Here is a 144,179-nt window from a genome sequence, read left to right as displayed (position 1 = left end):
TATACAGGTGCAGTTTCCCACGATCCAGTAAAGCCCAATATTTTCCCAGGGCCCACCCTAACATTATTCCAGGGCCTACCAGGCCCAACTTTTGTTTCTAGCTCCCCTGAATATCCCATGATTTTAGAAACACTTTATCCCTACACTATCAACATGAAGAGAAAAGGTGAGGGTGGGCAGAGGGATCCGGGCCAGCAGGACAGCAAAAAACAAAACACAGATGGTAGCCTGTGCTCAGAGGGATAAAAAAGAATTGATGAGAACAGGACAGGGTGACCTGGAGCATCAGTGGCCTACTGTGTGTGGAGCTGGGCTGGGTGATTTGTGTTGTGAATCAAGGACTATTCCTTGCCTCAATATTCCTTGATATGGCCACAGAGGGCCAGCATCACCCTCTGGTGTGTGCTGCCCCAGGAAGGACTGACACTGCCCTTTCCAGGCCATGTGAGCTCTGCCATCCTGTGTGGCAGCAGGCTGGATGCAGCTATCCAAGGCATTGGCTGCTCCCAGGAACTGGCAGAAATGGTGATAAAATCATGCAGTTGTGATGGTTTTTCTCATGTGAATGCTGTGTGCAGGACCAAGAGCAAACCACTTGTCCTCAGGCACTTGTCCTCAGTGTTTTGCATCCTTGCTGGCCTTGAATAGGATGTTTGGCCATGTCCAACAAACTAGATGTGACCTATATCCTGAGAGATGAAGGAATCCAATGTAGATTATGGCCTTCAGGAGTAGGAATAACAATGCTGCTCTGCAGTTATTACAAAAAAATTTTTAAACCAAAACTAAGAAGCCAAACAAAAAACTCCAACCAAACAAAAAAAAACCAAAAAAAACCTGAAAAGACCTCACCAAAAAAATAACCAAAGTAAAATGAGTCCAGAAAATGAGCAGAGAGGTGCACAGGACACCTGAGGCAATGACAGACACACACCTAATTATGACTTCACTTAATCCCCAGGGGTAGCAAATCCCAGGCAACTGTCTCTATGTCTGATAGATGGGAATTAACTGCCCAGCAGGACAACCTGGCATTTTCCTTTGAATAAAAGGAAGCAGGTTCAGGAGGGAGGAGTAGCTCTGTGTGTCATCCCCTGAAGGAGCGGAGATGAAAGCTGTGGTTAAAATGCTCCTTCCTAGACCAGGCGTGGAAAAACGAGAGGTAGTAGTCAAATCATCATGGAAAAGGAGGATTTTATGGATCTCCAAGTTTGGATTATGTCATGCATTTCAAAGAGCATAGCATTTAAGAGGATCTTTTTAGATCCTTTTTGGTAAAGAGAGCTTCAGCCTAGTAGAACCAGCTGATATTTTCTCATTAAATGTATGTGTATGCATAAACTTGTACATATATTTTCACACATAATCTGAAATGGCAAAGGTTGCCCAGGGACATTAATAGGGACAGTCACTAATTTACTGGAGTGAAGACAGGCTTGTGAAGGGGCCATTTCAATTGCAAAAAGTTCTTTCTTTTGGAAAAAGAAAAATTAACCTAAACTCGTTTGGGATTTTTTTAAAGTGTTTTCTCCACAGAAATGATTATGACTTGCAATTTTCTTTCATTTAAATCTATTCTAAAATAGACAACAACTTTAAAGGACATGATATCCAGAACAACACACTTTCCCTGTCCCAAATTATGTTTTTCAACCTGTCTATTAACAAAAAAATTGAACTGTTTTTAATTTCCCCACCTCAAGGAAATCATTCAGGGTTGACAGCAACCAAACACATTAACCATTGTTAGAACTTAAATCTAGTGGAGTTTAATGACATTTTTATCCTACCTCTCTAACTGTTGCTGGATTCTACATGCATTTTAAAGGCAGAAAATTCAGTACAATTTGGATCAATCATTCCAGTGTTAGTAAAGAGTACACATCAGGGAAAAAAGAATGTCAAAAATACTCCTAAGAAGCAAAGTAATAAAATAAAAGTATTTTTAAATTATTCATTGGTTTACAGGATCTTGATTTAGTCAAATGATTGTCCTCTTTTAAGGGTTTGCCAAGATAATTCCCTTAGAGTTATTAATCTCTCCTGTATTTAAAGACCATTAATTCCTCAGCTGTTTAAGGTATGATTCCTCACAAAATTTCCTAATTCCTAACTCCTGCACCCACTATTACTTTTCATTTCTCATACTTGAAGCTAATTAACTTGCATGTTTGTTAGGGCCCTTGGAAAAAGTAGCTATATGAAAGATTTGGGGGTTTCTATCAGTGAATTCGATGAGACAAAATGATAACTTAATGAATGTTCTGTATCAGGTTTTTATTTCTATTACCTCATGGTGAATAGCAGTATTGAATAACCGAGTGTAAAACTGAGATCACAACTTGGCCTTCAAGCAGCAGCAACTTATTATTTTAGTAATACCTCCTAGGACTATGCATAGAAGAAAAAAAAATGAAAGGAAAAAAGTTGGGTCAATCTAGAACAGTTTCTTCTAATTAAAATGTTTTGATTTACTGAATAAAGGTTTTAATGGGTTTTGGGGTTTTTTTACATGAAAATGGTTGTTTCAAGAAGAAAAGTCAATTGTTCATGCATTGGCCAAATGTGTCCAAAGCAAAAAAAAAAATAAAATTTCCAGTACTGAAAATTAATATTTGAATTAACATTAAAATGCAATACTTTGGTAGTTATTAACAAAAAAAAAGAGCTCTTTCTTTTTCTGTCACTTTTTATTAAAATTTAGAGGACTTAATTTATCTTATTTTACATATATATTTATTTCCAATTCCTTTGAATGTTTTGTTAAGTTCAACTCTTAAAATTCACTTTCATTTTTATTTTCACTATCATGATAATTATTTTTTTCCTAAATTTGCTCTCGTTTGATGTAAAAATGAACCCAAGATTTTGCACAAAACAACCAGCTTTTGTTATTGTAAAATTTAGTTTTGCCTATTCTAGGTACAGAGAAAAGGTTAAATACACAAATTATAAAATGTCCACAAGCAGAATAAAAAGAGGAAAAACAACAACTGCATTTTCTTTTTAATCTTCTGTGTAGAAAATCACTTCTAAGAACTTGGGATATTTGAGTCATGGTTGGAACATCTGACCCTGAGTGGCAGCAATCAGCAGCAGCAGATGAACCCTGCTGCTCTGCGAGGACATTTCTCATTTTCCTCCAGAAGCTCAGGGAAAAGACTTCTGCTGAGAAGAACTCTTCCCAAGTTTTATTTAAAATACCATGCCTAACCATCTCTCTGACAGCACTTTCACTTTTCATCTGAATTTCTAGGTCAGACTCACTGACAGAAAAGAGATTCTCCCCACTTTGCTCTTGTTTCGGCTGCAGCTCAGTGTGTCTGGAGCCTGCTGTGGGAGCAGTTTCAGGTGCATGCAGCACCAGCCAGGAACCCTGCCAATCTTCCAGGCTGATTTCCAGGCAGGGCTCTCAGCTGCACCCCAGCCTTATCTGCATGCAGAAAAAGGCCAAAGCAGCACACAGAGCCTTTCAGACCCCATCATTTATCCAGGGCTGTGTCTCTGTAGAGATAAGATCCCACAAGTGCCTGTCCAGGGGTTGTGCCAGGGTAGGAGCTCAGGATGCTGAAACCTTTTCAAAAGCACTGTGGTGAGCTCATGGATACAGCAGTAATGTCAGACAGGCCTGAGGAGCTGGAAAAAGAGGAAAAAACAGACATGGAAACTCCAGCTACCAGAGCAACCCAGAAGTGGCAGAAAATCCCTTCTCCACTGATGGGGAAGATGAAACAGGAAAGCCTTATAAATATGATTGCCTGGCAAAAGATTTTGAGAATATAGAAACTATAAGAGAAATTGAAATGAAAGCAAGCTTTGAGATCCCTCAGTTACTGAACAACTGGAAAACAATGGTGTGGCTGGACTGAAGGTAATCCCTTACCATCAAAAAGGTAATCCCCTTTTGATGAAACAATTCCCTCTGCTTGCAGACAGGTCCAAGGTTCAGAGCAGACCCTACCAGCTTGGCAGAAGGGGTCCAAAGAGGAGTTTTTAGGGTTTAAAATGTAACACAGTATGGTGATGTAATGATTCTTATAGTCTGTATGTAAATGCTATAGGATTTGTATATTGTTATACAATAACTAGATGGTTAGTGAGAATCAGAATATTCAACACCGAAGAAGATTTATTGCATTGTAACGGGAACCTTGCTCTCTTACTTTTTTTACTCCCTTACCCTCTTACCCTCTTGCTCTCTTCCCCTCTCATCCTCTCTACCCCTCTCTTCTCTCGGGCCTGCTCCAAGCTGTGGCTGGCAGCTCCAAGCAGGGCCTTGCCCCCAGGCCCTTTGCAATAAACCACGGGTTCCATGACCTGGCTGCAGAGAGCACTTGTCTCCACCCAACCATCCTCAGGAAGGACAGACACTGCCCTGTGTCCAACCATCCTACCCCCCGACGCTCCTACACTCCACCTCACTACTTGGTGGTGTTTAAAAGATGTGTCTCAGAACCACATTGATTCTGATGAGGTGTGAAGAAGAATTTTTGTCTTTCCCCAGAGGACAGAACTTCACTATATGAGCAGCTGCCAAAGAGAATGCAAGTCTAGAAGAGCAGCAGAGCAGCTGAGGGTTTCTTTCTCCAGTAGCAGTTTCTCTGATTTGGGCAGTCTTCATAAAACAGGTGATACTATTAAAGAAATTATCAATCGTATTTAAAAACCCAAACACAAACAAACTGAAAAAGATAAGCACAAATGGGTAATTTCATGTTTCTATCATGCATCTGTATTCAACTTCCACAAGAAGTGGAAGGAGTCTCTCAAGAAATCAATTCACTTCACATCATATACACTGAATTTTGAGTTCTTGAAATAGATCAGTGGCATAAATGTTGAACGATTAACTTCTGTCCCAATTAATAGCAGCTACTTATAGGGCAAACTGGATTCATTAAGAGACTAATATTTCTTGTGCAAAAATCATCTATACAACTTCTGCCTTTCTTCCAAGAACTGATTACATGGATATGTGCAAGACTTTCTTAGAAAACCCTTAGAAAAGGGTTTAAAGGAATCTCCTGCTCTTTCAGGAAACAAAAGGTACATGAGTGTAATTGCTTCATTCTGAATTGTTCAGTCAGTTTAAAATGCCTCTTAAAATATTAAAGGCAAACCTTTCTGTTAATTAATTATAATTAGGTACTTTTTGCTTAGTCTCTAAATTTAATCAGATTTTCAACAGACAGTACCTCCTGCATAAATATTACACTTATCTTTTTAGTGTAATTTTAGCTTTTGTTTGCACAGCCTCACCAGATAAAGAAGAAATCATTATCTTCACAAGCATCTCAAGAGAAGCCCATTTCTCACAGGAATTCATCCTCAGAGCCTCCAGCTTTGACCAAGGCAATCATCACTCAGTAAAAAGGAGTTCCAGAGGCACTTGTGGGTGTGAATATTTGACAACTAGAGCTGCCCTGGGAAGTGACAGGGTCACTCATGTCACAGCAGCAGGGTGGGTCCCCTGGGGACATTAAACACTCACAAACCCCTCCTGGGCAGCAGCCAGGGAAGCCTGAGGAGCTGGATTTTCAGAGGAAAGGAGCTGCCTTCTCCTCTGAGCTGTGGTCACTTCCCCAGCTTCCATGGCAGCTGCCCAGAAGCTCTTCAGGGCAATTACAAAGGATGGATGCACAAGGGCAGGTGCTGAGAAATGTCATTTGAAGTGAGAACTTGATAATAAGAGTCATAAAGTTTGTACTCCATGGCTAATTTTATTACTCTGCTAGTGAGACTCATTGAAAAAACAATTCAGAAGTGACTTTTATGAGAAATTTATGTGAAAATGGAGATTAATTTTGAAGATAATATTGTGATGCTAACTTTGTGATGTTGGAGTGAAAAGAGGAATTCCAGTTTTTCTATGCTGACTTACAGTGATGCAGTCTTTCTAGAGGCATGACATTTTAGGAGGACATGAAGTAGTCTGAGGCTTATTGCTATTATTTCAATTACATTTGGGATTCATTTAATATTCTTGAGGGACATGGAGTGAGAGAAAAAGGAGTTGAGCATGTAGCACCTAGTCAGGTTCTAAAGGGTTTTTTTAAGCCCTTTGCCACAATCTTTGGGACTAGAAGCCCATTTCACATTTTCAAAGAAATGTTTATTCTTCCATGGGCCTTTGAATTGGGTACTGTGGCTTTATGAAAACATTAAATAGTTAGGAATTGTTCTAAAATCTGATTTAACAGAGGCACTATCATGAGATTAGGAAATAGTTTAGCTGTGTGTTATAAGTCTTTGCAACTTGATCAGTGGCACAAATATTCATGTACTCCATGAGTACATGAGTAAAATACAGTGGCAGAAACAGCAGCACTCAGATCCATCAGGGATTTGTGACCAACTGGGCACACCAGTGATTTAGCCATCTCTTGCCAGTGACAAACCTATTTACTGACCTCACAGTGATACTGTGAAAAATATTCCATGCTTTCTTATTTCAGAGAAGTTACTGGAGCTCCATATGAATGCTTTGAATCCATATCTAAATAATTTACTGATCAAAAAGTTTTATCAGAAGACAAAGAAATAAGGGAGGTTCCCTTCTCTGGCCCAGGGTCATGGATAATGCAGGGACAGAGAGACCTGTATGATTTCTACACTGCCCCATGGAAAAAGAACTAGTTCAGAAATCTTCCATCAGGTGTGACAAGATGTCATGCAGTTTAATCTTTTTTAATTTCCCTCCTCAAACTTTCAGTAAAGGGGAAAATCAAACAAGACCTCTTATAGCAGGAAGAAGACAAGACCAAGAACCTCAGGGTCTGACCTAGCCTTGACTTTATATAATGGCAGTGGCTCACTACATGGAGGAAGAAGTAGGTTTTAAAATCTCCAGCCTTGTGAGCCCTTAGACTGGCTATATTTCAATTTGGATAGAAGAGGCTACTATGGTAACCCTCTTTGTGTTGCTAGGGCAACCATTCAATAACAATTAGTTCCTTTAAAAGTAATTCACCTTTCATGGAGAATTAGAGATTACACTCAACTCTTCTATAAGGTGTGAAGGATGGAGTCACACTACCATTCATAACAATTAATAAAACAACCTTTTTTCCTTTTGTTTCTTTGGAGTTTTTTAAACAAGGAAGCACAATTGCTCCTCTTGCCACATATATTTATGCAACTTGCATCCCATCACCATCTCACAATATTTTTGTGCTTGCAAAAGATACACTTGACATGAAATGTTAACAGGGCTGCACCAATTCAGATCTCTCAAATGGCCTTCATGTCCTCATGGTACTCTGCTCTCCCACCCTTTGGTATGGGGGTCTTCAGTCCAGGCTGAACTGGGCACTTGAAGCAACTTTCAAAGTCAGAAACATTTTAATTCAGTTTTCTAAGCTGCTGAGCTGGGAACTTCACAATGTGAAAAATGTCAACTTTGTGTATACTCAGTTAAAAGACAGTTCAACAGTAGTGCAATTTGAGTCTGAATCCATACTTGCTCCCTAATTTATCCACCAGAATACAGCTTTTATAGAAAATATTCTCTAAGCACCTCACTGCTCATCAGGGGTTGGAAGTGAAGGGTGAGAAAAACCTCCCACTCACGAAATTTTACTGTTGGTTGTAGCCATGATATTTTCTGAAAAATCCTTTCCTTAAGATTTTTTCTCCTGAGAAGCTGAGAGGCCTCAGGAACAAAATGTAAACAATGATTATCTGCTGCTGTGGAATGCAACAGGTGCATCTTGATTGGTCTCATGTGGTTGTTTCTAATTAACGGCCAATCACAGCCCAGCTGGCTTGGACTCTCTGTCCGAGACACAAGCTTTTGTTATCATTCTTGCTTTTCTATTCTTGCTAGACTTCTGATGAAATCCTTTTTTCTATTCTTTTAGTATAGTTCTAATATAATATATATCATAAAATAATGAATCAGCCTTCTGAAACATCGAGTCAGATCCTCGTCTCTTCCCTCATCCTCAGACCCCTGCGAACACCATCACAGTTGGTCACCTCAGTTTAATGGCTAATATTCAACAACACACTTATAACCCTGAACTGTGTCCTTAGTGCTCTGGAGCATCTGTATTTCACTTTAAAAACTCACCTGAGCTCCCTTGGAGACCCTCTCCAGATAAGCAGAGTGATTCACCACAAAGCTGAAAAGCGGTTTGGCACTGCCCTTCCCGCGGTGTCCGGGAGATTTGGTGTGCAAAGTGGTAAAAACATTCCTTGTTTTCAGGAGTGAAGCTCAGTCCCCACTCAAAGCCCTGCAGGGGCTTTGTTACCTGCAGGGTCTCACAGATTTCACAGTGGCCTGACATTTTGTTTCAGGTAATCCTAAATCCTGTGGAGAATATTAGATTAAAATTTCATCTGCTCTCTGATTTGAGGTTCTGTTTGTCTGCTGTGACCTCAGATGATACTCTGGGATGCATGAGGGTGCTTAGAAGCAACGTTTCTGTCTCCTCTCCCCTGCTCATCCACACTCAGACCTCAGCCAAGGAGATAAAGTCAGTTTATCTGTTGCTCCTCCATGCAGCCACCTGAGGAGGGAGATGATGAGAAATGGGAAACCCTCTGAAACCACTGCCCCCGTGGCTCAGATTGGCTGGGGCAGTGCAGGGAAAAGATATTACAACAGTGTAAAGGAAATGGGACTGAAAGGAGAAGCACAGCTGAGTCACAACTATTTCTCTGATGTGGTCAAACACTCTGCTGAGCCCTTCCTACCAAAAAGGTAAACAGACTCCCAATCCCCACAAGCTGAAATGGATAAAAAAAAAGCATAACTCTGTCCTTGTTGCAAAGAGGCTGACACAATTAGCCTTGCAGTCTGATTTTTCATGCCTGTAGCTATTATTGAAGACATTCTTATGAAATGTAACCAAAAAGAAAAGTGAAAGTGCAACAATTTTCTAATCACCATCAATTTCTCTGGCCTTTCATCTCTCATAAAACATTGTGTAACATCTGGCAAGGAACCCTTTTTCCCCTCCCCTCTGGCACTTCTTTTAAAGTGGCACTGATGAATCTATCTGGCTGAGGGCTGTAAAAGGAAAGCAGATGGCACACTTATCACCCAGAATCCAATCCCACAAACTTGTCCTTTACAAGCATCTCTGGTGAGGAAGCAACTTGCTAATGATAGCAATTAGCATCATGGAAATACCAAAAAGGCCAGAACCTTGCAGAAAGCATTTCTAATAAACTCTGGGATTGATGCTTCTGATGCCAAGCAGGCAGTTAAAACCCATTAGTGTCTAATGTTAATTCATCACAACTTACCAGCTCCTATGGGGCTTCACTTTGGTGCAACAGTAGCTTGCTATTAAATACTAAATCAAGGAGAAAAAAGTAGAGATCTCTGATTTTGTAGCAGTACAGCAATCTCAGATTTTTGTTTATTACTCTTATTCTATAGGGACATTCAACATCAAGCTGTCCTGTGCGTACTGTGGTTTGGTGAAAGTCACTCTTTCTCCTTTGAAGTAACTTTTTCCACCAAAGGAGGGGAGGAGCAGTTCACAACAGTTTGGCAGGATGAAATTAACTTCAGAATTGCTTTAGCCTGTAATTTTATTCTGTAATTGGACTCCTTCTTGAGAAGGAGGCAATGAGAGGAACAGAGATGCCTGGTTAAGAGCAGGACAGGGCTTCCAGGGAGCAGCAGTTTGCAGAAGACTAATTTGGGAGTCCTTGCTGCAACCTATATAAATGGAACACTTTTCCACAACTTGATGTATAAAGGTTGCTAATACAGAAAATAAATTTAAAGGATGCAACCTTGCGACTAAATTGAATTATAAACCAAATTTTTGTTTTGTTCAACTCACTAAGATATTTTTTGTCACAACACAGGTAAACTTACTTTTTTTTTTTTTTTTGTAATTGGGGAACTCTCAGTTCCTTTGCAAAACACCTCTCTTTTTCAGCGTGCCTCTCAACCTAAGTGACTTTTTCCCTTGTAGGTGATGTGGAAAGAAGCAAAACTATGTCTTTGTTTTGACAAATGACCCTGGGTTTTGCTCTAGCATTTCTCATTAGGATAAATCTAAAAAATCAAAATTATAAAGACTGTCTCAAATTCTTAGCAGTTTGAAAGGTGCAGGGCCTTAACAAGCTTCAAGGAGAATATCAGTTGATTGTTGAGAATTCATCTTCCATTTAAAAATAAAGTTTAAATCTATGCAGCTTTATAACACAGATAAAACACAAATTCCACAACACTTGGTTGAAAAAAATTTGTCCAATAAAATCAAATCAAAACAGGGAAATCTGTTGTGAATTCAACCATGTTGCACTCCAAATGTTCATGCTAGAATTTGCATCTGTGTGTTACTTTTGCAGTAATTTAGAGGCTTCACAGACTCATTTTAACCTGAAAATGTGGTGGGGTTTTTTTTGTGAAGGTGGATATCTTATCGTTTCATGGTTCCTTGCTTTTAAAAGTGAGCCTAAGAGAAAATGATTGCCCAGACACAAAGTAATGAGCAGATAAATGTACACATAAATATATATTTCCCATTTCTCTTGAGTGGTTCAGGTCTTGGCACAGTGGTGAGATTAAAGCAGAGTCTTATCTGTTCTCCTGGCAGACATTGATCAGCACCCACAGTGGCTCTGGGATGAGGGAGTGCCTGTGCAGACAAACCAGGAACTACAGTGGAATTTCTGTCTGATCCCTCTGGCCAGAAAGGTGGTACATCAGTGAGACAGCATCTCACACTGGCAGATTTGTTCAGAAGATCAATGGAAGACCTCTGTTCACAGGGCAGTCAATCTGTTACCTTTTATAAGCAGTAAATTCCCTTAGCAAAGCGTGAAGAACAGGAGTACAACAGAAATTCATTTGCTTTGATCACAGCTAGATCTTGACATTTGGTTTCTGTTTTGAGGATAATAACTCTGAATGGTTTGATGTTTTCCCCCTCCTGAGCTATAATATTAATAAGGCACTGTAAATATAAGAACAGAAATCATTGTAACTTGAAAAAAATGAAATTCCAGGCATGTGCCCAAACATCTTCTTAAGACATGCTTGATGCAGCTTTGGTCTTGTTCATTGTCTGGTTGGATGATCTCTTTATGATGAAGAATATGAAGAATCATAAACCTTCTCTCCCTTTTCTCAGTAAGAAGAATCTGACCATGGAGGTTTAGTAGTGCAGATTGTGGGAATACAACTCACACTTTTCATGCTTGTGCTCATACAGCACAGGCATGAACAGTAAAGCTCAGAAAACTTACAGCAGCTTGTTCTCAGCATGTCTTGGTGATGTGTTACAAAATCATGAATTAAATACCTTGTCTTCCATGTACTGCTTGGCTGATTAGCCCATTGTTTTTCATCACGTGGTGTAAGACTGTGGTTTTGGATAGGTTTATTCACATATATAAAATAAAAAATACATGCAAAAAATCCCAGACAGTGTTTGTCCCATATGTCTGCTGCAGTCTCAGCTCATCTTTCTGCTTTGATTCCAAGAACATCTGGCAGAAGCTGATTGTCAGCAGCTTGTGAAGTAAATAACACCAAAAACATTGGAAATGATCACAAGATAATATAGATGAAAATGGCTGATTGACCAACTACAGTAAAAATGGATGGGGAAAAGAACTGTGAAGCCATTGAACTATAAAATGGAAGAAAACAAATATTAGGTTTGCAGGTGTTCCAAGCCCAAGATGAATAAGTTCTGTGAACAGTTTCTTTTTCCACCTCTGTGTACTGTGCTGGCACACCAGAGACAGCAGAAATTAAAACAACCTACTTTCCAGATTTGTTGAGCTGCCTTATTTCAAGATCAAATGCTGAAGTCACAACTGAATGAGACCAACAGGGGAAAACATTGGATACTGGCAGAAAACATTTTGTCTTATCCCCTGTAGTTCCAGGAAGAGATATATAGAATTATAACCCCAAGCCTACTTTGCCTCTGTTTTCTGGTAAATCTTGCTCTATTTAACAGGGAAAAAAAAAAGTGCACTGAGTGAAAGAGGTAACAAAAAGAGATCAGTGAGGAAAGGAAAATTTCCAGGCATAAGAAAATAAAAAGCTGGTAACAGAGCAATAGAATAAATTACAAGAACATTTCATAAACACAGAAATAAATGGTTTTTATCTTGTGAAGAAGTAACACTGCACATAATGAATTCCAATCAGAATGCAAAACACTTGAGAATTGGTGAGAACTAATTTTCTAAGTGACTTACTTGTCCCCAGTGTTCTTTTTTATTTAGTTTCTTCTTACAGCAGAGGTTCTGTTGCCACATTAAAGTACAGATCAGCTGTAGTCAAACAGCATTGTTTTGTATGGGAGTGGATTCACTTCCTTTTATTTTTGTCTGCTTTTTGCTCTTCTGTTATGAAAATTAGTTTTCCCACTTCATGTATTTTCCAGTTCACTTACCGCATTGCTAAAATATTGTTGTTAGCTTGTTTGGTTCTTTTTTTTTATCCCCCAGTCTTCCTCTCCTCTATTATTTCATGTAAAAATCAAGGACCAAATCCTATTATTCCCATTATTCTGCACATTCAATTTCCTGTCTGCACTTACCATTTCCATGATACAACTTGTTGTAATTGCTGAACAAAAACAAGACATCTTTATCAGGTTGAACTGTCTAATAACAAGAGTGTTTAGCAATTTTTACTGCTTGCTCTGAAAGGGTTAAGGGCTGCAACATTGCTGTGGCCTCCTGTTCCATCAGATGGGAAAGGACATATTCTTTCCCTTCACCCCTCTAACATTAAAAAAGCAAAGACCCAAAAAACCAAACAACCAAAAAAAAAACCCCAACAAACAAAAAAAGCCTTTAAAAAGACATAATTTTGACTTGCTGCCATAAGTAATGGGCATCATCATGGACTTCCAACAGAAAGAGTTTTCAAGTATGGGACTTGTACAAATAACATTAGAGCACTCACCAATATTGACTGCCACATGTCAAGACATTATTTCACCTCACTCTGGGATGCTCTTTAGTTATATAGAGGGCATTTTAAAGAAAATCAAGTTGCACTTTGGAGACTGTTTTAAACCATTGGCATTGAATCCATAATTCCTGTGGAGTATAGCTTTGACATGGCAAAAAACTTCTAATACAGGTTGATCCCTGGGTAGGGAAAAAGAGATTTTTCTGAAGTTAATCCCAACGCAATTCTCAAGGGAGAAAAACATATGGGTTTTAAAATATAGAGGGAAAACATCCAACAATCTAACAAACAAATTGAACATTCCTAAATGACTGCAGAAAAATTAAATTAAGTACTGGTAACAGTATAATATGGTTTCACAGTCTAACAGCAATAGTAACACTTAAGTTTGTCTTCATAGTTTATTGGTTCTTGTATGAACATTTCTTAGAACTGAGATGAAGTCTTTGATGAGGGTCTTCGTAAATACTGGAATTTGTCAGATTTTTTTCAACATGTATGTAACATGGACTTAGAGAAATCAGTGGATTTAGAGCTGCATACACTACCTGTAGACTAGTTGCTATTAATTTAAGTGATTTTAATCTAAATGAGAGGTTGATGGAGCAAAGTGGGCTGGTAGCTACCCTCAAATTGTATTTCAAAAGTGCCTTCTCCTGGTTTGCCTCATGTTCATCATAACTCATCTTCCCATGAAGAATGTTCTTGACTTTCCAAGAAAAAAGTGGTGAAAAAATTAATAAGATGTCAGCAAAGCCTTTTGAAGTTTAAAAGATTTGTTTTAAATATTCTTTTGAGTCTGAGGATAAGGAACTTCCATTCCACTCCAGCTCAAAAGATTCATATTAAGAATAATAACAGCCACAAAAATAATTTCCTTCCCCAGCTTTCTGCTGAGGACAGCCTCTTGATGAAATTTCTCAGAAGAATATTTTATCAAGAAATTTTACTTCCACACTTGGAATTCAGTTTTACACATCTATTTGTAGTTGTTGACAACAGGTGTCTATGCCATAGCATGTCTGAGAAAATGAGTAGACTAGCTCTCTTTTTTGGCTACTGGAAATGTACAAAACCATTATTCCTGTATATTTTTAATTACTAATGTTGTTAATGTAACTGCAATATGATAGCTGCTGTCTTTCATAGCACCCTCTGAAGCACTCTGTGTTCCTGGGTCTTTCTGCATATCTAAATACATTGCAGAGTGTCAGTAATTTCAGTCATAAAGATCTCAAAGTTGAAAAGCAAAGCTGAAGTGTGGCTGGACTCCATTTTTTCCCCCTTCAGCTTTATCTTCTGGGATCACTAAAAGGTTCCTGTAAAAAGTAAGGTCTTGATCTGAATTTGAAGTGTACCTGGGGTTTGGATTCATTCTGACATCTCTGGCAATGACAGCACCACAGCTGGGGACCTTCTGACAATTTCAGAAGGAAAAAAGTATTCCATGCTGTTCTTGTAGCAGCTCAGGTGGGAGGAAAAAAAAAAAAAAGTCAGCAATTATTTTAATAAGCTTTATACTCCTGGTAACAAAAGTGAGGAACCATCAGTGGAGGATGTGGTCAAGCTGCCACATGGTTCAGCATCACTGCTTACCCCAGTGCTGCCTCATTGTATTTGCAGGGAATGCTCTGATGAAGGCGGGAATGATGCATATGACTCCATGTTCTCAGAAGGCTAATTTATTATTTTATGATACTATCTTATATAGAATACAATACTATACTAAAGAATACAGAAAAGATACTTACTAAATGCTAAAAAGATAATAATGAAAACTGGTGACTCTTTCCAGAGTCCCAACACAGCTTGGCCCTGATTTGCCAAAGAGTGAAAACAACTCACACCAGAATCCAATGAAACAATCACCTGTGGGTAAACAATCTCCAAACACATTCCACATGAGCAAAACACAGGAGAAGCAAATGAGATAAGAATTGTTTTCCTTTTCTCTGAGGCTTCTCAGCTTCCCAGGAGAAAAATCCTGAGTGAAGGGATTTTTTCAGAGAATGTGAATGCCACACTGCCTTAATTTTCTCTGACTGCTTACTTGATGTGGCCAGGAGAAAAAACCCAAAACCTACGCAACTGCAAAATCACATGTAAAACATTGAAAATATCCTGGCAAAAGCCAGTGTTTCCCACACTCACCCAGACTTGTTGCATCTGATCTTTTTAAGCCAGGTTTAATATCCAAGGGACTCTGCAGTTTCGAGAGTTTAAAGCTGCTGCCTGATAGATTGCTTCTGGAACAGCTTCCTAAGTAAATAATTTTATGGTCACTGCACACTGCTGGTAGTCTATCATCAGCTGCACCTACAGTCAGCTGTTCACAGTTTACTAACAATATACTCAATATATCTTGATGATATTGGGTCTATTAAAGCCATCTACCTGGAGAACCATAGCCTAATATGACAGGTCTGTGGAGAAAAATCCAGGGTTCATGCTAGATAAAGGCTGCTTGCAAGTATTGAGGATTATTCTAGCAAATAATCATTGCCAAACAAGAAACTAGTTCCAGTGCTGAAAAGGTCACTGGCAAATGAAATGTTCTTTAAAAGATTATGCAGTTCTTCATATGGGTTTTAATACCAATTTACTGAGCACTGCCTGCAGGTTCACAGAGCTTTAGATCAGATTTTCAAGTTAGTAATGGATAGAGATCTATGTCACTTCTGCAGCCAGAAACTGCTTGAAGTGGAAAGGGGGAAAGCAACATGAAATGACTACAGTGGGCATTTATCTTCACAGAACGAGTGCTGTCAGCAGAGCCCATCAGAAAGCATTACTTTGGGATTGTCCTTAGCATACAGCACCATCAATACAGACCTGACCTTTCCCGGGCCTTGGATGGTTTTGGTGCTCTGAGGGATGCAGGTAAATAAACAGATGCCCTCAAAAGATGGTAAATGGCTGCCCTCTCTCTCTTCTGAAGGTAAAAAAGAGCTTTCCCATTAACATTTCATCTCCTATCACTTGGTAAAGGGTAGAAAATCAAAGATAGCACATCTTACTTAATTAAGAGTCCAGTCTACCAGCAAAATAACTTGCTCAATCCAGAAGTGCAGAATTCAACCTTTGGATTAAGTTACATGTAATACATAGGAAACCACACTGTACCTCAGATTAGAAGAGCTGGTTGAATTTTAAAACAATTTATATGCTAAAAAGAAAAAAAATGTTCTTGGGTTTTAATTAAAAGTATTTAAAAGGTCATTTACAGAACTTCTTGCAGAGACTGTGAATGAAACTTTAGAATTTAAATGAGAAGCTTTCTATTTCCTGTTGTAAATAAGAATATCCTTATTGACTATAAACTTGCTTTTTCAGGGTATGGTTTGAGCCTCAAGCTCTTTATCTATGCAGGTCAATTATATATTAGATTCTTGGAAATATCTTTATTTAATAACTAATTAAAGGGGCCTCAAAACCCCCTCCTGTTTACAGTCCTTCTCTTAAAGCATTTTATTATTGCTGAAACAGATTCTCCAGCACTAAACATCAGTTTTATTATATTTATATAACCCATAGTTTTTGCTCCCTACTGTGTTTTCTCCATTCACACCCAGCTGGCTTTTCCCTAGTTAGTGTCATGGATTTGCATACTCTAGTCTCAAATGTCATTGGGTTTTTTTGCTACCTTCTGTTAGTTCCATGTTCCAAGATGCTTGAATTCACTTGATTAACATTTTTCTTAAAAGAATAAAAATCTGCCTCTCACTCTTTCCTGAGAAATGCAAGTCTAGACATTTAACATTTTGGCAATGTATCCTTCCATTAATAAATTCCCTCTGACACCTGGCAGAGGCTTTACACTCTTTCTCCTTGACCTATTGCTACTGATGTGCTTCAAAAATATCTAATTAGGTGTTTAAGATGTATTAATATCTTCCTTTTGTCCTTCCTCCTGTGACAGACAACTGCTCACTTTGAAAATTTAAAAAGGTTTATTAAACCTTGACAAAATACAACAAGAGGACTATATAAGGAAAAATTTGCAGCGCTGGCTAACTGCCCCTCATGGATACCACATGGCCTGTCAGGAGCCAGAACATCCATCTGGCTGCCCTGGAGGGCTCAAGCCACTGCCAGGGGGCTCAGAGACCTTGGCATGAAGCCAAAGACACCTGTGACTTTGATTTTAACCCATGGAAAAAATTACTAACTTTATATGAAGATTTACAAGCCAGGAAAGTTTAAATACAATGATAGTCAATTTATCACAGGATGAAAAATAGAATATTAGGTTTTTAAAATGGGTGTTCAGAAGCCAAGATGGAGGGATTTGGGTGTGCCTTATCCTTCTTCTTTCTTCTTCTTAGCCTCCATCTTCTGGGTGATGGTGGCACTTTTGGATTGGTTTAGAGTAGAAACTCACTGTCTAACATAGGTGACAGGTATTGGAAAATTATTGTAAATAAAGTGCATGTAGTTTTAGTACAAAAAGATAACAGTGCCCCAAGACGGGCAGTGTGCCTCAGACTGACTTGCTAGACAGACCTCAGCAGGCCAGAAAAGAATGTTATAGATAACAGAGAATAAACAACCTTGAAAACCAGAGCCAAAGAATCCTGACTCCTTCTTCGATCTTGGGGCTGGGAAAAAGAGACTCTCCAATATCTTGGGGTCATCTTGACCACAGAAACCCTGAGAATGGCCAGTTCATCTTCAAGATGGATGCTCAGTCTTTTATACCCCTGGGTTTCGGGATCTCTCACCGGTCAGAGTGACCCCCAGAAAAGTTAGAAAGTCTCTTTTCCCAGCCCGGCACTAGAAGAAGGAGTCAGAACTTTCCATTTCTCGGTCCCAAGCTTGTTTATTGTTTCTTATCTATAAAATTCTTTCTCCTGGCCAGCTGAGGTCTGCTCAGCAGGACAGTGCGAGGCACTCTGCCTGCCCCTGGGGCTGTGTTATCTTTTTATACTAAAAACGATGTGTACAATATTTACAATTACTTTCCAATACCTATCACCTATGTTAGACAGTGAGCTTCTACTCAAAACCAATCTAAAAGTTCCATCACAGCAGAAGATGGAGGCCAAGAAGAAGGAGAAAGGTGAGACATACCCAGATTCCTTCATCTTGCCCCCCTGAATCCCCATTCTAAAAACCCCAAAAATCTATTTTTTCACCTTGTGATAAATTCACTATCATTCTACTTAAGACTTTAATGGCTTGTAATTCTTCATATAAGGTTGGTAATTGTTTTTTCCAAGGGCTCAATCAAAGGCACAGGGGTCTTGGGCTCTGTGCCAAGGTCTCTGAGCCGCCTGGGCAGGGACTTGAGTCCTCCAGGACAGCCAGAGGAATTCCCTGGGTTCTGACACCTGGGAATTGCATCAGCCAGCCCTGGTCCCTCCCAAAGTCTGTCAGTCAGCTCCTCTTTGCCATTGATCAGTGGAGATGCTTGCTTGTAACTGGATTGGAGCTCAGGTGTTGCCATGCTGCCCCCCCTGAGCACCCCCAAGCTTTTCCATTCCCCACTGCCCCATGCCAGGGACACCTGTGCAGCCTCTTTGTACCTGTCCTGGACAGCCCAGGCTGTCTGATGGCAACAGTACAGGGGGGAAAGGAACTGTGGGGAGAACAGAGGACATCTAAACTACAATAACATAACTGTACATCACTAAAGCTTTTCTTAATATTCACACAATAGTGATCTTTTAATTGTGAGAGCCAATCATCTCATCTTCCATCTATAACACTCCTAAGCTCTTTCTGCAGTTGTTCCCTGGTCACACCTTCACTTTCCTTCCTCCCCAGGATTTGTGCTCCAGCGGTCAGAGCTGCACAGTCTGGCACGGCAGCTCCACAGGGGAGTCAGCACAGCTGAAATATGAGTATTTCTTCAGTGCTGAGCATTTCCCCTGCACAACAGGCATTAGATCCTGCTTTAGTTTTGAATTTGCAGACTATATTTAAGCACAGACCTGATTTACAAAATTTCTGAATGCCCACTTTCTACCAGGGGCTTCAAAGTCACTCCTGGCACAGCTGCAAAGCTGGCACTGGGACAGGGGATGGGGATGTCCAGATATCAAATATGGAAATGTTGCTTTTGGAGCCATGCATCCCACCAGCACCTGCTGGCTTTCCAATCCTCCAAGGAGCCATGTGACTACAGACTTCCCAATCCTAATTTTGCATTTCCAGTCCTTCACTCCATGCCTGCAGGTAAAACCTGCAGAATGCCGGATGGCTGGGGATCCTCACTGCAGTCCAGATTCTCTCCTTTTTTCCTGGTGATTGCTGGATCAGCACACACTGATCTTTCTTTCTCCTTCTATTGATTGTCGTGCTGCTTGTTTGTTTGATGAAAAGGTGAAAATTACTGAAAAAACCAGTACTGAACTGTCTTACAATGCTACTAATGCTGCCTTAAAGGTCCCTTCAGACACAAAACTGAGCCTTGATTCCTTTCTTATCAGTCTTCTACTAGACAGTAAATTGTGAGGTGTTTTCACACTATTTGTTTGTAAAGTAAAACTTGAATCAAAGTTCACAAGCTTGGGGGACACATCTTTTATCATAAACTAGTTTTTATCATAAGGTAATTATTTATTAATCAATATCGACTTTTATTTTCTGAATTTGTCTTGGAAGAAATCCAAATTTCTCTTTTGAATAATTTCCACTTTTTTTGCACAGCTAGTTGCACTGAAAATATTCCATTACCTACAAAAATAAGTTTACTTTGGTGTAGTCATCACATGTTTAGAATATAAGTGACTGTGAAACACTCATTAATTTCTTTGCACAATAATTCTGAAGGCTGTGAACTATTACTTTATGTACTTCATGATAAGAAATTAGAGACCAAATCACTTCCTACAGAACTGGCAGAAGGGCCAAACAGAATCTGTTTTCTGAGAACTTTTGTGAGTGTTTACACAACCACTTGCATATCAAACTCTATGTCTTGGTTTTTTTAAGAAGACTTTAGCATTAAAATTATTTTTTTTGTTTTAATTTTTTTTCAATGGGATAACTCTAGAATGTAGTTAACAGTAATTCCATGCTGTCATAAAATGCTTCCAATTATTAAAATAAAAAAATAAGCCCCAGACCTATCTCTGCTCTTTTTGTGGCATTTTGCTCTCATTGTACTACTCTTATGTTGTCTGCAAATTACAAAAATCCTGGAGCAAAACTTCTGGCATCCCTTTATCAAGCTAAAGATGCAAAAGTATCTTAATACTCTGGAAGATCCTGGGTACAATTTCTGTGCTGTAGTAGGGGTATCTTTCTATTTCTAGAAATTGTAGAAGGACTCTACAAAAGCAGTTTAAAGAGTGCACATTTAACTCTGCAGGGCTAAAACCTGGGAAGACAGAACCTTCCAAGGTGACAGTCTATGAAGTGTGGCTGCAGAATAGATGCTGGTACTGAAAATGAGATTTTGCCAGTGCTGAAAGACAACCTCAGAGATACAGATGCCACTGGAATCTTAGACAAATATCTGGAAAAAAAACTCAAAAATAACCACAAAGCTCTCCTGCTCTTTGTGTTTGGATATGCCCAGAAATTAGTTATTTAAGCATTATGAGTGCTGTGTAAAAAATCTTGCAATAAAAATATCTATTTGTGAGGTACTTTCAATTAGACTGAGCTCTTTTTACCCTATTTTTGCATCTTTTTTACTCTCACTTCCTCTATTTATGACCACTGCACAAATTCCGTACGATGCTTCAAGAAAATTATGTGAAATATGTTACACAGGACTAGAAAGGAGGAAGGGACAGTAATGGAAAGTGACTCTGAAAGAAGTCAAGTACCTATGGGAAATATATGAGAATAATTTGAAATAACCTTGGACATTTATTGGTTCTTAAAGTACCCAGGCAGTGAAGGGCAGTGAAGGTAAGACTTGGGGGGTTGAGAAGACATGCAGCCCACTTCTGAAAACACAACTTGTCACCACATTCCTCATAAAGCAGGTGAGAGCCTGTTACACACAGGAAAACACATTCCCACCCCAAGGAATTTGAGCACCACTGTTTTCCTCCCCTGCCTTCTCCCTTTTGAGTCACTTTTGTACCCACCTCTGTTGCCATTAATATATTGTGAGTCACATTTCATTCCAGATACAGACTCCTGAGCAATGGATGTGAGATCCCGAAATACTGAGATGAAAAACACTCACTAATGCAGCCTAGATTAGATATTTAATCTTAAAATATTGTTTTTCTCTGTGTTATATGTGAACTGCAATAGAACAGGACAGAGTTGTGTTTTTATAATGTATTTTTTTAATTCCATTTCCCAGTGCTTTCTCTGAATAGTGGCTTCCTGCTGGATTTTTCAATATTTTTCTAAACATAACTTTTGACCTTTGCAGCAGTTCTGGACTCATGGCTTTCACATCATACATAGTCCCTCTCTAGTGCCCTAGGCAAAAATGCACTCTGTAATATTTGCCTATTGTCCTGCCACAAAGAGCCTTGGTCATAGGACTCTCAAAGGTGTTGGTCTGCAGTGACCCCTTGACATTTTGTTTTTGGCAATCACTAGGGTATATTTCTCTTTAAGTAGTTTTTACTAAAAATCTTCAGCAAGTAGCTCACCTAAAGTCCTGGAGGCATCTACTGACCTGCCATCACCCACATTTCCTTCCACTCTTTACAGTTTAGCTTTCTATAGATTCACTCCTCCTCCTGATTTCCCTTTTATTCTCTCTTTCTCTTGACATAATTACTTGTCAAGATTTTTCTTTCTCTCATATAAATATTTTCTCTCCTGCCCCAATTCACCTTGTGCTGGAATCCAACCCTGGTTCATCCCCAATGCATTTTCCCCTCAGTCTTCTTCCTGGACTTAAGACACTCCTGGAATAAATGCCACAAAACATTTACTAAACCTTTTCTATCTTTCTTCTTCAGTTAACAATTCTCCTCACATTTAGTGGATTTCTCACCCCAACCATCAATCACCTTGTCACTGTCTTTGAGGATCCCCCCACTGCAGCCAGCATTTTACTGATTCCATAAATAATCCTCTCAGCCTCCCAAGAGGGACCTGATCAAAGGGAAGGCTTTTGCATTGTTTTTGTCTTCCTATTCTAGAACTATTATATTACATTTTTAAAGACATGATGGTGTGTCCCTTGAAATTCAGTACTGCAATTTAGGAGGACAACACAGCAGCCATGTAGAGTGAGAAAAAATTCAGAAAAACTAGAATTTCAAATCTTGACATTACAAATAAAATTAAAACTTTAAAAAGTACAGTACATTTTATATAACCAGTAGCAGATGCTTCTTGACTGCCTTTTGCCCAACTCCTTTAATCGTTCCAATGACCTCCCTGTGTAGCTTGTCTTCCTTGCATTCTTTTTATCTTCCCTTTTTCCTGCTTTCGCTCCTGAGAAGAGCTTCCTGGCATGTTTTACCTCACAAATGCATCTTTGTCTTTTACCTCTGAGACATCCCTTTTCTACACCATTACAGGTGCAAGTGATCTATTTCTTGGATTTGCAATCTAGGTTTAATCTTTAATTTAGAGTGCTTTTTAACACTGACATGTAAGAACTATTTTTAAATGTGGCAGGTTCTTTTTCAGTGGTGGTGGTGGTGGGAGCTTGCAGAGCACTGCAAAGATAGAGTTTCATTGTCCCTTTAAGTCCTTAAAGCTTTGCCATCTCACAATTCAGTTGCTGTGGCATCATGTTGTCTGTTCCTGTCAGAGGCACTTTTGTGCTGCCAATGTGCATGTGGCAGGCTGCTGCTAAGGTATTTTTCCCAGTCCATCACTTTAACTTTCACACTCTGCAATTGCTCTCACCTTCTGGGTTGTATCAAAGGAAGTACTTTTCTTTTTTTTAATTTTCCAAGCTCTTCAGGTCTTATTGCAGTATCAAGTTGACATTTCCCTCCTGCAGGTGTCTGTGAGGCCAACTTTCATCACACCCATGTTAAATTCTGAACTCCATGCATTCAGGCATCCAGTGACACCTTCACCTATCTTTTATTTCTCACAGCCTTCCCTAGAAGTCTGGTCATTCCTTTTAAAACCACTGCTTAACAACCATTCTTCTTTGATGAGGTGCTCACAAAAGCAGGGACTGCTGGGATTTGGGTATATTCTGAGATCAGAAGCCAAGCACGCCCACAAATGTTGCCTCATTATTTTCCTTTACTCCTCTCATCTGTTTCTGTCCATCTGTTTTGTCATAAAATTTAATTCTAATCTCTCTGAACAGAAAACAGATTTCTATGTTCACAGCACCAAACCTACAGCATTTGACACACCAGGATACTAAGCTGTGACTAAAACTCAAAGATGAAGGCCATAGGATAATGTAAACAAATAAAAGTAGATGTAATTATTAGAATAATTCTACCAATATGTTATTGATGGTGCCAGTATCATCATTTTATGATTTTTATTTTTAAATTATTCATGTAATTTTCATGGTAGTTTAGAAATATTGGTGTTGGGGGTTTTGTCACAACAAACTAATCAAGATTAATTGGTGTACGTAAATCCTGGCACAATTTTGCCATCAACTGTTCATGAACATTTTCTCTAAAACAGTCTGTAATATTGTGACACAACAAGTGTTAAAAGGGCACATTAACATTCCTGCCAATAATGACAAGAGGGAGTTAATCCATATGTTGATATTCTGTCAATCAAAAGCAAACTGAAAAATAAATCTGTATTTAAGCAAAAAATAAAGGGAACATTCATTAATTTTTTTTTTTTTATTTGTTGGTTTGGCTGTTGTCCTCACCCATGGCTTCCTGTACCTAGTTTGCATAAAGATAAATACCATAGCTCATTGTAGACATGTTGTGGTCTACATGTTAGGAAATTAAATTAAATTTGCTTCTCTTTTTCTGAAAGCTCTTTTTCTTGTTGTATAGTCTAATATTAGGAAGCAGAAAGAACAATGGGTAACTTTTCTCAAAGCCTTTTGTGGAGATCCATACACCTGCTATGTCACTTTTATACACAGGCACTTTCTCAGCTCAAATGTCAGGGGCAGAGGTGTGCTAGGGGCCCTGACTACAATGCAAAATCAGCAGAGCAGAATTTTTAAAACTAAACTGTCCTACTGGTTATATAAAATGTACTGTATTTTTTAAATTTTAATTTTATTTGTAATGTCAGGATTTGAAATTCTGTTTTTTCTGAAATTTCTCTCTCTCTCTACATGGCTACCATGTCCTCCTAAATTACAGTACTGCATTTCAAGGGACACCATCATGTCTTTAAAAGATTTGCTGAACTGAGAACACAGCTTTATTCATGACAAGTTAAGATAATCTTTCCTCTGTGTGCTCTGGCTAACAAGGTATTTTGATAAAACATTCTCCTCATGCATAACTTCAGAGCCCCTAATGTCCTTAACCTCTGAAACAATTTCTAGAACAGATAATGAAAGTCGGTGCCTGCATGTCATCTGTGCCTTTGAAAATGTCCCCTGAAGCCCAGTGACACAGTGGAGTGCTGCTCTGATACTGAGTGCTTAGAAGAACAGTCACTTAATGGTTTGACATTTTCTAATCTGGATGCATGGGATAAATCATGAAAGAAAACCCAGTGAGCTCACTATACTGGAAAATATCAGATAATTTTGTCTTTTATCCAACCAGGTGTGGTACAGAGTTGGATTTAGGGCTGCATTACTTGGGCAACTTTGGGAAGTGCTGTCTGTTTCACCTGTATATGTTGTATATGTATATGTCGCAGACATCTTTTCATTAAAATCCTTTCATTAGGATTTTTCCTGCTGAGAAGTTTCAGCAACAAGATGTAAACAATGGTTACCTGCTGGTGTGGAATGCACCAGGTCCATCTGTGACTGGCCCATCTTGGATGTTTATAATTAATGGTCAATCAAGGCTGAGCTATCTTTTGTTATCATTCTTTTCCATTCTATTCTTAGCTAGCCTTCAGAGGAAACCTTTCCTTCTATTCTTTTAGTATAGTTATAATGTAATATATATATATAATGAAATAATAAATCAAGCCTTCTGAACATGGAGTCAACATTCTCGTCTCTTGCCTCATCCAAGAACCCCTGTGAACACTGTCACATGTATATATGAGGTTCTAACTGGTGAATGTCTCCGCTGACTCCACTGTGCTAACTCAATCCCAGTGTTTGAGCATCTGAATTTCCTAATGGTCAGAAAAACAGGGTACAGCCATTGCCTTGAAAAAACCCTGATGAAATTAGCCTGACCACATCGGGCTTGCATAAAAAAATATGCTAATTTATAAAAAAAACATATCTGTCTTTCTGAATGAATTCTTTGCAGGCCTCCTTGGAGCTAGGAGTTCCTAGGGAGAAACTGTGATTTGTTCTTGATGTAAAAAACAAAGTGCTGCGGCTGCCCTTCCCCATTCAGCCTGTGGCTCTCTCTGCACAAGTGTGCCAGAAGAAGCTGTAACAAATCCTAACCTGGGAAGTGACAGACAGCTGTGATTGTGTGCAAAGTTTCATCTCAGCCCCCTCAGTCACTGGTAGGATTCTTGATGACTTTCAGTGTGTCAGGCAGAAGCAAGAGCAGTCCTGAGCCCAGTTCAGTGGCAAATTTCCCACTGACCTCAGTGAGGACAGATTTTCTCTCTGGGACCTCCCTGTCAGATATCAGCATACAAATCTGCTCTATCTGCTTCCCTTTGAGAAAGGAGGCCAATCATCTCCTCAGGGATCAGCAGCAGCAGAGAAGACCTCTAAGGTTAACTCAGTAATTTTATGGAACAGTTACGAATTTACCTCTTTCTGTTGGACTCCTGGTATGAGAGCAAACAAGATCCATGCCACTTGTTGGGTGGAAGGCAAGAACTTGTTTGTGTTGTGGCTATTAAGGTAGCTTTTTGACTGTTCTAAACAAGAATGCAATGTATAACAGATGGAAAAGTAACAAACAATACAGCCCTCTAATGGTAAAAGTGAATGTTAATGTTTCAAAGAATAAATAACAATTGCATGAAAGAATTTTTTTTAATAAATCACAAAAACAGTACTGCCCTTAATCCTTTCTCTGGTACTATGGAGATCAACTGGACTAAAGTAAAGAAGATGTTGAATGCAAAGAGCTGGTGATGATGAATCCCAGAGCACAGCAAAAACACATATCCCTGACCTGGAAAGGCAGCAGAACTGAAAGGGACAGGAGAAACAGGAAGGATGCAATACTTGCTCTGTGACTGCTTTCCAGAACCACAGAGCTCACAAACTTGCACTGTGCTTTGGGGGCTCCTTGGCCTGGTTTCAAAAATCAGTCACTCCAGTGGGGACATTCATCTTTCCTAAGCTAAACCAGGATGCGACTTCGACCTGAATCCTACTTTTGAGTGCTTAAAGCTGCTTTTGTCACTGACTGTACTTATGGCAATGCCCTACAGTTTCCAAGGCAGTGATCCTGTGGTGCAATTAAAGCAGCAACTGAAACAAATGGATTTTATTCTCTTCATAAATTCAAGAAAACACAGCTGAGTTCAATTAATTAAAACAGGAGATAGTTGGTCGCAGGTGCTGCACTGGGAGAAGTTCCTGGCTCTGTTCTTCATCCACATCTCTGAACTGTTTGTTTCTAATGCATGCTCAGTTTTTCCACTGTGAATAGTCCAAGGGTGAACAGAAGATGTGTGAGGAACTGGCTGAAGATATTTACTAATAAAGTTGTTTGTGTTGAATTATTTCTGTTGCTCTGTGGGGGGAAGCCCAAAGATTTAGGGAAATATTTCTCCCTGCAAACTTTACTGCTTGTTTTCTATTTTCTGCCTTTTGCAAGGGACTATCCCTAAATGAAGGACTGCAGTCAGTAATGAAGTCCTGGCTTGCTAACAATCAGAGAGCCTCATCACTATCCCAAAAACTATATTCTGTTCTCATGCCCCTATAGCAGTCTCAACAAGTCTGACAGGATGACAGAAGACACAGACCATTTCTCATATTAATGAGTCTTTCCTCATATTAATGAATGTGATTTCTGTTTAAATCCAGATCTTCTACCAGAAAGCTTACAGCTATGTTGGAGCTGGCCAACACAGACTTAGTTTATCATATAAAGATTCCTTAAAAACCCCTTTTCTCTTCTCCTGGCTGCTAGGGCATTCACATCTTACATCTTAAAAATAAGGCCTTCTTCTCCCTTGTTTTTGTAGAAGAGAGCACTGACCCCTCGCTGATATAACTGGATGCTATTATTGTGAAGATAAATCCATGAATAAAAGGCTAAACTCTGCTCTTACAGCAATCAGTAAGTAGTAAGCCCACTTTGGACCCTCTTTTAATACATCCCTACTTTCAGCTGAAGGTATAATTTACTTTCTATATGATATGAAGTGTTCAAGGCTGATGTATCTTTCAGAATATTTGTTTAGGCTGCTCTTTGCATTGAGGCATTTGGTGAACCCTGATTATTCTGGATGCTGTTACAATTTGAACTGCACATAGAATTTCATAAGCATTACAGAAGCTCTATATTTAAACCATGACTTAACAAGACCTATAGGTTTCCATAAGAGACAATAGTTTTTGACTGGTTTGCACCTTTTCTAATATGAGAAGAGACAGCAAATACTAATATCAGTTTAATTAGAAGTCGCCCCAGGAATAAATCCATTAAAATCACATCAATGGCAACTCAGTGCATTTTTCAGGTACTCTGAGTTTGGAATAGAAGACAGTCAGGTTTCTGCAAACCACTTACTATTAATTTATTTTTTCATGTTGTAACCCAAAAGAAATCCAGGCCAAATATATCATATTTATTCAAGTGAGTGATACAAACAGCGACACAGTAGATATGGAATTTGTCAACTTTGCCACAGTATGTCCCATACCATACATGCATATGGTGACAGGACAAGGGGGAATGGCTTCAAACTGACAGAGAGTAGTTATTTGTGAGAATTTCTTTACTGTGAGGGTGCTGAGGCACTGGAACAGGTTGCCCAGAGCAGCTGTGGCTGCCCCATCCCTGGAAGTGTCCAAGGCCAGGTTGGATGAGGCTCTGAGCAACCTGGTCTGGTGGAAGGTGTCCCTGCCCATGGCAGAGGGCTGTTCTTTAAGGTTCCTTCCAACCAAACCAATTCTATGGTTCTGTGATTCCATATCTTACACTCTTGCTGTTTCCTTTGCTGCAGGGCGAGATGTTGGAAAGTACAAGAGTTTACATGAAATGAAAATAATTTTTCATTTTTCATTCATCATTTTTATGAAAATAATTCCTTTACTGTTTACCTTTGAACTGCCAGATGGGATGTGACAAAATAAAATACCTACGGAAATAGTAATGTAAGAGATCTAAATTATATGTCTGGGTCCTACCACTGACAGTTTGAGTAAACGTCTTTCTTAGCTTAGTAGGATGAAACTGATTAGTCCTAATGGAGTTTCCAGCAGATACAGTCTCTTTAACTGATCTCCTGTGTAACAAGGTATTTTTCTGAATGAAATTATCTCCTGTGTGTGCAAACATATTTAATAGGAGCAACTGTGCTCACTGAAATTTTTAATGGTTTGAAATTCAGATGGAATTCAGACACCAATGGAACTTTGAGGCAGTCCTTTTACAAGCATGTGAGGACAGGTGGGTACTACTAGGTCTGAACCAAAGATTTCTCATATCCAGCAAAATAATGAATGCTACATGAGGAAAAAAACTCCTCCATCTAAGGAAGACAGTGAAGACCCTAAAATAGTACCTGCAAAAGGGTTCACTAGAATTAATACACACCAGAAGAGGCCAAACCCCAAACCAGCCCTCTGCTGTTTATCACTTTAGGCTTCCCTGTCATCAGGAAGTCACAGACTCACTGCTAGGGACCCAGATCCATGGGAATGAACATTTTTCTCCCCATCAGTTCAGGTCTGTTGAATGGAGAGAGAGTCTGATCCAAATCTAAGAGGCTGGAAAAGAAAAGGAAAGGTGTTTAATTGAGCCTGAGGCATCTATCCTCACTCTGAGAGACAAAACATGCCAGAGGAAAAGCAATAAGGAGAACCTGGGGAACTAAAGGCTGGTGAATCTAACCTCAGTTTTTTGGTAAGATTTGGGAGTAAATTCTTGTATAAACTATTTGCAGGCACATGAAAGACGAGAAGTGATTGGAAGCAGCCAGGATGGATTTAGCAATAGAAAGCACAGCTGATCAACTTGATTTGTTTTCCATGAGGAGATGACTTGATCCATGCACAAGCAGAGACAGCAACAGATGTTGTTTACCCTGACTCCAGGAAGAGTGTCAGCATGGTATTCCATGATGATAAACTGAACAACTATATTTTGGATAGATGGAGTATAAAGTGGAAAACTGCTGGATTTTTTTTTTTCTGGCCTAAAAGGCTGATGGTCAGAGGTTTAAAGTGGCAGCTGGGTACCAGTGGCACCTCTTGGTGGTTGGCACTGATATTATTTAAAATCTTCATTAATGTTGGCAGTATAAAATACCCACCCAAGGGGCTGCCAAGCAAGAGCATATTGGGGGGTGGTTGATATGCTGGATTGTAGAGTTGCCAATTTGATGGCCCTTCATAGCCTGGAAATGTGGGTCAACAAGACTCTTGATAATTTCAGCAAGGACAAATGAAAGTCCTGCAATAACCAAAAAGACTAGAGTAAACTGGACAGCTAAATAGAAACCATGAAGGAAAGGACTTGGGAGTTTTGGTGAACAACAAACTGAACATTAATCACTAGCGTGCTCCTGTGGTACCAGAAACTGCAAACTGGGTTTTAGTACTGGGATCAGAGACAACAGATGGAGAAGAGATTATCCCCTTCCTGTTCCCATAGCAAACTTTTTGTGCAACACCTTATGCTGGTTAAAAGCTGTAGGAGTATTAAAATAATGTGACCCAGATGAAAAAAAAACTTTTCTCCTTCATGAGATCTCTTTATTTTGGGGGATCTTGATGTTTTACAGGGAGACTAGTTATGAGAGAGTCTAACAAACAAGGAAAAATGGGATTTTGTCACAGAACCTCAGAAAATAGATCATAAGGCTTGTCTGTTCAGGAATTCAAGAAATTCAGGAAATTTTGCAAAAGCTTTGGCGCATCTGCTGTTTTGATGGATGTCTGAGCAAGGAAACAAAAGCCTCCTCTGATAGAAAAGGTTCTCAGCATGGACATGAAAGGAGACATGAAAGCTACCAAAATAAAGCCCAGTTTTATATTCTTCATATCTTCCAATGCTATGAGGAAATTTCAAAATTTGAATCTGTCTAAGAAAAGCAGTTGATCCATTACCTGCACCATGATCAGCTCTTGGATCTCTGGATTGCATTTACTGTTTAGGAAAGTGAGTGGCAATGTTCATCAGTACTCCTGCCATGGTCAGAATTCCTCTTACAGTGGGTAACAATAGAATTTTTTCCAATACTATTTTCCCAGAATAGTATCTCAATGGCTGATTTCAGATATGCTCCCTCCCAAGCAAATTATGCAGCTTTCTTTTATCTGTCTGATTTTTCATGTCCTGACTGGACAGCTAGTCTACACTGGGTGCATGTCGAATTTATTTTGGTTTTTCTACCATAATGTGGACCTTCAGTTCTGAGGCAAAAAAATTTTACTCTCAACTCTATCTGCTCTGACTGTGCTGCATTTGCCACAAATGTTTTGGTATTAGACAAGGCACTCAAGGGGACAAACAAAGGTTGGCCTAGCCTTGTGTTATTTTAGACTTTCAAGCAAAGATTCTGCTTATTAATAGTTCCCTTCAAAGCTGTGAAGAGCTTTATGGTCTTGGTGCACTAAGTCAATGCTCTCTCTTTGCATTGACTCTAGAGGAGGAATTAAAACTCATGTCTGATGAATTCCAATTTTACCAGAAGAAATATGGGATAGATTATCAAAAAGAAAGAAAGCTGTTAAAAAATCCAGCAGAGTAGATGGGCTGAACAGAAATTATTTTTATTAAGCCAGTAGCCTCCAAACAGTTCCATATATTATTCCTGCTCCCAATGTGTTATTAAGATGATTCTTCTAAAATGAAAATCATTGAAATTGATATTAGAAAAAACAGCAGCTCAGAATAATAACCAGCAGCTAAGCTACTGGGTTCTGAATAAGAATTTCTAATTCTCCTTAAGCTCTTCTCAAATTCCTCTTAATATGGCCAAAGACATCCACAAATTGGAAAAGCTTCAGCCTGCAGAATATGGCTTATGTGCTTTGTGTGAGAAAGAGCCAGCACAGCTTCACAAAGGCTCCTCATGGCTCTCCCAGCAGAGTCTGAAGTGACCAAGACCTCAAAACCAAGTGGCTTCTCAGACGATCTTATCTTTAATAGGTAAATCCAATAATCTTCATCACCCTGCTCAGAGTGTTTATGGATCCTCTGGCAGCTGTATTGCTCAAAAAGCCCAGGGTTTTTGTTCTAAAGTGGATTTCTAGTGGAACCACATATAAGAATAGCTGTAACATTTAAAATGAAAAAAAATATTATCTTACATGTACAAAGAACAATCAGTGGTTTCTACAGACCACTGGGTTTGTGGGTGTCATGGTGAGCAGTGCAGCACAGGATATGTTGCATTTTGGAGGTCTCTAACCAAGGATCTTGCAGAGAGTTGTTTCAGTTCAACAACTGTGCAGCTCTATTGCCAAGAGAGCTATTGTGCTGCTATTGTTATACAATTTAATTTTTCAGCCCAGATAAGGAATTATCTAGTAATGAACCCTGTTACACAGATGTGGTCATTTATATTATAAATGGTGACAATAATTTCTGTCTGTGAGGCACTTGTACATCATGCAAGGTATTGCATCTCACAGGATTAAACATGCTCTCCGTTCCAAATCACTGGCCAACATAATTTATGACATGGGGCTCCTTTTTCCTCTATTCAGCTCCTTCAAACCCATTCATCTGTTCAGAAGACTTTGGCATGATTTCTTCTCTGCTTTTCCCTCCTAGTTTTTCTAATTTTTACTTTCATTTTGCATCAATTATTTCAATACAATTAAAAAGAGATGACAAAAACCAACTGGCGTGAAGGCACCTGATGATTTTCACAGGATAGAGCAACTCTAGGTCAGGTTCTTTCTCTGTGGAAATGTTCTGTCATCAGATACCACCCTGAACTGCCACCTACTGCCTGGTGTGTTTGTGCTTTGTTTGAAAGCATTCATTGTGGAAAATGTAATTTTTCACTCAAGGCCTTGATCCTGCTGAGGGTTGTTTTGACAATGAGTTATCCACAATTCTCCCCAGGGCAGGAAGCTAAACCCCTGTGCCAACAAAAGGAAGATGAGGAGAGTTATCATTTGTACTCCCACTGTTTAAAAGGAAAACTCATGTGATTCAAAGGTAAAGGCAAAATTGAATCAGAGGGGGAAGCACAACTCACTCAGGTCAGCAATTTTAACCACATGTAACCAGTGTGAGATCTTGCACCTGCAGAGGCCCTGAAACAATGGCTCAGGTTGGGATTAACCACTGCACTTATCTCTGCTAAAAGTACATAAACAGAGTACAAGCATGGTTTTAGCTGCAAGCCTCTCCCCTGAGCTCCTCTGACAAGGGATGCAGCTCCCTGTAGGCCAAGGCTTAGCTCCAGTGCAGCCCAGGTACAAAATCTGGGGATAAATTTCAGAGCAAGGTTTCATTGTGAGAAAGGGCTCTAGGGAAGCCCATGGGGTCACACAAAGTAAAGAAGCTAAAACTATGAATTCACAGCAGCTTGAGGGTCTGAGAGGATAAACACCAGCATGGAGACCTGGTGTGTGAACCCATGAAAGAAACAAGAGGGGGCCATAAGACACTAAAATAACAATATCAAGGCTTGCCCTGCCCACTGCAAACTCTCAGGGGCTTTTTACTGGGAACTGAGAGCGCATGAATTGTTTAGACTAAAAACTTGGTAAGTGTAGCTGTTCCTTGCATGTATTAGCTAGCAAATTACTTTTGGTTTTACTTTTCTGTGAAGCACTTGAATAAATGCTAAAGGCTGCCTGAGTAAAATGATCCATGGAGAGTTAAAACAGCAATATTGAAAAGAGCTTTGTCAATTTTACTTTGTTTTTCCATTTGGAAAATCACTATCAGCTTCTGTTTTCTATACTAAGTTCTGACTGATTAGATGGGAGTATAAACCAACAGAGAAAAAGATATAAATCAACTCTATCAACTAAAATACTTCACTATAGTAATTTGTTTAGTTTTACTTCCCACACTATGTAAAAGAAACCCCTTCAATTGGCAACTCTTCTTCCACCACATTTGCAGCCTTTTATATTTCTGATGTATTCTTTGTTGTTCTTATCTGAATCTAAAACTCTTAAACTTGATATAGAGTTCATGGATAGGAATAAAAAGTCTAACATGGAAGTTTATATTTGATAGAGAAATAGGAGAAATATCAATGAGATGATACTGACAAAGGCCTTCATCCAACCAGTGGAGAAAAATATGTGAATTGATCTGTCTTTGAAACTAATTGATCTTTGAGAATCTGATGAAATTGTGCAACAAAATAAAATTATTTTTGTACAATTTCTGTCTTTAACTCAAGGAATTGTGAGTTGAACAAAGCCAAATCTCATTTAATCATTAGAAGCCCTTCAGAAAGATGGTAGCTAAGCTCTGTAGAACTTATTTAACATTCAGACTATTTTTATTATAAAAGCATTTATTTTATTAATCTTTTTGCTGAGATAGAAGAAATATGACAGAGGTAGACAGATGTGGGAGACAAGACATTATTATTACAATGAAAATTTAGAAAGTTCTCAGGCTGTATTGTGGAAGACAAGTGAAAATGTTACCCCATAAAATGAATGTGCAGTGTGTAAAATGTAGAATATCAAGTGTCTTCAGCTTACTGTAGTAGAATATAAGATGGAGTGGATGTGTTTTAGGGTACAATTATGCACTGTCTGCTCTGAGAGCAAGCAATGGGAATGGAAATATTGAAATGTAATAAGGCCTCTATTGAAAAATCTGATGAGAGGAAACCTGTCTACAGCTATCTTGTTCTCAGGTCTTTATGTGGCCTGACATTTCTAGCCAGACTAGCAGGCAGCAGCTGCACCACGTTGGGAGCTACACTAACAAAGATTGCTCTCCTGTAGAGCTGAGCCATCAGGACAAACTTCTGAACATTTCTGGCAGGAAACAGAGACCTTTGCTAGGATCCTTCTGCAGCCTGGATGGAGAAGAAAGAAGCTGACTCCTTGCAGGCTCCTTTCAGACACGTTTGAAATACTCTGTGCCCTCCTCTGTTGGCCCTCACACTGTAAACAATACACCTACAACTTTGATTTTAACACCCCTGATACCCCAGGCATAGTTGGAACACACCTAGCTCTGTTCCACACCTCACCTCAACACCTCTTCTTTCCTCTTTCATGCCCTTCCCATGCCCAGGAGCCTTTACAATTCTGCCTTAGAACTGTGGTGAAGCCTCTGCATGTGTGAGAGCTGGGCAGAAGGGCAAATGCATCTTTGTGCCCTCTGTGATGAAAAGGTACCTGGCAGTTTAACTCTCCTGTGATTTCGTTCAGCTCCCAGCAAGAGACACACCAAGGGGTGGATGTGGGGTCTGACAAAACCACTTTGATCATGCAATGGATTAAATATAGGTACAGAAATAGGCAGAGACTTCACGGGAGAATCACCTTACTCAGAAGCCCATGACAGCATGGCTTTGACTGCCTCACCTGTCTGTGTAGGGTCTGACCAGATTTACAGGAGTCTCTTTATCTTTGGCTGATGCCCAGCAGTAATTTCAGTGCGTTTCTTCTGTTTCCAGTTAAGGTAACCCAACCTTGCAGACAGAAGCCAAGAAAACCCTTAAATGATGTTTGTGAATACCCTCTGACTGCTACAATGTGATTTTTAGTGCTAAAAAAACCCCTCTGGTCCTACAAAGGCTGCCCTTCTCACAGGACTCCAGTGCTTTGTTTTTAAACCAAACATTTCTGAATTAGGAGCCTTCTAGAAATGCATGGGGGAATGCATTTTAGTTCTGTTCCTAGGTTTGGGTCTTCCTATTCCTCCACAAAAATAACTGGTGAATTACATGAGCAAACTGTCCCCAAGAAATCCAGTTCAGGCTGTCTCACAAAGATAAAGGTATCAACACAACAGCATTCACATATCACTTGCAAATAAGACACAATTATGTAATTTTGAGATTTAAAGTAAACCTGGAATAAGATAATAAGTTTTCTTCCCTTAGAAATTATTTTAGGGACTTTGTAGCAAGAACTGAATATGAAATTAGAGCAGTTTTTTCACTAGTATAATATTCTGCATCACTCCTGTGGTATTTTGAAAAAATGTCTCTGGCAAGACAGTGTGATATCCTGAGACTGTTTCAAGATTCTTTGTGGTCACATTTTTAAATAGATATGTGCAAAGAAAACACTTTTTGAAAACAATATGCTCAAAGTATAAAATCAATGTTTTCCTTGATTGCATGTCTACCCAGAAGAAAAGTTCTAGTTCATTTACAGGCTATTAGATTCAAACCAGAAATGACTGGATGAAATTCAGTGAGTCAGATGAAGTGGTAAGTCAGAACAGATAATGCTTATGTCTTAAAATATATTAAATATTTTAGAAAGAGAAAAAAAATCCCTAGTAATCTAGATAGATATGTAGCACAATTTTTTGTTTTTCTGAAGGGAAAGAGTGACAGCACAAGTCTAGAAATATACCTTTCCCTCAGAGATCTGTTTGGTTTCTCAAACTAGCAGTACAATTCTACATATTTGCAAAGACCAAGAACTGGAGCTGAAAATTTGGGCACTGATTCATCAAGGTACCTAAGAATGAACTCAGTCTTCAAATTGCTCTAATCAAAGACAAAGTTCCTGGTGCTACTGCCTAGTTTTAGAAAGTAAATTTAGCACTAATGAAAAGGTGCCAGAATTAAACATATGAGAGCTGTCATCTCTCTCTGTGGAGCAAAAAAAAATACATAAGAAGAAGAATAAAAGCAAGCTTTTTTGGGCCTGTCTTGCCCACCCCATCCTCATCACCCCTACCCCCATGTGTTTAAACTTAATTTAATTCCTGATGCAGTGTCTGAGGTTCCCAGTGGCAATTTTAGTTCACACCAGCAATGTAGTGCTGTATTGAACAAATTCTGACTAATAATGGAAAAGGCAGTTTGTTGTTCTAGCCAGTCCTCTTGACCAGCCTGTTCCCTGAAGAGTTCAGTGTCCTTTTTTCCTCTTCTTGTCCCAGATTCATTGCTTGGACTTGTTTTCCAAGGTTCCCACATTAGCAACACCTCAGCACGATGTCTGCTAGGTTTTTCTCTCTCTCTCAGAACAAGTCAGGACACTTGTCTGACTGACAGGTTTAATTAGGAGTAGCTGGAGCATGATGCAATCAAATACACAAAGGTGACAAAGAGAAATGAGATCTGGGGTGGATTATTGGAGGCCTTTAGCATCCTCATAAGCTTCCAAAGGCGCTAGGCTGTGAAAAAAGGGTTTTTTTAGCAGAAAATTTTCAGAAGGGTCATGGTTTCTTAACCAGGGGAGAGTTTCAATACATAATAATGAGTAGCTTAACTGAGACCCCAACTTTTATTCTGCAACAATTCCCTGCCTTTGGCATTGATAAGATTCTCATCAGTACCAAGTATCAACATGTCTCTAATGCAACACTGAAAACCAGAATTCTTCTGTGTGTTATGATCAGGGAAGGAACTTTGGTGGGGGTTGGTTTGGAATGTTTTTGGTTTTTTTCAGGGTGTGCTTTCCACTGTGTCCTACTACACTGAATAAGAATTCTGCAGCTTCTGCAAACTCTTACCTGAATTTGATGAAGCCATGCACTGTCATGAGTTATCCTGCACCCACAGGACAGGACAGGGAATCACCCCACACTTTCCCCATGGGATACAGGGAGAATTACAGTCCCTACCCTGAAACACTGCAGAATTTCTACAGCCTCCTCAGAAAGCAGGATTCAGGGACAGCTGGAGATAGAAATGGGAGACACATGCAATTTTCCTCTCCCAGCTTTTTGTCTCTGGCTGTGCCTGGAAGATGCACATGGCATAAAAGCAAGGAGTGGGTAGTTCTTCCTGAATGTTGGCCTTGTTTGGAGATATGAGTAGTTACAGGATTTAGATGAATTTGTCTAATGCTTGAATGGGCTAATAATTTCTATACCCATGATACTCTGGAGAAAAAGTTCCAAAATTGCCAAATCACCATTGAAAAAATACTTCCCTGTGAATAAGTTTTGAGATTTCCTTTATATTACTATGACTAATTTTGTGTCAGCAACCAATTTTATTATCTCACTAATTTCCCCTTCTTTCTGATCATTTATGATTATGAGGAAAAGCACAAGCTCTACAAAGACTCTTGAGTGAAAATATCAATGGCAAACCATTTATTTACATTTGCAATAGCTTTTCAAACTTCAATAATTGAATTGAATTTCAATAATGCTATATTAACTAAGGCCCTTTTATTGCTTGCTTGTTAGCTGTTACAAAGAATCAGGCAGATCTGTGGTGCATGACAAAAATGTTGATTTTTCCCCAATGTTTTATACTTGTATATCAGAAACTATTCCTGTTTTATTATAAAGTCTGCCAGTTTTCCCGCTGTGGAAATCGGATTTACTGAGATATATTTTTGTGAAATCACTCTTAAAAACTGGCTTAACTTCCTCTGTTTTTTGATCAAAGCTTTACTGAATCCTTTAATAAACAATTTTAACATTATTATCAATTTTATAAGTTTGTTCTGAATATCTCTTCTGCCAATATTTCCTTTTCTAAAAGGCTCTCAAGCTTTTACCTGAATGCAGGACTCTCTTTTAAACCTCTCCATTGTGAAAACTGGGGTACGACCTCAAAATGTATTTTTTTCACTTTTTCCTCTTCCCTTTTACACCTAGTTTTCTGTGTTGGCTGATTCACTGTTTCACTCTCTGCTTTGATGTATTTTGAAATATTCCTATTAAGTTTTTCTGCCTTCAGCGGGCTTCTTATCAAGGACATTACTGATGTGCCTCCTTGCCATTCTGTGTGTCATGTGCTGCTTTCTGTTCTTTTTTTTTTCCTTACATTTCTTATTTGGACAAAAGAGGGAATGCAAATACTTATTTTTCATCTGAATCCACCATTGCCTGGCAGTAGGATGAAAGAAATACACTTCACTGGACTTTTGGAAGAAATCCCTTCATAGCAAAACAGGGAGGTTTGGGAGACAGTTCTTTGAAGAAAAAGTAGCTTTTGGGGACAACTGCTGCCCTGAAATGGTACAACTCCACTCACAGTGCTTCCACACACTGAAAAATAGAATTGTTTTTAAACTGTAGGTATAACCTTTGAATACAGATTTTATATACTGCACGAAATAGGAGCTGCTGAGTGACATTTGCCTAAAATGTCACCTTTTAAACTCCTGAATTAGAACTGAATCCCTAAAGAAAGCTCTTAAAACTCTCCATTTAACAGTCACACCAGTTACTAAATTTTCTAGGCATTTTTTGTGGGTGGATTTTTGCAGATTTTTTTGGGGAAAGTATGAATTAGTCAACTGAAACAACTGGTCACTGAAACAGCTTCATCTGGGCGCAGCAGCAAGAGAAGGAACAGACCTACAAGCAGGGGGGAAAGGTTTGTCTTGACTCTTCAGGCTTATAAGAACAGTCACTGCATGGCTCCTGTCCAACATGCTCATGGTCTTTTCAGTTTATTTTTCATTGTTAAATCTTCCCCTTTTTAGTTTAATTTCTCTGACCTTTTGTATTTGTACTCATCCACAGTGTTGGACCAAGACCACAGACCCAAGCCAAGTGAGAAATCCTGTTGTCCACCTCCAGGGCTTGGTGAAATTCCACTTTGTTCAGCTTCCAACATCATGTAATCTGTATCTAATAAAACAGCAGCATAGCACTTGGTATTGCTAAAACATTTGTAAGCACTTTACTCAATTTATAAAATATATTCAAACTTAGCTGTATGTGGACTGATAGAAATTGAAGCACTTGACATTTTAAATCACTTGGTGCCGATTCTTTCATTGCACTGGGTTTTTTCCCATTTCAAAACCAGAAAATAATTATGTGCACTTTTTTCTCCCAGTTATACAAAACTCTTCAAATGTGTGTTCTCAGGAGTTCACCAGCTGCTATAAAGAAAATTAACCCCATCCCAGCCAAAAACACCCTGTAAAATACCCCCCACCCCCCTTATTTTATGGCATTGGACAGCATGGGACCTGATGTAAAGTGATCAAGAAGGTGCAATTAGGGTTACAGGGAGTTCACGAAGGTCACCAGATGTTCTTCTGATAACACTTCTGGGCTCTGATTCTTTCTACTATATCTGACAAATCAATTTTCAAACAGTAAGCCCCACATTTAGGGAAATATCTGAAAAAGTTTTGCAAAGTGATCTGCAGGGGACTACACCTGCTGACAGATTCAGAGCCTTTGAAGAACAGTTGGACTCAGATGTCCCTCTGGCACATTTTCATTTTGCAGTCACAGAAGGTTCTTCCTACAGTTGAGTCTGTATGGGATGCAGTGAAGTTGTTTTTTCTGTTTTACATGGGTCAAATAATTTAATTTCAGCATGAAGGTTGTCTGCAGCAGTACCCTACCTGGTGAAGTTGCAAGGCCTATTACTAATTTAATGCATTCTGGTTTCATCTCTTTTTTTTTTGCTTACTTACTTTTGTATAATATTGGCTCTTTCGTCAATATATTCACATAAACTTTGTTCTTGACTCTTCACCCAAACTCACAGTGGTAAATCCAGAATGAGTGGTAGGGTTCTGAACACAAAACTGCTGCTTTGGTACTGGCATGACAATGACATCATACACCAGTTAACCACTCTTGGCCCTTAGGGAGGGAAAATATAAAGAAAGGGGGAAAATACAACTGTAATAAAGAAATGTACTTTCAGTAACCTTATGCATAAGAAGAAGGACCAAGCTTGACCCATGTGATACAGCAACTGTAAAATTTTTAAGAAAATGGAAGAGAAATTAGATTTACCTCTTTCTGGAGGAGAATTCTGAAGAGCATAGACACAAGTGATGCTGTAAGCTGAGGTGACTGCTAAGTAACATGGGAATGTAAATTATTGTCCCAATAGAACAGAAGGAAACATACATTCAAACAGGTTTATTTTTCAGAAAGTAACTTTAGTATAAACTACAATGGATTCCTAAGAAAAAACCTATATACACACAAGAGGATGCATGGGATAATTCCTTTTTTTATTTTCTCATATCCAGTGTATTAATTAAATTTGAATACTAGTTTTAGACTCTTTCTAATGGGGAGATTTGAAGAGACATCTTGACAATTTAAATTTGAAGTAAGTACAATTTTTTTAGCTGTGAAAAGCAAAGATTTTCAGGACAAGAGTCCTGAATTTCTTCTTCAGGATGCTTTGAATATATTGGGACTAGTTCATTTTTTCTAGAGGACCTAATTCCTAAACTGCAAAGGAAAAGCAAATTATAAAAATTCATCTTCTCCATTATTCATATAAACATTAGCTGAATCTCCGTCCAGTTAATTTTTTTTTAATAAATCTTCCCAGAAAGGCCAAGGATCTCTTATTCCAAGACACAGGTGTAGAGCTTTAAAACTGAGATGCAAGTACTGACAGAAGAAGAAACTGGCTAAAACTGAGTTCATTACTTGTCTCCCATAACACAGCATAAGTCAAACTTTCCAAAAAACAAGCAGAAAGAATGCCTGGAGAGAGAAAACTGTGTTTACAAAATGAAATATGGCTCTTAGCTTTCCCTCAAAGTGTTGCTAACACTCGCTGCTCTCAATCTTGCCATGCACAAATCCGCACTCGACCTCCCGTAATCCGCCTGTAGCCCGGTGGCTGCTCTCCAGCCAGCTCCCCCAGAGCCCTCTCAGCATTCTGCTCATGCTTCCCAGCACTGCTGGCAGTGGCCAGCACCGCTCCAGCTGAGCCCCCAAACTCAGATTTCTGCGGCACGGGATGAGCTGGGGCTCCCAGACCCACTCGTGGCATCTGCTCTCCAGAGCCACATGGTGCAAGTGCTAGGTGCCTCCCACCACTGAGCTGCATCTAGCCCTGGCTATCCAAATGCTTAATTGCTCTTTCATTTTCACCAAAAGGAGACTATTTAGCTTGTCCTTTGGCTTTTCTTAACTCAGTAACTAGCATCAATGATGAATATATTCCAGTATAATACAATTGCAGTGAGGTATCATAGACAACTTTTAAAATATCATCTCTTTTTTTCACAGAAAGTGAAATGCTTGCTGTCAAAATGCTTGCTTTACATCCAAGACTCCTAATAGCAACATCTTGGAACAAACTAAGGAATATGTCAGCAATACAGTCAAGAGGAAAAACAGATTCACCACTGCTAATTTGGCATTAACTTGCAGCTCACTTTATTTTACAGCTTAAAGAGCCACCCAAAGCAGTTTTCAAGTTTTCTCTTTATCTTATCTTTATCCTTGTTTAATCTATCTATCTATCTATCTATCTATCTATCTATCTATCTATCTATCTATCTATCTATCTATCTATCTATCTTTATATATTTATTTTCCTCTATCTATTTTTTTGGTGCTGCTGTAAATTAAGACTATCATAGAGTTTCAGTAGAATGAATTTGGGGATTTAGGCACTTTTGGATGCCTACAGGGTTAATTGCACATCACCGAAGTAGGAAATAGCCTAGTAATCCTCTGACACTAATTATACTTTGAAATCTCTCTAGTGACTGGTCCTGTCCTGATGTCTTATGAGCAATAAGGCTTGAAAAAACCCTTGGAAGGTAGATTTCCTTACAACTTTTAAATAGTGATATAAAGTGGGCTGCAAAGAGATCAAGTTCCTTGCTCAGTGCTGTGCTGTGAGTCAATGATAAATTCTGAAATGTACCCAAAATGACCCACAGCAGGTTCCTTTCCATTAACTGCCAGGCTGTATTTTCTCAGATATTGAATTATGAGATTCATAGTCTCCTCTTTTCCGCTATGGAATACAAAGGGTCAGTATTTGGAGGTAGGCAGACCTTTTTATTTTTGTTTTATGAAGCTGCATAATGTTTCACAATTAAGAAATTTCTTGATAGGAAACTTCTGGGTCTTATGGTTTTGCAAAGGTTTAGAGCATTATGGAGCATGGGCCTAATCTGTTTTAGCTCTTATTTTTGTAGAAAAAAGAAACCAAAAAACAACAAAAAAGAAAGAACACACACAAAAAAGAGAAAGTTTTAGCTTGAGCTCATTTGTTTTGCCTCTACTTTAAGATCTGGACTGGAAGATAAAAACTGAAATCTTCAGACATGTTCTTTTTCAAAGGTAGCAATTATGAACAAATTGGTTTGAGAAAGGCAGAGAGAATGGCCTTTCATTATAAGGATTTCAGAAGGAGAAACTTCTCCCCAGAAAAACAGGCAGGCAATTGTTTATTTCTTTCAGCCATTGTTAATAAAATGGAAGTACTGCTTTACAAAACTGCAGGAGAAGTACTGTCAGAAATCTCTCTTTAGTCGAGACATCAATATAATGCATTCAATTTTTCATTCACATCTCATTCTTTTCTTCCATTAACATCAGCACTATTTTTAGACCCAGACTGCCATGGTGTGGTGTTTGTGTCTGGGACAGAGTTAATTTTCTTCACAGAAGTTAGTACAGGCTATGTTTTTGGTTTGTGCTGGAAATACTGTTTATGTTGCAGAAGTTGGAAAGCTGCTGCTCACCTGGGTTTACCCAGGGTCAGGGCCTTTCCTGACTCTGCCCCCACAGGGAGTGGACTGGGGGTGCACAAGAAGCTGTGAGGAGGCAAAGCCAGGACAGCTGATCCCCACTGACCCAAGGGATATCCCATACTGTGCATTGTCATGTTCACCAGGCAAAGCTAGGGAAGGGGGAAACGGGGGGAGGGATGTTGGGAGTGATGGAGTTTTTCTTCCCAAGTCACCTTCACCTGGGATGGCACCCTGCTTTCCTGGGGATGGATGATCTCCTGCCTGCCCATGGGAAATGGGAAATGGATTCCTTGCTTGGCTTTCCTTGTGTGTGTGGCTTTTGCTTTACCTGTTACAGCGCCTTCATCTCAGTCCACGAGATATTTCACTTTCACTCTTCTGATTCTCTCTCCCATCCCACCAGGGCAAGTGAGTGAGAAGCAGTGTGGGGGCTAATTGCCAGGTGGGGTAAACCAAAACACTCAGCAAGCACTTGTGAGTGAAAGAGCTGCTACAAAATGAGGGGCAAAGTCTAGAGTGGTCTCAGCAAAGAACTGCACACTCTAGTGCCATAATGGTGATGAACCTCTTTCCCCTCACTCTGATCAAGCAAAATAATGGAAAATGACCTTAGCACTGAAGCCCTTCAGCCTCTTGTTTGTTTTATATCCTTTGATGATATTTGTCAACCAATTTCTGTTACCCAATGTAACAAAGAGCAGGAACCTGGTTTTGCACAGCAAACTCAATCTGCCTTGCAGCTCCAGTGACTCTGACCTGGAATTCAAAAGCTCTTCATAGCCATCTGACATCTCCTGATATTTCCTAGCAGACTGACAGCTTTGTCAGACCTCCAACTGGTGACTTCCAAGCACTACAAAAAGCATGTTCAACACATCTAGAAACAGCATTAGGATGATTCCTAGGTACATTCTCACTATGCAATACCCTTCCTTGACCACAAGTGTTGCCTACTGGTGTTTGCCAGCCCTCCACTGGGCAAGAAGTGTGCTGGATCAATTAATGCATGCTCATCATCCTCTCATAGTATTTTATTACTTTATTATTCACAGGCAGTGAACTTTAGTGAGCAAGTTCAGTCTTTACCTGGAGATGCATGATGCATTTCGGTATAACATGGAATCCTACATTTCCCACATCCTGTACTTCCCACATACACTCACTAAGTGTGAAAGACCCTTTAAGGCAAACTTGTGTTGCTATTAAAGAAGTTTAATACATTAAACTAACTCAAACAAAACCCCTACATTTGAACTGAGAGTTTTAGAAGGAAAAACAGGCTTTTGAGAATTGAATCATTGTTTTTCAAAAGGCTTTAGACACTTAGGAGTTCGAGTCTCCCTGTTTGGCAATGAATATTAAGCTTTCACAGGTTGTGGATGATTGTAAAAATTAAGATAAATGTCCCAAATTACTGGAGTGCTTTTATGAAGTTTCCACTAAATCACTGTGCTAACCACTGCTCACAAATCAGACCAGGGTTGTGTTTTACATACTTGCTTCTCATTGACAAGAAAAAGATTTCACCTTTCTTTTCATAACAACGATCATAATGTGTTAGTATAACTTAAAGGGTCACAGGCTTTTATTTTCATAATCAGCCTATGGTTTATGTGAATTAAAAAGCAGAAAAGTGCTGTTAACAATTCAGTTCACAGAACTCCCATAGTTATCCTACGTGACATTTTAAACCTAGTATTAAAGCAAATAGTCTAGCCATAATAAAAGAAAGATTATGGATGTTGTAGTGCATGAATTATTGAGGAAAACTATTCTACCCAAGATAAAATGGAGAGTAGTGGAAATCAGTCCCTTATTCTACTTCTATCTATAAAGTCAGCTTAGATCAATGAGGTAATTTTAAGCTTTGATCAAAGATTTTTTTAAGATAAAAATTTTGCTGAAATATTAACAAAAGCTTATCTAGTGTTTCAAGCTGGATAACACAGAAAGCATTACAAACAAAGAGGATTTCACACATTCCCCCTGTGCAGCTGTGGGGCAAACAGGGCAGCTCTTCTGATGATCAGCATTTAGCACAGCATTTAAACTTCTCAGTCATGCTGGTACCCCTGACTGAAATCTCAATGGGCTGTAACAGGAAACATCAGACTTGCCAGTGTTCTTAAAGTAGCAAAGCAAAACTTCAGCAAACCAGAACCTTCTGATTTCAAAGTTAGGTTACTTATTTGCAGCTAAATCCTAGAACTTTAGTGCATCTTTTCCATGTAATATATAAAATTCACAGTTTTCCTGGGAGAAACTCAGCTACTCAGTAAAGGTAGGAAAGTCTGTACAAGGCTGGTAACTGCTTGTGCCTCAGTTTACCCACCTGGAAAATTAATATTAGTAACATCTGCTTTCCAGGTCTGATTTTATTTAAGATTTTATAAGAGAAGTTTTGAGATGCAGAGGTTCAAATGAGCAATAGATATTATTACACATTTTCACTTCTGCCATTTATTTAGGTTTTCTAATAGCAGATTCCCAACAAGGGCAAGTAGGCAGAGCAAAACAGAACACTCAAGATTGAGCCACAAAAAGCCATGCAAAAGAGGCAGGTCTGAGATAATAAATCTCTAACATACCTAAGGAAAAGTCTTCGGCATGGAGTTGCTTCTTTTGAGTCAGAACATTCCAAGCTCAAATTTCTCCCTGCAATGCAATTCCAAAAGTACAGTCCTGCCTCTTGTCTGGCTAACAGAGTTGCAACCCTGTGCCCCTGTGGCCACATCACTTTCAGTGTTGGCATCTTCCCTACAACCTCGTGGCACAGGCAATGCCAGCACCTGCCCCACTGGGTGCCTCAGCTCTGCCAACAAAGGTCAAGTGACACTGGCTTTTCTCCTCTCAAATTCTGTGAGCCCTTGCTGGAAACTGCATAACAGGGAAATGGTTTTGCCAGATGGCAAAGGATGGTTTGGATCTTGCTGGCGATTTTCCATCAGTATTTATATATTTTTGCCTTTCACCTGAGTGCCATGCTTTGACATATCTAGATAAACACTGGCAGCCTGTGCCCTGCCTCGTGCCCATGCCCAGCAAGGCGATGTCGTCAAGTGCAAGGCATCAGGCTCCTGCCAGCTTAAGGATGCAGATCTCTGTCTGACTGAAATGTCAGATACTATATTAAAAAGGTAGCAGATTGTGGTGCTAATGAAGTGCTGCAGCCTGTCGCTATGTTACCAACTGCTCTGAACTGACATGTCAGAAGGAACAGCAAGGAAAATGCCCAGAATCCCTGTTTGGATCCCCTTCCCACACCTACCACTGACTGAACTATTTTAAATATTTACAGATTTAGCCAGCATGTTTCTTTATAAACAAAGCCTAAAATGATAAATAGATAAATATGTTACCCCAGCAAGCCTGCTGTCTAAAATCATCCTCTTGCCTCTCCACTTTGGCTCAGATTGCATCCTTCACTCTTCACAGAGGAGCATTGCTTAGGGAATGGGCATTTCTCTGCCCCTTATCTGTCCCTTAAAGAGGCCAACATCACCCTGCATCACTGTGTTCAAAAGCAAATTGAAAAAAGTAATGGAGATGTTTTCCTGCCGACTGGGAATGAGGTGAGAGCTGTGGATGCTCTTTAAAAAGAGAGGGGGATACTCTCCATCCCTCAGCCTGCAGATTTTACCTGTTATTGCCTTATTTATACAGAGTTAGCATCACCATCCTCAGCAATGAGTGTTGCTGGATAATAAAACTGGCTGCAGCTGGCCTGGGGGAGTGAGGGCAGAAGGAAGGAGGGTGATGTACAAGAGCACAGCCAATGCCTTGCTTTCATCCAGTACAGAGCAGCACAGAGCTCCCAGCAAGCCTAATGCCTTCCCTTTCCTCAGCAAACCCACCTACTGTGCTAAGCAGAAAAAACTCCCAACCACACTGCTTCTGCTCTCATGGCAATTTTCATAAATAAAGAGAACAAAGGAGAGTCCTTATCATGATGCCAGGGATTCACTGACTTGCCTGGCAATTTTGATATGAGATGAGTCTTCATCACAGGCCATGTTTGCTGAGATTGTGTTTGGAAGAGCACCACGTCAGGATGGGTCTCTGTGCTCATTGGCTCCAATGCTATTTTTATAACTCTCTCCTCAGTCAAGAAAACAAACTGCTTGGAGTCATGTTTTTTTTTTCCTCCTGCCCACTATGCAGAAATGGAATTCTTGATTATTTTACCAGCTGTGGCTAAATTTTCAGTTCTATAAAATGGTAGGTTTTCCCAACACTATGTAAAGTGATCTGTTCTTTTAAAACCTACAACATTTAACTTAGAAACAGGTTCATTTTCTGCTAAATTATCTAACATATAATTGTCCTAATTCAGCAGTAAAATATTTTAAACTGGTTTTGGGTGAAAGTAAATTTGTACTAAAAATACACAGCAGATACATTTTCGAGAGCCATTTTCATTATGAAAGTAATTTTGTTGTTTGTGAAAATTGCACCCAAATAGCAGTGGCTGCCAGGCATTAAACTCCAATAAAGAATTTTTTTCTAGATTATATGAATGTAAGCATCACGAGGAGTGTGTCTGGATTTCTGCAGGGTACAACCCCTAAGCTCCAGGTGCCAGATGAAATGAAGGAAACAATGTGATATTATTTGCTGCTACTTGATATGGTAGTCCATAGGTAATGGAAAACAGAATTTAAAATAAAGACAAACCAAAACTACCTACATCCTGCAATTCCAGGTATTCCTGACTGTGTTTGAAAACAAATTGCTCAGGGCATAACTGAAGCTGTGTGCACCCAGGAGGGTCCAGCTACTGTCCCTGTCCTTCTGGTGGTAAGGGCACACAGTGGCAACAGCTGTATTAAAAAGGAGAGGAAAACAGGCATTTCACCAAATTTCTGATTAGCAGTGCATAAAAGCTTCATGGCCTATCACACATGATCAACCTATTGACCCTTGTGACATATGCCATCAGTTCTTGTTGCTCCTGCCACACAACTCAGAGGAAAACTGGCAGAACTTCTGCATCCAACATCAGGGCACACCAATATCTTACAGGTGCTGTATCTGCTCCTCTCTCTGCTTCATTTTCTGTTCCTCCTTCTTGCACCCACACTTGTGACTGGGCAGAATCCAGACATACCTGAGACAAATATCTGAGAAAACACCTTGTTCTTTAGGCTCTGCTTAGCAACAGCTGCCATCAGACCTATTTGGATAGGGTAAGATTGCATAAAAAGGAAAGAAAGGGACTGTCAGGGCCAACTCCAGTGCTCTACAGCAGCTTCCAGGGGTACAGTAGAAGGCTGGGTTTGCTAGAACAGGACAGGGCTTCACAGGAATGTGTGTGCTTTATTACAAGAGATAATTACTGAAGACAAGGAATTGTTAGTCCAAAACAGCTGTGGGATGTCCATTGCTCGAGGTTTTCCAGATGTCTGCCGGGTATATTTTAGGCATGAGGTGGCAATATGAGCCTAATGATTAAACAAGATCCCTTCCAGCCCTATTTTCTATGACTGTATAATTCTGACATATATTTTAATATATTTTCTTCTCCCTAAGAAAGAGGAAATGCTGCTGTACTGTTATTTAGCAATATTTCATGGTATGTTTTTATTGACAGCAAGGTCTCTGGAGTGTAAGATGTCAGGTACACTCACTCAAATATAAATAATAAAATAGGTTTTTTTCTCCTCTATTAATTCCACTTAGCCCTTTCTTCCCTTTCTGCAGACAGATTCCTGATTTACATAATTGGAGCGGAGAGTTTTGTTTTCCCCTTTCCAGCAGAAAGTTTTGTTGTATTTTTTCCCCCCGTGGGAATTCAGTGCATGAGTTTAACAACATCAGCCTGGTTGATTGAAATGTGCCTTTTAACTTTGTCTTAAGAGAAAACCTAGAGGAAAAATGTGAAAGAAAAACAACTCTAAATGAAACGTGCAAGGTAACTGCTACTGCACAGTGGATCATTGGCAGAATATTGTTAAGGTCTGTCTGCATCAGCAAGGCTTGTAATGAAACAAATTGTCAGGGCCTTCAGACAGTTTGTTGTAATGAGGAGAAGTCTTCTGTGGTCAAGTCTCTTGACTCTACTTGCTTTTATCCATTTACTGGCAGGGTGTGTTTTGTAGATGAACCATTATTGGCAGATGGCAGACCAGCACATGTGCACTCAGCTGGACACCCAGGAGCCTCAGTAAATTGTGAGATATCCATAAGACCAAAGGAAGCATTGTCTAGGTAAATTTTGGCCATAGGGAAATCTGGTAAAACAACAGTCTCTCACATCCAAAGGCTTGACAAATGTTGTGTACATGGGAGCTGATACCTTTATGTTCTCTGTTTTTCTGAGCCTGAGATATCCATCAGATTGTTAAAATTCCTAGGGGCATTCTGAGTTACCAGCAAAAGAGAAGAAGCCTCACAGATGTATCCACATTTCCACATTTGTCTTTATGCTGGGAAAGCAACAGAATTCATTTTCTAGCTCATAATCAATAACTCCAGTACTACAGTGGGAGAAGGAGCATTTAAACGATTATAGAAATGTAATTTCATAAATGCAATTTGTCTTAGATATCAACTTATACCGTGTGCTTTAATTTCACAAAGTCAGTGCAGTAGGACAGAGGCATGTGTGAATCTTTCCCACTGTGCCCAGGCTCTGCACAGAGACTTTGTTCTTTTTCAGTTCTCAGAAGTGCAGCTCTTACTCTATGCAAGAAAAAGAACATTCCTTGGTGTTTTCAGTTTCTATAGTGCTTCCTTGACTGGCTGGATGCTCTTGTAGTAAGAGAAAAATTTAACTTATTTGGTTAAAATGTTGTCCATCTCTTCCCTCTGCTTTTGAAGCATCCAAAACATATGCCAGGGAGGAACATTACAGAGAGTTACAGAAAGATAAAATGGAGATGTAATAAACATGGAAGAGTGAGAAAAAGATGCTTTTCTCTCTGCAGCCAACTTTTCTCCTGGGTTTTCTGAGTTGAAAACACAACACTTAGATGCAAACTGTTTTGTGTTGGACAGTGGATGATAATATAAGGTCGTTGAGATGGATTGCAGACCAACAGTGAGCATGAAACTTATTGGCTCAGAATGGAAATGAAGCAGGGTTTTTTTGTCTTGAGACTACAGATGGGCAAACTGCAATGAATTGATTTGGAATTGAGCAGATCCCTAAGGAAAACAGCCTGCAAAAGAGAGCAAACTGAGTGGCTTCCAGCAGGCTCAGCCCCTTACTGCCAAGCTTGCATCCACATTCAAACCCAGAATCAGCCATCTGCTGCAGAATGAAGAATATCACCTCCAGCACCAGGAACATCCAGACTTATATGGTTGAAAGTCCCCAGTTTTCATCTGACAGCCCAACGGTGGCTTTAGAAATCAGAGTTTCTGATTGAAACAGATTGGTCATCTAACTTAGTAGAATCCCCAGTAGTTATTAGGATCAAATTTACCCTCTGAGCATTTCATTTCAGTGCACTGGAACAGGTTGCCCAGAGAAGCTGTGGATGCCCCATCCCCGGACGTGTTTAAGGACAGGTTGGAAGGAGCTCTGAGCAATGTGGAATAGTGAAAGGTGTCCATGCCCATGGCAAGGGAGGGCTGGAACTAGATGACTTTTAGGGTCTTTTCCAACCCAAACCATTCCATGATTTTATGATCTTTTTATAATATTTCATCTAGAAAATTTCTTAAAGATTAACAGTAATCTCAAGGAAAAAGAAGTTTCTGAGAAGTTACATTAACATCCACAGTAATATGGAACTATCCTACCATTCCTTATAAAAACATAAACAAATATCCAAAGAAAGTGTGTAAAAAGGGGATTTCTAGTAGAAGCACTGCAAGCAAATTTCTAATCAGTTCTGATTCTTAAAATAATAGAGGATCAGAACAGCATCACAACAAATTAAGTACATGACAAATATAAAAGGGAAAATAAGACAAATCTGGTTTGTTTTTATTGATGGCTTCCATTCTATACTTGCTAAGTTATTATTTTTTAAAAGCCAATATGACTTTAATTTTTGGGGTCTGTGATAATGCAAAAGCAGCTTAAAAAAAAAAAAAAGAAGTAGATCCCATTGTTCCCTTGGGACAATTTTAGGAAGGATAACTTCAGCTTGCTTAAATAGGTTCACTGAAATGATAAATAGCAGCATTTATAAAAGTAGCCATTGTACCCAAAGGCAGGTGCTGTCCTTTACTACATTGAAGTATTTTGTAAAAGTATGATGAACAGTAATCAAATATTATTATAAAAATGATGTAAGTTGCGTGTTTGTTTATAAAAAAGCATCTATTTCAGATTCTGACAGAATCCTGGCAGAAACACTGCTAGAGCCATTTAGGAGCATATAAACAAATTAGTAATTTGGAAGACAAGCTCAGATCAATACATGTTAGATCAGCTGGGTCTCTCAAAAAAAAAAATTGGATGGAAGGCACAACAGAGATGGGCTTCTTAATGGATTGGAAAGGTGAAAGTGATTAGAGATAAGATTATTCTGCACTCAGATAAGATGTGCTCAATGCCTTCCTGACAGGTGATTACTAGTATGGGATAGTAGAGAATTATACTTCCAGTTATTTCTAGAATATCTGCTAGTGTAAGAGTTTGTGCAAAGATGTGTGAGCATCTGCATGCCAAATATCACCCCACACACACTTTCAAAAAGAAAATGTTGGATTCAGTCTACAGATTCCTGGATTGTATTTACTGTGGTACTGTCAGAGAGATGGGTGACCTTGCATCAAACATTGTTACTTCTCTATACCTCAATTTCTCCATTTCCAACATTATGACAATCACACTGACTTTGTCATGGACTGTATTGAGATCTGCTGATGAAAAATATTTCATGTTAATGGACTGAAAATCACTTACAGCTATTTCTCACTCGTATGAGTTGGTTAAAATAATAGCCATGAGTTTGATTTGTGTCAGTGCCAGGGTTTTTACTTCCTTCTCAGCACACTGCTTTTCACTGAACTGATCTTTTCTTTCCTATGCCATTGTGTTACAATTTAGGAGCCTTATCAGATCATAGCACTTGAACAGAGAACACAGAAAGGTTTCATTACCCCAAAGAACTCAGAGATCCATAATGGGAATTGTCAGTGCATTTTTGTCAGGTACATTTGTACCCTTTAGCATTGCTTTCTCCACAACATTTCCAATATTCCAAACTTTCATGTTTTTCCCCTTGAGTCTCAGAAAGGGGAAGGAAGAAAGAAGAGAAACTCTCTGTGTGTCTAAGAGCCTGTTCACTGATTCCTTTTCACACTCCCAGCCTAGCAGGCCCTGAACAGCTACCTACCTGACTGGCCATAGGATCTTCAAGCCCATCAAAAGATTTATTGTAGGATGGTTATTTGGTACCTTTTTAAATGTTTCCATATGCCTCTCTCAAAGCAAAAAACAATCTGAATAACACCTGACAGCCAACTTATGCACAGTCTGTAGACACAAAAACATTTTCAAATTCTGCTACTAACAACACAATGATGATCAATAACTTTTCTTATTTGCAAGATATGGAATAGAAAAAGCATGAGAGGAGAATATATGCATAAAGTGGACCTTCTTTCCAATACTCAATTTTATTTTTTTTTCCTTTCCAATACTTAATTTTCAGGATGAGATGTGTGAGTTCCTCTAGTTTTTCCTGCATCCTAAGTGTCATGTTGCATGGGTTTACTGGAAGAAAAAAGGGCCACAAAAAGAACAAATTACTCGACAGCATTACTGTCACCTGTGCAAAGAAAGTATTGCAGTGGCACCTTGCAATGTTGTATCTAGTTTATTGTTTTTCTTTGAAGAACCATATTCAAATACTAGGAAAGAACACACTTATTTTACCTTGTCTGCAGTCTGGTATTTGCAGCAAAGGCTCTTTTCAAGCGTTCCTGAGCTTTAGGCTTTAACCTGTACCACAGAGTAAAGGAGGTTAAAACAGAGGTAAAAATGTCATGACAACCTGTCTGGGACTGTTGGGCAGAGGGCATGGAGATGATGCTGGGGAAAAGATGCTTAACTGGTATTAAAGTCAAGGATAATTTATGAACAGCACCACAATTAGTTTTTCCCAACAAAACTTGCATAACTCAATTATTTTTCTTCTTTTTCTATGGGCCATTTTATTTGAGGTGGGATGGGACTTTGAAAATCATTAATCTTGTCCTGAGGCAATTACCTCATAAATAATATACTGCACACAAGATATTTATATAGTGCACAAAGAAAAATTAGGGAGTACTAGGACTGAGAAGACCTTTTCAGTTGTGCTTCTTCCCTTTGTGCAGTTCTGCTCCTACATAGTCCCTTAAGCTTTCATTTCATGCTTACAACTGTTTTTCTCAGCAGGCACCCTTCCTCAGACAAAGAAGTCTGAAGCCTCTCTGGAGATTGCGTTTAAGCATTCCTGCCTGAGGTCCAGGCCATCAGCTCAATAGACCATTCCAAATGATCTTGTTTTATGTGTTGCTGCACATCAAGAGCCTTACCAGGGCCATGTGGCATGACACAGCTGTGCTTTTCCAATTGTATTAGAAGGAAAATGAAAGCTTTGAAACAGCAAAATAAAATATTGAAATGAACTAAAAAAAAAAGATACACATCTGGTAAAATCTAAACAAAAGGAGAGTGTCTAGTGAGGCTTCATTGACTCCAGGGTATACTGATGCAAAGGGCCCTGATTGTTAAAACAGCTCAGAAGATGCATTTCATGCAGGACACCCTGCTACACATTGAAGTGTGTTTTTTCTTTCTATAACTGCTTCCTACCAAGGTTTCTCAGTTAGCACATTGCTGCTGCTCAGGGATCACACTTCCTCATGTCCCTGAGCAATACCAGCACAAATTTTTACTGCAGGAGCTCATCTGATATCAGGTCTTTTAGGGGCCAGTTCAAGAAGACATGAAGGAAGAACAGTTTGATTCCCTTTCTCCTTTTATCTCTTTAAGATATGACAGCACACTGTGCAAAATTCCCCAAGTACAGAACCAGCTCCAGCTATAGCTTAACACTTCAGTTCTTTGGGTTTTTTTACCTTAAGCTTTGACATAATTATTTTCATGCCTTAGCAGATGTAACTACAATAATTAGAGGCAGCTCCTGGAATGAGCTTCAAGGATAATTGCCTGGGTACTTGCGAAATAAGGGACAAAAAGGGGAAAAGAATATTATCTTCCTGGCTTTGCTAAACACTTTGCTAAACAGAATCAGTAACTACAAAACTATATTTGTTTACCTTTGCACTTCCACATAAAGTCATTCTCAGATGTACAGTGAATTCTTATGATGCTTTTAATTCTTATGTGCATATTAAACAAAAAGGGTGCAGGAAACTGTCCTGCACTTAGGTTATGTAACAGGTGAACAGGGAACTGAGCAGAAAATTTGCTGTAAAGTTACAAATTAAAGTTACAAATATTATTACAATAATATTCTTTTCCCCTTTTCTTCCTTCATGTCTTCCTTCTGTTTCTTCCAGCAATTTCATTCAGGATCTAGGAAATGTTTCCCTTTACTATGACTGGGAAATATCCTGGGTTAAATTTACATTGAATAGAGGGTTAAATTAAATTCTCAGTGGGGAAGGAATGGCTACTAAGGCAACAGGAGCATGCATTTGATACCTGTTATTCAAGTCTGTAACCTCATGCTCATTACCTATCACATTGTTTTTTAATAGTCACTCTAAAATGGGTGTTGCCAGAACCACCTTACTTTGACCTAAGTGGCAAGACATGAACTAATGTGAAAAGAACTTGCACCTACCATCAGTATATTAAAATACTTCTTGAGAAGTAGAGATCTTTTTATCCGAAGAACAACTTTTACTTCCATGGAATAAAAAATATCCGAAAAGCATTTGTAAACACAATTGTGAAGGAGTTCTGAACTAGAAAACAGCAGATCATATTGTGATTTACTGAAAAAAACCTGTGAAATTAGCAAAACTGAAATACCCACTACCCCTCAGCAGATACTGAGCACTGACAGGTCAGAACTGCCTGCAGGAGAAGATTAAGAGCATCTGGCTGTACACATTATTGAAGACCACGAGCAATATGAAATGTTTGAGATTAAAGTGGAGCACTTGTGTCTCTCTATGTTTTTCTCCCATGTTAGATGAGAATAATACATTCATTATGAGAATATATTATCAGAATGAGAAGGTATATGCTAGTTGTGGTTTATAGTAGTTAATAGAGGTCAGGAATGTTATGACAAGAACTTGCAAGAAGCAGTACACATTGTACAACACAATAGCACTTCACAAAGCTCTTAGGACACCCTTGTGCAGCCTCCCATAAGATCAGAGAATCAAGTACACATAGCAATTCATCTCTAAGCTTATTCAAAACTCTTTCATTCAGAAATTAAATGTCAACATAAATGGATGCTTTAACTTGAACAAAAAATTATATACTTTGAAAATGCTTCCTTGAGAGTGATTTTTGTTTCCCTTTGTAATCATCAGATTGTGTTATTTCATTTAATTTAGACTTTTAAACCACTCTAATATAAGTATGTGATATAATACAAAATGTACATGACACACATGAACACGGTGTTTTATTTTAATAGCATATAAATTTGACAGTGCAATTAACAAGGTCTGTTCATGGAAAGCGTGAGCTTGCCTCGCTGTTTCTTGACACACTACCAGAAAGAAGTTGGGATCAGCTGGATCATCTCAGTTTTCTACTTCAGTACCCTTTCAGAAGGCAAGACATTAAGTTAGTCCTTTTGTAAATTAGGCCTTAAATGCCCCATGCTTTCCATAATTTGGAGTTAGGCCTCTAAGTCTATCACATTTCCTCATCCATGGAATTTACACCTTTGCAGCCTCAATGTTCCCAAGTACAACAGAGACATATCTATCATCCATCTAAAAGAATTGTGCTATTGAAGTAAAGGATCTCATTGTCTGCATCTAAATGAGCCTATGAAAGAAGGAGCACTCAGTTACTGAAACAGAAGGAAATTTCGTGTTCTGAATTACATATTACAGACAAGTACAAAGCACAGATTTGATCTTACATTCATCAATCTGCTTAAAAAAAATCAATACATATTTTTCTTAAGCTAAAATCTCACATCTTATAATATCCTTGACTTTATCTGTATGAAATCACAGTGATATGAATGCTCCCTGTAACACCACATTGGCCTAAACAGAATAATCATTCAATCAGTTCAAAAAGTCATTGCAGGAAAAATTATGCACTTAGTATGAGTTCCAGACTTTTTCTTTTGCTTTTATTAAATCTTTTAAATATTCATTTATCTAAAGGTAGCTGTCACATGAAGCATGGGTTTTAGTAGCATTTGAAACTCTAAATCCTTGTTGGGGTCTTTAAATTATTTAGCCCAAACCCAAAAGCCTGCAAAAGAGGGCAAACTGAGTGGCCCTCCTTGACCCTCAAGGAGAAGGCTTGAGATGCTCTGGAGCTGTAATTTCTCAATAGAAGCACTCACAGGCACAGCAGTCAGGTGCAAGGCTGAAAAGAGCATTCACAGAAGTTGTGCTCCCCAGATTTACTTTAATGGCTTGTCTTGTACAGTGCTGGAAACTTGGGAAGTGGCAGCACAAAATTTCTTGGTAACTTGGTAACTGGGAGCATTTGAACTCTGATTACTTGCCAGTGAGTATGACAGTCATCAAAGAAAAACAGAAAGTGAGTGAATACCAAATAACTGTAATCAAGTAAGTGGGGTTCCTCAATTCTGTGATGCATGCAGGTTATTGTTTGCACTGAAGACTAAAAAGAAATGCGGACAGGGCTCAGCAGAAAGCAACCAGTGTAGATTTTCTTGTGTCAGAGATTAATTGAATATTTAGAGCCACAGTCCTGCAAAGGCATGACATCTGTGACTTGTCACCTGAACTTCTCACTGTATACCTGGAATTTGCTTCAAAACAAGAGTCCTGGGCATTTAAAAAGAAATATTTTCTTTTTGACATTACTACTGTAAGGAGAACAGGTCACTCTTTAGTTGATCTCTATATTAATTCAGATTATTTTAATTAGCTGAAGAAATGATGTCTAAGAAAAGAACACTAGGTAGTTCAAGGGGCTTGGGATTTTAGGGGTGACAGGTTGGGGTTTTTTTTGTTTTGTTTTCATAAAAAGCAGAACAAACAATCTCATGGTAGAAAGAGGAGAGCTAATTAAAGTTTGGACAGACAATCTTATTCTGTTTGAAGGGTTGTTTTTTAAAGCGCAACACCACAATTAGATTATTCCACCAAGTTTAATGAAGTGGGTCAGTTAAACCAGTGCCTCTCTGTCTCTTATCTAGTGAAAATCTGGAGTGACTTTTGGAAGGAAAAAAGTGTTTGAAACAACTTTTAATAAATATTACCTAATTCTGGAATAAAAAAATTGAAAGATGTTTATAATTTTTTGTAATTTGAAAATATTCCTTACATTCTTGCTCGGCAAAAGAGCACCATCTACTGATCACTCTGAAATTCTGTATGATGTTTCCTTTGCATGTGTTCTATTTGTGTGCAACGTCATAAACTTAACTCCAGAAGTTCTGGATGACTCTTGAACACGTGAGAGAAAGCTTGTGTACCTTCAGCCATCAGCTAATACCACTGTGATGTTTGATTGCTTTAGTAGCCAGCAGCACCTTAGCAGCAGGCACCAAGCACAGCCTTCAGGCACAGAGGGCCCCAGTGAGGATTCTCCCAGCCTTGTCTCACAACCCAGGGGTGGTAGCCAAGGCTGGGGAGCCTGTGTGTGCACTCAGGGCCTTGAGTGCAGCAAGAAAGCTTAGCTATAAATAGGTTTTCTTTGCTCATTTTTCTGCACTTTTGATAGGATTTGAGTTCTTAAAAAGCTCTAGTGCTGTTCTGAGAAATAATTTCAGAAAACTGGTGTGCTGGTGATTGCTATCATCCTGTGAGTGATGGGACTATTTCCCCAGTGTCTCACACCTGATGTGATTGTGATGATTGTCTCTAAACCAGAATGTGAGGAGCTGAACCAAGAGCTCCCACAGCTGCCTGCACAGCTAGAGCTTGAAATGCCAGCTAGATCTGCATGACTGGCACCCTTGCCTTCTGTGGGTCTGGCACAGAGTAGAATTCGTTTCATATCTATTATGTGCTCATGCAATTATGCCTCTCCGTGAGTCACTGGAGAATTATATATTCCTCATACATCATCTACTTCTCATGTATTGTCCTTGTCAGGCCACAGCACAGCAGCTAGAGCTGAAAGGTATCATTACTCAATAATTTCTTGCTTGACTCAGCCTCCAATTTTTGAATTTCTAGTCCCTGGGACATGTATTCATGGGAACATCTCAATTGGCTGGGGGAGGAGTTGTTTAAAGAACATTTCTAGATGTTGTAGCTCCAGGGTAAAAACTTAAAATCATGACTCATTTGCGTTCAAGATACTCCACTACTCTGCCTATAAATAAAATCATCAGTCTTTTGGGTTTGAGGGTTTTTTTAATTATACCCTATAACTTATATTGAACAGGTTTCCATTTCTCCTGGCAGGGTAGATGATTATTTCTTTATTCCTGTATGCAAAGACTGAAAAATCTCTTTTCTCCATTAAAAGAAAAAAAGAAAACCTGAAAGATGCATATGGCACAGCCTCTCTGACCTGCACCATCATCTGACTGCCCTCATGATGAAACAGTAGAAAGCTGAGTCCGAGTCAAATATAAGTTGCCTATATATATAAATATACTGAAGGAGTGGAGAAAAAAGAAGAAAGCAGAGCCATTTACATGGGTAAAACCAGAGGCTCTAAGGTGTGTGGTCAGATATTAAGCAGATAAATTACAGCCACCTGTAGGCATATATATCACTGTGTGAGATAATTTCAAAATATATGATAAATTCATAGACAGGGTTTCCAGATCACCTTTTGTTGAAATGCAGGATCAAGTTGCAATGCTAGGATGGAATGAATGGCTAAATGGGTCAGGAAATGCAGTTTCATGCATCTACAAGTAAAAGAAAGTGTGGTTGAATTATCTTTTTTTTTTTTAATTTAAAGTATTTCAAATTTCCACGGTTAGTTTGTTGGAGGAGCATCCTGTTGTTATTTTGCACATAAAGAAAATTTTGCTTGTATTTTCTGTTTTCTAGCTACCCCTCAATCTCTCTGATTCCCTCCCCTTGTGCCAAGGGTCTTGTGGAGTAACTCTAGAGAGGAACAAGCCATAGATGTTTAGATTCATATATTAAATTAGAACATCCATCATCAGACCATGCCACAAGAGTAAGGACCACTTTCTCATTTTATTGGAAATGCAGAAACGATCTTCACTGAAGTGGGGCCAGAGTCCTGCACTGTTGTGTCACCCCAGGAGGGTGACAGATCCCTCAACTCTGACTTATGATTCATGCTTCCCTTCAGCCCTGCTGCTCAGAGACATTGTGTAGGTTTATCTCTTCTGGTTCTCCTGGGGCTCACCTTCCTCATGCTTTTAAGTTTCCTTCTTTCTGCTAAGGAGCACTTTTAGGAGAAGGGAGTGCTCTGGAGTGCACTCTGGAGTTCACTCTGAGCCCAGCAGTGCCTGACATCTCCCTGTATCAGCTGCTGCTGCAGCCCCGTTTCCTGCAGGGCTCCGCAGGCTGGCTGAGGGCTGGCATGAAGGGCTAAGCTGCTCTCTCTGCCTCTCTGAATGACAAATCATTCACACAAAGCAACGCAGACTCCAGTGTACACAATCAGCTTTGGCTCTCAGAGAGCTCTGTGTAAAAATTGACTTTGAGAGGGTCAATATGAACCACTATAAACTAACTACTTCTCCTAGTCATAACTACATTTGAAAATTTGGCCTTAAACAGTCTGACTTACACTGTGAGTCAGGGATGCTTTCTGTTTTTCTGTCAAAAATGTAGCAGGCTATTGATCTGAGAACTCCAGAGGGCCTTTGGGATACAGCCACTAAGAGGAGACAGAAGGCACTGGAAGTTATTATGGAAAAGATGGCTTCAACAACTTTAATTAACAATAAACTGCACCTCCACCAGGAAAGATTCGAGATGAAAGGCTACCTATTTTTTTTTTGAGGTAGGCAATTACACTTGAAAGGTCATAAGTCCTACTAAATTTTTGGCAAGCTTACTGTCCTGCAGTTCTAATTTCTTATTACATATTGTTCAATACATGTCAAGTGCAGAATACATTGTGTATCTATTGTGTACTGTAATAGTGCATGTCTCCATGGCAAGACAAAAGAGTCCTGGATAATTATAGCTTCTCAGAAACCTTGAAACCACATCACAGACTATAGAAGATATTTTACTAAAATAAAGTAAAGAAAATGGGCAGAACTAAAACCAAAATGTATAGATTAAACACAATAAAATTTTAACAGAAATTTTAGTAGAAGGCTTTCTGGCTCCATCTGGTGTTTATTTTACAACATTTCTACCTCAAGGCAGTATGATTTCCCTTTCCATCTGCACATGGGAAATGAAGAGTGGTATTAAAAAGACAGTTAAACATACATATTCTGAGGACTTACATTCAAAGTTGTATATTATTTATTGTGAAAGTAAAAAGAGAATACTTTTTAAATTTAGTTTTTATATCCTGTGACTTAAATTTTCACCTCTGAGAAAGATCCTCTATACCAAACTTATCATTTCTCCTTAGGATACCAGTTAGAATGCCAAAACACTATTCCTCCCTACCAGCCTTGCTTTGCTTGCATCTCATGATGGCTAAATCAATATACTGCTTTATTCAAATAAACTCTCAGATATTTGCAACACAATTATCATAAATTTTCACATCAAATATTTTATTGGTTCTGCTTCCAGATCTGACAATCACATAATTACTGTGCCTGTACAGAAAAATCAGCCTGCTTCACTTGGTTTGTAATAGTTTCTAGGAGGAGTTGATCCAGCCCTGTCCCAGGGGTTGAAGCCACACTAATGATTCTTTAGTTTCCTGAGCCTTCTTTTGGGCCCTTCTTATAGATGTGTCTGACATTCCAGTCATTAAAGATATCCTCTGATCTCCATAACTTTTAATTATAAATATTAGTAATATAGACAGTGGCCCTGCAGCAATGTCAGCCACTTCTCTCACTGGGGCAAATTTTGTCCAGGCACGTAGACTCATGGGGATAGCAAAATTTAAACTCTTCTTTGTTAGCAATTCTCACAATATCATGACAGAACACCCTTCTTTTTCTACTGGGCCTAACATCTAAAACATCATTGTCCTAATATGTTCATAACCCAGCAAATTTATTGTAAAAGCAGGGTAAATTAAATGTTATCCTTTAAAAAAGGTATTCTCACTTTCCATAGAGTGGAGTACATATGTACTGCACATGCTCCATAAAAAACAATATTAAATCAACATGAATGCATCTTCAAATATGATTTAGAGAATATTAAGAATAATGCTGAGTAGCCAGTACTTCCTGAGAAACAAGCTTTCTGCATGCCTCACGGGCTTGATTGTACTTGCAGAATACCAGAGTATAGTAGATAACATTGAGAAAGTCTACCCTAGCAGTAAAAAAAGTAGGTTTAGGTTGTTTATTTAAAAAAAAAAGTATATAAAAAAAGTAGGTTTAGGTTGTTTATTTGGGGCTTTTGGTTTAGCTTCTCTCTCCCACAACCCCATTTATAAAAACATAATTGTTGCAATGAAAGCTGTCAGAGTGAGCTCTTCCTTTCATTAACGTATGCCATCCACAGCACCACCCTCTACACTCTCTGATCCAAAATGATTCAGCATTGGCTGATGCAAATGGAATAGTTTTACTTTAAAGGAAAAAAAAAATTGGCAGTCCTCTAAATGTCACAGAGGAAATTTATGGCATGTAGGAAAATAACCCTGTAGAGTAATGTTGAGCCAAGACTGTCGAACACATGTTGTATTCATTATAGCCTAAGTATAATAACAACATATTTAATGAGCCTTATTTCCCTGTGATGATACTGTGGAGGCATTATAACTACTAAAAGCCTTGTTTGCCCCATCTGGTTTCTGACATGTGCTCAGGCTAGAGTCTAATATTATCTCAGGGCTCTGATCCTCCACATGGAGAAGGCTTCAGTATTAGGAAAATAGTTTTTAGCAGCTCAGCTCATTTGTTCTTCTTTCCAGAACAAAGCTCATTTGAGAGACCCCTGGAAGAGTCAGTCATTCCAGAGGGCAAGGAAGTCCAGCCCTGGCTCTTGTGCCACGTCTATTCAAATCTTTGTGTCACTTCCAGCTGTCAGCTCTCTCTCAGGGAGTGAAGAACACAACAGCTTTGGGACATCCTGAAATTCAAGAGAAAGTGGTCTCAAGTGCAGGTCCTTTGCAGGACAAAAAAAAAAAAAAAAAAAAAAAAAAAAAAAGGGGTGTTGCTTAGTATCTTTCTGTGCTTTTTTTTCCTGAAGTGGGTAGGAGATACTTTACTTCACCAAGGTCCCTTCCTTAGAAAGGAAGATGCTACAAATTTTCTGTTAGATGGAGCATTGGGGCTTTCTGGGAACTGAGATGCAATGTGAGTTAACTTGCTTTCAGGGTAGAGTTTCCCAAGAGCTCAAACATATACCTATCTCATGGGGGGGGGCTTTGTTTAGTTTTGTTTTTGTTTTGTTTGGGGTGGTTTGTTTTTTTTTTGTTTGGGGTTTTGTTTTTTGGGGGGTTTTGTTTGTTTGTTTGTTTTCTTGTGTGTGTGTTTTTTGAGGGTTTTTTGTTAGGTTTTTTTGTTTGGGTGTTTGGGGGTTTTTGAGGTTTTTTGAAAAAAAAAAAAACCTTTTTGAGGGTTTTTTTGTCTGAAAATTTGCTGGGGTGGGGGAGGGAGAGTTTTGAAATAAATTGCGATAAAGCCTGCGATCTCTTACTGCCTCGCAGCTAGAGAATTCTTCCTAACTGAGATTTACTGCCCAAATCCTAATGAATTAAGTGTAGCCATTAAAAGAAGCTGAACCCAAAGTGATTCACAAAGCACAACTACTCATGCAACCTAAACAAAAAAAAAAAAAAAAAACCACCAACAAAAACAAACTAAAACCAAACAACAGGCACCGCTCGGCACCCCCCCGCAGCCCCTCAGGAGGGGCCGGGAATGGCGCGGTCGCGGCTCCCCCTCAGGCCGGGGCGCGGCGGGGCCGGGCCGGAGGCCGGGCCGGAGCCTTCCCCAGTCCATAGCGGCGAGGGCGGGCCCGGAAGGGGAGCAGCCGCCGCCCGCCTCACTTCCCCGGCTGTCGGGCGGGGCGGCAGCGCCGGCAGCGGGCACCATGCTGCAGTTCTTGGTAAGGCTCTGGGCTCTGAGGCGCGGCGCCGCGCTGCCGTCATGGCACGGCGGGGCCGCTGCCCGGCTGAGGGGAAAGGGCGCGGTGTCCGGCCACAGCACAGCCCCTTGTCCGGCCACCCAGGGGCGCGGTGTCCGGCCACAGCGCAGCCCCTTGTCCGGCCACCCAGGGGCTCCGTGTCCGGCCACAGCACGGCCCCGTGTCCGGCCACCCAGGGGCTCCGTGTCCGGCCACAGCACAGCCCCTTGTCCGGCCACCCAGGGGCTCCGTGTCCGGCCGCAGCACAGCCCCTTGTCTGGCCACCCAGGGGCTCCGTGTCCGGCCGCAGCACAGCCCCTTGTCTGGCCACCCAGGGGCTCCGTGTCCGGCCGCAGCACGGCCCCGTGTCCGGCCACGCAGGGGCTCCGTGTCCGGCCACAGCACGGCCCCGTGTCCGGCCACCCAAGGGCTCCGTGTCCGGCCACAGCACGGCCCCGTGTCCCGCCACCCCGCGGCCCCCGCCACCGGGACGGCTGCGCCCGGTGTTGGCTCCCCGGCAGCGCCCCATCCTTGGGCGGCTTCCCTTCTCCTCCTCCTTCCCCCCCGTCCCCCTTGTTCTCGCAGAACGGTGCCGTAAAGCTGCTCTGAAAATGGAGTTGCACCGCTTGTTTTTCCTCCAAGCCGTGCTCTTAATTTGCCTTGGAGATTCTGCTTGCTCACGGTGATGCTCTCCTTGCTGCTCAAATTTCTTTGTGTAAGCATAAATGCCTCCTTCATAGTGAGAGCAGCCTATGCCGTTTTGTGCACCCTTAAAAGTGTACCGCTGGAGATGTGGGTTTTTATATATGGAAATTAAAGCGAGGGATCGCGTTTCATTACTGCCCCGAAGAACAGCAGAATTATTAGACTGAATATTAGACTTCATCTTGCTTTGGGGTGAGATAATGCAGCAGGCCAGTGAGTTTCATAGCAAGTGATGCAGAGCAAGAAATGATGGCCTGTTGTAAATTGGGATAGTCTTGCCTGTTTTTATATAATAAATAAATAAATGAGGCCTATTTCTCATCCCAGCTTCATAATAACAAGTATGAAAGCCTCAGTCATTTCTGTAGCTGTTTATAATCCCCTCTGCACCCGAATGGAAACCTTCAGTAAGGCTAAATATGGTTAGCATCTCTCAAAGTTTCTTTGTTTATCAGCTGTACTGCTTTCTGCTAATAGGGATTTTTTTTTTTGTTTGGTTTTTTCTAGATGAAAATACTTTATAATTACAACTTCTCATCAGTGCATGACTGTTAGACAAAAGATATACTAATTCTGGGTTTCTTCCCTGCTTGGGTGTAGTTTGGATGTTTGACTCTTGCTCTCCCTGGTTAGGACTGTAGCAGAGAGATAAAGGAATAATCTCACAAACCTTGTGTTTTTGCAGTCCAGAGTTAAGCTTTGAATAAGCCATTTGTTTACAAAGCACCTCAAAATGCTGGGTGGAAACTGGAAGACCCTGAACCCTCATCAGTCCTGTTGTTTTTAGTGAATATGCACATCTTCATTGGCTGTGTGTTTTGCTTTCCATATAATTGAAGTTTTAAGTAGTGATTTTTTTTTCCCCCACTGTTGGAATTGTCAGGTCTAAAAATAAATGTAACTGGGTGGATGCAGTGCTGGACTTTCCAATAAAGGAGTACACTTTAAGGGAGTACTAATCTCAGTACTCTCTCTACTGAGTAAGGGTTGTCTCTCAACAGAATATGACATATATTGAAGAGGTTCTGGGTTAAAAGCCTAGAACACTGCTAATAAACAAGGATCTAGTTTGTGCTTCCAGGTGGCTTCCCAGACCCTGCTAAAGATACAGGAAATTCTCCTCTTCTAGAGTGATACTCTGAATTAAGAGGAACCACAGGTCTGGTTTTCATCAGTGCATTATTTGTCAGTATCTCCCACAGTACCTACTTAGCTGATAATTGAAACTACAAGAGCATATGATAAGCAGGACAGTACACACAGGACTAATTCTTCTTAAATTGTTAAAGCTAAGTTTAAAAAAAATAATTATAGGAATAGAAGGATATAATAAATATAAGTAATAAGACCAAAAATGGGTTTAAGAAAATACTGAAGTAATTTGCAGTCAGAGTTCATGTGATAGCTCTCAGCCAATTTTAGTTTTCTATAGATAGATTTTCACCAGTGCTGCTTTTGGAATGTGGATCACAGAAAAGATGAGCAGTGCTGCTTTGGGCCTGGAAAAGATGTCTGGTCAGTAAATGCTGGCAAAGTTGTTTTGTGGACTGTGGTTTTATTTTTCTTAAAATAGTCTTATTTTGACAGCAGTGACCCTGAGCAATAACATTTTTTTAAAATAGAACTGTTCTCAGCTCTTACAAAGAGTGATTTGTCTACTAACAATGGATGAAAGCACAATATTAGTAGTGCCCCCTTTCAAAATAGTTAAATGAGATTTCATGGTATAGGGCAGACTTTTTTTGAAGTGTAAAAACAAAAATAAAATGTAGGATATTTAGCAGTTGCTGAATGAAAGTCTCATCACCTGCCTTTGTAAAGAGGAATTTTTTTCACTCTAGAATTTTTCTTATGCTTGAGGATTTTCCTCAGCTGGCAGACAGAGTCTGGGCCAGAAACTGTGCTTGTATTTTACTCTTGCTCTCCTTCCAGGGTGCATTTTTATGGACTCCCTTCATCAACTATAAGTTTGCACAGTTGTCAGAACAGGTTGTGCCCAGCTTCCAGCCAACTGTACTGCCTTGGAGGAGCCCCTAGATCAGAGTGGATTTGGCTGAGAACTAATCTCTTGGGGTCAGAAGGGTTTGTCTGGAAGATGCCCAGCTGTTGCTGCAGAAGAGAAGAAGCAGGTTTACATCAGTTTAAGTTCATGTTGTGAAGTTTTGGGTTTTTTTCCTAAGACATGTATGTCCCTTTCCAACACTGAGCACTGTTCTAGTGGGGTATTGCTTTAGGCTTTCCCATCACGGACCAAGAGTTCTGTGATGTGTAGGTCCTTGCTGCTGTCTCCCCTATTTTTTTAGGAGTTACTGCCTTTGTGGGTGTGCAGAGAACCTTACAAGGATGAACACAGCTTGATCCAAATAGTCTTGGGGATGTGGATTGAATAACAAAACTCTGTGGTATTTTGGAAATGATGGCAAGGTGTTTCTGGTGAGGAAGATGGGGAAAATTGCACCTCTCTGGATGAAAGATGAGAAATTACGTAGGAGTGGAGTTAAAACTCATGAAATAACTTGCAATATCCCTTTTTCTTTATTTTAGCCAATAAGCTTTTGATGCAAGGATGTTAACTCTTCTCCCTTTCTTCCTTTTTAGCTTGGTTTTACTCTTGGCAACGTGGTTGGGATGTATCTGGCTCAGAACTATGATGTGAGTATCTGGCTGTTCTCAGAGGTACACCTGTCCTGAACTGAAAATAAATGACTGTTTTCCCTCAATTAGAATTTAATCAGTCTTTATTTTGATGGTTCATATTATGTGAACAGAATGCAGATCATGCTCACGTGAGTTACAGGAGAACTGAGACTTCTTCAGAAAGAATTACCTCACTGAAAGAATGGTCAGCCATTGGAACAGGCTGCACAGGGAAGTCATCCAGGGAGTCACCATCCCTGGAGGTGTTAAAGGAATCACTGGACATGGCACTTAATGTTCTGGTTAGTTAACAAAGTGCTGATTGCTCAAAGGTTGGACTCTGTGATCTTGTAGGACTTTTCCAACCTTAATTGTAAAAAAAAAAAAAAAAAAAAAAAGTGTAACCAAAACATCATCTAAGGTAGTGCAGTGCTTAAAGCCTAAACTTCTGTTCAGTCCTAGAGCCCAGCCTTCCTCAGGCAAAGACAGGAGAAACAGAAAAGGTTTATCAATTGCTCATGGATTTTACCAGCAGTAAATACTGGTTTCCAGTCGCAGCCTGTCTTCTTACAGTGTTCTCCTCTTAGTATAACTGTTACTAGAAATCCTCAAAGCGTGTGAAATGTTTTTCTTCTGGACCTATAATGAAAATAAGTTTTGCCAGCTTTGTTTGTAAATGTGATACTTTCTCCTACTTCAAAAAGTGTATTGACCTGCAATTTTTATTTCCTCCTTTTCTCACAGTGAGAAAAGAAAGAGAACTTTGTTCTTTCAGTTCTCAGTTAACAGTTTTCAATGTGAGAGGGCAGAGGAAAAAGATTTCAAGCTGAGCCTTCAAAACATGCTTTTACTTTCTGCCTAGTCAGCAGAATCCCTTGTAAGAGCAGTGCCACTTTATATACTGGCCAGAGGAGTTAATAACATTTAACATATAAAAATTTTTAAATTCTTAGGCAATCTCTATTAGCCTTAATAGAAAAAAGAAAACACAAATTTTTTGAGGCTTTGGTGGCATTTATGTTTTGCTTTCCTCTCATCTTCAGTATTGAAATCATCTTGCTTAAGAAAAAAATCTTACATTTTGTTCTTTGTTTATGCACAAACTTTGGTGATTTTTCCTGTCAGTCAGTCCAGTTAAAGGACTAATGAAAGGCTGTTTCTGTCCAATACAGGTTTTACAGTGTTACAAAAATGTAATAACAATATATTTGGATGTATCAATATGTATCACAAACATTGAATGGTGCTTTTCTGGCAGCACTGATAAAGTTTTGCCACAAGAGGGGGACTCAGGCTTTTGATTTGCTGGAAGAAGTTCCCTGGAAATGCAACACTGATTTGCAGCATGAACGTGGAAATTTTACTGCTGGTGTTAAGGATGATTGGTTTGAGGTGACATTTAATATAAGCTTGTCATAATGAGGTCCTAATTCTGCAGCTGTACACACAATGTGCTTAGTAATAAGTACATGGAGGGTTCTGCTGACAGTGGTGGAGTTCTCTTGGTTTAGTTTAAATGTCAGGCAAGTTACAGGCTGGGCTCTTAATTTCGTTTTCTCAAACAGAGCTTCATTCTGAAAAGGAAGGTGAGAGGAGCTTGTTACCAGTTCTGTGAGCCTCAGACTACTCAATAAGAGAACAGCATTCTGTTTGGATTAACTTCTGCTCTGTGGTCAGGTTGCATATGAAGTGAAAACCCAGATTTTTTTTTTCACAGCTAAGAGTGGAAAATTTGCTTTAATTTTGTTTTAATCATACATTACTTTGTAAAATCATACATTATCACTCCCCAGTTTTAGCTAGTCATAATTTTTTCTTTGCTATTAAGAGCTTCAGCTTTTTTTCCCTTTCAAGTGATCAAAATTTACTGTTGGATTATTTTATCAAAATTATTTTATTTGTAAGAGAAAGCTGAAGATTTGGAGCTCACAAGCAGTAAATTGAATTTTCATTCAAGTGTGAAACTGCAAAAGGGTGCCAATTTGCAATGCAGTAGAACTCCCCAGTGAGGAATTTGGTTTCCCACCAGATGAACCAGGAGAAATATTTCTTAATAAATTTCTTGAGAACATATTTGACGCTCTTGAACGTCTCTTTTCTCTTGGGACATGACCAGTATAGTGCAATCTAATTTCCCCTTTGAAAGCCTGTGCATCAGTGTTTAAATCTGCTTATTCTTGGGAGTTTGTCTTCTTTCAGTCAGGAAGCCAGACTGGTCATGCTAAATTTCCTGTTAGGTGATCCTTTTTCCTTCCTCCTGTTCCCATCACCACTGACTTATAGCCTTAATAATCTAAGTATTTCCTGAAGCCTCATGTGAGGTGCTCTCATCTGCTGTTTGCCTGATACTGCTTAGATTTAATCTCTGTGCAAGGTAACAGATACTGGAAATATCTTTTAAAAACCAGTTTAAACTTTATGGAATTTCTTGCTTTGTGTATGGTATTGTCTTTCCTGATGAAACTCACGTAGCCACAGATTTTTTGTAGTGTGGGGATTGATTGTTTTGTTTTGTCTTTAAAGATTCCTAACATTGCAAAGAAGCTGGAAGATTTTAAGAAGGATGTGGAAGCCAAGAAGAAACCTCCTAATGACAAGTCCTGAAAGAGAAATGTTCCCCAGGTCAACTCTGTGTGTGCAGCAAGGATGCAATTTTTACCTTTCAGGCAGCAAAGGTCAAGTAGAGGGTTGGCATGGGAGGTTGCTCCACTCTTAGTCTCCTAGAACTGGAATATCCTTTTGAAAGGGTGGCTGTGAACTTTTCCTGGGACTGGTTTTCAAGGGTTTCAGAATTTGGATTTGCAACTGATGCGTGACTGGATGATATCATTTGTATTTTTCAGTATTTCTTTTCCTAATATTTTGTAACCTGTTTTTACCTGATCCAACTGGAGTGCTTTTGGTCCTGTTACAATTGTAACCTCACACTTGATAATATCTTAGCTCTTAGAACAGCACAAAAGAAATTAAATGCATCAAGAAGTAACTTTCAGAGTTTCTTGTCATTTGTTGTGAGCAGTGGTTATTCACTGTCCTTAAGCCACACACACAAGCAAAGCAAAAAAAGCAGCCTTTAAAACCCCTGGTGTGTAAGAAAACACATATCCATTGTAAAACTCTTGTCTTCTGCTTGAAACCATAATTCTGCAAAAATCCTGTTATAAATTCTGAAAAAAAAAGTTGCAACGATTTGAAGAGATGTCAATTTTATTAATTCAAGAATGGAATGGAAGAGGTCTGTCAACTCTGTAACATGGTTTCAATGACAGAGTGCCCTTGACAGTTTTTTTGCAGGACATGAAGAACACAGAAGAGTGCCAGGAAGGCGTTCTTGCTCTTATTGAGAATGCTTGGTGATGAAGTGCTACAGACAAGCACAGAGAATGACCTCCATTTGTTCAGGCTCTAGATTAAAGCATACCTAGAGTGCTTCTCCATTAATGTTTTAATTAGGATCAGGATTGTGCCTTCAAAGTGGTTTGTCCTTTCACTGTGTTTTCATTTGCATCATAGGAAACGCACATGGACCATGTGGTCTGTTTTCCTCTCAGAAGAGACTAAATCAGAAGATGTGCTTTGATCTCTAATGGGTGTTCAGTCCATTAGACAGGTCTAGGGGCACTCAAAAGGAAAAGAACCCAGGCTCTAGGCACTAATTGTCTTGCTTTGTCAGTGAAATGTGCTGTTTGATATAAACATAGTGTCAAAGCTTTAAAGTACAGAACTCTATGTACCCATTGTAATTTTCACTCTTTACCCCAAAGCCTTTAATTTTTGATATATCTGAGTGGACTCCCAAGTTCAGGGGTTCTCACTGGATCAGTAAAGACACATTTACAGAGTACCATACACCAAACACTTGCATCATTCACCAGAGTTTGGTGGTGACAGAGTTCTTCCACAATGCATTCCTGAAACAGAGGAAAGTATCCCTGAGACAAAGATTCTCTCTTCTTCAAGAATACATATAGAAGAAGTTCCATATATATTCTATATATATTTATAATATAAATATATATAAGGAATATTTCACCTGTAATTTTAAATCCTTCTTTTCATCTCTGCTCTGAAATGTGTAGCTTACATAGAAGCTTTCAGTCTTTTTAGAGGATTATTTGAGAAGTTTAAAGACAACTCAAGTCAGACAATCTTAGTAGTGATACAACCAATATTCTCCACAGGAAACACTCCAAGAAACTCTGACAGGGAGAAATGGCTGTACTACCTGAACCCAGCTATCAGAAGCCCTGTGGTAGCAGCATGTATGGAAGATACCCAGAGAGATTTCCATTACCTTCGGACTTCAGACCTGACTGAAAGGATTTTCTTCCATGCCCAAAAGTGTTTCCCTAGAGTGATAGTGCTGCACGGCTGTTTTGATTTTTTCATGAACATGATGAACTTAAGTTTCCCCCAACTTCCTCTCCCTCCCCTCCCTTTCCTATTCTTGAGCATTGAAAAATACTGTGTCTAACCCATTCATTTTTCTTTGCTTGTCATGTAAAATTATATTAGTGTTTAAAATTGGATTATTTCTTTGCTCAAACATATTTTATGTTCTTCCCTTTCTTTACATCAGGATGAGAAGTGAGATAATGTTCAAAATCTCTGTAGTTTTTGCCAAACAGGCCAGTTACTCTAAAAGTGTTTTTGGAGCTGACTCTTCAGCTAAGCATTCCAAGCAGATGTTAGAATTCTTTTTTTTTTTTTTCCTATCATATTAGTAAGTGAAAATCTGCAGCTATAAGGCTGTGGAAACAATATCTGCTCATTAATATTAAAGACAGGATTTTTGAGGTGTTTCACACTATTAGCAACACTTTCCATTTTAGCTCAAGCTGGGTTTTTTCCTCCCACATAGTAAACTGTAAATCTGGACAACATAACACAGCTGATGTGGACTTTGCAAATTCTGTATAACACATTTGACCTAGCCTGAGGTTGTCCTAGGTGATACTAAAATTTGACCTTACCTTTCAGAGGGTGAGCACAGATAATGAGTGCTTTAAGCAGGTCTTGCATCTGGTGGCTCAGAATGCTTTGGGTGCACTGGTGTCATAGCAGAGCACAAAAGATGGATGCTCCATGAAGTTACCTAGGAGCAAGTTTCTCATTTAACGTGGACTCTGTGAATGTCCATTTCAAATGCCTATGTGGACAGCTAAAATTGCCAGCTAAAATATGCAGGCTTCCTTCCTTTCCTGGAAACAGTTTTGTTCATGTATTGATTCTTTTGAGACATATTCTGGAGCTGAAGGTTCAAGGCAAAATGGGAGGAAAGGAATATATGAGCTACTGACAGACTTCTAAAACATTTACTGTGGGTTGAGAGTATTGGAAAATGCTGCCCTAAGACTCTTCTGCCATTAAACAGTCAAGGGTTAATAACCAAAATAAACAAAAAAAAACAGACAGCAAAGCTCCTTATTAGCTTATTGGTGCCAGAACCCAAACAAAGTTGGTGGATGCACCTCACAGAACTTCACTAACATGAATGTTCATTGGTTTTACATCCCAAAACCACAGCTCACTGCCTCATGCAGTGTCTGGTGGGACATGGCAGTGACAAGTGCCAGCAGCTGTGAATGTGGAAGTGTGCCAAGAGCACCAAAACAGGAGAAACACTCTGTTGGGGAAAGTCCTTGCCTGAGTTCACTCCAAATGCCTCTGTACCAATCTCATGAGATACAAGCTATGCCTCCTGGAAGTATTTCTGAAGAAATATTGTTTGAGATGTGCAAGAGCCATTTTACATACCTCCTGCTCTTGCTGTTCTTACTGAAGAGCATTGCTGGGCACCCTGTTTGATTTGTGAGTAATCCCAGGTCTCCCTAAGGCTGGCTGGAATGCCAGCTGCTGGTCTCTCACAAATGAGAATGTCCCATGTTCATATCCCCTGGGAGATCTCTGGGATAGCAAGGTGTGGTGGGAACTGAGCAGAGCTGAGGAGTCAGCATTAGGAAGGCAGAGAGTGATTTTGCTGCTCATGTTGCTGAGCAGCAAAGCAATTGGAAGATGCTGGTGGATGAAGCATGAAGTGCAAAGGATTAGAAGATGAGTGCAAGTGAAAGGTGCAGAGCAGCTAAAGCCCTGGGAAGAAATCAAGCCAGAAAGTTTCTTGGCAGGGGAAGAATGATCAAAAGTAACTTTAGGCACTGTGAACAAAGAGATGTTCTGCTTGCTGTGTGTAGGGACAAAACTGTTGGTATTGCGGACATGCCCACCCACTGTAGTGCTTGTCCTGGAGGAAGTTGCCCATGTTGGTGAGCAGACATTGCAGCCCCTTCCTCTCCTGCTCCTGGGGCTTCAGGATGGTGCTCCTGTCAGGAGTGCCTCTGCCTTGAGCACCATTTTAGGATCTGTGTTCAGAGCAGCCTCCTGCTGGGGAGCAGGGAAACACCCTGAGCAGGGAGGGGAGCAGAAAGGATGAGGGGGCTCTGCATGGCAGAGGCTGCCCTGAGCTTTGTGTGCTGGAGTGCAGCAGAGCAGCAGGCTCAAGGTAAGGGGAACACAGGAACAGGTGAGGTGAGAGAAGAGTTGAAAAAGTGAGGCCAAGTTCTTGTTTTATGCATCGGGGATGCTTTAAGTGACTGATGCACAGAAACACTTTGCTATTCAAAAAGAAATTTACAGGAACTACCAGGAATAGCAATTGTTTTGCTAAAGGATGCAGCTTCCTGCTTTTGGAACCTGGGTTAAGACATGCTTTTTGGTTTTTTCCCATATTTCTTTCTCACTTCTGCCAGCCTAAGACCTTTTATTGTACCTGTTTATTTTCAAGATGAGTCTGTGGGATCCCTCCGTTTTGACAGAAGCAGTAAACCAAAACATCCTGCTGTCTCAACACTGCTTCTCTAAGGTTTTGGTGGGTTATGGGTGAAATATATCCTATTTGTATGCTCATGGAGCACCAGAATGTGCAGTAGTGAATAATTTATTTTATTGACATTTTATTTTTGCAGAATACATTCACATCTAGAGAGCCTAGATTAAAAGTGGAAAGCATAAAAATTCATTAAAGTGTATGTGTGATTACATGAGATTCAATCATTCTAATATACAGCTTAAATGTATTGACATTAAAGAAATTATTAAAAACTGGACATAATACATGAGAAGACTTAATGAGTGTCACAGAGATCCAGTGAGGAAAGCAGGGCATTCACTTTATTGATAAGTGATAAAGAGATTGGCCTTTTGGCTTGGTAGTTATTTACTTTATGTCACAATTTCCTACATTTGAAGTTCCTGCTCTCTGGGCTGCTAGAGAGCAGGGGGCGTGAGATTCAAGTGAATGCACGGGATGGGGAGATACACCAGCACCACTCCACTTCAGCCCTCTCCCTTCTTACTCATGGAGCAGCACTAAGTGCCATCAGGAATGGGACTTTCTCAGTCAGGGGAATCATAAGTGCATAATTAAACAGCAGCCAAAGAGCCAGGAGAGTGATAGGGGCTGTTGGCCTGACGTGGTTTTGCTGGTCACAGCTTCCCCTGCTGAAAGAGCTCCCACTGCGGTAATGATGAAGAAGGTCTTGAACAAAACTTTCTGTTCCTGAAACTCTTCCTTCCAAAGCTGAGACTGCAAGTACTGCAATATTAGAAATTTATACTAGTGCTGTGTGGAAAAAAACCCCATATTCTCCTTGGATTTCTCCTTCCTCTCTGGAGGTTTCTATTATCCCTTTGAAGCACTGTAGCTGGTAGTTGGTAGCTGGATTTCTGTCCAGGTCATATGAGTTAGGTGGAAAAATGGTTTTTGCAAAACATTGATGAGTCATCTCAAAAAAACAAGAATAATTTGCCTTAAAAGAAGTAGACTTATAAAACTCCTCTGGATTTGGGAAAAAGGCTCACCCTACATTCAGTGTAGGAGTCAATAGTAGGCCTGAAACTGCTGTTGCTGAGTACAGCAGTGTTTGTGTACTTGTCTTCTGCCACTGGAGTCCTGCATACATGTCCTACATAACTGCTCTAAGGCATGAAAAAGCTATAGGGAAATAACTTGGAGGAGTGGATTTTTTCTGAGTTATGGTATCCCAGAGAAAGCAACAATAGAGCAAAGCTAATCTCTCCTTTTAACTCACACTGATTTGCAGAACTGAAAAGCTGTTGCAGAAGACCTCCCAGTGGATTTTCTTCATAGTTTTGCAATGGATCCTGGTTCAAGCTTCCTTCTTTCTTTCATATGTGAAACGTAGGTTCAATATTTTGTCCTAACTTGCTTTGGTCTTGCACTTTTGCTCTTTTTTTTCATTGAAGATTATGTTTGGCTTGTGATGTTGCTGACTGCTGCCCATTCTGGAAAGGTGTTCAGCTGGAAGAGCCTAATTCCCCACGTGTTGATGGCCACCATGACAACAGCCAGGCCAATCAGATTTACACCCAGGCCAGCTTTCACCTGCAAAAGCAAAATGCATCAGAGCTACTTCATGGAAAACACTTAACATAGGGGAAAAAAAAAGAAAAAGCAGTTTGTAGAATTTATACTGACTCATATATAGTGTGATAATTTATGTGTAGTGATTTCTAAAAAAAAAGCATAAATGAGAGCATATGTGTCAAGGTATATGTTGGAGTATTGAGGAATGCATATTCATATTAGAGGCTGATGCAGTTCATTGTGAACTGTTGAGTTTGTCACTTGGACTTCTCAATCAGATAATCAGAATTGGGAGTTAAACCACACATAACAGAGTGATACACGACTTGCTGTGGAGCTATATGATAAATCTAATTTCTTATGCTCTCTTGTGCTTGTCTGAGTAGGTCAGTGCAAAAAGGACTGCATACTCCTAAAGCTCTTTAGACAATTACATTCATAAAAAAAATACAAATAAGAAATGTGTGCATCCTACAGATCTGTGTTCTTAACCTGACAGCTCTATTGTGTAAGAGCAGTGCAGACATCACTACTTAATATTAGCAGTAATATAGGGTTTTTTGGTTTGGTTTTTTTTTTTTTTTTGGTTTTTTGTTTTTTTTTTTTTATTAGCTGCTTGATGAGGGTTTAGGTGTTGGAGTTGCATGAAGCGTGGGAGGATACAGCCAGTGCCAAGACTCACCATATCTTTGATCTGGCAGTGCCCATAACTGAAGACAATGGCATTTGGAGGGTTACCCACAGGCAGCATCACCGCAAATGAGATGCACATGGTGACAGGAATCAGGGTGTATAAAGGGTTGATAAGCAGGGTTTCTGACTGGAAGAACAGAGGGAGAGAGGTGTTTCACCTGATCAATAAAGTCACAGCCGACAATGACTGTGATGACAATCACACCTGCCTAATTTCTAAACTTAAGCGTGAAAGTATTTTTTGGTTGGCTGGGTTTTTTTAGAGCAATGCCATAATTTTGAGCTAGTCATGCTCCAGGGATCTCTCTTGAGACATTTCACACTGAGGGAGGGTGGAGTTTGCTACTATTAGGACACGTTTGCTCTTTCTCCCACTTGTTTTCTGTGTCATTCTGTTTAACACTGACTACTGCTTCAGTCTTTATCCACGAGAAGTCACAAGAGGTTAACACAAAGAACTTGCTTCTTCCAGTTGCTGAATATGCTGAGACCATTATGTGATATCCTCCTGAATACTGGTTAGGAGAACCAGCTGTTCATGATCCAAATTTGCATGGTGAGAAGGCAGAGATGATGGAATATTTTTTACAGTGGGCTAAAGAATGTAGTTTTCAGTGGTGATGAAATGCTCCATTTTCATTTGCATTGCTTTGGCCCAGTTTTATATGAGAGGGAAAGGAAAGGAAAAACAAGGCTACAATCATCTTGGGGAGGGAAGTGTCTCCAGGTTACTTTTGCAATCTGAAAAGAGAGTCTGCCTTAAGATGGTAGTTCAAACTACAAGTAGATTACTGCTCTAAATATTTTTCAGGAGAATCTCTTTCTGCATGGAGCAGAAGCAAATCTGAACTCCTAAGCCACAAAAACACAATCACATCTTGTAATGTGGCCACATCTTAGTATTAACTCAGAACTGTTCAGATAATATGCTTTGGTACAATCCCATAAAATAGTTATCATAGGGAAAGACGATTAACAACCTCCATTCCTGGACAGAAAAGTTTCTATTACATTTTTAAAAAAGGAAATTTTCTGCAACTGCTATTCCAATATAAAATTAATTTACTCTCTCTTTCTTCTAACTTTGTCAATAGCATCCTGATTTTTTTCTGCCCCTTGCAAACATCTCTGTTTTCCACGGTAGAATATAATATGCTTTACCAGATCAACCCCTTGAACACTTCTAAATCTGAAATAAAATTCATCACTGCAGTCTTTTCTCACAAGTAGGGAGCAGGTGACTACTAAGTATTGAACAACACATTTAAAATAACATTGACAAAAGGATCTCAAGCTTCATGTGAAATTCACCTATCTTGTTAATTCCATAATCACCTTTTCTTGTACCTGGCATATGAATTCCTCAGTGCACTTTCTCTGAGAAGTATTATAAATTCCATGATGCTAAAATATGCTTTTGGCTGCCCAATTATGTTTTTGTTCCTAGTTTCAAGACTACAGAACAGTAGCTTGGGAACTGAGGCTGGGTTGCATGTGGACAGAGTGCCAAGACCATGACATCCTGAAAAATTCCCACAAGCCTGCGAGGAAACAACAATCTAAAAATGTCACTGTTTTAACTCACCATGCTGCATAAAATAGGCAGGAAGATGGTTATGGTTGCTGGATTACTAACAAATTCTGTTACCATGGACACCAAAATGCAAGCCAGCAGAGTTACAGCCCAGGAGGGAAGGCTGCTCAGGGAGAGCATCTGACGTCCAATCCATGTAGAGAGGCCAGAGGTCTGGGGAAAGGACAGAAGCACAAGAATTACTAAATATTTGGTATGTTTGTCAAACAGATTCTCCTTTCTGTGGCAGTTTGCATCAGAGAATCCCACCAGCAAATAAACAAAGTTCAGATCAATGCTTTCTGCATTTCCTTTTGCTCAGTAAACTAGATTTCACTGCAGTGTTTAATGAATAGCAAGAAAGGCATATATTGAGTACAGGGAGTGCTGCCTACTGCATCATGTACAAGCTTTAAAGTATCCACATCATAAATCCAGACTGAGAAGCATGCAAAGGAATAAAAGAGCAGGTTGATAATATGTTTAGGAAGGAGGATTAAAAAAAATCTACACCAGTACCTTGCATCCAGCTGCTAAGGCATAACCTCCACCAACCAACACTACAATCTCCCAGGGCATGGTCTTCTGAAAGTCCTTCCAGGTAATGATGGGCTCCAATGGGTTAGTTTCTGTTGACTTTTCACCATCTCCTATATGAAATAAAGTGTATGACCAGTATTTACTGCCCTTTTAGCAAAGATCCTCACATTTTTCAGAAGAATAGAAATGATTGAAGATGCATGGGACTACCTGAGAGAGAGGCAAAGAAGCAGTGCATAGCCTATTTCTCTGGATCGTCTGGCCTCACAAACTGCAGCATATTAATTCCAAACATCCTGACTTTCCCTTGGCTGCTCTGTTAATGTAACTAATTGTTAACCCCTGTGTTCTCATGTCACAGCTTTTTGAGGGACTGTGTGCTGTGTTGTGATATGCATGTGCATATATCTGTAGAGCACAGAGATGGTGTTACAATGGGGTTATATTATCAAAGAAGGGCTATGAAGTAGGCCATGATGCTTGATAAAGTGCCCTAGATTTTATCTGAGGACATTAATGTTTTTTTTAGTGCCCGAGTATTTTCTTAAAAAAGGAGTTAGAGCATGTCGTATTTTCCTAAACCTGTACAATATATGACAGCATAAAAAGATATGTTTCTATAAATTTATAATCTTTACATAAGACTGTGCAGACAATTCTACTGTCATACAGCACTGCTGAAAGAGTGGTGCAGCAAACTGATCGAATCACTGAGTGCTACCCAAAGAGAAGTGTGAAATAATCTCATTATCAAGAAGACTGTGAGAAAAGCATTGCACAAAATTGAAACATTGTCTGGCACTCTATGACCTCTTTTATGTTTCTCTTAAGACATGACAGTGATTTCCACTGTATAAGTGATGATTAATTTTTTTACTGGGGTTTATCTTGAGCTGATTTTGCATTATGGTTTTTTAATATGTAACTCCATCTAAACCTTTCCCAAAGCTCAGTCCTCAGTCCTGAGGTCTAATAACTCTGCTAGCACAGAAGAGGAGGCAGTCTCAGGTTGAAGACCTGTTTGTCTTCCTCTGGATGAGACAATATGAATTACAGTAAAGGAAAAGGGGGTCTGATGTAGGAAGGGCTGGTATCCTTGACTTACCAAAATAAAAGTATCTTCTTGGATCTTTTTACAGACAAAAATAACAAAAAATATGAGACATTGAAAAATGTACCAGTTCTGTTTCTTAGTGCATTCTCCTCACCTTTTCTCCTTTTTCCAAAACGTGGCTTTTTTGCTGGAATCAGGAAAAGGAGAAACCCAAGAAATACAGAGACAGTGGCATCAGTCCGGTAACCTTTCCTAGGAAAAAAATAGCAACGTTTTCATAAAAACACATTAACAAAAACATTTCCAAACCAGGTACATAGCTTCAAGCACATTTCTGCAGGTGCAGTTGTATTCCCACATCTGAAGTCATACTAACAGCCTACTAGAAAAATATGCCTGCATATTAAGGGTACAAATTGGATTTTTTTCCCATTTATTAAACTGACTCTGGTAAGCAACTTCAATCACAGCTCAACAATTTTCAATATTCTGGTTGAAAAACAAATAATCCCTTTTGGTTTACAAATCTATTAACTTGGAGGTACAAAAAATAGTGTGTTTACTGTAGTGTAAGAAACAGTAAACACATTCTGGAGAAAAGCCAAACCCAGGTGATGCTTTAGAAATGAATTGTAGATTGATTTTAAATTAAATGTTTAAAAGGCTTTCTGTAAAAGTATTCTGAGGAGTACCAAACTCCAGTGATCATCAGAAAATCACAGTATTAGAAATTGTTTTTCTCTCAAAATTGTAATGAAAAATTAAAGTAATTTTATACAGTAGCAATATAAAGTAAACTTACATTCAAATAACTTATTCTTTGATGTGCAAAGTGTTATAGTATAATTAAATAATTAAAATTATTTAATATAATTTTTTTCAATATTATTTAAAATAAAAGAAAAATTATTTGCTTTAGTCACCATTCTCAGCAATATTTAATTGAATGGACATTTTCTTGATAAAACACTTTTTGTCAAAAATTTTAATTTCAATTATAGTTGCAGTATATTCTAATGAAAACTTCTTTATGAATGCACTAAAATATTTTAACGTCAAAATCTGACCCTCCTTTTATATTGGAAATGGTTTCATTTACTTTCTCTGCTTAACGCACTTTGAATACTGAGGAAGAATGGAATTTTTCACTATATGAAAAAATATAATTTAAGAAAAAAAATCCTAATTTTTGAATAAAGACTCCATTTTTCACTGCTTCATTAAATGTGTCTGATGATGTCTTAGGGGGAAAAAATATTATAGAAAGTAATAAGAAGCTAAGTTGTATTCCTGTGCAGTAGTTATGGGGATTTTACTCACTTCTCAAAAAAAGATGACCATCCTGGCACAAAGCCAGGCTCACGAGTGAACCAGAGCAAAGTCATCAGGATGAAGAAGAATCCAGTCACCATCTCGGGGTAGCTAGAAATAAAAACCAGAGAAAGTAACGAAGTAATTCCAAGGTCTGTCTGAAAACTCAAGAGCAAGTTCCAGAAGACATAAGAAAGTAGAAATTGGCTTCAAAAAAGAATAAAAAACATATGAAAAATAGCAAGGGAGATTAGTTTGAATGAAAGAATTCTAGATTTGGCTCCCAGCTGGGAACCATATAAACCCTGTAAGAAAAAGGCTAAAAATATCCATCTGTATTTGTAATGCTATCATTTATGGGCAAGATGTGAAGGAAAATATTTCTAAATGCTTGTTTTGTATTTGCATTATTATCTGATTAAATGTGTTAACAAGGTGAAGTTCATATTAGCATTCCACTGTAAATATATTCTCCTGCATTTTTTAGAAGGATAGAAAGCCTAAGAGCAAATGACAATGTAAATTAGCACAGATGGTGCACAGAAGGTGACTTGAGGATACTTGAGGTGGCTAGAGGATTTTTAATTTAGCATAGATTTAAATTAAGAGTGATTTCATATTTGGCTCAGCCTGAACAACAGTTTAGTTTCAGAGTTTATTGTATTCAGGCAGTTGATCTGTCAATATTTCAGTTAAACAGCACAAAAATGCTTGTGAAGAAGGAATTCTGTGCCATATCAGCCCTTTTGAAAATGAAAATGTTGCCAAATAATCTTTTCAAGAGACATTTCTTGCCATTGTGCATAAATATTATGTGCAACTGGGAAGGCTGGACAACCCATGGCATGGGAAAAAGCCTTTTTTGAACTTATATCCACTAAAATAAGTGTGTGCCTGAATTAGGAGAAGGGGTCCTTTAGGGTTCAAAAACAAACCTAGATGACCTTTGAACCCTGGAATAAACTTGAATCTTTCCTTTCTTTTCCCTTTTTCCTCAAAAATAAATGAGTTGCACGTTAGCACTCATGCTTGTAACAAAGTCTTTGATTTTAGTTCGTTTTTGCATTTTGTTCTCTTTCTATACTGGAGGGGAGGAAAAAGAGCTGAGAATTTTAGAATAAGCTACGAGAGCCCAAGGCAACATGGAGAGCAATAGGAGACAATGAGAGACAAATTCCCAAGGAAGGCAGGTCTGGTTTACCTAACATTTCCCAGTTTCTTGTATTCCTCTTGAATTCTTCTCTCTGACATTTCTTCCTGTTTGGTCTTCTTCTTCTTGCTCACAGAACAAGTCTCTTTAAAACTGAGATAGCATGATAAAATTAGGCAAGAGCATAAAGAGTAGGGGAGGAAATTAAAAAAACCTCCAGCAATGGGGTAGACTGAAAATTCTGGTATCAGGAGCTGTTGGGAGAAGATGTGACTGAGCCAAGGCCTGATGGCAATGGAAAAGGAAATTACTGTGCATGCTATTTGATTAATCTGATTTCAAGTGCTTTTAAGATTCAACTCTAGACATAGTTGGAAGGTTCCCAGGGTGCTCTGACTCGTACTGATTGGTATCACTGAGCCATCTTGAGCCATGGCTGGGCTCCCTCTGCGTAGGCTTCCTCAAAGAGCTGCCAGAAACCTCCCAGAGCTACAGCTAGTGTCTATCATCACATGGAGAGATTGTGACAGAGGTCAGCTATCAATAGAAATTTTTCATGGGCTAACTATGCTTTCCTGGGTTATCCAACATATCTGGGGTCTGCTCTGGCTTTTGAGACCATATTTGCCTTGAATATTCAGGATTCATAATGAGGGAAAGCTGTGCTTGTGATCCCATTAGCTGCCACGACCTGTCTGCTTCTGCTTATACTGTCATAGTAACATTTGTTTATACATCAGGCACAGCCAGAAAAGTACCACAGAGGCCAGGGGAGTCACCCTGGTGTTTTGCCCAGGTGAAAAATGCCTGTACTTCTGCCAGGGACACAAAAACACATTTCCTTGCTGGATATATTGAGCCTCCTATACACTTGTATGGATGTTAAGTGAATCCCTTAGTTTATTCAGTTTTCCTTCATTCTGTAAGAAAGCATGGACATTCTTAATTGAAATTAAGATGCTTTCAAGCTCACTTTAACCCTCTCCTTTTCTTCTTTCCAGAAGTGTTACCTAGCTGTGCTTTGAGCCACAGATCCCTCCTTTTTCACTCCAGCTGTACCCTCTGTCACACAGAGGTGTAACAGGATCTAAGCAAGTCTAAAAGATGCAGCAGCAGTGACTCAGGTACCATGGCAGCACAACTTTTTATGGTTCTTTCAGGTGATAATAGGTGCTCTTATGGTTCCTGCTATTTTAATATCTCATTGGGTACCTCACTAGACACCCAAGCTGTAACCCTGGCCAAACCATGGACTGCAATCTCCCTCAATGTATCTGCTTAAGGCCAGATCCTCAAATTTCTTTGCATTGCTCAAGATCCAGACAGGCCCTGTCTGGTCAACAGAAGGACTTAACCAGGGGTTGAATTTCACATGGGCAAATATGCAACACAATTTTTTAGCTCACTTAGCATTGCTCTTCATCTATAGATATTTTAAATTTCCTTGCAAATCTTGCTGTTAGAATTTAGTAAAATCTACTATCAGGGAGAGATGAGGCTGGAAGAGCTGTCCAGGCTGGAAAAGAAGAGCTCTATGGTTTATAAAGGACAGTTCTGTAGTAACCTCCACCCTTAGCTCTTCTTTGCTGGCAATGATCCCTTGATGAGTCCATTCTCTTTCACCCTTGACCTGGTCTAGGGCCTTAAAGTCTGGAATGCTGTTCCAGCTAAGCCAGGCAATAATAGATTGATAGCACAGGGCTTCTTAGGAAAATAACATTACGGGAATTCATTAAACATTTATGCTAAAGAATTAGGCAGCTGTTTCAACAGGTTCCAAGTGTTTCCAGGCTCAGGAGGATGTGAAGGCAAAGAACTGAAGCCCAGCTCCCAACATAATATATTCTTTAATGAAGTGCAGTGAATAAAGTCAGAGATTAAGGAGCCTTGGAATCAACTACTTCTCAAGAAGTCAATAATGCTTCAGTCTATGGTATTATTTAGAACAACATTAATCAGCATGAAGTCTTGGATGCAATGTGGAATTTCAATTTTTGTTTTCAAACCAAATTAATTGAGGGTCATGTTAGGACCTGTTTCTCCTCAAGATTAAAAGGAAAAAGCGGCAGAGGGAATTTATATTAGCCTTTTAATTTGGAGCTATAAGACTCAGAGACTGACTGAGAGGGGCATGGAGCCATTCACCTCTAAATTACTTCAAATCTAGTCAAGGTCAGCAGCAAGCAGAACTCATTATCAATTTATTCATTGTCCTGGGTGAAATAGTGATGTCAATTCAGTTTACTTTTAAGAGTGAACTAAATCAAATTAAGGCAAATTTAATTCAGAGCAAATGTGTCTGCATCACAATTCAATGCAGATTAACAAACCCATTCTAAATGCACACATTTGGCAGTTTTCATTAACTTTGTAAACACAATATGTGGTACAAATGACCTAGAAGACTGAAACTTTTTCTTATTTTGGGGCCTAGGGACTGGTATTAAATGTATTTGTCTCTTAGGCTGTGAGTCCCTTCTACTTTAAAGAGAAATATATATGGAGTCTATTTACCTTTAATTTTAATTGGTTTTATGTTAATTTCCTTGAACTGGAGGCAGATCTGAAAAGTACCTTGTTCACTTGCAGGTTTTTTTCTATTAATCTTTTAAACTGTGCTTTTCCAAAAGGACTTTAAACAAGACATTTGGTCCAAGAAGGAATCCTCATTTTCATTAGAGTGAAAAAAACCCAAACCAGTTGAATGCTTAATATGGATTTCTATCAGCACTACCTGGGCACTTGAATCTCAAGCAGCAACACTCTGCACTGCTGTCCATGCAGGGCAGCTAAGCAGTGAGATTTCCTCTGGTCATTGTTCTGGCAAGAAGAAGGAAATTGTGCCTTAAATTCTGTCATTTGCCAGTAAAAACTTCTTTATGGCACACGTTTGAGAGGAGCTGCAGATGTCCTGCTTTTGTAATCTGTGTATCTTGAACAACTTTCACTCACTTGCAGCCCAAGAACAGCCAGTGCAGCCAGAACCAAGTCAGCACCAACATGATGAGGGAGATGGGGAAACTGAACAGAAACCAGGTTCCAAAATTCACCACTTCAGCTTTTGGGTACTGGCTGTAAATTAAAAAAGAGGATGCATGAGAAGTTAGAACAGTACAGGGACAGGGACCTCCAACAGACATAGATGCAAACACACCTATGGGCATATTTATCTCACCCCATGGGGTGAGAGAAAAATTCCATCACTTTGCATTTGCAAACAGCTGCATTACCTATGCAGAGTGAAACCAACAGACAAACAGTGCAACTCGCCAAACCTTTAACACCAGATGGTCTGGATTGTCTGGCCAGCTTCAAAAACACATGGAGATACCTGAAGTGAAACTCCATCCCTACCTGTGGTTTATATTAAAGCTTCTTTTAGAGTTGGCAGTCTTCAGAATGATTTCACCCAGAACCTCTTTCTATGTTTTCTCACAGGCCACACAAATATTGACTATATTCTGCTGTACTGTGACAAAGATGTTGGATGTGTGCATTTGATGTTACTGTCATAAAAGCAAGATCTTGGAAAATTCTGTAAAATCCAAATCCCTGGATTAAGCATGACTTCTGAACTTATTCTTCCGTGCTACCACCATTTAAGAGAGAGAAATGAGAGATATCAAGGCAGTAGTGGTAGCAGAATCAGATCTGAGCTTGGATGTGTTTCTGTGCATGAGAACTGCCACCGGTCTCCTGACAGAAAAACATTCCTGTTTCTGACATTGAAACATTCATGTCTTTGAGAGCCCTGGGACTATGATAAAGGAAATACTTAGATGATCAGAGAGCTGTTTCTCATCTTCTCTGAAGCAAATGCATAAGACCACATATCTAAGTTGGTTGTTTGGGTTTTTTTGCACTACATGTTGAGCAGCTGTTTTTATGTCATTTCTTCTTTTGTGAGTATTTCTTTGTGTTTGCTCTATCTCCATAGCTTTAGTGTTTACTTTTCTAGAGTGCCTGCTGCCTTTCATGATAACCACTATGTCAAATCAAAAGAAGTTGCTGGAGAAACTTCAATGTTACCACACTGAGGAGTTTTTACTTTGCGTGAGAGAAAGACATGGGTATGTAACAACCTTCAAACACTAACCATTGGTAGTAACATTAGAGGAAGAAGCAAATTTTCCTTCAGGGAGAGTGCTCTTCCTAGGGTTCCTTGAGGTAGGAAATGACCCACAAGGATGATGATGATGATTCTCACCAAACCCCAGTGCCACTTACTTGTTGAAGTGCTCGAGGAAGATGAGGCTGGTGGAGGTGCCTATGATGGTGGTCAGCCCCCCGATGGTGGCTGCGTAGGAGATGCTCAGCGAGAGGCATTTGCACACCATGTGGTCATGCCTGGTCTGGTACCTGCTGCTCAGCTCCGAGGCCTCAGGGGGCAGCACCAGGATCTGAGCCTGTGGGGGGACACAGTCACAAGCAAAGCAGGTGATCAGGACAGCAGCCCAGCTTGCTCTAATGCCAGAGTGATATGGTGTTGCCACATTTCTCTTCACAGAAAAGCAAGCACAACTCTTCCCAAGGATTTCTGAGATTCACATTCTCTGAACCTCAGAGAAAGGGAAAACACAATTCTTATCACTTGCTGTGCCTGTGTTGTGCCAAAGTAGAATGCAACATGGAGATTGTTTATCCAAAGTGAGGATGTTTTGTTTCCTTGTGTGTCGGGACTGTTGGGTGACAGTCACGAGGTTCAGTGCAGTGTGAGCACTTGTGTGCAGAGTTGAGTGCTTGGCAGATTCAGTTTAGATTAAATGTATATAGTATAGTATAATAAAGTAATTAACTAGCCTTCTGATATCCATGGAGTCAGATGCATCATTCTCTCTCCCTTTCGTTGGAGTCACCTTTGATTTGCTCTAATATGGGGTCCAGAGAAGCAACAGGTTTGTGTAAGAGAGGCCAGGTTTTTCTTCACAGGGATTAACTGGGATCAGTCCTGGAAACTTGTCCCAGAGCCTAAAATGGCCTGGTTTGTGACAAAAATGTAGGACAAGCAGTAATCAGGCTTCTGGCTAAGGTTTGGGCCAGCTCCAGGTCTGACTGGAATATCAGTGGGATATCAAAATCCTTTGAGGGCTGCAGGGACAGGATTCCAGCACTGAGCAGAAGGAATCCATAATCCTTGAGGCTTAGGAGCAGCCACCACACAAAGGCTTGGTGAACTTTTCACACTTAAACTAGCTCAGGGCCTCTAATTATGGATGGAGTGCTGGGGATCTTAAAATGGAATGGAAAAGGCTGAGCGATGGGAATATGGAAAGAAAAGATGCCAGAAAATTTTGCTCCAAAAGAAGCTTTCATATCAGTGACAGGAAAATGTCTATGATGGTAGATCAAGTCCTTATACTGGGAAAAAAGGTAGAATGAGGAAAAAGATAGCAAGTGGTTCAGAAAGGTTTGTTACATTTACTAATTTTTATTTTGATTTATTTTTGAACTGTGAATGCAAAGTTGTGTTGATTTTAGCCTATTCTTTCATGCCCATAAACTTATGCCATTAGGACACTACAAAATTGTCATCCAAACAGCAATCTCTTCTTAGATCCCCTCAAGAGAAGTAGAAATACTGGAATGAATTGATTTAATGGAGGATTTTGAGGCTGGATATTTTGGAAGACAAAAAGGCAGTGGATACTAAGAGTACCTAACAAAGTGGTTGAACAGATTAATGGTCTGCTTTTTTACATTCTACATTGTTATTTTTGAGTTGGGCTATTTTCCAAGGAGGATTTGCAGAAACAAAGTGGCTATTACAGTCGAATAATAAAAGAAACTTGTGATCACATTACTGGATGTAAAGCTAAATTAATTGTCCCAGCCATTGGGGAAGGGTCTTCTGAACATACCCGTGCTGGGTGCATCTAAATGGGAGCAAGAGCTGGCAAAGGGCCACGCTGTGGCTGTGCTGAGGTGATGGAGAATGATTCCTTTCAAGGAACAAATATGAAACAGTAGGGAGCAGGTGATGTTCACATCTGTCTTTTGCCTCACCCCCAGGTCTAACATTTCCTTACCTGAGGCAGGTGCTGCCCATTGCTGGTAGAATTCATTGTTCCAATAGGGTTGGCTATCATGTGCACACCATTCATACTCTGCAAGGAGGAAAATGCCTTTGGATTAGCCTTTCTTGTGTTCCATGGGGCACTTGTGAATTTGTGATGCTCTGTAAAGGTATTGGGAGGCAGGCTTTGGGGACAAAAAAAAGGAAAAAGGAAAAAAGTTCCAAAACTACAAGAAAATCCAACCCACTAAAACCAACTGTTAATTTTACATTGGAGGAAAAAAAATGTTTAAACCCCCTGCTTTGTTTTTTTTTTAAGTGATTTTAAAGTCAAATTAGAATGAAATTAGGTCCTCCTCTAGCATGTCTGAGACTCTAACAGGTCCCTTGAGTCTGTGACTTTGTGATGTGTACAAGCTGCTGCAGCAACTTGAGAATTCTCAGCTTCAGAAGCTGGCAATACTGGAAAAACAAAAGATCATATCTGGATTTGCTAAAAACCATATGGAATTGTTAGTTCTCTGACTGGATCTCAGGAACTCCAGCAAGGAGTACAACAGGCTTCTACTGTTTTGTACTTCTGTTGTTGCTGTTTTGGAGCTAATGTTCCCCAATTTATTTGTGCAAGCAATCTGACAGGTTAAATACAAAGCAGGACATTCTGCAATACCTAATTTCTGCCAACAACCATCACACATTTGAAATAAAGGGACCAGATTTTTTTTTTCAGAGCTGTGTGCATTTTGCTCTGCTGGTTCCTGCACTAGAAGACAGGGTAGCACAGAAGATACCACCTATGACAATACCTTTGAGTGCATCAAGGAGCTGAAGTCAGTAGTAGTAGCACTAAAAACAAAGAAAGGAAAATGTGCTTTAAAAATGCCTGTTCATCCAGCTTCTGCAAGAGGCACACATCATGGGTAGGAGGGGAGAACTGTTGCCTACTGAAATGCTGAATACCACTTATTAGAACCTCTTATGGGGGCTCTTGGCCAAAAAGTAAGTCATTATTATGTTTCATAGCTCAATCTCTAGCTGTGTAACAGTGGAGTTCCACCTCCATGCAAGAAAAAATTTGTTTCTTGGTAGTATTTACTCCATTCTAGGAGTAAAGCCTTTTCCAATGCTGTTTCTGAGTGCCCACCTGTACCACATTAAAGCCTTCCCTAAAACCTGCCCTGTGTGGCATGTGGATCATGCAAACAATCCACTGAACTTATTTCCAGATGATGTGCGACTTTTCCTGCCAAATTCAAAGCTCTTTTTCAAGTAATCCTATTTTAATAATAGTCCTGTTTGAAATATCCCACATATACTCTTCAACAGGGGTTAAAGGGATTAATGGCACAATGCCAATCTGAAGATTTGATTCTATATTGCATAGAAAATATGGCTGGGGTAAAAAGAGATAACAGAGGGAATATTGGAGAACCCAAATAGTCTCTAAACTAATGAGAAAACTATTTAGATCTTGCAAGTTAACTTAAAGGCATCAACCTGTACTGTTTGAATTGTAATATTTGTTTTAAAGCAAATTTAAATTTACAGTATAAGAAACTTGTTTCTCTTTTATTTTGAGCAGTTGCAAATACAGAAGGAGCTCAAAAAGGGACTGTGCAATTTTGTTCTCACACTCTATAAGATGCTCCTCAGAATTGGCCTATAATAAATTTTTAGAACATTAGCTTTGTATACTGTCTTGTATATCTTGAACTTAATTAGATAGTTTGACAAAGAAATTATTCCTTTACTTGATTTACCCTTTTCCCTTACTAGATTCTTCCCCACATAGAAACTACTGGTGTTTCAAATCTCTGAAGAAATTAATCTATATTTAAAGAAATCTTCTACAAATTTTGTAGGGGAGGAGGGGTGTTTTTTTGTGGGTTCTCCCTCCCCCCATGTTCCCCTGCCCTCCACTCTCATCTCTCTTGAATGCAGGCAGTTCAGACTTTCTTCAGGAATGCTCTGTAAGGATGTCCTCTCTGGATTTGTCCTGTGGGCAGCCTGTGCTGTACTCGGATCTTCTTCACCACTGTTCCTTCAGGGGAACAGAATAAAAGCTTTCAAACTCCTAGAAATATTTTCCTTCTCCCTAAAATATCCATAGTGTTGAAAAAAATAAATGAATACTGCAAATTTTAGTGAGATCCAGAGCATTGCATTAATGCCATTTATCATGTAAGCCTTCCTTGTCAGTCACATGTGACACATTCACTTGTAAGGTTCTGCTTGCCCTTCCTGGCTCTGCTCCTGGGTTCATCTCATTGCAACCTGTGTAGGGCTCAAATGTCCAGTCCTGGTGTACAGGGTTCATTCTTACTCCTCATTGATGAAGATAAGCTCCAGTGAAGGCTGCCCGTGCTTTTCACCGAGACCTGCAACAGAGGAACAGAGAGCAGCCCTTGGGGGAAGAACTGAGCTGAGCCCCTGGCTCACACCACTGCACCTGGAGGAGCTGCTGCAAACAGAACTTTGTCCAAACACTCTCAGGTGCTCTCTTGTTGTGGCATTTTATTATTTTGTATTGTACTGATCATGTGCATCTGGCAATTAAAAGACTATGACACCTACGTGTAATAGACAAGGTTAGATGAAATAATTTTCAGCCTGGAAACGGTAAAGTGAGAGAAAAGAGAGATTCTTTTCTTCCTAAGCCTTCTTCTTCTGGGAAGGAATGAACAAAATGAACCTTAGAGGTCTTATCAATTTTTTATTATGGGATTGTCAAGAGAAAACTTCTGAACCTCTTCTAAATTTCCTGGACTTTATTCCCAAAGGTTTTCTTCCAACCCTGTAAAATCCTTTGGCCAAGAGTTTATGACACACAGCTACAGCAGATGCCCTGATTCAGTAAAAATAGTTTCCCAACTCCTATTCTTCCATCACAAATAAAATTTCATTTCATTTTTTGAAAGAATATCAGAGTAAAAAAAGGAATATCAGAGTACAAAGAGTACATATCAGTGTTTTTGGCAGTATAAGTCAGAGAGATCTCAACAGAATTTCAGTAATATGTATCAACAAGTGAGGTCACTGACAAACAAATGAGAAAAGAGTGAATGCCAATACTGACAAATACCTATTGGCTTGTTTTCTTCAGCAATGGTGCTGCCTGCAGCCGTGATGACCTCGCACTCCTCCTCAGCATTCACCAGCTCCTGGAGCACTGCCTCCACGATTGGCATCACCATGGCTGTGCTGGAGGTGTTGGAGAGCCACATGGAGAGCACCGTGGTGCAGCACATAAAGCAAAGGAGCAACCTGGAGTGCAGGGCAGGGAAACACGAGGGGTCGGAGGTGGCAGAAAAAATAGGGGAAGAATTGAAAGATGGGCAAACTCTGTCAAACTCTGAAAGATGGGTATAAAAATGCCCCAAATCAAGGAGCTTTTGACCATGGATGGGAAGATCAGAGTGGTTTCAAGCTGCTGCTCTCAGCCTCAGACTACCCCAAAGCCAAAGGTTCACTCACATGCCTGGCTTGGCTCCAGCCATCATCACCATGCGCAGGGCAATTCGCTTGTGGAGATTCCACTTTTCTACAGAAGCTGCCACACAAATCACACCCATGAGGAGCAGAGTTGTGTTCTTGAAATATTCAGCAGCCACCTGCATTAAGGGCCAGGGGGAAGCAGACAGTTAAAAAAGCAGTAAATACCCTACACAGAAAGCATGCTGAATGAGAAGAAATATAGCATAGTGCATTTTTGCTCCCTCAAGTAAGAATGACAGGGAGCTGGAGAAAATGAAGAATTCATAAATCAAAATATTCCCTTTCATCTCTTTCTTGTTATGTTTACAAATAAGGCTCTGTCTCCTGTTGTTTATAGGCTTCTGAGTTTTGAAGAGATCAAGAGAAATGTTATACTTGCAAGCAGGATGTTCAGTGCCTGCAGTGAGTCAGTCATACTCAGCTAGGCTCAGATGGAAACAAGCACAGACAAAAGTGCACTGAAGGCAGCTTATTCATGTGCTTCATCTGTTTTTTTCCTTCTGGAGGTGTTGTTTATCTTGCCTATCTTTATTCTGTCTTGTTCAGCTTTTGGGAAAAATGTGGCATCCCTAGAACTTACTGCATCAGAATAAAAGAAGTCCTTTGGGACTTGCTCTTTGAATGCAATACAAACGGGTTGGTATATTGCTGCAGTGATACACAAATCCTGTGTCAAAACTTGTCACATTGGAAACCCATTTCCATTTTATCAGGAAAAGAGGGAAAAGTTTCAAGAATAAGAACTTTAAAGTTAAAGACAATGAGCAAAACCCATCACTGCCTCAGGAAAATATTCAAAAATATTTAAAATATCCAAAGCTGGAATTGTGGATGTGGGTCTTGCTAAAATATGAGAAGATATTCTGTGAAGCAACTGCAAAAATGAAAAATTAAGCAAACCATGAAATTCTTACTCAAACATACACACATAATTCTGTCAAAACAAAAATAAAATGGGAGAAAATAAGAGTCACAAAGAGATGCTTGGGGTCTAGCAAAATTTTTCATTTCATTTTGATGCAATCCTTCCTAGGCTGTTGCTGGAATATTTTTCAAAAAATGTCATTTCTTCAGTTTAAAACTAGTTCTCTAATGAAATGTAGGTGCCAGCATTTTAAAGCAATTAAAATCCATTGCCCTCAGTTATACCAATGCTCCTCCATAAAATGCAAGAATGACAATAATGTTATTTTGTGAAATTTGCAACAAGTTATATTTTTAATGACATTTATTTAATAAATCCCTACGGTGACTAAATAGACTTGGCCATCATAATTGTGTGCCAGAACTTTTAAATATCACCTTTTTGGCTTTCTTCCACTGGTTTCTTTCTCATTAACTTTCTTTATTTTCCTGCTACCTTTTCAAAAAAATAATGAGGTGAATGAAGGAAATTCATCAACCCAGCAGGATGAACAATCTGGGTTTTTTTCTCCTTTATTCCTTTCATAGAAATTTTGGAGAAATAAGTGAATGCTAATAGTCTCATTAATACCAGCATACATATATAAGACACACTGGTTCATGCTCTTAAGCCCCTGTGAGTAATTTGTAGCTTAAATAGCAGTAATTTTCTAGGCAAGAGTCAATCCAGGACAACAGATTGGAAATAATGCTTCAGAGTTTTTTATTTTTGCATGCAGGGATTTATTTCAGCTCCTAAAGCAAATAATACATTCTTTGCAGTAGTCTTACTGTCACTTTATTTGCTATTGCATTGAATTTCTCTCAGGCTGACATTAAATTTCCTTTTCCAATGTGCTGCCAAATTTTTAATGAAAATGCCCAACTACTTTACCTTTATGTTAGGAAAAAAAGATTGTGAAAATACTGAATTGTGTTGGTATGAAAATGCATCTCATTTTATTACAATACTTGGGGGAATAAGCAGTCATTAAACTCTCAGCTCATGCTTGTTTCTACCCATTTATGGATATTCCCAGTGCTAGATTGTGAGAGAAATCCAACAATTTTATGCTTGCTACATATTCCTCTGCATTCTTATCTGTATTACTCTGCCTTAAATCAAATGTGCTGTCCCCTCACTCCCCAAAAAGAGATAGAAAAAGGCAGGGGAAAAAAAGTTGCAGAGAAAACAAAAGAAATTCTTGGCATATAATGAAAGAAATTAACATTCAAAAAAACCTCAAGTAAGCAAATTCAGGACTGATCATAGAAACTTTTCTGTACCAGCTACTCCTTTGCCTAAAAACTTATGGCTACAGTAGGTTACAGCTTTGAAAAAAGGCTAGACATTCATCTGGATAACAAAATTATCCAGTCTTTTTCAGTAAATGGTAAGTTGTTTTAGCACATGTAGCCTCTTGCCTTATATCACATCCACAATAAATAAAATTGGAAGGAAACTTAGTGAATCCTGTGGCTGCTGTTCATGGATTTGAGGAGGGCAGATGTGATGGTTTTCGAAGGGGTCTTAGGATGAGGGACGAGATGAGGATGTGACTCCCTGTTTCAGAAGGCTTGATTTATAATTTTATGATATATATTATATTAGAACTATACTAAAAGAATAGAAGAAAGGATTTCATCAGAAGGCTAGCTAAGAATAGAAAAGGAAGAATGATAACAAAAGCTTGTGGCTCGGACAGAGACTCCAAGCCAGCTGGACTGTGATTGGCCATTAATTAGAAACAACCACATGAGACCAATCACAGATCCACCTATTGCATTCCACAGCAGCAGATAACCATTGTTTACATTTTGTTCCTGAGCCTCTCAGCTTCTCAGGAGGAAAAATCCTACGAAAGGATTTTTCATAAAATGCGTCTGTGACAGGCAGAGGTGGGATCCTGTGGTGCAATAGGTGTTGGTAATTGTTGGTGATGCAGGACCTGAAAGGATGGACACTTTTCCTGGCTGTTGTATCCTATATCTATCTTCAGATGAAGAAAGGGCTGGTGGGACCCAGTTGCACCTTACAGGATGTACACTCCTGCCTGCCATGCCTCTAAGTCTTGCTGCTGCACTAAGATCAGCCTCGTTCACATAATTAGCTGAGAGCAAGAACATGAAATGATAAAAAACACACAATGGTCTGACCTCACTGGACTTCATGACCCCAAAGAGAGGGTAGAGGAAGGCAGGAACCAAGGCTGCTGCCCCAAGGGGCACTGCTTCAGAGACCCAGTACACAGCTGTCACCATGAGCACGTAGGCACACGAGGCTTCCTGCAGGGACAAGCACAGAGGATGAGTGTTACTGCCCCACCACATGCTCTGGGGAGCCCTGGGAACTCACCCTTAGGATTCTTCAGACTGTGGGTGCCCTGGTTTAAAAAAAAATAAAAAGGACTGCATTGGGACCTCCAAAGGTGCAGCTGTTTGGGTGTGAAATCTTGGCTGCCTTCTGAAAGGAGAGAGTCAGAAGATGAGGCTAATGAAAGTTTTCACATATAATCCAAATCAAAGCATTGGGATAAGCCTATTTATCAGCAAAATAATGGCTTCAAGTGCATTTGCATATTTGTTTGACTTCCATAATCCAATATTTACGAAGCACTCAATCATGACTCCTCAGATTAGACCTGTTGACCTGTTATCTCAGCATATTTTTCTCTCCAGTCCTGGACAAGGACAGAAACCGTTAGCTTTCAGGACCAGATGAGAGCATTCATATTTGCCATAAAACTGCCTTGTAGTTATTTTGGGAAATGCTCTGGAAACCTGGGTTGGGGGTTTTTCATTGTTTTTTTTTTAGTTTGTTGGTGTTTTTTTAAGCAATGTGCAAGCACATTTGTCAGCTGATTTTATTTGCTCAGGTAAATTCTACAGACCTTTGGAAGAAGACCACAGGCCTGCAGGGTTGGAGGCAATAGGTGAATGGAGCTAATCAAACAAATTTGCTGCTGTCCAAGGTTCTGGTTGAAAAAGGCATGAGAGCATCATGGTGAGCATCATGCGGAGCTGGGATATGATAGAGAAAAGCGCTATCTGCTGAATATTTTACAGGAAAACACAGCTAGTGAATGGAAGTCTTCTGGTCCATTTCTCTAGAAATGCCTTTATTTATGGCTCTCATTGGAGCTCTCCTTAAGCTCAGTTTCTTATTCTTAGCAGTAGTTTCTGTACTTAGAGACCTGGGGATGTCTGCTGGTAATAATTACAGAAACTATCCTCAAGAAAAGGTTTTTCCTTTTCTTTTCCGTTCTTAAATTTGAAGCCAACTCCTGTACTTGCCATAACCTGCTGTTCTATGGCAGTTAATAGGTCTGCACTGATTTACTTCAGCTATAAATTTATCTGTTCTTCATTTTGCACCAGATGCTCCATGTGAACCTATCAAGCCAGATGGAGTCACAGCTCACAAATGGCTATTGATGAGAAAATTCACCGTTCACAAATGCTATTTGAGTCTCTTAAAATATAATTTTATATATTGTACATCCATCCTGGCTGGATGACTACTAAATAAAGCAGCTTTCAAGAGGCCTCACAAACAATTCTCACAGATCCTTGTGCAAATCAAAGAGCATGTTTTACATTTCATTGTTTTCAATCAGTTTTGTGAACAAGGTGGTAAAGCCTAGTGAAATTTTACGGGGATGTGGGTTCAATGGAATTAATCAAAAGTTTGTGTTTAAATTCCTCTTTATAGATGTCATTTATACATTACCTCTAAAAAAGAGCCACAATCAGATGTTAATTTTTTTTTTTTGAAGTACAGCTTATGGTAATAACAGGCAGAATACAGCCCAGAGAGGAAGTTAAGATAGACTGATATGTACTATTTCCTTTACTTGTGCAAGAATTGTAGCCAAAGTTACTCAGAAGTTTGGATTTAAATTAGCAGCCAGATCTTGCTCTGACTCCTGCTTCAGAAAAGTGTAACATTAAACAATTGTAATTCAACAAAGCTAGGGTGGGTTTATATTGGATATTGGGGGAAATGTCTTCAGTGGTAGGGTGGTCAGGGGTTGGAATAGATTGCCCAGGAGGTGGTGGATCCACCATCCCTGGAAGCTTTCAGAGGACATGTGGATGTGGCCCTTGGGGATACGGTTTAATGGTGAACAGGGTGGTGCTGGGTGAGCAGTTGGACTTGATGATCTTAGAAGTCTTTTCCAACATTAATGATTTTATGACACTGTGGTTCTATTAAGCAGGGCCACCAAAATAACTGAAATAAATTTATAAGAAAACCTAACTTCCTTTGAGCAGATAAACTCCAATTCCTTGAGAGGTTATAAAGAGTATCTGAAAGGCTGCTGGAGGAATTTAGCTCTGGATAAGCCAACTTGCTGCTCAGTCACATTTAACTACATTATACCTCAAGGTTAATATTCCACAGAGAGCAGAGCACAGGGAAGTTTTTGTGACCTAGTGACTCCGACACATTTTTAATTTTTAACTCATTAGCTTCTGCTAATGTTTGTATGGGCTCTGTGTCAGATTCAGCAGTTGTCTGAGGGGAAAAACTTCTAATTTAAGAAGAATCAATGATTTTTTATTTTAGAGCAGTCCAGATGTAAGATCCAAGGGTATCCAAACCATTTTCTCACTCTAAAAATGCGCTTCTCTCTAATTTCTTTGAACAATTATGTCATTTTGTATTTCTCCTTTGTGTGCAGCAAAAAAAAGTGGGCTGGTAGTGAAAATGGAATAGGACATAGGGAATTTGCATCTCTACCAAAACCTTACTGGGATGGGCACTAAGTCTTTGTGTTTCCTATACACTAGGCTGTAATCATTTTACAAAAGAAAAAACCCAAATAAATTGCATTTTTAAATGGTACAAAACTGTAAGCAAGTACTGGGAAAGCCAAGCTTGCTAATCTCCACTAAAAACTTAATCGGCTTGTCTGGCAACTTTATTTATTTTCTCTGTTGGTTTCCAAGAGAAACCATATTAATCTCTTCTATTTAATTGAACTGAGTTTATATATTTAATTAATGGTTACCAGAGCTACTAAGTATTACACTGAAGCAGTGGCAGTGTAATTTTAACTGTTTCACCCTCCTCACTTGTTGTTTTAGGGCTGAAAAATTCTGTTAAATCCACCTCAGAGCTTGAAGCAGGGAATAGGAAAACATGTGGTGCTTGGAGGGACTATCATCTAATTATCTCTCTTCAGTCAATCCCTTGAGTTAAAAGAAGAGCTGAAAGGAAGACATGGCTAAAAACTCCACACTTAAGGGTCATGCATAAAACTTCTGTAACTAAAATATCCAGGGATCTCAGAATGGTTAAAAGGAAGAATAAAGTTTATGTAGGAAATTTGCCCAACTATTTGCCCGTTGCATATCTTGCATGCAGACATGTGGTTAAGCTCTGCAAAGAGGTACTCCAGCCTCTGGAATAACATCTGTGATTTTATGGGATCATGCTGAAATTCCATCCTTCAGCTTGCGTAAATAAAACCAAAGGTGAATGAAAATGAGTCAGCTGTGGCTCTTCAGAGCAGGTTCTGTGCTTTAGGGTCCATTCTGCTGGTTTGGCATATCAAGATGCCAACATCCCCTGATACTACATTCTCACAGCTCTGCCAGCAGGTGACTTTCTGGAATGTCCTTGACTGGGTGCAGTGTAGCCACAGCAACAGTGGGCACAGAAAGCCTGTCCCCAACTGACTGAAATCATGTGGCATTCCTTGTGGTATCTCTGGTGGCTTCATTGCCAAAAAAAAAAAAAGGGGAGGATAAAGATTACAAAAAAGAAGCAAAAATGCTCACATGTCATTGTAAACAATGAAGGAAATAAGGACAGAATGGAAAAGACCCTCAGTTTGTAAAGCACACACACTTTTTTTGGCCTGAAAGGCATTTATGTATGTCCAAACCTGTGGTACAAGTTCAGTCATAACTTTGGAAGGGGAAAAAGAATTCAAGCAAATTTCTTTTCACAAAATAATCTAAAAGAAGCTGTGGAGTTTGTTCCCATTAGCAGCATCAACCAACAATTCTTACTCCTTGTGCTCTCTTTGATCTCTTTTGCCACTACACCTGTAATGCTCCTTTGACTTTTCCAGAGATGTGCTGGTATCATCAAAGAAGCTGCAAGCTGATTCCCTGCAGAAATGCAAATATAAATGACCTAGCAATTTCAATCCCTATAAAAAAGACAAAAAGCCTAATATAATTGTAAAAATACAAGCATGTGGGCAGGCATCAAATTTAATCTTCATATTTAAAAAGTAATCATAGTCAGTGGGTTGTAATAAAATCTACACAAAAGCACTTGGATAGTGTGTACTGTTGGCTGAGTTTAAATGGTGTAGATGTTTTCTTAATAGCACTATAAACATTTGTCCAGCTCTTGGTCAGATTGTCAGCTGTGCTTTACCCTCTGTGGTCACTCACATATATACAAAGTGGATGTAAATCTCCACTGGATGGATTTTTCCATCACTTTGCAGTAAAGCAGCACCACGAGGTGCAGAGTAACAATGCCGAGCAGCTTGTCCTGTACAATAGCAATTCCTGCAGCAATCCTGTCACTGAACTCCTGCTTCAGCTGCCTTAAGGTGCTTTACTGTCCCCTGGCTGAGCATGCCAGGGAGCATCTCTTTTCATGTAACCCTTCCAGTGGTATCAGGGGAGATTAAACCCCTCTGCAGAACAAGCCTCTGTGAAAGGGTGAGCCTTTCTGTTCCCTGAAGAGCACAACCGTCTGTTATTCATTCCCTCTCTGGAGATAAAAGAGAGGAAAAAGCACTGTAAGAGAACAGCCAAGATACATTGAAGTTCAAAGCAGGAAAACTCAAAGTGCAACACACAGAGGAATATTTCCTTTTTATGAATTCTGGTTTATTTTCCAAACAAAATGTTACTGTTTTGTTTTTGAAATCAGCTATGCAATTTCTAATCCTTTGCATTTCTATTGGGTAAATACCAGCATTCATAAATCCCCTGATACTTTAAGGAAGAATGAATTTTTAACAGGGTAGAGGGTGGAATTGGATATTGCTGCACTTTTTGGACAGATTTATGTCTAGGTCTATGGGGAAGGACAAGCTGCAGATTTTTAATACATTGCAGATTTTGATAAGTTAAACATCACCACCTCTCTAAGAAAGAAAAATGTTGTTATGGCACACAAAATAAAACAATATGGAAACTGGAACCTCCAAGGTAAAAAAAAAGGAAGTTTAATTTCTGACTCTAACATTTATAGATTGTCAAAAGTGACAGTGGATTGGAGGATGACAGTGTCACCTCTCCAATGACACTGGACAAACCAACAGTCCATCAAATTTCTCCTCCTCCAGAAGAGAATGTAAATTTACATAAAACTGCATGAGAAAGTTTGTTACAAGAATGTAAACATTGGAAGGCTTAGAAGAACTGAGAAGAACAGGGCAACAGAAAAAACATTGCTATTTTATGGGTTCAAACCGTAGAGATGTGCAAAAAGAGGACTTTGCCATGTGGCCAAGGCATTCAGTATCTCCAAAGCAGGGTCAGGAGCACAGCTGCACTCACTCCTTTCCCTGGTCTGTGTGTTAAGCACAGGATATTCCTCCTTTGCATTGCTGAGTGTGCCAATGTCAGAGCTGCAGTGTTCCAGCAGAGGAACCCACACCTGCTCTGGAGCACTCAGTGCCATGCATTGTCACCCAGTGCCAGCTCCTGCCACACCTGAGGGGCTGTCTTTAGAAACTCACATTAAATTGAAAGTCCCTCCATACATACTTCTAATTAAAAAACTAAAGATTTCCCTTAGTGTTGCTAAAACTTTTGCTTTCCTTTTAGATTTGCTTTAAGATAAACTTTCCTTTTTGATTTGCTTTAAGATAAACATTCCTTTTCAAGACCTCTCGTCAAAGAAAATGTCATGGATGTGTTTGTTCTGTTCCCCCTTCCCCACAATATCATTGTAGAAAGAGATCCAACATTTCTGCTTCAAAGCAGTGCTTTTCTAGCTTCACCTGGCTCTTCAGCTCTGCTTGTGACACAACTCAAGGCAGCTCTAGCTCTTAGTGATGATTTCTCAGTGACCCTCACAGTCCTTCAAAGATGAGTCTTTGATTTTTCTAAGATCTGTGCTTCTTGACATCTTTGTCTTTCCTTTTGCATGCTGCAAACTGAATCAGCAGGACTATCTGCTGCACTCAGAGGCATTGTTAAAAAGAAAATGAAAATGTACTTACACTGCTGGGGTATATGAGTGGCAGAGGAAGCAGCAGAAGTGGAATGAGAACAACGAGCAGGAGATTTCTGGATCGGAGGATCTCCTTCATCACTGCCATTCTCCTTCTGGTGGCTTTCTTCTCCTTCAGATTCTTCTCTGGTTCCTCAGATATTCCAATTTTCATGCCACGTTTTCCTTCACCTGTGCCTGGATTTCCCCCAGAAAACTCTCACAACCTCATCTCCTATTCCCACAGCCACCTAAAATATCTTTCTTTCTTTATTCTTCAATCTGTTGTTTTGAAAAGGTTTTTTGATTAAAAATACATTCAGTTAAGTAGGGCTCACCAGAACATCTGAATTATTATCACACCATAACATGCAGAGGTTTGCAAGTTGGAGCATAGTGATCTTTTGACAAAGTTTCTTTTTCAATCAGACTCACAGTTGTAGATGTGTTGTATCCTCATTCCCATGTCTTATGAAGTTTGTTTCTTCCATCATCTAGTGGTGTTATTTCTGTTTTCATAAACCAGGCAAGATATGTTTTGAGCTGCTGCTTTTCCTCTTGTTTGATAGTCTGAAAGTCTCAAACACAGTTTCTTTTCTGCTGGAAGATTACTAAACCAAACAATTTATCTTCCAATGCATAGAAGTAAATTTTCAGGTACTTCTTCTTTAAAGAAAAGACCAAACCCCCCCTCCATCTGCAGGTCCTTCAGATTTTATTTCTTTGCTTCTGTTTCGTATCTACCTTTACCCTACTTTTGCCCTGAGCTTGGAATTCACAGGGCAGTAATTCCAACATGGATTATACTTGATCTCAAGACAAAAATTTGTTAAAAAGCTACAGGCAACTCTAATTCACCAATGAGGACTGCAGAAGGTAGAAGTTGCTCCACCCATTGTCCCAAACCCAGTCAGAACATTTGAGAAAATCAACAGCCTTCTGACATTCCCACAAATATATAAAAAGACCTTTTTTAGGCTGCTGAACAGTTTGTTATTGTTGCAAGGTCCCTGTACTGATGATAAATAAATAATTGTTGTTTTCTGAACAGTATCTTTGTGTTTCTTCCATCACAACCCTTGAATGTCACTAATTCAGAAGGCATGGGCTGATCTCTACTGACTCCTGTGCCTTGAGTAACCACAGGGCTCCAAATCAAATTGGGAATTTTTAGACTTTCTACTCTTGTCTTCTAGGGGAAAAAAGCATTTCTCCAACTCTTCTGTTATTAATGCTTTTTTTGTGGGGCAGAAAGCACTGGAGATTTAGGACTGAACCCACTGGCTGGTTACATGCACCATCTGTAGACAGACAAATGTATATTTGCCCTGTATCTCATGGGAAGAACACATCCAGGGTTTTCCACAGCCCCCCAAGCTTGCTTGCCTGGCCTCGGCCAGAAATCTAAGATGCAATTATTAATTTCAGGAAGAATTCACCCTGCCCATCAAACTCCTCTGCAAGGCTGCATCTGACAGGTTTCCAGGACTCAGGTCACAGAGGCACCACAGTCCAGTCTGGGGAGCTCAGTTTTTCACTGGAAACCTGGCAAATGCAGCCTTGCAGAGGAGTTTGATGTGCAGGGTGAATGCTTCCTGAAATTAATAATTGCATCTTAGATTTCCATACCTCAGAGCTTCCATCAAGCAACAGAACCTTGAGACCTTTCAGGTAAATTTAACAACTAGATCTGGAAGAAAGGCTATAGTTAATGTGAAGATTTTGGGTTGGCCAATAGAGCTCAGGATCTCTTTTTTAATAGTTTCAGAGAAACTAAGTGAATAATAAAAAAAAAAGGTCTAAAATGTTCATAAAATGAAAATTTGTTTTATTTTAAACAGAAAAATATAATCTTATTTCATATTTTTATGATCCATATGGTCAAAGGGTGGATAAAATGTGTCATTTAGGGGCAATGATTTTCTAACCTGTGAGATAAGAACTGCCCATAAAGAAGATTCAGTCCGAAGTGAGAAGCCAAAAACTGAGATAGGGAGAAGACAACCTACACCTGCATCTTAAGCAATGCTGAGGCAGGGAAGTGCCCTAAGCCCAGGAACTTCCCTGAAGGCAGAGTGCTCCTTTCCCCCTGAGCCCTGGAAAAAGGAGGCACTCTCATTTCTGTTTATTATCTCCTTCAGATAATAAATATTCTGTTTATTATGTCCTTCAGATAATAAATTAATAATAATAAAAACTCTGCATGGGAGCAACAGTACCAGAGAGAAGAGGGAACAGCCCTTCCCTCTTCTCTCTGGTACTGGTGCTCCCATGCAGAGTTTCACAGTCTGAGAGAAGCAATTATTCAGGCTGAAGCTGCAAAATAGTAAATCTACTCCTGAAATCAATACAATGCAAAGGCAAGGACTTTTATGTAGAATGTTTTTATTATTACATTGAGAGTCTCTGTTAAATTAACCTGGGCAGTCCAAGCACTTTCCCAAGGAATAAATCTTTTTCTAACATTACACACAGTAAAAGAAGGAGGGAAACAAACTCAAGAACCTTTATTTTCTGTTGGGGACATAAATGTTTCAGTTACCAATTTGTAAGTGTGGTAAGGTATGTATGCCATAGGGAATTATAATATATCAAAAATTATCTGTAATTCTTTTTTATGGGATATTTTATGACTAGTAAACTCTGCTGGGCAGTCCTATTGTGGGGTGAAGAGCATGGCTGGGAGGTATCTTTCTGATTGGTGAGATAGCAATTAATATTTGCTCTAGTTATCTGACAGCAATTAATATTTGCTCTAGTTCTCTTTCTTGTGATTTCTGCAGACTTGGAGTAGCTGGCAATGAGGCATTTATGAATTGCCCTGGTTCCAGGCCCTTCCAGCAAGTGGTGTTTCAGGGAGCCAAGAAGCAGAGCTGGAAAGGCAGTGTTGCACTCTGTGGCATTTCCCCTTCATGTGTTTCCAAAGCATGGAGGGGGGGGAAGAAATCACAAGCAGATCATCAGAGTTAAAGCTGAGGGCTCAAAGGGCACGTGGGCAGCAAAGCAAGGCTGCTCTGGGGGTGCTGAGCTCTGTGTATGCAAGCAGAGGAGACACAGATATTTGTGGCCCACAGCTTTCTGCCCGAGGCTTTCAGTTTCCTTTGCCATCTGCCAGACAGGCTTTGGAGATGGCCAACAAAATTCTCCAGGTATAAAAGGCACTTACACATTTGTGTGTCTAAATGAACATGCACACTTGTACACACAAATCCAGAAACTCCTGGGGGAAACAAGACTGAGTCTGTCTTTTTTAAGCCCTTTGTGCAGCTGCTAATGCCATGGCCAGACTGCCCCAAGGCTGCTGTTCTTCCCCAAACCCACAAACTGGGTTTGTTTGCCAAAGCCAGTGCTCTGACTGCTTGCACTGTGCTCTTTGCTGTGCTTCTGGGTGGATTTTTTCAGCTCCAATCCTTGAAGTACCCCTGTTAAGGGACACAGGAGAACAAATTCCTTTTGCTCAAGTGATGCAAAAGCAGTTAAACATGATTCAGAACTTGGGCTGGAATCCTTAGGTCTGTTTTAGTCTTGGGGATTTGTGATTTGGACCTGCATCCTTAATATATTATGCACTAGAAAAATAAAGAATGATGATATGAAAGGATGAAATAAATGTTCAGCTATTTTCCCATGGTCTGGAAGCAGAAGCACCTCTACTATCAATAGGAAAACAGAGTTTGTATCTCCTGTGCACAAACATTAGGGGGTTTGATTCAGAAGAGTTTGGATTTTTGATAGCTAGTCATCCTTCTGACAAAATAGATCTCCTTTTTCTGTCTATTTGCCTTTCACGACTTTTTTGGGAGTTCATTGTATTTGGTTGCACTATTTCTACAGTTTTTCCTTTGCTGGTCCCAAACTCATAATTTGCACCACTGAATTGGTAAATAGCCTTTTCTGCCAAGTGGTCAGATGCAATTGTTCACTGACTGAACAATTTGGGATTCTTCTACATACTCAGCACTCATGTGCACACAACATGCATGAACACAGACACACACACACACACAAACACAAGGATACTGAAATGAATATACAATTTACTGTAAAAAAAAAAAGAGCCACAGTGCCAAATTCAGCACCAGGTATGTTTTAATGCACTTCTCCTTGCCTCAGTGGGATTCTGGAGCACAGGTTTAGATGACTTATGTTCAAGTGATTTTAACCAGGAAAAATGTGTCATTATTAAATTAAATAGGGCTTTTGTCTTGCCTTGGATTCCACTGAGGACAAATACATGTTCCTTTCAAAAAAAAACAAAAACAAAAACAAAAAAAAAACCAAAACCAAAAAAAAAAAAACAAGCAGCAGAAGCAAAGTCATGTGCAAATAATGAAAGAATCATTGCAGACTGTTTGGGAGGACAGCTCCAGGAAGCAGGGAATAAGTTCACAGGCATTGTTTGCTGCTGGTCTTCACAATGCCCTTTGTCTTCTGAAAATGTTATTGCAATTTAACACTGGCTCAGCCAAATAAGTGACTCAGAGGGTGCTTATTTATGAGACATTTGGAATGGATAATATGGGGCATAATTTCTGAAGGCTGACAGTTATGAAACCTCTTCCTTTTGCAGCAAGCCTTCATCTCTGTGTCATATTCTCTTACTGACCAGCCAAAACATGAACTTGTTTCCCCAGCTAGGAGAGCAGCACCCTCCAGCACTTACACACCAGCATGTGAGCACAAGCACAGTATATTTATGTATTGCTTATAGGAAACCCAAAGGGTTTGCCTGATCTGTCTGGGTGTGCACCAAACTGCCTTCTTTTCCTGTCACAGGAGGCGCCCCCAAGCCAGCACAAAAATCGAATTCTCAGGACTGAAGACATTTTTCACCATTTAGCATGGAACTAGAAAGATGACTCCACAAGAGGGAGCCAGAAAACAAACAATTTGTCACGAAGCAGGCTATGAAACTCTTTACAGAATAAAGTGGTGGGCGTGCTACAAGGTGTCCTTCACCAGCCAGGGCAGGTGGCTGAGCTGCTGCTCCCCTTCCACTATGAGGGCTGTTTGTTGTATGACAGCATCAAATCGTTCTTCAGGGCTTTGTAGAGGTTGACAAAGGATTCAGCCCAAGTGTCCTTCTGGTGTCCCTGGGACTGGGCAGCTCTGTAGGCCGTGTAGACCATGGTCAGCACTGTCCTCTCAAAGTCCTCCTTCTTGAGGACCCTCGGGTAGGAAGACAGCCTGCTGCTCAGCCTGCGGATCTCTGGGATGCTCTTGGGGATAATCTCGTTGCAGATGGTGTCAAAGTCAGCAGCCTTCCTCAGGGAAGCCAGCTCCTCATCCTTGATGGAGATCCTCTGACCTTTGTCAATGTCAAGCTCAGCTAAAAGAAACTGGTACAAAATCAGAACACAGAAAGCTATTTATTTTCTCCAAGAGACTCTAGACAGAGTACATGTGAATTAACAACATGTCCTTGGGTCTTTAATTTTTGTCAAATGGAGAGAGTTGCACTGTATGGAGGTGGGGAAGACTAGAAAGTTGCTGTGTGCTCCGACCTTTCTGGTGAGCTATCACACAGCCAGGGGTTTACTGCTGGATGAATAAAAGTGACACAAAGCCAGATAATGGATAACCCAAGTATGGGCAGTACCCCCAGTCTTGGTTAAGGTTTAAGGAACCATATACTGAACCTCATAGAGCAGGACCACATCCTCCAGCGAGTTCTGTAACACTGGGTTCAGGAAGGCAGCTGAGGACCTCTTGAATCTCTGAGAAGCTGGGAAAAGCACAGCTGGAAAACAGCAATGGGAAAACAGAGTTTTCATAAGGTGCCAAACACTGACAAGAAGCAGCATTTTCAACAGTAGAATCCAGTAAAAAAAATGCGTCTTGCAAAATCTTACTGTACGGAACGGCCTTTGACTGTAAATGAAATGTCTGGCAGGGATTGCTTTGGCCTTGATTGACCAAGGATGGAGTTCAGCTGGATCCAGAGGATGCCTAACACAGGGTGCTTTGTTATCCAAACCTGGGACTCTGAGTTGCACCATCAGAGGTGAAAGGAATAATGATAATTGCAGCATTAACATTGTCTGAAATACAGGCTCTTTTCCTGGATCTGAAGGGGGAAACCAGTACCGATGCTTGAACAAAAACAACTTTATTTATTTGAACAAAAACAACTTCTACCATCATGCTTCTGAGTCTACATTTCTCCTGGTTTCAATTGCCTAAAAGTTGATCTCTCCTTATTTATTTGAGACAGATCCACCAGAGAGTAACTAGCTCATCTGTCCTGGGCATTCACACTTGGAAGGAGTGACTCACCCAGATGTCTGTGTCACTTCACTGAGCCTGTCACCAGCTTAGACAAGGCAGCTACATCCAGTGAGGTGAATCCCAGCTTAGTGTGGCTTTAATACTTTGCAGTGTAATAACTGGAAAAACCAGAGCCTGCTACCATCAGGTATCTGTTGACCAATGTGAAGTGCACTGTGCTGTCACAGGGAAATGACACAGCAAACAGATGTACAGTCCCTGAACTCAGCACCCCAGTGACATGCAGCATGTGTGGAATTAGTGGCCTGGACAGCCCAGAGTACAGAAAACATCTGATGCTGCTTTAGAGAAGACCTAAATGCTTTGAGTTATTAATCAGGTTACAAACCATCCATGTGCTGTTAAAAAGTCTAAATTACTTTCAGAGAAGAAGGGAAAAAACCTCTCTTTAATGTTTTATTTGTATATTATTATTTGTATATTATTTGATGTTTGGGTAATCATAATTTGAATTTGTTGGTATTTTTTCTAATATTCAGGCATAGGAAGGGGTTTTTTTTAACTTGTGCTTATGTGACTGTTGGTATGTTTCCCATAAGCTTCACTTCTCAACTTTAACTCTGTTTGACAACAGATAAATTTGGAAACCAGTCTAAGAAAAAAAGGAAACAAATCCCCCAAATTTTGATAGGCATTATGTCAAAATTAAGATTTTTTAGAGTTATGAGTAACATGTAATAGAACATGCAGCTTACTTTGAATTTTTGGAAGGTTTCAACCCGCCCTTCTTCTACCAGAATTTTTTTTCATTAAACATTTTACTAAATCAATTTTGCCTGGTTTTGCCAAAGCTCTTGTGATGGATTTTGCACAGTGCCTGTAAAAAACCTGAACATCATTTAAAGCTCTCTCTTCTGGGCATTAGAGAAGAGAAGAGAAGAAGAAAAGAAAAGAAAAGAAAAGAAAAGAAAAGAAAAGAAAAGAAAAGAAAAGAAAAGAAAAGAAAAGAAAAGAAAAGAAAAGAAAAGAAAAGAAAAGAAAAGAAAAGAAAAGAAAAGAAAAGAAAAGAAAAGAAAAGAAAAGAAAAGAAAAGAAAAGAAAAGAAGGCTGGAGCAACTGTAATTATTTTATGGAAAAGCTGTCCCAACTCTCTGACTACACGGTTCATCAGACAACTTGCCTCTTTGAGGTTACCCAAGCAGATCATATCTATGCAGTTTCTTCCAGACTCTGTACCCTAAATGCAGCCCTGTTTCCTGCCCCATTGGCAGCTGCTGACTTTGTTGTAGTTTGGCTTGTTAATGATATTTAAATTCTAGAGCAAGAAGAGAGAAACCAAATATCTAAATTCTAAACCAATATCTAAATTCTAAAGCAAGAAGAGAGAAACCAAAGCCTCAGGACCTTTATTATCCTGCATATGGAAAATTAATCACGATAATGCTAGGTATGAAGTAATTCATACTTGATGATACAAAGGGTATTTTGGCCTTAAATTAGCTAGGGAAAAGGTAAAATATTTTTTTGAACTGCAATAAACATACTGTAGTTAGATAGAGTAGTTAGGATGGGTTTCAGGCATAGCTGCTGCATCCCTGGTGTTTCCCTCTCTTGCTCAGAGCGTTGCTGAGGCACAGCTGGAGCTGCTCCATTTTTTACTCTTGACAATTCAAGGATGCAACTGAGTGCATGTGAAGCGCTTGAAACTTCAAGCACTAATTGCTGAGTAATTAAAAACTTTTATTACTGGGCAATTAAAACTCTAATTACTTAGCAGCTGGCAGAAATCCAGTCCATAATGATGACTATTCATTTTTATCCCTTTTAGCTTTTAGATGCCCTTTTGGTGAAAACAGCCTCAGAGCATGGAGTACACCTACATCTGCAGATGGTTTTCATCTCAAATACCCCCTGAGCCATGGGAAAAGTGTCTGTGGCATCTTGCTTCAGTGCTGTCATGCTTCTTGTCATCACACTGATTGCTTTTAAACTTCAATCCAAGCAGAGATTCCCACCACGGAGCTGAGCTGGGGGCCACCAGCTTCAGCCCATCATCACTCACCCAGAAAAGCCTCAGCAAAGGACTCACACAAAAATAAATGCCATGCTATTGACTCAGTACTTGCTGAGTCACAAGTAACACCTCAGAAAGAAGAAGGGTTTGTTAGGAGATTCAAAGGGACAAGGGCTTGGGCTGCTCTGTGGTGAGAAGGGATTTTTATGCACATCAGAAGCATGCCAGCCTCTGTAGCACTTACTCCCTCATCTCATTATCTCATTCCCAAAACATATTAAAGTTTGTTACAGTTCTTAGAGACTCTACTCAGAAAGTCTTTCAGTGCTCGTTTGTATTTGTCATGGTTATCTGATTTTCCTGAGCTGCATTTTATTCAGTCCTTCCCTTTCTCTTCCTTCCTGCTCAGCAGTCAAATCCTTCCACCATCACTCCCTCCACAGTCCTCTCCATGAATTCACGAGTTCCTCCAAGTCTGTATGAACACTTGGGAGCAAGCACTCTGATTTTCATTGTACTGACTTAACACATGTGTCAGCTAAGTACAAAAGCTGAGATACAGAAAGATTTTCAGTCAGTTTCTGCACTTAATGATTGCAAATTCCACTTGAAGCTTTTTTGCTGACTTCTACTTCCTGCATTTACTTCCACCTCTGACATGAGTTGTCTGGGGACATCAAAGAACAGTAGAAGAGTTTATAACCCTTTACTAATTTCCTTCTCAAGGGACTTCTCTATAAAGCTCTCAAGCAACTGGAGATGCAGAGTTTATGTTGTTGCACGATTTTATGTTCATATTGCAGCCAATTCATTTCAGTGGCAGTAGCCATGAACATCTAAGCAGCAATCCCCAATTAGTATTGACAGAGAAAGCCTAGCCTAGTGATCTCTGAAGTCAGTGGAGAGTCTCCAATTGATTTATTGTTTTTATTTCTTTTACAAATGTGTTAAGACATCTCCAATGTAGATATGGGTGCTTCTTTCCTAAGGGCTGGTCAGTCACATAACAAAAAACTTATGATTTACAGAGACAAGTTAGGAAAAATAAGCTTTTCATTGTCCTTACTGAAAACATTTTCTATTATATATCTATATATAACTGCTCATCCTCTTCCAAATCCCTTCTGCAGAGGGGCCTTGGGAGTTCTGCCTTGCTGCCTGCTCAGGGCTCAGGGCTGGATCAGAGAGAGCAGCATATCTGAGCACATCACCCCCTCCAGGCCCCTCTGGCTGGCTCTGCATGGCCTGGAGTGCATCACTGCCTCTGCCTGGAGACTGCAGGCAGCCCACATCTCTCCTGCTAAGGTTGGCTAAAATTGCCCTTCAAAACTGGCACAGAAATCTCCATTTTCTTCTTGCTGCAGGAGCCCATCCAGCCTCCTACTACTCTGTTGACTCAATTCCACTCTCCTTCAAAACTACCCAGGCTCTTAAAGAAAAAAAGCCATGTTTGCCAACCCATGTTTGCTTCTAACCACTTAGCTAAAGCATCTTTATGGCTTAAACAAAACATCATATTTGAGGCTGACAATAGCCTCATTTTAAAGATGTTTTCATCTCTCTTAAAAGATTCTGCCAGAATCTTCTGCACTTCATTAGCTGTGTGGTAAATATTTGTGATCCTCTCCCAGGTTTTCCCTGCAGTTTGATTGGTGAGGGTACAGATGTTTAGTTTTGCTTTCCAGTTCATGCATCTGTTCATTATTTCCCAGTTGCTTCCTGTGCTGTGTTTGCTCAATAAGCACAGACCATAGCTGCAGGAGTTCTCAGTTATTTGTGCATCCCCAATGCCCTTTCCTTCCCCTATGAAAAGGTGTGAAGCACAATTTGGGACCGGTGCAGACCGTTGCTCCAAAGCAAGTACAGCTCCCAGGGCTCTATGGCATGAGCAGTTTAATTGGGGTTATGACTCAGAAGGAATGGCTTTGATTGCCCTCAGAGGCATGCGAAAGAGTTATCTCATTGCTTCAGAAGGACACCTCTCATGAAGGACAGGAGGAGCAGAGGAACAAGAAGGATTCGATACTTCAAGATGGATTCGTGTTTTTGTCAAAGAAAACAAAAACAAAACCTCAGCACTGCCCATAAAGTGATTGTATAGGCAGATACATCAGCCATTATAATTAATGCCATGCAAAAAATGATAAGTGGTGCAGGCTGACTGAATCTGTTTTGTTGCAGAGACTGCTGGGTAGTTCCTAGAAGCTGTTTTGGCTTTTAGGCCAAATGCCTGAAACGCTCACAAGAGGTTCTTTACTGTGTGGGTGACTGCACACTGGAGCAGATTGTCCAGAGGGGTTGTGGAATCTCCTGCACTGGAGACATTTAAAATTTTCAGAACACAATCCCATGTCATGTGCTCTGGGATGACCCTGCTTGAGCAGAGAGGTGGCACCAGGTGCCCCACTGTGGTACCTCCCAACCTGGCCCTGGATCTTTCTGGAATCATCTTTCTGGAGGATTCCGTAACTGTGCATGGGAAGCAAAGGTTTGAACTCTCCTTGCCCAGGCTGTACAGAAGAGAAGAGGACACGAGTGTCAAAGTTTACATACACTTGAAAAAAGCTTTTGTTTCATGTTTCTCTTTGATAACCTTACTTCTGAGGGCTTGCACACGGACCAGAAGTATCTTTTATACATGAAGAATTTTATTTCTGCCTAATGACACTTTGGTGGGTCCATTGCGAGTTTTGTCATTGCTGGAGTAACAATTCCCTACTCCCTATTTGCTGCCTCAGGCTAACAGGGAAATACCCTTGAAAATACCTTGAAAATGGTACCTTTACCATTCTGCAGTGGTACCAAAAGCTTCACTTACAGCAGGGTGAGAGGATGTTAACCCGTGACAGGTGTGTCAGGCAGTGAAAGTGGTAATGTAGATCACAAAAAGGGCAGGATTATTAAAGGGTTAATGTGTTTTATGCATCTTATTCCTTGTCCTGTGCTTGGCTCATCCCCAGAAGGATGCATCTTCACCATCTGCAAAGTGTTTGCCCTGTCCTGGGCCTGCAGCTGTTGCCAGGGCAGAACATGAGCTTTGGCTACACTCCCTCACTTTTTCCTTTTCTGTATCAAAACTGCTATATTAGAAATCATTGAACACTGTCCCAGTGCCAGAGAAATTGACAGAGTAGGGATTTGGAGGAAGAATAAGGATAATAAAATACGGGGAAACACATACAAAATCCTAGAAAGACAAGGAAAAAAAATGCTGCAGTGCTACAGTTTAGCATCTGAAACTTGTGTGCGGATTTGCAGTTATTGACATAAGTAGCTTCTATGACAACAAGTGCAATGCAAGGACTTTTATCCAAATTTGATACATTTAAATCTCCATCATTGGGGGATTAAATCCCAATGCCCCTTAGGAGAACACAGCAGTGAGATGGAGAAAACATTCTAATTACAAAACACCATGAATTAGCACATGTTTAAAAGCAGCTACCAAGAGAATATGCCTCTTTTTGCTCTAAATTTATATCCTTGCTATCTTAGCTCCGAAGGCTAAACTTAACTCATAACTGTTGATTAAAAGTGAGAATAGACATTAGCATCATATTTAGTTATTAAGAAAAAAAATATGGTAAAGGAAAAGCTTTGGCTTGAAAAGTTTTGTTAACAAGGATGTAGGAAGTAGATCTCCCTACGAAAGTTGGCAACGGGAAATACTGTTCTTAGGGGGAAAAAAACAACTTTAAAACACCTAAAATTAAAACCATATTAAATTTAATTTCCTAGTGCAACATATTATCAGTTTTTTCCAAAGTAAGTTAGCTTTTACTAATTTACCTCCTCTTAAAGAAACAATCACATTCTGAAAGGGTGTCTCAGTTGCAGAAAACAGAACCTATTCCTACCTAAAACTTCTGCCCTTCATAAATGACCCGAGATGTGTGAGATTAGATTAATGTGCAACAGAATTCCCATTAAAAAAAACTAGAGTGGTAATAGCCTGCCTAGCTACTTGGCACAAGTAAGAAATGCAAAGGTGTATTAGAAAGACCAAAAAACCATTATGCTTGCAGAAATGGGTATTGCTAGAGAAGAAAATGGTTTGCCTGAGCCTGTGTTTGTGAGAGGTGGAGGATATTTACATTCATGACTTAAGTGAAATGGTTTCAAAGATATCACGAGCACCAACCAACTAAAATGGTCTGAGAATTTATTCCCTCATATGGAATTTCCATTATGCAGCATTTTCACCTGTTCCCAGGCTGAAACAAAGTATGCTGCGTTATTTATTCTTCCCTTGGTGTGATAAGGAGGGGTGCCCACCTGGAATTATTTATGCTCATAAGAAAACATTCCAGTCAGCCAGGAGAGGCCTTTAATATGCTGGAGTGAAGTCGCTGCAGAAGGCGTGAAGAGAAAAAATGCACCCAGAGAAACTGAAGGAAAGAAGAAGTGAAATATATTGTTTTCTTATCCTTCAGTTTGCTGCTATATTAGCACAAACTGGGAATAGACAATGGCAAAAACTGTGTAAGTGAAGGGCAGCAATAAAGGAAAGAAACATCAACCCTGCTCCACAGGTTTAACTCATAGGCAATAAATAATTGTGGTAACACAGTTAATTTCAGGCAGAGTCCGGAAATGAACCAGTACTTTATATTCCTGTCTTCATTGCAGAGCCACCTCTCCTTCCCTGTCTGTGTTGCTCACAATGCTTCTGATCCAAAGGAAAGACACCAAGCAGTCTTAATTAAACCCATTTGAAACAGTTTCCTATTTCACATTTCCTAGTTTCCAACAAATGAACAGGCAAAGGGATACAACAATGCTCCAGTCTACTGCCATTTCTTCCAGGAGGCAGCAGAGAAGGGAGTGAGTGAGGGAAGGAAGGAAGAAATACAAGAAATGCAGCAGGGTGTTTGTGCTTGGTGCTGAGCTGTGGGGAAACACCCCAGGAGCAGAATGAAGCAGCTGCCTCTGCTGTTGAGCAATGGAGAGAGAACAAAGGAAACCAGAGGTCTGCTTCATGGGAAAAGACAGAACTGCAGCAGCTCCAAGAGCTTCCTGCATGGTGCTATTGCTGCTCTGGAAGGAAAGCCCTTCAACACTGCTATAGATGGAAAATGAGATGATTGGCTCTCACAATTAAAAGATCACTATTGTGTGACTATTAAGAAAAGCTTTAGTGCTGTACAGTTATGTTATTGCAGTTTAGATGTCCTCTGTTCTCCCCACAGTTCCCTTTCCCCCTGTACTGTTGCCATCAGACAGCCTGGGCTGTCCAGGACAGGTACAAAGAGGCTGCACAGGTGTCCCTGGCATGGGGCAGTTGGGAATGGAAAAGCTTGGGGGTGCTCAGGGGGGCAGCATGGCAACACCTGACCTCCAACCCAGTTACAAGCAAGCATCTCCACTGATCAATGGCAAAGAGGAGCTGACTGACAGACTTTGGGAGGGCTGGGCTGGCTGATGCAACCCCAGGGGTGTAAAAGAACTGAGCATCCATCTTGAAGAGGAACTGGCCATGTGGTATCCATGAGGGCAGTTCTCAGAACTGCAGCTTTTTCCTCATGTAGTCCTTTGTTGTATTTTTGTTAAGGTTTAATAAACCTATTTAAATTTTCAAAGTGAGCAGTTGTTTCTCACAACACCAAATCACTCTCACCAGTTCTCTGCCCTTTTTATATCAACATTGCAGAGCCCAAAGGGGTGGGCTCAAGCCTTGCACCACCTCCCAGGTATGCATTTCCTCAGAGCTGAGTCACTGGGCATGCAGAAAAGGTATTCACTCAGTAGTTAAGAATAGCTGAGTTTCCTTTGTGTCTTGGCAGGCAGAGGTGACAGCTTGGCGAGGGTTTTGCTGAGCCTGACCTAATGGAGCTGTGGCTGCAAGGGGCAGCTCCTTCCCTTGGTGCTGACACTGCTTTGTGTGGCCACACAGGCACCTAAGCCAGGAATCTGCCTGGTTGTGAATGAAGGAAAAAGCAAATTAAAAAAAACAGTGGTAGTTTTCAGCTGTCTCACTTCACAACACATCTGCTACGCCAGCAGGGTTTCTACGCATGAGAAACTCCCAGCGCACTTGTGCTCTGTTCTTGGTGTAGCTGGTGATGATTCAAGTCCTCAGATGACCTAAGGATAGAAATCAGCCCTGGGAGGAAAAGCAGAAGCCCTTCATCATGCTTGCACACCCTTGATCTAACCACCAGATGGATAAGATCCTTTTTTTTGTTGTTGATGGCCACCTCAACCTGCTGGAGGAGAGGGTTGGCTGCAGGACCATCAGCTGCCAAACACTTCTTCCCCTTCTGTGCTTACACCCCACAGAGCTTTTAACAGAGGAAATTCAACTGGCAGAAAGAATAGGTAATTTTTTTTTTCCCAGACTGGATGAAAAGAATCAAAGGTCCAGTTTGGACCACAGAACTAGCAGGGAGTACTATGGAATTTTTTTTCATGATCACATGACAGCTCAGAAATGCCAGGGACCCTGGAATTATTCACTTGAGCCATCTGTGAATGGTTTCAACTGGCAAATAAATTCAAGTGTCTGACAGTGGGTCTAGGAGCAGTCTCTGATCTGATTGCTATTATTATTATTATTTTATTCATGTACAAACTGCTCACACACATGAAACAACAAGGTACTCCTCATCCTCACTAAGTATGAATATCACAGCTCAGAACTGAGGAGAAATAAACATTAGATTGACCATATCTTCTCACTCCAATTGAAAACAACCAGAAATATCTTCCCTTTTTCTTCAGATCCCCATCCAAATTGAAATAAATTGTTAGGAAGTGAATACATAAATACCAGTTTTCTGCTTCCTCAGCTCTGGGATTTCACTTGCTCTTCAAAAGCAGGGAAACCCCAGCTGCCTTTCCAGCTGTTCATTGAGCTCCAAATGTCAGTGCACCTGCTAGGGTTTTCTTAATGACATGAATATGTGCTGGATGAGAAAGAGGATAAGTCAGCCTTGCCCAGAAAACAAAATGAATAGGGGTACTAGGTCCTTTTTAAAAAAAAATGTGTTATTTTTTGGAGGCAATTCCCTTTCAAATCATTGTATGATTTCTAGTAGTGTCAATAAAGGTAAGAAGTCTGAGAAAGGGACTCAAGACTTGAAGATGGATTAAGGTTTGTCTCTGAACTGGACTGCTACAGCTGCTTTGTTACATAAGCAGAGCATGAATGATGGAAAGCTGGGCTGTATCCCTGCTGAGAGTCTGGGAAAACACATGTTTCTCCTGGAGAGGTGAGTGAGGATCAGCATGGGAAGACATCTATTCTGTCAAGTACACACACTGTGACTGCATGTCTGGGCCCCATTATGTTAATGTCTGCATCTCTGTGGAAATAATATTGACATATTAGTGAAGCTCACATATAATCCTCCACTAAACCTGATCAGTGGATTTCAGTGTGTGCAGATGTGATGTTGGGCCAAGCCAGTCTTTGTGATATTGCCATAAACACAGCATAGAACTGTAAAGGATGAATGAAAAATGGGTTGGGTTTATAGCTGCATCCCCCATTTCACAAACACACATATGGGATTTCCATTTTACAAAGCTGACATTTTTGCAAGCTTCATTGTTACTCCAGACTCTCCTAAAACCTTTCTATTTCGAGATCTTTCAGGTTTCAAGATCTGCTGAAATAAAGCTGAGACTGATGTACAACTGGATTCGCCATTAAATACAGAAAGCCTTGCTAAAACTTGGAATGTTGCAAATTGTTAAAGGCTGCTGGAGACTGGGTGAGATCCTCAGATGACCTGAGCTGGCACCACCAGCCCTGTGATGCTGCTCTGCTGGCAGCCAGGCCACAGAGAACCCTGTGCTATGTGAGACAAGCCTGGGATCACAGAGGAGAAAAGAATGGTAGAGTCAGGGTTACAGAAATCTTACAGCCAACAGAATAACCCAAATATCCTGTTTCCTGAGGAGAGAGACCTCAAAGGCACAAAATGCTGACAGCTGTGCCTGAAGTTGATGGAAATTCAAAATCTTCCTCTTTCACTGTTGCAGTCCCTGCTCCTACAGGTGACATCTCCCAGTGGCTCCTTGCCAATTTGTATTTGTATTTGATGTATTTGATTCAGTGCTCTTCTTCCTCAATGTACACCCTCTTCTGGAGCCACCTGAGCTGAACTTGTAAAATAGATTTTGGCTTATGGGAAAATAATGTAAGCAAATGTTTAAGGAAAAAATGACTTCATCTTCTGAATTTAGGATGAATAAATTTAGAGAAAGGGAGGAAGGCCTGATTTCCACGAAACTTTAGCATGCTGCTGACTGGAACCAGCTGGGAGTCAGTTCCTTGGTTTAACTCCTCTGTGTGTGAGGACTGTGTGTGAAGGCATTGTTACTGTGGAGAAGCACTTTAATTAAGCACTTTAATTTAAGTGATACTCATTGTAAATCTCATCCTGTTGTTTTCTACATTTGGGCTTTCTCCTTGCTAGCTCAGAGACTCTGAAGCTTGCATAATGAAATGAGCTTGCTTAGCAAAGTTTTGCTGGTGTGTGGGTTACATCCTGCCAGAGAAAAATCTTCTGGTCCATCTGCTGTCTCTGTTGCTTTGGCCTACAGAATCACTCCTTGCCAAAGCTGGACTTCAGCATGTGATAGATCTGCATGACACCCCTGGTTATGAAAATGTGATTGATACCCATCTTACATCATCATCTTCATATGGTTTCCTTTTGTAATCATAATTTCCTTTAGGGTAATCATTGTCTGAAATGCTGGAACACAGAGGTCTTTTGTAGGGGTAGACTGACATTTAGTATGGCAACAAAATAAGGCAGGGACTACTTGTCTCCTTATTTAAAAATCCAAATGCTAGCCCCATTAATCTTTAAGTTCTGCTTTGACCTCTGACTGCCAAGGATTAAGGAAGGATGAAGGAGAATGAAAACTAGCTTGTCATGGCTGAGCTCCTTGGATTAGTAGCTGTTAACCACTGTGGTGGGTTACAGAGACAGGCTGCCTTGAGCACACTGGTTTGTTGGGAAAGGAATGCTCAGAAGGTGCTTTATATCTTTGCCTGTATAATACATGTGTTAATTTGTCAGCAAAAGCACCCAGAGGGAAATGCACCGGGCTCAGTAAGGCACAGTTTGCTCCCAGCTGGAACTGCAGTGGGAAGGACTGGCACTCTTCTCCACCTCAGCCGGCAGACATCCTGCTGGGGGTGATGAGCTCCAGCCTCAGGTCCAGCAGAGAATATATCATATATATCCTCTGGTAGCATGAATTCAACCAGGAGGGAAAAGCCCCTGAGGGAACATCACAAGAGGGTGTGAAAATCCAGCTGGGCATGTGTTCCAGATTGCAATGCAAGATGTATCCATTACCATCTGTATGGCAGATTATCTTTTGTCAAGTGGGCAGTTTGCTTTATCTCTCTCTTTGAGTGACCACAATCACTTCTCCCTCTGAGGAGACATCTGCTGATAACAGGCCATTGAATGCCACTGCATGGCTGATAAGAACTACAGCATCCCATGGTGAGATGCTCTGCCCAGGGGGAGGAGCCAAGCCTTGCTACCCAGATATAATCCAGAGGTTTTGAGACACCAGCATGGCTTTCTCCACTGGATTTCCCAGAAGAACAGCAGCTGCCTCTTCTTCCACTGGATCTTTGGAGGAAGAATACATCCTTCTCTACTGGATCCCTGCTCCAACAGAACCACCCCTGACACTCCAGGAGGGCTGCAGCCACATTTCCAATTGGACTGCTACCAACACCCTGACCCACAGGGTGTCAGGTTGGGTTCTGACTCTGTCAGTGTTGTTCTAGTGTACTGCATTGTTTATTTTATCCTTTTATTTTTCTTCCTTATTAAAGAACTGCTATTCCCTGCTCCCATATTTTTTGCCTGAGAGCCCCTTAATTTAAAATTCATAGCAAATCGGAGGGGTGGGGAGGATTTACATTCTCCATTTCAGGGGAGGCTCCTGCCTTCCTTAGCAGACTCCTGTCTTTCCAAACCAAGACAGCATGACACACATTTCCATCTCTGACCATGAAAATAGAAAGGGACTATTTAAGACTTATGACAAGTTGGTTACACTGCTGAATTTGTGCATGTAGAAACTGAGCTCTTTGCCTTGATGGTAATATTTTACTTCAGAGTCCCTCTATGTTCCTTTGGAGGATCTAAGTGCAGATGTTTTTCAGCTCTGGCATTCCCTTTGGCTGGAGCACACTGGCTGTGAGCAGCATACACAGGGAGTGGGGCTGACAGAACTGGGTGGTGATGGATTGATGGGCTATGGCACATGCAGTTAGTCATTCAGGGCTTGAAGGGCATCCAGAAATTCCCAGCAAGTGTCCAGCAGCCTGCTCCCAAAATACAGCTTCTGGCTAGGAAAGGAGCATCTTTCTAGGGAAATACAATTTGTTATGGTATCCCTAACACTTAGGTATTTACCAGGCACATTCTTCAAAACCAGACTTCATCAGCTGAAGCCCACAGCACTTCCCTGCTGTGAACATGGAAAATGCAGCACCATGGCAACACTACTGCCCAGCCTGTGTCACTGCCCCAACTCTCTCAGTCCCTCTGCTAAACATCTCCATCCTTCTCTCTGCCTTCCTGCAGGATTCCCTCTATCCCTACAATGCAGCAGTGCCCAGGCCTCAGCCAAGTGGCTGCTGTCTTCCCTCAGAACAGCAGGATGGTTTTAGGGAGAGATCAGATGCTGTGATGCCCATTCATTTCACCCTGGCTTTTCCCAGATATTCTGTCAACAGGGCCACATCCTCATCATCATCATCGTCCTCTCCTGCTGGAGAGCCCAACAGGGCAGGCACACACTGTCCCTTGCCACTTGTGTCTAACTGGGGCTGGTAGATCTGATTTTTGCTGATTGCATCCGATTCCTTCTATGGGATAGCCCAGTGTGGAAAAATCTTTGGATATTTTTCTATCCTCATTCCTTTGTGAGGACCCAACTGAGCTTTATGTTTGCTAAGTACAGGTCAAGGTAGGGCAGCCCCTTTGAGTTCTGCTTATTAAAAACCTGGCAGTAGAAAGCAGCAGAACAAGTAGTGTATACATTTTTATCATTAGACTATAACCTTCCAAAACTTTCTGCCAAATTGGCATGGTAATCTAGGAAAACAGAAGTTGCTGCAACTATGAAAAATAGATGGCTTCACTCAACACATGCTGTTCTATATTAGGAGGTCCACAAATAGTGTTTAACTGGAACTGGAGTTTGTTCAGTGCCAAGCCGTGAATAATTACATAAATAAAAAATGAAGCATGTTTTAAATGTCTTTTATTTTAAAAGAGGGCTTTAAACATGAACACTTCTCTGAGACATAAAATCTGTGCTTAATAAATAAATTCAATAAACACTTTGTGTTTCTTCAGAGCCAAGCATAAACAAAAAAGTAATGTCAATGCTGTGAGCATTATGAAAACCAGGGAGGAAACTGAGGGCTTTCAAAACTTGATCCATCCCTCCAGGGACTGATAGGGAGCTACAAGGACTTGAGCAGTTGTGGTGCTGTTTCCTATGACTGATGTTAATGGGAAATGCTGTAAAACTGCAAAATTCCTGAAGCTTCTGTGGAATAAAACCAGTTTTATTCCACAGAATAAAACTGTTTCTTGGGCAGTGGCAAGAGTCTTTTTGCCTACATTGTGTAGAAGATCAAAGAGAGGCGTTGAAAAAAGTGAAGAAATCCTACCACACTGATGATTCAGTAGCAGTAACTTTAATTTTTATACTGGGACTAGAGGTCAGTTGCCCAGACTGGAAGCTCTCAGTATCCTGGTAGGATGAGAGGGATGAGAGCCTGGTGGGGACTAGAAGTAAACTTGAGTCCTGCTTACACCAGAAAAAGGCAGAGCTCCAAAGGAAAGCAGCCATTCCAAGAGCCTGAGAGGCAGATGGGTAAGATGGAGACCAGCTGTGACAGATGGGCATCTGCTGAAGTGTGGGTTCAAGTGAGGATGCATGCCATGCTGACAAAGGAGACAATGCTACTCTAATCTTGATGTGATACACTTTAATATTTCCCACCCGTATTTAAACGTTTTCTCTCTCTTTGCACCTTTCCTTTATCTTCATTTTTCCTCTCCTTTACACCATTTTCATTTTTACCTCCACCCTTTTCTTCCTCAGCATATCTGTCCTTTGCCTTTGTCTCTGTTTCCCTCTTTGTGGCTCAAACAATCCCTGCCAGATTGGAAAGCCTCTGCTCTTCCCAAGACAGAGAAGAGATCAGAAGCATCAAGGTCATTTTTGTGGCACACCACCACCTGCCAAATGGATGGAGATGATTAAATCCCAGTGTTCCAGCTTGCAGCAGACATCCACATCCAGTCCTTGCTCTCTTTACAATTAGGCAGAACCTGTCTGAAGTGTTTTGCCTCCCCTGTGCCCTGCCAGGGGGTGAAGGGCCAGGCAGGTGTCACAGAAGCCCCTGTGAGTTTGGGTCACCAACATGAGACTGAAGCATTGTCCTTCCACTGGCCCATTTCCTCCCAAATAACCTCTGAGCACTCAACAACTTATTTTTCCCTTTCTCAGCATCTTTTTTTAAGCTACCCACCTGGCTCCTCCTGAGCAGAGGGAGACTCAGTGGTTTGGAGCCTGGCTCCTGGCTGCTGACCTGTTTCCCTGTGGCCAGGGAGGAATTTCCAGAGGACCAGTGGTATGCAGGCTGCTCTCAGGGGAACTGGGGGGCTGCCAAACCTAACCAGCAAACTGGGCCAGGAAAGGCCTCACATATGCTTTCACCAGAAGAAAGGAATGTTTGTGGAAACTGGGAGTAGTGGAGCTTTTTTAACTCTGCTTCTCTCCTCCTCCCACTCTCAGCCTCCAGCCTGACACTGAGCCTGTGCTGTAATAAGCCCTGGGACAGGAGAGAAGGGCAGACAGGTCATTGCTGCAGCCTGGAGCACCTTAGGGAGGGTGAAGGGGGTTACTGGCTGAGGACTGGTCATGGGAACACCACAGCCTGTGCTGCAGATTTGGGCTGGTTTAATGTATCTGGATGAGCAAGCATGCTGTAGGGGATGTATATCATAAAACTGCCATTGCAACTCTCAAATTAAACAGGATTTGGGTGTAATGAGAGAGAGGCACCACAGAGACATACAGGATCCCTGCACTGACTTTCTTCCCTTCCAGTCAGAGGGAAAACCCCAGAGCTAACAGGGCTCTTTGGTTTGTGTTAAATAACAAGTGTCATTTGCAGCTTATTCTTAAGCTGCCTTTTTTTTGTTTGTTTTTTTTTCTTTTAATGATGCTCTGTGGCATTCACATTCTCTGAAAAATCCCTTCACCCAGGATTTTTCTCCTGGGAAGCTGAGAAGCCTCAGAGAAAAAGGAAAACAATTCTTATCTCATTTGCTTCTCCTGTGTTTTGCTCATGTGGAATGTGTTTGGAGATTGTTTACCCACAGGTGATTGTTTCATTGGATTCTGCTGTGAATTGTTTGTCACTCAATCAGTGCCAGAGCTGTGTCAGGACTCTGGAGAGAGTCACGAGTTTTCATTATTATCATTTTAGCATTCAGTAAGTATCCTTTCTGTATTCTTTAGTATAGTTTAGTATAGCACTCTTTAATATAATATAGTACCATAAAATAATAAATTAGCCTTCTGAGAACATGGAGTCAGATTCATCATTCCTTCCTCCATCGTGGCACCCCACAAATACAATAATGCTTTGATACATTTCCCCCTCTGCTTCCCAGCATCTGCTCTCTGTACAGCTGACCCTGCATTACCTTCACCCATGTCAATGCCATTTTGCTGAAAACCCCTTTAAGTAACAAATACCTGCTTTGGGCTGGAAGATTTTTAAAAAGCAAGGAAACAAAATTTCAGATAATGAATTGTGGCCTCACTCCAGAGAGCAGAAAAGCTACTGTTGGCTTTTGTCACTCTGGTTTGCACACTGAAGTGCTTTTAAAGTTAACACAAGGGCCAGGTTTGTGCCCTTCAAGCCAGGACACTCCCACAGCTCCCTGTTTTGCTGCAGCCAGGTCCAGGTACCCAGCTGGCTTCTCTGCATCCTGCATGGACTCAGCTCCCTCAGCAGAGCCCTGGGCTGCAGGGACATTCACAGAGCCCTGTCCCTGTGGGCAATCACCAGTTCCTCCTCCTGGGCTTGCCCTGTGGGTCCTGCCCTGCCTTGAACCCGGGCACAGGCGCTGCTGCAGAGTTAATTGCTGCCCCACTCAGTTCTTTGCATCTTGCCTGTCACCAGCTGAATAATCAGAGCCTCTGCAGCCTGATGATGTTCATTAAGGCCTACTGGCTTCCCTTTCAATTAGATTGTACCATTCAGTGCTTTCTGACAGGATTCCTTTCTGCCTGAGAAGTCATTACACTCCTGCTGCATTTGGCATGATCTATCCCAGGAAAACAAGAAAAAGCACTTTATGCTTCAGAAATAGAATTAAAAAATAAAATAACCACAGCTATTAACAATACACAGGACTAAATACACACACAGCCATCCTGGGGCAAGGCATTTAATGACTCTGTGCCTCACAACAAAAAAGGATGCTAATATTTCCTCTCCTTAATTACACTGAGAGTTCTCTGGAGAAGGACAGATTCTTTTTTATTCTGTGTGTTTGTATAATGCCAGGTGTAGGAGTGTGTTTTTTGTTGACAGAGTGACAAAACTATTCTTTGTCCCCTTAAAAGGAAAGCAGGCTAAAAGTTTCTTTCCTTGATTAAGTGAAAAGACACTTTATAAGACTCAGAAGACTTCACCTCAAACTTAAGGATAGCTAATTAGACTAAAGCCAAAAAGTTTCACCTAGGCCATTTAATAGAAAAAGAAGAGAACAAAGAAACTAATTGCTTTTGTAAAGTGTTTTACCAAAACCAAAAACCTCTTACACCTAACTCAGTTTTTCTGTTTGTTATTTTGCCTTTTATTAAACCTTTTTGTTTCCAACACTGCAACAGATGCCATCCTGCTGATTTTTATGCCTCCAAAAGTAGCTAAGCTATCTTAGGTGTGTTATAGGCCTCCAAAAACTTGTTAAGCTCAAAGAAGTTACTATAACAGCCAGGTACCACTGATGTGTCTGGGGCCAGCAGTTAAGGTAACCAGAGGGCACTCACAGTGTTTTACACTCTTTGCACAAGTTTAATGTTTCATTCACCACAGAGCTGCCTCACCTCTGGAAGAGAACACTGCCTGGTCCACAGGCACTAAGAGCAGTGAGGTGGTTGTTAGGGGTGAGGTGCAGGGAGATATTTCCAGCTGACAGTGGAAGGAGTGGCTTAAAGGGCAGGAGGTGCTTCCCAGATGAGCTTTGCTGGGGCAGGAGCTCTTTGTGCAAACTGATCCAGATCCCAGGACAGCTCCACCCCTGGAAATGGGGCAAATAGATGTGACACTACAGCATGCAGGAATTCTGAGAAAGATGACCAAAGTGGCAGCAAATGTCTAACTGATTTGGCAGTCCTCAGTCCTGGGATGGAACTGGGATCACCAGGAGGATTCTACAGGTGCCACTTTCAGCAAATTGATCTCATTTCATCTAGGACATATCAAAAAGAAAACAGCTTTATTTCTTGTGTCTTCCTCTTGTTTACTCAGGTTTCCTCAAAATTGTCTAGTTCTTGTCTCTTTTTAAGTTTTACTGTGTGAGCAGTAAGCTTTAGCCATTTTTTGGCTGCTTCCTGTGGTGAATAAAGTCTCAGAATCCCTGCTTAGATCCTTCCTTCCTAGCAGCATGAGTGCTTCTAAAGAGTACAAAACCCATCTGTGATCTAAACAAAAATGTGAAAACTTCCATAATCTATTTTCCCTCTGATCTCATCAGAGTTTAGCATCTTTGCCCTAGAAGAGATTGGAAACTTCGATTTATTTAATTTTTTCAAGCATCCTTTGCAAGACTTTCAGGCTCAGGTATCCACTGTGAATTCTGATTCAGGGATCATCCTCCATGCAGGTTAAATTAATTAAGTCTGACCCTAAAGGAGCATTTGGGGAATCAGGACATGCTAGAATGGATTTTGATTACAGTCACAGCCCTGCCTTACTGGATATTTATCCTTCCATGGTTAAAATCCATTCAGAGACTGATATTCTAGCTACCTTTGCAACACCAAGCAGCTTTACTAATAACTAGTAAAAAACCTAAAAAACTAGTAAACCCCTCCCCAGACCTTCTTCAGGTCATGCCTTCATCTCCTCACAGACAGAGTTGCAATATTTGGTGCAGAAATAATTTGCATCAGGGGACTCCAGACCACAAACATGCATTCCAAGGAACTGGTCAGACTCATGGAACAGACTCAGGGTAGGTGGGAAAAACCCCTGCAGGAGATCAATCACCTTTTGCAGCTCCAGTGAGGTTGTTGGAATGGACCCAACAAGCAGGGAAGCAGAGGCAATTGAGGCAGTTTTCCAAATGATCACATGAGAGCCAGAGGAAAGGGAAATATTGCATTTTCCTCATAAGAAGTAATGTTCTTTTCACAGCCAGGCTTAGACAGGGTTGGTGTTGTCCCTTAGCGTTTTTGTCTCTTTCATTTGCACTGCACATTTAAAGAATTGAATAACAAAGTCTTTATAGAAATTAATAGAAATTTATAGAAATTAAAAGAAGTTGGATAGACATTACAATTTCAAAATTTCGGTAGCTGGACAAGCTGATGTATCTTTTTTTTAAGCTTGGGCCAGATCTCTGGAAACCTTGTCACATATCAAATAACAGAGGGCATAACCTGGTTTACTGAAGGACCCCTTGGTACCTAAATGTGTACGTGTTTGACCAGTTTTGTTGCAATTACAGGCTGTGTTCAGTCCCCATTCCCTTTGCTCATGCTCTCCAAGCCAAAAAAGTCAACCAAGAGTTACTGTCAGTGGTGGAATCCCAGAAGTTGCTCAAGCAGGAAGTGCCTGGCTGTAGGGATGCAATGTGAGATGCAGCAGGGAAGAGGGGGAAATAGGATGAAAAGGAGTGGGGATAAAGGGCATGCTCTAGCTTCTGAGGCACTCTGGTCTTTGCACACACAGCAGAGATCACCAGCAGCCAAATGACCACAGAGATTAGAACATATTAAACAATGCTTCCTTACAAAAGTACTGGCTGTCTTTCTAGTAACTGTGGCATTCACATTGTCTGGAAAAATCCCTTTGCCCAGGATTCTTCTCCTGGGAAGCTGAGAAGCCTCAGAGAAAAAGGAAAACAATAATTATCTCATTTGCTTCTCCTGTGTTGTGCTCACGTGTGGAATGTGTTTGGAGATTGTTTGCCCACTGGTGATTGTTTCATTGGTTTCTGGTGTGGGTTGTTTTCACTCATTGGCCAACTGAGGCCAAGTTGTGTCAGGACTCTGGAGAGAGTCACAAGTTTTCATTATTATCTTTTTAGCATTGTGTAAGTATCCTTTCTGTATTCTTTAGTATAGTTTAGTATAGTATTCTTTAATATAATACAGTATCATAAAATAATAAATTAGCCTTCTGAGAACATGGAGTCAGATTCATCATTCCTTCCTTCGTCTGGGGGTAATGCAGATACAATAAGCAAGAGCCAGTCTCTCTCTTCTACACAGTCTCCCCTCTCCTGGCCCTGGAGAGCTGCCAGCCTGCTCAGGCTAAGCCCACAAGCAGAAGTACCAGGCTAAAGTTGCTCAAGCAGCAGCTGCTCCATCACCTTCACCCACAAAGTGAGCTCCCACCACACCAGAGCAAATACTGAGAGTCTGCAATGGTGTGGGGAAATTAAAGACGATGGACCTTCTGCTCCTTCAAGCAATTCCTTCTGCAGAAAAGCTTTAAGGAGAGCAGACTGTTCCCCTGGTGCTCTCAAACAGCCATTTCACTTTCACCAGCCACTGGTGAAAATAATGGACATGGACCAGATAGATCTGATGGGACTGTAGTGATGCTTTTGAGGCCTAGAAGGAACACCACAAGAACTCCCCAAAAGCATGAGACTTCTGTGGTGCTGATATATCCATTTGACACTGATGGGTGAAAAGCATTCTACCTTCTTATTTTGTGTTTTTTAACATTTCCTTTTCCAGCCTCCACTGAGGGGTGAACTCACCCTTGCAGCTGCTCCTGCACTGGCCAAACGCCACAACCATAGGAAATCTGCATCTTCCCACCCTGAGTAAACACACAGCAAGAATGCTACTGTTTGTGTGTCCCATTTATTAGAATCAGGCAGCCTTTACAGCAAATAAACTCCTGCCAGCTGAGATGTGCTAGTAAGGATTGCCTTAGGGTTTCTCCTCAGGGAACAGACAACTCTTGTAAGGCTCATAAGGCTGGCTTCTGCTCTCCAGTGGATTGGTACTTCTCAAAGTTTGATGGAAGCAACCAGAAAGCAGTGACACTGGTTGTCATGGCTGCATGGAAGGGGTTTTTTTTGCTTATTTTTGTTGTTAAAACCCAGGATTTGTTCCTCGGTTTCTTCAGAAGAAACATCTCTTAAGATGTGGAATTCTTATTTGGAACTTGAAGAATTTATATAACCTCACCTCTGCCATTGCATAGGGAATAATACTTAGTCAGTAGAGACTTTTAATTACCTTTTTTCTTTACTTTTTTTTCCCTAGACAGGAGATTCACAAAATCTGAGAGGATACTTCCATGCAGCTAAGCCTACAAAAGGCTCAAGGAAACTTGAGGTGATGACAAGAAAATTATTTCATCATCATTCAGGATCTTTTCTTTGTTATTTTAAACACACCCATGCTACGGAGTAAGTTTTGCCTGTGACTTCTGGACCTGTGTCCACAGCTCAGTCAAGGCAGGCTGAGAAGTGTGTGTGAGATTTTTAATGCAAAAGGGTGAGACACTTTAAAAAGAAAAAGGAATGAATAAAGCCCTCTGTTTTCCTGCCAGAAATGCTTTTCTTTTTTTCTTTTTTTCCCCCCACTCATTGATGCTTCCAAGCAAAGGGAAAAGGGAGTTGGGAGTTCCCAGTCAGCACAAGTGTGTTCATCTTTTCTCATGCCTGAGTTCTCCTTGAGCCAAAGCTTGAATGATTGGTTACAAGGGATCTCAGGCTGCCCCAGTGCTTCCCATGGAAAAATGGTCAAAGCCAGACATTGTTGTATACAATATTGACTGCTCATTTCTACTGCAGACAACAACTGCTGGCAATTAAAGCAAGACCTTTGCCTTACTGTTTGTAAACAATCTGGATGACAAGTCAACATGGAGATGACACACAGATCTGTCTTTCATTTCCCTCACACCAGATGCTGATCTGTCTTTGGGTTTTCACTGCAAAACTCAAATCAGGACTTGGATAAGGCTTAAATGACTGAAGTTTAACCCAAACAAGACTCAGTTGTCATTTGTGGAGGGAGGGAAGAGCTCTGAGTGTGCGGCAGAGTGTGTCATTGCTCAGTACTCAAATTTTTGCTAGGTTTCTAAGCAATTCAAAAATTAAGATAGTGCTTGGATCCTCTCAAGGTACTGCAGATTTGGTCGGGTTGACACACGGTTCAAGGGAGGGGAGGTTCACTGAAGCAGTGGAGGTTCAATTATTGCTGAAGGAGTCATGCCTCTAAAACATCTTTAGAGCAGAATAGTCCCAGTAGATGTGGAAATCTGGTTTCCTCCTCAGAAAAAGCCTGCACACACTATTTGTGACAACTGAACTCCTTATCACAACAGGGAATGAATCTTCTCTTCCCTGTGAAGCCTCCAAAAATAAGCGCTAGAGCTTACAGCTTGAAAAAATCTGCTTTCCCAAAAGGCACAATAGAGTTCTAATGTTTTTCTTTAAATATTCATGGTGAATAAAATTGAACTTTAATAGTTGCATGAATTCCTTTTAGGGTTGTGATGTTGTTTAATTAGAATAAGTGTGTTAGCAAAAGTGAAGAACATCCTTAAATTGAATAGTGATTATTACATGAAATTGAACTCCTTTTTCTTAATTTTTTTCCATTTCTTAGGCAATGTGACATCATTCTTCCAAAGGGTGGGGCTGTAGATTTTTTTTATTAATATATACAGATCTAGTTCTGATTTTCTCACATTTTTGTGTCACCCCTGTAACAACAAATTCTTACCTACAGAATTACAGGATCTTATGACAAATATTGGTGCTATTTCCAGTCTTATACCAGAAGAGGAAAGTAAGGTACATGCAGGTACAATGACTCATGCAATATCAGCCAAGAGTCTGATGAAAAAGTTGTGGAAAAAACCTGCCATGGTGAGCCCCAGGTCAAAGCCCTGCCAGTGAGCTCCCACTAACAGGGATTTTTGAAAGGAATAATTAAGCATTGTAAAGAAAAATTCATCAGCCCGAGCTGGATTTTGTAGCTCTTCATTAATTCCCTCAACCATTCCCTCTCCTACAAAATCAAAACCAAACCCAAATGTCAGACTGGACTGGTACCAGCTATGAGGAGACTGGAGTAGGGAGGGAGGCATTTAAATGCTCTATTTTTTTTTTTTAGCAGACTCTGGTTCCTTTAAATGCCTGTGAATCTCAGTATCAGAACCAAAGAAATCTTTTGGGAGGTGTTTCCTTTCTCCACTTCCAGCAGCTCCTGACCCAGTGCCAAATACCAGAGGAGAGAATAAAACCAAAAAAGGGAAAGGACATCATCACTAGCTTTGAAGCAAGCATCTCCTGTGCCATCCAACAGTCCCCAAACATTCCATATGCTGCTGTCACACTTTAAAAGAATTACAAATATGTCACGACTGTGTATTGTCACGTTGGCAGCTGAAGCCTGATAAGACACCGGGTCACTTCTTCTTTGTCACCTGTGCTCCCCTGCCAGGGTAGGGTGGCAGCATTCCCAGGCATCTTGTACAATCCAGGCATTCTTGGCTTTACTATTCTCAGGTATCTTCCTGCCAGAGCAGATTATGCCACCTGGGACTGCACAGGCTTTCACTTTAAGGTTTCATAAGCTACATTTTTTTTTTGTTAACGCAGGAGAAAAATTAGAAAGAAGAAGGGAAAAAGTGCAAGAATGTGATTCTGGTTCTTGGGCTATTTTATATAATTTTTTTATAATAAAATACATATATCATTTTACCTTTATGCACTTATTCATGTGTATTTTTTATTTATCTATATATATTTTTAGCTGACCTGTTTAACGGAGAAAAAAAATTCCAGAGTTGGAGGGAAAAAATTATAATTGTGTATATATAGATATATATATATATCTACACACATGTATAATGCAACATAATTTGAGACCAAATCTACAACTCAAATAATTTTTCTCTTAAATAGTTTTTCAGGTTGAAATCTTACCTCTGCTCCATCTGTGGGTCACAGTGGCATAAGCACTGCAATAGAACAGCAGCAGCACCAGAGTCTTCCAAAGCATCCTTCTCTTTAAAACGCGTATGTCTAGCTGTACAGTAGCTTTTTTTTATTTTCCCAGCTCCTTTCTTTTCAGGAATAAATGATGGCTTTTCCTCTCCCCCTCCCCCTTTGCAGAAGAACCTGCCTGTTCTTCTGAGTAGAGCTGAAGTCAGCGCACAGCTCCTCTCCCAAACCAAGTCTCCTCGGGATCAGGAAACTTACTTTCACAGACAGACTTTGTTTTTATCCACATCTGGAATGACTCATAGTGCATGTGAGTTTGCTGGCAGCTGGGTGAATAAATATCATTACATTTTTGTCATTGAGTTTCATTTGTTATATGGGCCAGTTGGAATTTATTTTCGTCCAATAAACTGCCACAAGAAACTTCATTAAAAGAGACTCTGGAATTGTAGCTACTCCTCTGTAACACAGGGGGCTACACACTAACTAACCCCTGTGCAAGGCCAATCCCTCCCCTGGAATGATGGACAGCTGCCCTCAGACACTGCAGTCAGGGAGTGGGGCATGTGCTCTGCAAGAACATTTTGCTACTGTGATTCATATAATCACTCCTTTATTAAGAACATACCATGCTGCCTTTAGATTTCAGTTCTAGGCAAGACAGCTCCTGGCATTTTCCTCCATTTGGCCACTATGGATGACAGGAAGGTCCAAATCTTTAACTGGCTCTCCTCAATGGAACTTTGAGGAACAGTGAACAACCCTAAGGACAGGCTACATTAGCCAGGCTGAATGTCTCCACATTCAGCTGAGAAAAATAAAGGCTGAAGCTGAGAAAAATAAAAGGCTAGTGATAGACATCTCCTGGCTGATGCTGGGGCCAAGGAACACAGCCCTGGGAGAGCCTATCCCAGGCTGACTCAGCATGGAGGAAGCTGCAGGTATCTACTGTCCCTGACACAGCTTCAGAATCATGGCGTGCATTTTGGGAATACAGCACCAAAATAACAGCAGGCTGGTATGTTGGAACAAACTGATAAAAAATAGGAATACAAGGAGTATTTACAAAACCAAGGGGCAGGGGATACTTCATTTGGTACCTAGAAGTGATGAGTCTAATTCTCTTTTTTTATGGGTGAGAGTAAGCCAGTAACAAATCCACAGACATCCATGAATTTATACTGGTGTAAAACTGGCACATAAGAAAGGAGACTGCAGCTCAGAAGGTATAAATAGAAGGATTAAGGAAAAGGATCAAGAGCTGGAATGACAGAGGGCACTGTGGCTCAGGATTAATGTGCACTGGCAGGAAGGCATGGAGAAAACCTGTTCAACTCCTGTGTGCCTGATGCCAACATCTGGCCTTAGCCTCAGTCCCCTCATTCCTCCCTGTCCCAGCTGAAACACCAACTGTAAAGGAAGGAGGAGGGTCAAATGAGGTTGTCTTGCTCAAGGCAATTCCACTTCTTTTCCTACATGCACAGATTTTCCTATGCTCAGACTGCCCCAGGTTACTCCCACATGAACAGCACATGAATGCAAGACAGTATTTTACATGCCAGGGAGATGACAAAAGGTGCAATTCAAGTGGAGGGTGGCTCAGCAGCTCTCTATATACAATCCTGTTACCATAGCATATGAAGGGTGGGTCTGAATGCAGGGTTAAATTTAGGTGTGGGCTCACTCCTGTGTCTGTCCAGAAATTACAGATCTGGAGGAAACTGAGCTCTGTCTTCCCTAGAGAGGGGCAGAGAGAAAGAGAGAGGATTATTTGTACTTTGTTCAGGTCACTCAGGATAGGATGAGTTGTTCTTAAAGGAGGTAGATTCAGTCACCACCTTGCCCAATTCTGAGGTGATGTGTATCAAGAATGATGATGTCACAGACATCTTTTATGAAAAATCCTTTCCTTAGGATTTTTTCTCCTGAGAGGCTGAGAGGCCTCAGGAACAAAATGTAGACAATGGTTATCTGCTGCTGTGGAATGCAACAGGTGGATCTGTGATTGGTCTCATGTGGTTGTTTCTAATTAATGGCCAATCACAGTCCAGCTGGCTCAGACTCTCTGTCTGAGACAGAAGCTTTTAGCATTCTTTCTTTTGCTATTCTTAGCTAGCCTTCTAAAGAAATCCTTTCTTCTATTCATTTCGTATAGTTTTAATATAATATATATCATAAAATAATAAATCAAGCCTTCTGAAACATGGAGTCAACATTCTCATCTCTTCCCTCATCCTAAGACCCCTGTGAACACAGTCACAGGATGATCTTAATGTCAACTGGGTCTGGGAACAAGGTGTTTTAAAGTCAGATAACCAAGGGAAAAGCATTACTTGGGAGGCACACTGCAGGCTTGAGAAAAGGAAGAAAATTATGAGAGAACCTAAAATCCTGTGGGGTGACAAAGGAACATCTTTACAGCATTATTTGGAGTGTGGATGGAAACTTCTGAGGTGCTGTATCATGTAATTTCTTACATTTAAGGCAAAAACAGCTGATAAGAGAGGATTAAGGAGGTCAGACAGGCTGTATCCCCCCTAAAGCAGAATCAGAGCCATGTTCTAGAGAGAGCCCTTTGGAATGGCTCTCTCTTCTGGCTGGCAGCAATGGGACACTTCCTCTGTTTTTAAATTGTCACTGCTTTATGTATGCAGCCTAGAAAGGCTGAAGAGAAGAGTCCCAGGAATTTCCTTGCCTGATTTCCCCCCTACTTCCAGCCCCTGGAGCAAGGATCCTGGGAGCAATGGAGGAGTTGCAGCTGAGACAGAAGAGGTGTGTGGTAAGACAGGCATACAGATCAAAGGGACATGAGAGTATGAAATGATTACTGAGCTCTCCTTTTCCAGGCCCTGGAGATGTTGCTCTGAAGTTACATAATATATTTTTTAAATTGTTATTTATTTCTCCTTAATCCGAGTCTGGCTACAGAATCCTCTCCAGCAGCCTCTTCCTCATCTGAGCTCAAACAATCTCTACCCACATCCCACAGAGCAGTGCAGTCTCCAGGCACTACAGCTTTGAGTGTCTCCCTGCATGTACCCCAACTGTGTGGCAAATTTCCCTGTAAGACTGTGAATGATGCTCTCACATCTGTTTTCCTACAGGAAATTCAGCAGCTGTAAATACAGCAGGTCCACAGAAAATAAAGAATGCTTTCTCTGTAGCACCTCTTCAAGAAGTGTAAATGTCCCTTCCTCCCCTCCTTAAAACTTTAAAATATTTTTCTCTCCTCTATGGATATATATACACACACAGAGTCCAAGCCTCCCTACTAAAAAGCCCTCCAGAGGAAGCCAGGAAATAAATCTTTCAAGCATCCTCAAGGCACTTCAACTGTATAACTCCTATTCATCTCATGACTATATTTTATTAGATACTTGCTCAACTTCAGCTCAAGGCAGTTCCTGTCTATGCTGGAGGTTTGAATCACTGCAACTATAATGAATGCTGAAGTAGGGTAGAAATCCTTGCTATTAATAAATTCTAACCATGGCTACGTTGCTTTGGAAGTATAAACAGGGGAGCTTTAGAGTGAAGAATTCATCCTGAAGATGCACCCAGAAGGAGAGGGTGCCATGCTGGTGCAGCCAGGAGGGTCAGGGCTGCTGGCTGGACAACATTCAGGTCTTAAATCAGTGTAGTGCTAGACTTAAGTGTCACAGTTATGTCAAGGGGAATATTTGTGTTTTACCCAGTCTCACAAATTTAGGTGCTGGAGCTGCAAGTCCTCTGGTGCTCCCAGTACCTGTGAGACCCCTCAGGCCCAGGCAAGGTGTGACTGCTGCTGCTTCTGACAGGCTTTTTGAGGTAAAAATGGACATTTATGTAACTCCAATGACTAGATACTAACTAGCAAATATTCCATTTGAGTCCTGCATCCTGATGCTGTCAGTGAGTGTCTGTCACTGCTGTTCCCACACAGTCCTTCTGAAAAACCTGGAAATAGGGCAGGGTGGAAAGGAGTGCATGAGGACCCAACAGGGAAGCTGTCAGCTGGCACTCTGCAGCACAGGAAGGGGGAGAGCAGGACTTGTAGTGGTACTCCAAAGCTTTCTTCCCATCACAGATGCTGTCATGGTGGAAGAACAAATTCAGCCAGCTGGACACAAAGAAATCCTGAATTTCCCAGGGGATGCTCTGGAGTGACCAGTGTATCAAGTGCGGCATCCCTTTTTTCTTTTTAGTGGCTCATGGTGTGAAATAACATAATCTAAAAAGTGACTGGAAGGGGAAGCAAGGCAATGGGTGATCAGGAGCCTGTGGGTCTCCCAAAGAAAATAATCTTTGTTTCACTGGAGAATACCAGCTGATGATACCAGCTCTGGCTCTGATGAGCTTCTCCCAAACCCAGGGCAGGATTTCAGTCTGCCCTGACTCCCCAGTCACTGTGGGTGTCCCTTGCAAATCTTCTGTCAAACAGACAGATTCTTTTTTTAAGATGTACCCTGTTTCAATAGGAAAACAGAGTGCATATGGAAAGTTCCTCTGAGCAAGAATGTCTGCTCTGCAGCCAGAGCCCTGCCCTGTGCCACGGGCACTGCAGATCTGCCTGCCAGCCTCCAGCAGTGTGGAACAACGTGCCTGACACAGACACTGCTGTCCTGCCCACCACAGGGATGGAGAAATGGAGACAGGCACCCAGAGTGACTCACACACTGAAGGAACTGATGGTGGAGCTGGGGGCAGACACTGAGAGCACATCCATTCCTCTGCCCAAATTATAAAGGGCTGCTCTGACACTGCAGGAGCTCACACAGCACCACTGCCATCTACCAAAAAGAGAAAGTGGCTTCTGCAAGAGGAAAAGAAATACCCTCTTAACAAGGAGAACAAAGAGAGGGGGGAAAATAGCTGTGCACAAGCTCCTAGGAAAAGAAAAGATCTTTTTAAAATAGACTACTGGCATTTGAGCCCCATAGCCCATAATGACTATTGCTGGCCCCTCAGCTGAGCTTGCAGCTTCCTGCAGCAACAATTTGCATGTCAGAATCCCACCAAGCCAGGATGGACCTTGTATGACCACACAGTGCCACGAGCTGGAAGCTGGAAGGAACTTTAGGGCACCTTTCAGTTGTCCTTGTTCTCGGGTTGCAGTTGGTAATTGCTGCCCCGAGATGCGTAGGATGTCTCTGTTTCGACACGCGCAACTGAAGAACGAGTCTGGACTCTTCACTTTTCGGTCTTGAGGTTGTTTATAAATTCTTATCTATAAAATTTTCTTCCTGCCCAGCTGAAATCTGCTCAGCAGAGCAGCCACAGGCACTCTGACTGCCTCCAAGGCGGTGTTGTCCTTTTATACCACAAACTACATATAACATATTTACACTTAATTCCCAATACCTATCACCTATGTTAGACAGTGCACTTCTACTCTAAACAGTGCCAACATCACTGCAGAAAATGGAGAACAGGAATAAGAAAGGCTAGACACACCCAGATTCCTCCATCTTGTCCCCATAACCCCCATACCAAAAATCCTAAAATCTACATTTTCACCCTGTGATATTTTTGTTATTACACTATTCAAACCTGTGTGACTTTCATGTCCTCACACAAAGCTGGTAACTTGCTCCAGGGGTCATAATCAAATCCCCAGGTGTTCTGGGCTGCATGTCAGGGTCTCTGAGCCCCCCGGCGGGGTCCTCAGCAACTCTGGACACCCGGAGGGATGCACTGAGCTCCGACACTTGTGGCCCAGAGCTCCCTTGTTGCCTTCACCTAGCTGCCTGAGCTCCCATTCACAGGAGCACTTAGATGCTGAGCTGATATTTCACAGATTTACATTTAAGTAACTGAAATTTAAATTCTGCACATGCAGCTTTGCAGATATCTGAATTCCTTGTGTGCCTGAACTTCCCCTGTGAGGCTTCTTAAATGCTTGTATCACTATATCTACCTTAAAAAACAGAGCTTCTTACTTCCTAGTTCTTATTTCAAACAAAATGTTGAGGCTTGTCTTACTACTCACAAAACCATATGATTGCAAAGGCCCCTCTCAAGTCCCATGTTGCACATTTCAGTTTTTTCCACATATTCAGGAAGCAGATGGGGAACATATTTTGCTCTGTGACTTGTGTGTTTGAGAAGTTGTCTGCTTTATAAGGTGTCCTGGCTCAGCCCATTCTCTGCCTGAGGAGATGTGGATGTACACCACAAGAAACTCCCCAAAGACCCAAATTACAGGATCTTCTGGACTGGAGCTTTTCAGCTCTGCTGCTGAATCTCTTACTATCTGTGGGAGGTAATGAAATATTTATTGTGGCAGAGAGAAGGAAAATGAGGGTGGTGCTTTTTTGCCATGATCACAGAACTCACAAGTAAGATGCAGGTTTTACTGCCTAGCCACCTTTTTTATTTGGAAGCAGGATACATTCCATCAGTACTGCATTACTCACCAAGCTCATATAAAAGATGGAAGTTTAAGTTGCCTCAAGTAGAAGATATATTGGAATCCAGGTTCTTGGTTCTTACTTGAATATGTTAAGTATCTAAGAAAAGCTCTCCTGCTTTAGACAAAAATTAGGGAGAGGACTCATTTTTGCAATGAAAACTTGAGCAGAGATGAATAACTCACACTAGCTTTAAGCTCCAAAGAGACACAAAATTTAATACTCCCCTTTCTTCTTGGTATTTCCTCTTGACTAGGTTAGAGAGTCTCTGTGTTTCAGCCTGGATTATGTGAAACATTCTCAGAAATCAGGCTTTCTCCCCAGGCACTGTACAGATAGCCCAGATAATGAAACTGGAGCTGTGAATACAGCTCGGAGTGATGCTCACAGTTTCACCCCAGCAACAGTGAGCCAGAGTCTTCCCTAAACCAAAACTTCATAAAAAATGCTATTTCAGTAAAGCAGCTCTGGTCAAATGTGTGTTAGACTACGAAGAAATTAATGATGCCACCTCATGATGCAGATGCTTTTTGTGTTCAGTGCCTCAAGCATCAGTCAGGCGCTGCTGCTGGCAGCAATCTGCAGTGGCAGGAGCAAGGAGAGAGGAGAAGGAGTCAGCAATCAGCAGGATCCAGCACAGAAATCACTGATGGGAGGCTGATTTCCTTCTCTTGCTGCACCTTATAAAGTGCAGACTGTTAACTTTCCTCATGGCTGCTTGGGCACTGCTGGTGTAAATCACTACAGCTACACCTCTCTGAGGATTAATATCAGCCTATAAGCATGCAGACCTTGCTGGCTAAAGCAGAATGAGCTTTTGGGTTGTTTAACTTTCCACAGATCCCAACAGTTCTGCTTTGCTGCAACCTGTTGGCTGCCAGTGTAAGCTCCAATGGCACGAAGCCAATGGAAACTCCAGGGCCATGACTTAGAGTTCAGCAGCAGAAAGTGCTGTTAGCAGTGCTACTGTAAAACGGGGTCTGAAATGCAGCAGACAAGAAATATCTGCCACAAATCACTGCTAATATCATAAAGGAAGGTCAGCTATGCAGAGCATTTCCTGCTTTTCAGCCTGCAAAGCCAGTAATGACAGCAGTGAACGTTCACAGGGAGAGTTTCATGATTAAATCCTCAGAACTGCAGGGGAAAAAAGTCTCCTCAGTAAATGTTATGAAATGTTAAATCCAAGTCAAAATAAAAACAGAGCTTTACAATGCAAACTCAGGAATAACTGGTGGTATCTCAGGAGCAGAGTAAAACACCAAATACTGAACACAAGCTCTTTTCCACTCATTATCAAGAATAGCCAGACCAGAGCATTCTAGAGATTTTATATTTTAATTCAGAGTCTATGATTCAGCAGCTTATCAAAATTGTGGATAAATTTGTTCTGGGGTAAGGAGAGAGACAAAGACTCTGGCTAATAATTATAAAATTGAGAGATTAGAGACACAAAAAGGATGGATTATGTGGTGATAGTATTAGAGGTGGGGTGCAATGAAGTAGCATTGCATGACGGCTCAGACTGGAGTGAGATGAGATTGGATCATGCAAAGAGGATGACAGAAGAGGGGAAGGGTGAGGAGTGGGTGCCAGATGCAGGTGAGGTTATGACATCAGCAAACAGACACAGGAGCTGGACAGAGTCAAAAGGGAAGTGCAATGTGAAAGTTTGGTGCATGATCTGAAAACTTTCATCTGCTGCTTCTGCCTTCTAACACACTGATATTGCCACTTGTTTACTCCAGGGGAACACTGGTGGGGTATTGTATTTGTGTTGCCCCAGACAAAGGAAGGAATGATGGATCTTACTCCATGTTCTCAGAAGGCTAATTTATTATTTTATGGTACTATGTTATATTAAAGAATAACATACTAAACTATACTAAAGAACACAGAAAGGATACTTACAGAAGGCTAAAAAGCTAATAATGAAAACTTGTGACTCTGGAAAGAGTCCTGACACAGCTTGGCCCTGATTGGCCAATGAGCGAAAACAACTCACTCCAGAAACCAATGAAACAATCACCTGTGGGTAAACAATCTCCAAACACATTCCAGACAAACAAAACAGAGGAGAAGCAAATGAGATAATTATTGTTTTCCTTTTTCTCTGAGGCTTCTCAGTTTCCCAGGAGAAAAATCCTGGGCAAAGGGACTTTTCAGAGAATGTGAATGTGACATTGGGGCTCTTCAGGGAAGGATGGGGGACTAAATACAGGAGAGATGAGAGGACAACTCAAACTATTCCCTTCAGGCTGAAGCAGAAGGGTGGTTCAGCTCTTCCCTTCTTCCTAGGCAGCCACGTGAACAAAGCAAGGAGAGATGCACCAGGTGGTCTGCAAAGCAATGCCTGACCCTCCAGACACCAAACACTTCCTCTGGAAAATGAGCATTCCCTACAACACCAAGCCTTTTTACACTGAGAAATCACAAACCAATTGCATTTTCTCTGCTGAAAGAATATTTACAGCTCACAGTCTCCCAGATAAGACCCTTAAACCAGTTTGCAATTACATGGGATGCAGGAAGTCAAAGCATCCTCAAAAAATGGGAGGTCTGATGTGTGTGTGACACCTCAGATCCACTGAGAACGTGCAGATCTTTAGAGAGGCAAGAGTTACTTTTCTTTGCTACCAGTACACTCGGCTGTCACGCCTCCAGGGAACCAATTCATCATTTCCTGAAGCAGCCAAGTTTTCAAATAGGAGAACAACTTTGTGGCAAAGGTCTTCAAGAGTCATTCAGGGATACTTCCATTTCTTTGTGTGATGCAGGCAAACATTTGCTTCAGGTAAAAGGCAAACTTTGAGTAAAACACTGACATTTTTTCTGCCTTGTTTACCTGTGAGCAGTAAAGGAAGGACAACACTGCCCTTGTTCCTTGTCTGTTTATCTCTTTAGACTCTAAAATCCTCCAGCCACAGCCTGTCTGTGCCACACTGAGCACACAAAGCCCTCACTTCTGCTGATGCCCTGGCGTGCTTTAGGTGTCTGACCAATCCCCCATTCTGTGCCTATGACTGCAATGAGCCACCAAGATGAAGGAAGGGAGAGAGGAATTTTCACTTTATTTTATTCAAACAGGTCCCACAACGAAGCATTCCCAGCTGACATAACCAACAGCAATATTTAGCACACAGATTTGTTGAGAAGCCTTAGGAGATGAAACAAAGTGACCAGATTCTTCAGATTAAAAATCAAGACACCTGTTTCACATGTAGAGAGGACACATAAGAGAGACTGCAGATCTACTCACCTCTCCAGGACTTTCTTTGGCTGCATTTAGTGAAACAGCAACTATATCATAGTGATAAGAGCTGAGACACAGCTTTACTGACAGCACAGAAAATAACATGCAGGTTGGAGAGGAAATGGAGGTCAGAACCAATTAAATCTCCTAGGCTGCACAGACTCAAGTAAAAATCAATAACCTGAACGCATGAAGTGCTGGATTTTTGTTCAAAACACATTGTTTTCAGACTTGTGAACCACGATTTTTCTTGATAAACAACTGTAAAGTGAATAGCATCTTAAAGCCCTAGACTGTACCTTGGGCTTCAAGAGAGGACTGAACTCATTGATTTAACAACTCAGGCTTATAGCTAAAATCTGTCCAGGATGCAAGATTTGATCAAGGATAAAGAAGCAAAGGCGGGTGGAAAGCACAGGTAATGCCCTGGCTTTAAAAGAGCTCCCATAACTGCTTTAAATCACTACAACTTTCAAGAGACTCTTCCCAGCAGTGATGCCTGGCTCTCTGCTGGGGCTCACAGGGCATCCTCTCAGCCTGTGTGCACACAGGTGGTGGGGCAGAGGTGGATGCAACATTCCAGCCATCCCCCCAGGCTCCTGGAGCTGCCTCTGCCTGTCCTGGTGCACCTCCCCATCCCCAGCAGCTGCAGCCACCCAGTGCCACGTTGCATGACAGCATAAAATACTACGCTGTGGTGACAAAACTGCCTCAGGGCCTTTATAAAACTGTTTCTAACAGTGCCAGCTTCCTAAAAAAATCCCAGAATAAACCAAAACAAACAGATTGTGGGAGTGAATAACAGGCATGAAACAGAGTTCTTTCTCTTCCAGAAAAATAATGGATGCATACAGCAGGCAATTCCCCTGCTGGAGAGGTCTGAAACGTCTGCAGTTAATGTATATTCCAGCTAATGGGAGTTGTAATCATTGGCACCAGGCCCACGTTTAGGTCAGTACCAGCCCTAGCACAAGGGAGGCATTCAGAGGCAGCTCACATCCCAGGGCAGGAGAAATGAGCTGCCAATTGTGTCAGACTGTTGCCTCAGGAGGGGGGGAAATTGAGCTGCTGCTGCTGCCTGCTTCATTTCTCTGATCCCTCCCAGAATAAGCTGCCCCTGCTGTGCTAGCACCCACAAACCACCCAATATTATAGCACAGCATTCCTATTATCTGCAAGGATTTCTTGATCATGTCACAGTGCAGGGTTGACAACACAACCAAATACCTCTCTTGCTGCTGAGAAGGGTGTGAACTGGTGCCTCTCTGAGGTGCTCTCACTTCTTCTTCAGCTTGGCACAAAAGCTTGAGGGCAAATGTAATGGAAAAAGCAGGAAATTCTCACCTCCTCTGTTTTCCTTGAAGAGCTATAGATGGAGGCATGTACACATGTGTGTCTGCGATCATACAGCAGGACACTGCTAGCAGCAGCTTCCTCAGCCAGGGGACAAGGTGTCTTTCATGCCTGTGAATCCCAGCAGTGCAGAATCTACTGCAACCTTCCCTCTCTGATGGGTGTCACTCATCAGAGGTTGTATCAGCTGCTCCTTTGCACCCTGGGCTGTGTCAAGTGCCAAGACACCAGGGGAACACTCTATTTAGCCTGACTTGCACCAAGCCTCCAGTGAACTGAGGATCCCTCAGCACTGAGACTTCCATCCTATCTGTGAGCTGAACAATTCCCTACGGCTGAGTTACTTGACTTCAGTGGGACTTAAACCATTACTTTTGTTCCCAAATCTTTCTGTCATACACAATAGCAAAAAGTGTCATGGAGGCCAGAGTGACCCTGGCCTCTCTTCCTTCCTTCCTTCCTTCCTTCCTTCCTTCCTTCCTTCCTTCCTTCCTTCCTTCCTTCCTTCCTTCCTTCCTTCCTTCCTTCCTTCCTTCCTTCCTTCCTTCCTTCCTTCCTTCCTTCCTTCCTTCCTTCCGCCACTTCCGCCACTTCCGCCACTTCCTTCCGCCACTTCCTTCCTTCCGCCACTTCCTTCCTTCCGCCACTTCCTTCCTTCCGCCACTTCCTTCCGCCACTTCCTTCCGCCACTTCCTTCCTTCCGCCACTTCCTTCCGCCACTTCCTTCCTTCCTTCCGCCACTTCCTTCCGCCACTTCCTTCCTTCCTTCCGCCACTTCCTTCCTTCCACCACTTCCTTCCGCCACTTCCTTCCGCCACTTCCTTCCTTCCTTCCTTCCTTCCTTCCTTCCTTCCTTCCTTCCTTCCTTCCTTCCTTCCTTCCTTCCTTCCTTCCTTCCTTCCTTCCTTCCTTCCTTCCTTCCTTCCACCACTTCCTTCCTTCCTTCCGCCACTTCCTTCCGCCACTTCCTTCCTGTTTCAGAAGAGACAGAAAGCCCTATCTTCCTTTTCTAAACAGTAAAATCAATGAAGTTCAGTTAAAAGAGGTGGCAGGGAACTTTCTGGTTAATATGTTCCTGCTTGGAAAACATCAACTAAATGAAACCAAAATTTTCTGAGTTGGGGAAAATATGTGTACCGTTTCTGGCAGGAAATGTTTCCAAAACTCAGAGGGAATTGTTGGGCCAATTTAAGAGAGCATTCAGTCCTCAGTGAATGAAGGAAATATTTTAGTGTATTGCTACAAAACATGGAAAATTTGGATTCAAATCCTTGTAACTCCCACATTTGAGAAAGGAACCTTACCTGTCACTTGCCCACATGTGGAGAGAATCCTTCAGGCTCCTCCACTGTAAGGATTCCATTGCCTTCAAGGAAATCAGTATTAATGGAGACAGGGATTCCAACTTGTCTCCTTCACATCCCATCAGCCTTTTATAAACCTAATAAGCACCTTCCACACTTGTCTTCTTAATGAGTATTTACTTATACAAAGTGAAACCTCTTTAACAAAAGGAGTGAAGTCAAACATCTCTTTCTCTGAAAGGTGTTGGATTTGTCTCAACATTTTTTGACAATGGAAAATCTTTTGCAGGGCAGAACACCTGGTTTCCACTCAGCATTAATTATACCCCTTTAAGAGATATATGATAAGCTGAACTAGGTTTAATATACCTCATTAAGTGCGGTTTGGGCACCAAAATTCAAATCAGTAATGGCTTGGATTTAGTACTTTTAATTGATCTTACAAAGCTCAAAAGGATTATGCAAACAGTTGAAGAAATGAAGAAGTTTGTCTTCCCTTGGGGCCATATTGTGTCCAGAAAAAGCAGTGGTCGGTCTTTATCTATAGACACAGGTTTTATGACAATCCTTTTTGTAGGAACATGAAAATGTCTATGAAAGTGCAAAACAAGATACCCGTGTCCCTTTCATACATCTGTGTTCACATGACTGAGATATCTTCTCTTTTACCCAAGTTTCAGAGATGAGGTTTCCTCAAGCAGAATTCAAATCTCTAATAATTAAAGATCTTAAAGAGCTCAGCATCAAGGGGGGGTGTGGGGGGTGCATCAGTATCACTGCTGAGAGTGCTGGAAACACCAAAGCATCAACAGAATCAGAGGGAGGTGTGATGGGAGCTGGGCAGAACCACACCAGACACGTCCCCCTGTTTGTAAAACCTCCCACTCCATGGGGGAGCAGCCCTGCAGCACCCCTGGCATGGTGAGATTGTCTGAGGCAGCTGACGCTGAAGAGCTCTCACAGTGGTCAAGAGCATGCAGATGAGGGAGATATGGAATGGGAGCGAATGATATGGATATCATGATATGGAATGAATCTACACTAATGGGAGATAAGGAAAAATCCCATGGGGGCAATGCTGCAGGGCAGGCAGGTAAAAAGAGAAAAGGAAAACAGAAAAATGAAACAGCAGAGGAGAACTGTGGAAGAGGTAACCTCCTGTCTAATGCATGTGCAATTGTAGCATGGAAGCAAAGGTGTAGCCATGATATTTTCTGAAAAATCCCTTTGCCAGGGTTTTTCTCCTGAGAAGCTGAGAGGCCTCAGGAACAAAATGTAAACATTGATTATCTGCTGCTGTGGAATGCAACAGGTGGATCTGTGATTGGTCTCATGTGGTTGTTTCTAATTAATGGCCAATCACAGTCCAGCTGTCTCAGATTGTCTGGTCAGTCACAAGGTTTTGTTATCATTCCTTTCTATTCCTTGCTAGCCTTCTGATGAAATCCTTTCTTCTACTCTTTTAGTATAGTTTTAATACATCATTACCTTTTAATATAATATATATAATAAAATAATAAATCAGCCTTCTGAAACATGGAGTCAAGATTCTCGTCTCTTCCCTCGTCCTGGGACCCCTGCAAACACCACCACACAAAGGTCTGAGTTGAACTGCAGAGCATGGCTGGAGATGAGGAAAAAAGTACAGAAAATCCATTTTAGCACAATGCTCTGAGGATTTAGCCACAACATGACTGTGGAGCTTTATAGCCTCAGGACAATGGGCATTTCCAGCTTGCTGTTTCCACAAAAGCTCATTCACCAAGGTGCCTTCTGCACCCTTCCTCCTCCTGGACACCAGGAGAAGCCTGTGCTTTATGCTGGGGTATATTCCCTGGCCAGCAGGGCTTCATTCACTCCTGGGGCCTCATTACAGCCCTGGGGCTCCTCTTGGCCAATTTGCTGGTCAGGATGGTGCAACTGAGAACTGCTTGGCCTGGCGCTGCTCCTCCAGGTCAGACCTTGTGCCTTGTGTTAGCAAAGGGGTGCCAGGCTGGTTGGGTACAGAAAACACACGTGGCAAATTTTATCTGAACACAGGTAGGCTCGAGTGCAGTGACAAAACCAGCTCTGTGCACAGTGTGTGCGAGCAGGTTGTTAAGGAACCAGAGAAGGCTTGAAAACAGAGTAGGAAAAGTTGCTCAGATTAACAGTCCTCTTGGGACCACTCCTACATCCCAGTGACCTCTAAAAGTAGATTTATGTCACTATTAAGTACCAGATAACCTCCTTCTGTGACCTGTGAAATTTCTTGATCATTAAATTCAAACAAAGTGTCCAGATGAACGGAGAGTTTCAAAATTATGTACATTTCACTTCCAACAGGTCCCTCTGTGTCCTCACATGATGCTGGCTGTTGACAGCAGAAATGAGGGGAAAATTAACCCTGTACTCTTAAGAGCTGGATCTAATGGTTATGCCACATTTGAGTTAAAATAGGAGAATAAGGGAAGGAGACAGATTAGGTAGAAACAGATTCTGGGAAGTAACAAAGACAGATTAAATGTAAATGTTAATAAATTAGGGAAGCAGGAAAAAAAATTAACATAATCCTTTATGAAATTATAAAAAGATGGCTGATCCCTTCTCTTTTCCCTCTCTCTCTCTTTCAGCCAGTCTTTTTTATTTTTATTTTGACAGTAAGCCTAATAGAAAACCACAGCTGAGCTAAGTTGTTGAAACATTGGACAGCAAAGGGAAAAAATGAAGGCAGCTTTGCAGATTTTACAGGTTACTGCCTCTGTGACAATAACCTCTTTTATTCCCTCCACCCCCTCCCTCTGGGGATGTGCATGGCCTGCTGTCTTTAGCTGGAGAGCAGAAAGACGCTGAGCAGATAACTGGTTTCAAGCATGTGTCCCAGGGAGATAATACTGCTGACGTTATTCTAATTTTTCCTAATAAACTAGGGCTTGGTCCTGAAACACCC

At 40.6% G+C, this 144,179-nt stretch overlaps 3 protein-coding genes across 4 annotated transcripts; 1 reads left to right on the top strand and 2 right to left on the bottom strand.

Annotated features, from left to right (window-relative positions):
• Window positions 1-62,709: 62,709 nt before the first annotated feature.
• STMP1 (short transmembrane mitochondrial protein 1) lies at window positions 62,710-69,162 on the top strand. Its single transcript, XM_036401776.2, has 3 exons — window positions 62,710-62,816; window positions 66,138-66,191; window positions 68,700-69,162. The coding sequence occupies exons 1-3, from the start codon at window positions 62,802-62,804 to the stop codon at window positions 68,778-68,780; spliced, it is 150 nt and encodes a 49-aa protein (XP_036257669.1). The 5' UTR covers window positions 62,710-62,801; the 3' UTR covers window positions 68,781-69,162.
• Window positions 69,163-73,094: 3,932 nt separating this feature from the next.
• On the bottom strand, window positions 73,095-100,270 carry SLC13A4 (solute carrier family 13 member 4). Of its 2 annotated transcripts, XM_036401633.1 has the most exons (16): window positions 99,496-100,270; window positions 93,449-93,577; window positions 90,368-90,504; window positions 89,976-90,157; window positions 89,217-89,271; window positions 87,700-87,739; window positions 86,907-86,984; window positions 85,108-85,286; window positions 83,833-83,952; window positions 80,932-81,033; window positions 79,740-79,841; window positions 78,574-78,671; window positions 77,345-77,475; window positions 76,838-76,999; window positions 75,242-75,379; window positions 73,095-74,577 (listed from the first exon to the last, which is right to left on the bottom strand). In XM_036401633.1, exons 1-16 carry the CDS (start codon window positions 99,658-99,660, stop codon window positions 74,440-74,442), a joined length of 1,956 nt encoding a protein of 651 aa, XP_036257526.1. In that variant the 5' UTR covers window positions 99,661-100,270; the 3' UTR covers window positions 73,095-74,439. The 2 variants fall into 2 exon arrangements, with proteins under 2 accessions (XP_036257526.1, XP_036257527.1); XM_036401634.1 differs by lacking the exon at window positions 93,449-93,577.
• A 4,212-nt stretch (window positions 100,271-104,482) lies between these two features.
• Window positions 104,483-129,009, bottom strand: FAM180A (family with sequence similarity 180 member A). Its single transcript, XM_054514920.1, has 3 exons — window positions 128,934-129,009; window positions 105,125-105,225; window positions 104,483-104,824 (listed from the first exon to the last, which is right to left on the bottom strand). Exons 1-3 carry the CDS (start codon window positions 129,007-129,009, stop codon window positions 104,483-104,485), a joined length of 519 nt encoding a protein of 172 aa, XP_054370895.1.
• Window positions 129,010-144,179: the final 15,170 nt, after the last annotated feature.

This window comes from Molothrus ater, chromosome 5 (genome assembly GCF_012460135.2).
Source record: "Molothrus ater isolate BHLD 08-10-18 breed brown headed cowbird chromosome 5, BPBGC_Mater_1.1, whole genome shotgun sequence".
Lineage (NCBI taxonomy): Eukaryota > Metazoa > Chordata > Aves > Passeriformes > Icteridae > Molothrus > Molothrus ater.
The sequence above is the reverse complement of the archived record's forward strand: the minus strand, read 5'-3'. Positions and strand labels throughout refer to the sequence as shown.

What these genes read in the sequence shown, in the direction of transcription:
- STMP1 (XM_036401776.2), top strand. An exon ending in ATCTGGCTCAGAACTATGAT is followed by an intron (nt 66,192 to 68,699) that starts GTGAGTATCTGG and finishes TTGTCTTTAAAG; the next exon opens with ATTCCTAACATTGCAAAGAA.
- SLC13A4 (XM_036401633.1), bottom strand. Translation starts at nt 99,660, where the DNA reads ATGAAAATTGGAATATCTGAGGAACCAGAGAAGAATCTGAAGGAGAAG. An exon ending in GGGTCATGAAGTCCAGTGAG is followed by an intron (nt 90,505 to 93,448) that starts GTCAGACCATTG and finishes CCCTTAATGCAG; the next exon opens with GTGGCTGCTGAATATTTCAA. An exon ending in ACTGCCAGATCAAAGATATG is followed by an intron (nt 74,578 to 75,241) that starts GTGAGTCTTGGC and finishes TTGCTTTTGCAG; the next exon opens with GTGAAAGCTGGCCTGGGTGT.
- FAM180A (XM_054514920.1), bottom strand. Translation starts at nt 129,009, where the DNA reads ATGCTTTGGAAGACTCTGGTGCTGCTGCTGTTCTATTGCAGTGCTTAT. An exon ending in GACCCACAGATGGAGCAGAG is followed by an intron (nt 105,226 to 128,933) that starts GTAAGATTTCAA and finishes GCTGTTTTCCAG; the next exon opens with CTGTGCTTTTCCCAGCTTCT. An exon ending in ATGTGGTCCTGCTCTATGAG is followed by an intron (nt 104,825 to 105,124) that starts GTTCAGTATATG and finishes ATTTTGTACCAG; the next exon opens with TTTCTTTTAGCTGAGCTTGA.